We start from the raw sequence: 103,448 nt of genomic DNA, 5'->3' as shown, positions 1-103,448 counted from the left end.
TTAAAAGTAAAATTTTATCAACACTTTTTTATTATCATTATTATTATTATTATTGTTATAATAGTATAATCTACTTCTAATAATGTAAATTATTAAAAAAAATAAAGTTACCATAACCATAAACACTGGGGCAACACTGCCCTCTGCTGGTGAGAGGTGGTATCGCATCCAGCTGAAGACGCTTTGAGCTGCTGGACGAGACGTTATCTCTGTCTGTCCTGTAGAGGGCGCTGTTGCAAAAGAAAAATCCAACACAATAAAAGCACTTTTTTTTTTTTTTACACAATCAATGAAATAATGAGAAAAACAAAGATTTTTAGGAAAAAACATTTATTTATTTCTAATTATAATAAACAGTGGTGTTTACATCAAACTGTTGTTCAGCAGGATCAGACTTTGAGTTTGAACACATTTATTTTATAGAAATATTATAATATTATAATATATTAAAAAAAGGAAGAAAAAGAAGAAAAAAAGCTACATTCACACATTTGTCACATTTGTGTTTTTTTTTTGGTTTTACAGCAAAATACAAAGGTTTGGCGTCGACACAGTCACATGACCTTTACACAACAACAACAACATGGAGTTTACTGAGTAACAACATGTTGTTGTTGTTGTTGTTGTTGTTCAGCGGACGCTCTGTGACATGTGCAGAGGAGTCAACATCTCTTCAAAAATGGCTCCTTTGACGTTAGAACCTCTCAGATTAGCCTCCTGAAGATCACAGCCTGATAAATCACAGTTCTGGAAAACACATTTTTTTTCCATGTTTATTATTGATGTGTTTATACAGTTTTTATTTTGAGATATTAAAGTGTAAAGATATTGGGATTAAGATATATTAAAAATTAGAGATATTGGGATTAAGAGATATTAATATTAAAAGATATTGAGATATATTGGGATTAAGAGATATTAACATTTAGAGATACTGGGATTAAGAGATATTAACATTTAGAGATACTGGGATTACGAGATATTTACATTTAGAGATACTGGGATTAAGAGATATTAACATTTAGAGATACTGGGATTACGAGATATTTACATTTAGAGATACTGGGATTAAGAGATATTAACATTTAGAGATACTGGGATTAAGAGATATTAACATTTAGAGGTATTGGGATTAAGAGATATTAACATTTAGAGGTATTGAGATTAAGAGATATTAACATTTAGAGATACTGGGATTAAGAGATATTAACATTTAGAAATACTGGGATTAAGGGATTAAAAATGAGAGGTATTGGGATTAAGAGATATTAACATTTAGAGATATTGGGATTAAGAGATATTAACATTTAGAGATATTGGGATTAAGAGATATTAACATTAAAAGATATTGGGATTAAGCGATATTAACATTAAAAGATATTGAGATATATTGGGATTAAGAGATATTAACATTTAGAGATACTGGGATTAAGAGATATTAACATTTAGAGATACTGGGATTAAGAGATATTAACATTTAGAGATACTGGGATTACGAGATACTGGGATTACGAGATATTTACATTTAGAGATACTGGGATTAAGAGATATTAACATTTAGAGATACTGGGATTAAGAGATATTAACATTTAGAGATACTGGGATTAAGAGATATTAACATTTAGAGGTATTGGGATTAAGAGATATTAACATTTAGAGGTATTGAGATTAAGAGATATTAACATTTAGAGATACTGGGATTAAGAGATATTAACATTTAGAAATACTGGGATTAAGGGATTAAAAATGAGAGGTATTGGGATTAAGAGATATTAACATTTAGAGATATTGGGATTAAGAGATATTAACCTTTAGAGATATTGGGATTAAGAGATATTAACATTAAAATATATTGAGATATATTGGGATTACGAGATATTAACATTTAGAGATATTGGGATTAACGGATTAAAAATGAGAGATATTGGGATTAAGAGATATTAACATTTAGAGATACTGGGATTAAGAGATATTAACATTTAGAGGTACTGGGATTAAGGGATTAAAAGTGAGAGATATTGGTATTAAGAGATATTAGGATGTAGCGATGTTGGTATTTAGAGATATTAAACTAGACCTATTGGGATTAGGATACGTTGGGATTAAGAGCTAACACGCGTTCATGTTCTCACCTCCAGGTCGGTCCCGGCCAGCGTGGCTCCTCTCAGATTACAGTTCTTCAGTTTGGCGTTTTTCAGTGTGGCGACTCTCAGGTTAATCCCCGTCATCTGACTTCCCTCCATGTCCACGCCCTTCAGGTTTGCCCCTGAGCACACACACACACACACACACAGATTAACACACACACACATTGACATTAAAGTGTCAGTCAGCTGTGATCGGCGGCTTCTTCACCCTCCAGATTAGCTTTGATTCCAGCAGGATCCTCAAAGTTGCAGCTTCTCAGTGAAGCTCCTTCAGCGTTGGTGCAGAGCATCTTCACGCCCTGCAGATTAGCTCCCTGACACACACACACACACACACACACACACACACACACACACACACACACACACACACACACACACACACACACACACACACACACACACACACATCAGTAATTCTTCTAAAACCCAGAATGTAAACACACAGATATAATCTGAGTGCGCTCACGTCCAGATTGGCCACAGACAGGTCTGCTCTCTCCAGGTTAGCTCCGCTCAGATTAGCGTGGGTCAGATTAGCTCCTCGCAGGTTGGCCATCTTGAAGTTGATGTAGCGCAGATCCAGACGAGACAGATCCGCTCCGGTGAAGTTCAGACCCTGACAGAACACACACACATCGTGTTTTAATGATGTGTGTGTGTGTGTGTGTTAATCTGGGAGATTAGTTTTTAATCTGAACTCACCTGACAGCGCAGCTCTGATTTAGTGGTCGTGGCCAACAAGAATCTGATGAACTCTTTACGGGTCAAAGGTGAATGATCGTCAGGAGGCTGAGACGACTGAGCGCGATAAAAAAACACAACACAACACAAAAACAACACAAACACGACACAAAAACAACACAAACAAAACACAAACACGACACAAAAACAACACAAACACAACACAATAACAACACAAACACAACACAATAACAACACAAACACAACACAATAACAACACAAATACAACACAAACAACACAATAACAACACAAACACAACACAATAACAACACAAACAACACAAACACAACACAAACAACACAATAACAACACAAACACAACACAAAAACAACACAATAACAACACAAACACAACACAATAACAACACAAACACAACATAATAACAACACAAACACAACACAAAACAACACAATAACAACACAAACACAACACAATAACAACACAAACACAACACAATAACAACAAACAACACAAACACAACACAACAACAACACAAACAACACAATAAAAACACAAACACAACACAATAACAACACAAACACAAAACCAGGACGTTAGAATAGGGAAACTCTTTAAATTCATCATAACGACCGAAGGCGTTTCAGTGACCTCTGACCTTTATGAGCGTCTCCAGCTGCTCGGCGAGCTGCTCGATGCCAAAGAAGCGCGCTTCCTCCAGGACGCCTGCAGGGGGAGCAACGCAGGTTTTTTTTTATCGGCTAAATACATTTTTAAAAAAACCATAGGACAACAAAAGCAAAAACTGAGAAAACTCAACGTTTCTATGTGCGTAGATTTTGGCAATTTAAGTAGATTTTGGAATTAAGTAAAATTTGGAATTCTAAGTAGTATTTTTAAGTCTTTTTAACTGATCTACAGTTGAACGTGGTTTGGTCGTTAATCCAGGACGTGTAAGAGTGAGTGTGTGCTTTACCCAGAGGGTTAATCCCTTCGTTGATGATGAGCTGTCCGTGTCTCAGATAATTCAGGATGGGCTCAAAGTAATCTGGACTGCGGTCGATGAGGTACGCCCCCTGTGGGTCACGCTTGTTCCCCCACACGTCTGAGGTCAACAAACAAAGGCAGGAAGTTAAATAAGTGGGCGGATCCTTTCTCTTCAACGTTATTACGTGTTGAGTGAGCGCGACCTTTCACCTTTCTCTCTGAACATGTGCGCTAACATGCTCTCAGGCTCTTTGCTGACCAGTGTGCTCCTGTGGAAACACAACACACACACACACACACACACACTCACCGTAAATACACAACAACCAGACGTTTACGTTAAACACACACACACACACACACACTCACACACAAATCTGACGCGTCACTAACTTTACCTGGTGGTGGTGAAGCAGCGTCCGCCCACGTTCAGGGTCAACCAATCAGTGTGAGTCTGAGCGTTTTCAGGGTCTTTGAGGTCGTCCTGGGGGTCTACACACACACACACACACACACACACACACACACACACACACACACACACACACACACACACACACACACACACACACACACACTGAGTTACTATATATAGTTTGGCTGTTTATCTCACTGTTTTCACTCTCCCACACCAAAGCCCATAGAGAAAACCAGTGATTTTAGCTCACAGGGACACAGGAGCTGCTGGTCTACTGCTGCCTCGTGTGGTCACTTTGTGTCACTGCGGTAAACCTGAACGGAGGTTTTTAAAAGCCGAATTCACTAAAATAAGACATCTGAATTTAGTGATGGAGGCAGCAGTGGATCAACAACTCCTGTGAACTCCTGTGTCTGTGATGTTAAAATCACTGGTTTTCTCTATGGGCTTTGGTGTGGGAGAGTGAGTGGTTTACAAACTTCAGTTTCCTGTTGTTAAAGTCTGTGTAACAGTGAAGATAAAGACGTGAACGTGTTCTTAAGACGTCGTAGACTTGAACTGACGTAGATTTTATTGCACAAGTCTTTTGTTGTATAGCAAAAGATCTGTTTGTAAACCACTCACTCTCCCACACCAAAGCCCATAGAGAAAATCAGTGGTTTTAAAATCAAAGGGACACAGGAGTTGTTGAATAACAGTAAGAAAAGTAACTTAACTACCACATGTGTAAATGTCTTATTTTGACAAAATTCGGCTTTTGAAAACTTTCACTCAGACTTCCCGCAGTGACACAAAGTGACCACACGAGGCAGCAGTTAGACCAGCAGCTCCTGTGTCCCTGTGAGCTAAAAATCACTGGTTTTCTCTATGGGCTTTGGTGTGGGAGAGTGAGTGGTTTACAAACTTCAGTTTCCTGTTGTCTAACAGTGAGATAAAGGTGTAACAGACTGATGTTGATGACACAGTCACTAAAGGATGTGGGGAAAAAATCCTCTTACCGTCACATGACTCTCCCTCTGATATGTACAGCACATCATCATCTCTGCAGGAACACACACACACACACACACAGACAGTGTTAGTGGACTAACACACACACACACACACACACACGATGACGCTGTCTCACTCTGACCTGATTAGCGTGACGTCGTCGATCAGGCCGCCGTTCCCGTTATAAACACTGGAGGCTCTGATTCCCAGTTTGGAGCTGGCCACAGACAGTAGATCGTCCAGGGAGCCGTACACGGCCACCACCTGCACACACACACACACACACACACACACACACACACACACACACACATGTAATAGCAGCCATTTTGTGTCGTACAGAGGTAAAGAGGCACCTGTGTGCACGGTAAACAAACGATATTATTGCACATTGCGATAAAACTCACTCTTAAACAGTTGAATGTGAGCTATAAGTGACTTGAAAAGGCTCGCCCGCCAAAACACAGTCTTAGTGATTTATTTCAAGTGCCACAAGGGGGCGCCTGCCTCTTTCTCGTTGTTATAGTGCGTTCCGTTTAAAATCAGAACTCGGAATTTCCAACTTGGAAACTCGGAGGAACTTTTGTAAGGTCAACATATTTGTTTTACTAACAATACATTAGAGCTGAAACGATTAATCGATTATTAATCGATTATTAATCGATTAATATATTAATCGGCAACTATTTTGATAATCGATAATCGGTTTGAAGCTTTTTTTCATGATTAAAACCAGATTTCTGATTGTTTCAGCTTCTTAAATGTGAACATTTTCTCTGTTTCTTTGCTCCACGTAAACAAAGAAGTCATTAAAACTGAATCGTTTTGGTTTGTTGACAAAACAAGAACATTCAAAAACATCGTCATTTTTTGACAAACACTGATCAACGTTTATTTTTAAAATTTTCTGACATTTTCTGGATCAACCGATTCATCGATTAATCGAGAAAATAATCGACAGATTAATCGATTATGAAAATAAACGTTAGTTGCAGCTCTACAATACATTTTTTTAAATTTGATGCATATATTACACCATTATCGTGTCACATATTTTCTCTTATTAGTAAAAATGTATTTCAGTTCTTTTTGTTTTCGTTAATTTCTTGCACGTTTTTGTAACATGGAAAATATTTTTGCTCGTATTTTTCATGTAATTATTGTGTTAATACATTTTTTTATTCATGTCGTATGTAAACAAACCACACGAAGGCAGTTTACGCACAGAAGAAGAGCTGCGTCCACTTACGTTAAAAAACCCGATAATACGAATGCGTTAATTCGTCTGATATTAGCGTAATAACGCCGAGAATCGCAGTTATTTTCGCTCCAGATAATCGTTTTTTTCTTACCTTTCCGTTCGCGGAGGTTCCGTTGACGAACAACGTGACTCGTTTCATGACCAAAGAAGAAGATTTACTTTGTCAAATGTCGTGAATTTCATTTAAAAATCATGTTTTTTTCTGGGTTTTATTTCCCTTTTTCGTCTTTTCCTTTTTCGTCTTTCCGGATTCTGCTGTAGACGCAGCTGTAGCCCCGCCCCCTCCGCTGCCTCTGATTGGCTCACACGGACGGTCTGCTCAGAGACAGGAAGCGTGGGCGGGACTTCCTCCGCAATGAATCCAATGGGTCGAACAACCAGAAACAAATCAGCCAATCAGCTCTTTAGATTGTGTTCAGCAGCCAATCATCGCAGAGAAGGGGCGGGACTTTTCCAGAATCTGCCTCTGTGGAGATTTTTTCAACCACAAACTGTTAAAATATACATAAATGTACACTTTTTACATAAAAAGTTGTTATTTTACATTAAATATATACAAAACTATAAATAATAATCTATATAGAAAATATAAATATACATTTATATCCAAATATTTAGTGTCATACATGTTATATGTTTACATTCAATGGGGGTTGAATTAGTTTATGTTAACTTTAGATTAAATAGTCAGATTTAATGATGTTTTATTTGGTTTGAATCAGTTTAGATTTGGTTACATTTAGTTTAAAGCAGATTCAATTCTGTTTAAATTAGTTTAAAAGCAGATTAAATCAGATTTAATGATGTTTTACTTGGTTTTAATCTGTTCAAATCATGTTAAATTAAGATTAAATCAGATTAAATAATATTACATTCAGTTTAAATCAGTTGAAATGATGTTAAATTAAGATTTTACGAAATTAAATGGTGTTTAGTTTGGTTTAAATTAGTTTAAAAGTAGATTCAATCTGATTTAATGATGTTTAATTTGGTGTAAAGCAATTTAGTTTGACTGCAATGGTGCAGCGCCCCCTTGTGGCCCTACAAAATAGGTAATGAAGCATGTGAATAAAAGACCACGGTAAACTTTCATTTTCAGAAAAAACTTTATTTGACAAATTATTCAGCAAAACATAAAATAAGAGCTCTGGTTGAGTTTGTTGAAAGTTTGTTTGGCAAAAACAGAGAAAATTCATAGTCTTTCACTATCAACCTCTGACTGCAGCCATGTTTGTGTTTAAAATATTTAACTGTTCTCAGCGACACACTGTGTGTGTGTGTGTGTGTGTGTGTGTGTGAGTGTGTGTCAAACCACCACATGTGAAGCTGCGGTCCTCACAAAGTGCAACACGTTCAAAACATCAGACCAATAAATAATCAACTACAAACAAAACCCCACTGTGAGATTTCAGTTAAATGAGCAGTTAAATTATCACTTAGAGGGGGCGTGTCTAAACAGGGGGCGGGACTTTAAGAAGTGGGTCAAACTACAACATCACAGAAAGAGGTCAATTGGTGCGTTCCAGTTGTAGTCGGAAGTTTCCGCGAAAGAAAACGTCCACTCGGAGCAACCTCAACAGCTTCAACATAGGCTGCCAAGATGGCCGCCACTCGTTAAAAAAAAGCTATGCTACATTGACCGTTAATAGCGCTTTTGTCGTATTCGTTTTACAGCAAGTCAGTCGCACTCACCGTGTGACCGCACACGTAATGTTGCTACAATGCTGCAAAATTACGAACTGCTGTCGCGAAATTGACGCAAAGTTACAAACTACTGTCGTGAAGTTACGAACTGCTGTTGAGAACTTACGAACTGCGGTTGTGTAGTTACAAACTGTGGTCGCTAAGTTACGAACTGCGCTCGTTAAGTTACGAACTGCTGTTGAGAACTTACAAACTGCTGTTAAGAATTTACGAACTGCGGTTGTTAAGTCACGAACTGCTGTTGAGAACTAACGAACTGCGGTCGTGAAGTTACGAACTGCGGTCGCTAAGTTACGAACTGCTGTTGAGAACTTACGTTCGTAAGTTGAGTGAGAGTGCTGTTGAGAACTTACGAACTGCGGTTGTGAACTTACGAACTGCGGTTGTGTAGTTACGAACTGCGGTCGTTAAGTTACGAACTGCGGTCGTTAAGTTACGAACTGCTGTTGCGAACTTACAAACTGCTGTCGAGAACTTACGAATTGCTGTCGTGAACTTACGAACTGCTGTCGTGAAGTTACGAACTGCTGTCGTGAAGTTACGAACTGCGGTCGTTAAGTTACGAACTGCGGTCGTTAAGTTACGAACTGCTGTTGCGAACTTACAAACTGCTGTCGAGAACTTACGAATTGCTGTCGTGAAGTTACGAACTGCTGTCGTAAAGTTACAAACTGCGGTCGTGAAGTTACGAACGGTTTTTCTTGTTGAAGGTCCAGTGCATCAGATTTAGTGACATCTAGTGGTGAGGTGGCAGACTGCAACAAACGGAGGAACCCTTCCCTTTCCCAGAAACAGATTACAGAACTACGGTGGCCTCCGCAGACCAGAAACGAGTATGTAGTGTTTTTGTTTATTTTTGTTAGCAACAGCAGACTTTTCTTCTTCGTTTGCTCCAGTTTGTGCTACTACAGAAACATGGCCACACAAAATGGCGGCCTCCGTTAGCCTTATGTTTGTTTACAGGCTACAAACAACAAATAATCTTTATTTTTAAAGTGATAACACACTCTTATACAAACATATTCAATAAATCCGACAGAGAAACGACACAGTGGACGTTTAAATGCGTCTTTGTTCTGACTGTTGTTTTGATGTCACTCACCTGAGTGCAGCTCTGTGTTTTATTAGAAAATAAACGTATATGTCCTTTATTTGAATCGTCGGCGCCGCAGCGTTACTCGTTACCACTGTCCTCCGTGTCCTCGTCCCCGTCCTCCCTCCGTCTGTCGCCGTTTCTCTCCGGGTAGTCGAGGATCTGTCTGTTAGCCTGTACCACGTACTTCTGCTGCTTGTAATACACCTTTAAGATGCCCTTGATCACCACGAACGTGATGCCACCCTGTGGAGAGAAGGCGACAGTGCGGCGTCAGTGACCAGCCACTCGTTTGGACTTTTTTTTTGTTGGTTTTTTGCGTGAGGAAAATTACCCCAAAAGTCGTAAGTCCAAAATAGTCAGCCAAGAAATTTTATCGTAACTCGTCCAGTAGAGGGCGCTGTGAGTGCAGCAGTGTTGTTATGTCGTCTTGAGGTGACAAAGGACTGAGTCTGACTATAAAAGCCAGGTCAGTTGACGTTAAATGGAAACGTAGACGTTTTTAACGTAAAGTCAACGATAAAAAACTCCCGATATCGATCGAAAACATTACCATTGTCTTTAAGTGGTTGTTTTATTCTTTAGCCGTGAAGGAGTTAACATAGAATACAACAGAACTTCCTTGTCGTTTTTTTTTGCGTTTTAACTCTACCGAGCTAGCTCCTCCTACAGTTTGGGAGGTACATATTTGAGTTAAATTACAAAGTGCTGTCGCAAATTTGACGTGAAGTTACGAACTGCTGTCGTGAAGTTACGAACTGCGGTCGCGAAGTTACGAACTGCAGTCGCGAAGTTACGAACTGCAGTCGCGAAGTTACAAACTGCTGTCGCGAAGTTACGAACTGCTGTCGCGAAGTTACGAACTGCTGTCGCGAAGTTACGAACTGCTGTCGCGAACTTACGAACTGCCGTCGCGAAGTTACGAACTGCCGTCGCGAAGTTACGAACTGCTGTCGCGAAGTTACAAACTGCGGTCGCGAACTTACGAACTGCTGTCGCGAACTTACGAACTGCTGTCGCGAACTTACGAACTGCAGTAGCGAACTTACGAACTGCTGTCGCGAACTTACGAACTGCTGTCGCGAAGTTACGAACTGCTGTCGCGAAGTTACGAACTGCTGTCGCGAAGTTACAAACTGCGGTCGCGAAGTTACGAACTGCTGTCGCGAAGTTACGAACTGCTGTCGCGAAGTTACAAACTGTGAACTGTGAAGTTACGAACTGCAGTCGTGAACTTACGAACTGCAGTCGTGAACTTACGAACTGCGGTTCGGTTTTTCTTGTTGAAGGTCCAGTGCATCAGAATTAGTGACATCTAGTGGTGAGGCCACAGAACTACGGTGGCCTTCAGAGACCAGAAACAAGCGCGTAGAGTTGTTCTTTAGCCCATGAGGTTATTGTTTATTCATTTTTGTTAGGAACAGCAGACTTTTCTTCTTCGTTTTGACTTTTTTAACGTAAAGTTAGCGATAAAAATCTCCCGATATCGATCTGAAAAACGTAAACTTTGTCTTTAAGTCGTCGTTTTATTCTTTAGCCGTGAACTGCTGTCGTGAAGTTACGAACTGCTGTCGCGAACTTACGAACTGCTGTCGCGAACTTACGAACTGCTGTCGCGAACTTACGAACTGCAGTAGCGAACTTACGAACTGCTGTCGCGAACTTACGAACTGCTGTCGTGAAGTTACGAACTGCTGTCGCGAACTTACGAACTGCTGTCGCGAACTTACGAACTGCTGTCGCGAACTTACGAACTGCAGTAGCGAACTTACGAACTGCTGTCGCGAACTTACGAACTGCTGTCGCGAAGTTACGAACTGCTGTCGCGAAGTTACGAACTGCTGTCGCGAAGTTACAAACTGCGGTCGCGAACTTACGAACTGCTGTCGCGAACTTACGAACTGCTGTCGCGAACTTACGAACTGCAGTAGCGAACTTACGAACTGCTGTCGCGAACTTACGAACTGCTGTCGCGAAGTTACGAACTGCTGTCGCGAAGTTACGAACTGCTGTCGCGAAGTTACAAACTGCGGTCGCGAAGTTACGAACTGCTGTCGCGAAGTTACGAACTGCTGTCGCGAAGTTACAAACTGTGGTCGTGAAGTTATGAACTGTGGTCGTGAAGTTATGAACTGCGGTCGTGAAGTTACGAACTGCTGTCGTGAGGTTACGAACTGCTGTCGTGAGTTTACGAACTGCTGTCGTGAAGTTACAAACTGCAGTCGTGAAGTTACGAACTGCTGTCGTGAATTTACGAACTGCTGTCGCGAAGTTAGGAATTGCTGTCGTGAATTTACGAACTGCTGTCGCGAAGTTACGAACTGCTGTCGTGAAGTTACGAACTAGGGTCGTGAAGTTACGAACTGCTGTCGTGAATTTACGAACTGCTGTCGCGAAGTTACGAACTGCTGTCGTGAAGTTACGAACTAGGGTCGTGAAGTTACGAACTGCTGTCCTGAAGTTACGAACTGCGGTCGTGAAGTTACGAACTGCAGTCGTGAACTTACGAACTGCAGTCGTGAACTTACGAACTGCGGTTCGGTTTTTCTTGTTGAAGGTCCAGTGCATCAGAATTAGTGACATCTAGTGGTGAGGCCACAGAACTACGGTGGCCTTCAGAGACCAGAAACAAGCGCGTAGAGTTGTTCTTTAGCCCATGAGGTTATTGTTTATTCATTTTTGTTAGGAACAGCAGACTTTTCTTCTTCGTTTTGACTTTTTTAACGTAAAGTTAGCGATAAAAATCTCCCGATATCGATCTGAAAAACGTAAACTTTGTCTTTAAGTCGTCGTTTTATTCTTTAGCCGTGAGAGAGTCATAACATCGTAACATGGAATCGAACGAAAAGGAGCGTTTAAAGCAGAACTTTCTTGTCGTTTTTTTTTTTGCGTTTAACTCTACGGAGCTAGCTCCCCCTGCAGTTTGGGAGGTACGTGGATAAAGAGAACACTCACCAGTATGGTTCTCTGCAGGCTGGAGGTGACGCGCTGGAACAGGATTCTTCCCACCAGGCTGGCGATGGAGGGAAAGATGAGGGCGCCGCACAGAGTCCTGGACACGGAGAGGTGATCTCCGGCTCCAGGGACGTCAGCGGGGACACGAGGACGATAACCACTGTTACCTGAGGTATGAAACACACACAAATATGATATATATCCAGTTTTAATGACTAAAAACAAGAAAGAAAGTGTAGACATTTTGTGCTCGAGTGTCCACGCACCTGAGGGGAGATAGTGTTTAAAGGAGTATTTCTGCCACAGCCTCACGACGTAATCCTCCCAGCGGATCATCTTCCCCAGCACCAGCACCACGGGGATTGTGGGTAAACCCATCAGCAGGAAGAGCGGGTCGGCCCGCTCCATCACGTACAGGCCCTTCTTGTGACCCACGACCTGCATGACGGTCACGGCGCCGTACGTCACGGCCGACCAGTACACGGTGCCGGCCACCACGCCCACCGCGGCGAAGGGACTGGCCCGGGACAGCGCCCTGTCCACCTGCTCCAGGAAGAAGACCAGAGGACCTGAGGACGGACGGAGACACGGTGAGTCATGCGTCACACACACTCTTACACACACACACACGGGCGTCACTCACCCATCCTGGGGAAGGTGACGTGGTACTCGGTGCCGCACTGTGGACACGACACGGCGCCGCCGCTGTTTCCCTTCTGCTTCTCGTCGAGCCAGCGCTGAAGACACGCCTGGTGGATCCATTTGGTGCAGCCTTTACACCTGCACGGACTCACCCACTCTGCGCTGTGGTCGTCCCTCTCTGTGGCAAAACACACCCAGCAGTGTCTGCGCACACACACACATGCACACACACACACAGGTTTTAATCAGAGACATAAATTAACCAAAAACGACCGGAAAAACTCAAAATGGCAGACTTTCTGTTTGATTTAGAACATGGATTTTCTCTGGCTCTGACTTTAGGAGGCGCTGTCATGGCTAACGTTGATTGAATACAAAAATATATATAGTTTTAGCAACATTTTATGAATTTTCATACATTAAATGGTGAAAATAGTACAGCAAATACCACTTGAAACTAAAATAAAGTTAAAAAAAAAATGCATTCATTTATATATTTTTTTGGTCTTAAAATCTAGTTTTGTGGCTTTTCAGCTTCTTAAATGTGAATATTTTCTGGTTTCTCTGCTCCATGAAACAAAGAAATCATTAAAAACTGCATTTTCTGGACCAAATAGACCTTAACGAGATTGAATATTGATAAAGACTGAGACCTAGAGCTGGTTATTTATGAACATATTTAGATCATATTACAGGGGCAAAGGCTTTACTGTAGAGTCGTTGTTTTTATAGATTCTTATAAAGAATCCACCTTTTATTTGAGGAAACGACATTACTTGGTTATTATCATATTCTGTGGACCTTGACCTTTGACCTTTGACCTTTGACCTTTGACACACACACACACACTTACTTCTCAGGCTGCTCCTCAGTAACAGACATGACGGCCGTGAAGCGACTCTTTCTCTCCGAGATGTTTTCATGAAACCATCAGACGCAGAAAACACCTGTGAAATCACAAAAACACACACGTGGGCGGAGCTTTTAAGCGTTTGTGACGTAGCCGTAAACATAAACATGCGTAAACCGACATTTACATGATAGATATCTAAAGTTTACACAGCCTGACGTTACATTAAGCTGCTGAAACGATACGATAACAGCTTGTTTACATGTTTAAAATCATTTCATGTAACTTAATAAGATAAAGCTAAAAACACTATGATGCATGCATCAGATGACTGTTTAAAATTGTCTATGTTTTTGTATCTGTCCCTATCTAAATAAACCTTAATAATAATAATAATATTAAAGACTTTTCTGACCCCAACAAATGGAAATACAGTGAAATATATTGAATTAATTGAGATTTCCTTATTTACCTTGAATATTTCCAAAAGTATAAATAGCAGAATCATTTTTTTATGGCTTTAGATGGTATTTTTTATTGAAATAAATGAAAAAATAAAACAGTGGAAGTAGAAAAATAGTAGCTGGGTGAAACAATGACTCAGCATTATCAAACTAATCTTTGAGAGCGATAAAAGAAAACAAAAATATAAAAGTTATTACTAATGACTCCACATACATGTATTTAATACAGCATAACCTATTAACTGTGTTATAATTCATCAAATGATGTCATTTTGATGAATTAAACGTGTGATTTTAGATGTTTCATATCCTGGATCATACTTTAAATCCCACTCATATAATAATGTGAATATTTAAGGACGTAGCAAGGAAAATAAAACTCAGTTTAGCTGTAAAATAAGTCACACAGAGTAAAAACTAAACATTAAATGCATTAAATGTTAGCTAAAGTGCATAAGTATCGCTCTGTACTTCCCAGCACTCCTTCTTTCCTACAAACAGAAACCGATAGCAAAAGTTGAATATTCGTGGATTTTTACGACATAATCTTTTCAGCGTTAACAAACACAGTTGCTTGAATGTAGAACACGCTTTAACGTGGCTGTTTTTGTGCGATTTCAAGTTAAATCACCTGCTGTGACCTCAAAAACAAACCTGTGTGTGCGCTAACAAGAGCTAGCCTGTCAACTTTAGCTACACTTTTTTTTTTAGCTTTAGCTAATTTCGTTCACTCAAACCGGTTGATTACCGCTATAAAAACCGCTCGTTTACGCCGTCATTTACTGCGACACTCGTGTTACGACAGCACGTACCTGGAAAACAACAGTTAATCCACATTTACTCCGTTTACGCTCTTAAATCCGGGCTTTTCTGTGTGTTTATGCTAAAGAACGTTTCACCAACACTCTCTCTGACAGACACACAAGTCCCGCCCACTCGGGCTATCAAGCGGCTTTCTGATTGGTCGCCGAGTGTGAGTGATCATTGATGCATTCAAGGTACAGGAAACCAGTGGGAAATTTGGACTTCAGTCGTGAAAAAACAATTCATCACATTTATCAGTCATTTTTATGATGCACATGGATGTAAAGTATTATAAAAAACTGGATAGAGCTCCGTCCCCTCTGCCTTGAAGACAATTTTGTCATGGTGGACACCTCGAGACATGGACACAGGCTTTTATAGATCTTTATATTCTATATTTTTAATGAATGGAGTTTGAAAAACCTTCCTAAAGCCCATAAAAAGTCCGGGATCCAGATTTTATCGTACATCCCTGGGTTCCAAGCGCACTGAGTAGGTACTATAAGTGACGTCGCCAGATTGCCGGCTACTGATTGGCCAGAGTGCCGTCACAGGAAGAGACGTCAGACACAAAGATCAAGCCGAACAGTGCCGAACTGTCAATCGGTAAAAAAAAGACCTAACAGTCCTAAAAACGTGGGTTAATCTCCAACAATTACATGGGAAACGTCTAAAATCTCAAGTCTGGTTGACTGTCACTGCGCTCCTGTCTGTTTTATATAAAGTTGGTTGAAAATGCGTAGTTCACGTGCACTCGGATTCCCCAGCTCTTCTCGTCTTGTGTTGCGTTTGACGGTGTGTTGTTGCTATAGAAACGCGGCCGGGTTTGGACTCTGCTGCAATCACCGTTGGAGAAATGAGGTCACGTGCTTTGAACTGTCCAATCAGCGACGTCAGGACGTGATGAAGTTTATCCCCCAGTGTGAGCTTTCTTCTGCTCGAAGTACAAGTTTTATTTCACTGGCGACTTTGCTAAATACACAAATACATCAGTCTGCAGGAGACTATTATTGTTTCTCTTATGGTAAGAGCACAATTTATTATTATTATTATTAGTAGTAGTATTTGTAGTAGTAGTGTAAGTAGTAGTAGTACACATGTCTTTATTATGTCGTAAATGTAGCACAGTCAAAAGAAAGCCACTTTAAACTAATTAATTGGCAGATAAGCTAATAGAAAAGCTAAAGGATGAAACTAATGAAGCGCATGTGCAGTTAGCTTATCCGGGACACGATTATATCCACGAAAACCGAGCGATTTTGGCCACTATTTACCTTTCTTAAACGCAGTTACTGCTCCGTAAAGCAATTCCCTGCAAGAAACCTGCGATAAATAACTTCTTAGCTAGTGAGGCTGCTGTCAAGTTTAGCTAATGAGCTAAGGCTAATGACGAGCTCGTGTTTACCTCTTGTCTTTGTCTCCTAAAAACTCTATTTTACGATTTATAATCGCACGAATATACGGCCGAATTTTAGTTTACAGCGTGTCCATCGCGGGTGTTTCAAGCTGCATGTCGTAGCGACGAGTAGTTGTGTTGATTTATGCTAATGTAGTTTAAATTAGAGCTTTTGTGAACGGGATCAGGTTCGTTTAGTTTTCCATTCAATAATATTTGCCCCAAACAACTTCTAAAACTTTACTTATTTATTATTTTGTCATCAGTATTTAGTTTTTGATATACAGTGGTTGTACATTAGTCTTCCAGTATCTGTAAATGTGCTGTATGTACGACACGTGTTTCGATTATTCGCTTGATTACAAACAGTTTTAAATGAGGATTTAAAACATTTATTGTGTAAAGTCCCAGCTGCAGTTTCTACTTCCAATCTCATGGTTTTAACCCCCTTTGTATTATGAGTTTTACAGTGCTTTATGAATAAAAATATATTGTTATTTATTACATTAGATGATCAGAATTATGGCTTTTTATCACTTCTATCTCGTAATTTAACTAAGAATAATTTCTTATTGTAAACTTTCTTGTGGTCAGTAATATTCATTCTTTTTCATTCACTTTTTTCCGTTACGTTCTTTTAGTGTTACTTTTTTTATGCTACATTGGTTTAGTGTTACTTTCTTTATGTTACTTTAGTTTTGTGTTACTTTTTTTATGTTACTTTAGTTTACCGTTACTTTTTACCTTACGTTAGTTTAGTGTTACTTTTATTTATGTTACGTTAGTTTACCGTTACTTTTTACCTTACGTTAGTTTTGTGTTACTTTTATTTATGTTACGTTAGTTTACCGTTACTTTTTACCTTACGTTAGTTTAGTGTTACTTTTATTTATGCTACATTAGTTTAGTGTTACTTTTTTTATGTTACGTTAGTTTACCTTTACTTTTTACATTACGTTAGTTTAGTGTTACTTTTTTTTATGCTACGTTAGTTTAGCGTTTCTTTTTACCCTTTGTTAGTTTTGTTACTTTTTTCCGTTACGTTAGTTTCGTGTTACTTTTTACGTTACGTTAGTTTAGTGTTACTTTTTTTATGTTACGTTAGTTTAGTGTTACTTTTTTTTAATGATACGTTAGTTTAGCGTTACTTTTTACGTTACGTTAGTTTAGCGTTACTTTTTACCCTATGTTAGTTTTGTGTTACTATTTTCCGTTACGTTAGTTTGGTGTTACTTTTTATGTTACGTCAGTTTAGCGTTTAACTTTTTATGCTATGTTTGTTTAGCCTTACTTTTTTTTACGTTACGTTAGTTTAGCGCTACATTTTATGCAATGTTTTTTAAAAGTCAGTTATATTCAATCTTTTTCCCACAGAGGAAAGTTTAGCGTTACTTTTTAATATTACGTTAGTTTAGCATTACTTTTTATGTTACGTTAGTTTAGTGTTACTTTTGACGTTACGTCAGTTTAGCGTTACTTTTTACGCTACGGTAGTTAAGTGTTACTTTTTTTACGCTACATTAGTTTAGTGTTACTTTTTTTATGTTACGTTAGTTTAGCGCTACTTTTTACGCTATGTTTTTAAAAAGTCAGTAATATTCAATCTTTTTCCCGCAGAGGAAAGCGATGAGACATCGGTCGACTTCGCCTCCGCTCCACGTCCACGTCAGCGACGACACACCGGTCCACGTTCACATCAAGAGTCTCAGGAAGAGTCCAAGCAAAACGCAGCAGGTGACACAATCCACGGTTTCATTCTCTAATGTTATATCATATCATGTTTTGACGTCGTGAGTTATTTTTGCACATTTGTTTTTCGTTTTTAAAGGCGAAGACCAAAACAGACGCAGGAAGCCTCCGTCCCACAGCCACGGTCAGGACTCGCCTTCCATGGATTCCCCCGGGAAAAACCTCCGTACGAGACTCGGCGTTCAAGTGGGAGGTAACGGCTCTTTTAAAAGCTTCCTCACGTTTCCCGACAGGATGTTGTCACTGAATGAAAGTGTCATGTGAACCCAAAGGGTCTGACGCACCGCCTCGAGATCGCGCCGCCACTTCCTGAACCAGGATCAGCACCAGAGACCCCACGTTCTCCGCTGCGATTGGCTGACCTGGCAACACAGGGAGACAAGGAGGTGGAAGAGGTGGAGGAGGAGGTGCTACACGGACGAATCAACCAGTACGAGAAGAAGATTGACAGTTTGATGACAGAAGTCGGCTCTCTGAAGAACGAGGTCGGTGGCTTTAATTTAGTTTTTTTTTATCAATGAGTGTTTACGCAGAATATAACTTAAATCCGATAACAGCAAATCCCTACATCACACGTTTTGTTAACAAGCTTAAAGCTGTAGTACGTAACTTTAAAACACCAAAAAAAGTCTCTCAAATTTAAACTAGGGCTGCAACTAACTAAACTAATCCGGAGTCCAGGCACCGTTAACCAGTTAGCTGCGTTAGCTCCTCTAGCGGTCTGTTTATTAAACGAAAAGAGCAGCGCTACAAATAACCAGCGTACCTGTGTACTGCGTGTGTTTAGCTTTACTATTTACACTACGTTAGTTTAGCATTACGTTAGTTTAGCGTTACTTTTTATTTTACGTTAGTTTAGCATTACCTTATTTAAGTTACGTTAGTTTAGCGTTACTTTTTTCAACGTTATGTTAGTTTAGCGGTACTTTTTTTTACGTTACGTTAGCTTAGCGTTACTTGTTTTAATGTTACGTTAGTTTAGCCTTACTTTTTACGTTACGGTAGTTTAGTGTTACTTTTTTAACGTTATGTTTAACGTTACGTTAGTTGAGAGTTACTTTTTTAACATTATGTTAGTTTAATGTTACATTAGTTTAGCGTTACTTTTTACGCTAAGTTAATTAACGTTACGTTATGTTAGTTTAACGCTACTTTTTATACTACGTTAGTTTAGCGTTACTTTTTGCGCTACGTTAGGTTAGCGTTACTTTTTTACGTTACGTTAGTTTAGCGTAACTTTTACATTAATTTAGCGTTACTTTTAAGTTACGTTAGTTTAGCGTTACTTTGACATTAGTTTAGTGTTACCTTTACGTTACGTTAGTTTAGCGTTACTTTTTTAATGTAATGTTAGTTTAACGTAATGTTAGTTTAACGTTATTTTAGTTTAGCGTTACTTTTACGTTACGTTAGTTTAGCGTAACTTTTTTAACGTTACGTTAGTTTAACGTTACGTTAGTTTAGCGGTACTTTTTACGCTACGTTAGTTTAGCGTTACTTTTTGCGCTACGTTAGTTTATCGTTACCTTTTTTTTTACGCTACGTTAGTTTAGCGTTACTTTAGAGACTAAAAAATCCAGAGTCACGTCATGGGGGCCACCCGGTTTGCAGCAAGACCCGGGGTGGAGTCCTGGGTCGGAACAAGCGTCCCGTGTGTGCGTGGGTTTCCTCCAGGTTCTCCAGGTTCCTCTCACAGTCCAAAAACATCACAACACCTGTGTGCTGCACCTGTGTGTGTGTGTGTGTGCGCAGGTGGAGCTCCGTAAGAAGGCGCAGCAGCTGGAGCGCCAGTCGTCGCGGCTGAGCGTGTCGCGGCGAGTGATCGCCGAGCAGGAGGTGGAGCTCGCCGAGGTCACCAAGGAGCTGGTGGAGACGGAGCGGGAGAACTCGCGTCTGCGCCAGGACATGGAGAAGATGCTGGAGGAGAGCGACGTCCACAGGTGAGGAGCATGATGATGATGATGATGATGATGTTAGACGACGTCTGCGAAGAGACATCACCGCGTCTGATTGACTGAAACCTTGTCTCGTCCTCTCAGACCGGACAAGGACGAGGACATATGTCCTCCTCAGGACAAAGACGCTCTGCTCAGGAAGCTGATGGAGGCCGAGGTGGACGGAGAGGCCGCCGCCAAACAAGTGTCCGCCCTCAGAGAGTCGGTGTCCAAACTGGGCGGAGCCACGGTGAGTGTTCGCCCTGTCACAGCCACGTTGTTTTAGTATTTACATCATTAATGATGATGATGATGTCGTCTTGTGTCGCTGAAGAAGAGGGCGTCGGCCGCTGAGGTTTCAGACCTGGATCATCAGAAGGTGACGCTGCTGCAGAAACTGGAGACGTTCGAGAACACCAACAGAGCTCTGAGACATCTTCTCAGGGAGCAGCACGGATCCAAGGTATGAAGGCGTGAATGAACGCCGTAGCCATCTTGGCGCGCTCCATCCATCCACGTTTCACATCAGGGGGCGCTATAGCAATGCACGGGTCTGGGAACTATGCCAAGTTTCAAGAGTTTTTACTTTTTACGCTACAGTAGTTCAGCGTTACTTTTTACGTTAAGTTAGTTAAGCGTTACTTTTTACGCTACGTTAGTTTAGCGTTACTTTTTTTTACGTTACGTTAGTTTAGCGTTACTTTTCACGTTAACTTAGTTTAGCGATACTTTTTTTAAGTTACGTTAATTTAGCGTTACTTTTTACGCTACGTTTGTTTAAGGGTTACTTTTTACGTTACGTTAGTTTAGTGTTACTTTTTACGCTACGTTAGTTTAAGCATTACCTTTTATGTTACCTCAGTTTAGCGTTACTTTTTTTAACGTTACGTTAATTTAGCGCTACTTTTTACGCTACCTTAGTTTAAGCTACCTTAGTTTAAGCATTTCTTTTTATGTTACCTTAGTTTAGCGTTACTTTTTTTTACTTTACGTTAGTTTAGCGTTACTTTTTACGCTACGTATGTTTGGTGTTACTTTTATCGTGTAAATTTATCGTTACTAATTTTTCTATAGCGCCCCCTGATTTGAAACGTGGATGGCGCATGCCAAGATGAAGTTGCGCGGAATTTCACGAAACTTGGTGGGAAGATGTTATAGCCGAAGGCCAAGGTGTGTCGAGCTTAGGGATGCATTCAGTGACCCTCGTAAATCTAACAAATTTGCGGTCATTTTTGAGGGCGTTAACGTGCATAAAAATGCTTGAAACTTGGCATGAAGGTCAGATCTGGCGAAAATGCGATAATATTGGCATAGCTCCCAGACCCGTGCGTTGCTGTAGCGCCCCCTGATGTGAGACGTGGATGGCGCGCGCCAAGATGAAGTTGCGCGGAATTTCACGAAACTTGGTGGGAAGATGTTATAGCCCAAGACGAACAAAAAAGTCCATTGGGACCATGGGCTAAACGCAACAGGAAGTCGGGCATTTTGAATTTGGCGTCCATCGTGGCGCTTTGCACGCTTTGTAAATGTGGACATACATTTCTACCTATTTATTATATTATCACACACCCACATCTGTGTGTGTGTGTGAACAGATGGATTCAGCGCAACTGTCGGAGCAGAAGGACGATTTACTGACGAGACTGACAAACACAGAGGCCGACAACGCCGTGAGTTGTAATAAAATCCACTCTTTCCGTCAAATAAAAAGAAAGCACAGTGTGTTTTTATCATCTTCTTCTTCTTCTACTTCACATGCGATGAAACTTGTTTTTCAGCTTCTTGTGGTGAAACTTCAAGAGCGAGAGAAGGAGGTCAATGAGCTCTCCAGACTCCTGGACTCTGAGAAGGTGCTGTGAGGGTTTAATCTTTAGTAGATTTGTGTGTGTCGGGGATGATTCTGAACTAAAGCAGTTATCTTTTTTTTTTTTAAATGAAATGCAGGACAATTCCAAGAGCACGGTTCATTTGTCCAAGAGTCTGGAGTCGACGCGAGCTCATTTACAAGGACAGCTGCGCAGCAAAGAGGCCGAGAACAACAGGCTCCTTGTGCAAATAAAGGTCAGTTTTGACTCGTTATGTCTGATTGAAAGAGGTTATAACAAATATAGGAACTCATCCTTGTCGTGATCACATTGTTTGTGTGAGTGTTCGATCGGAAGCCTTTGTCTTAGCCTCTATAATGTCTCATAATATAATATAATCATGATATCAATGTAAGAAACGTCTTGAATCTCGTCGGGTGACTCGCTAAACTGTGCAGAGTTGACGTTGGTGTCGTTTAGATAAGAAATGCAAGAGAAATGTGACGGATATATCACTAAACGAGCCACTTCCGACTCATTCAGTCATTATTATTATTATTATTATTATGTCATTATTTCAATATCTGTATGTTTGACGTGTCCAAAAATACACAAAAAGACCCCAAAATATGAAAATACACAGAATAACAGGCTCTGGCAATGCTAATAATTCTAATCATTTTCAAAATTTGGGACCCTTAAACAATATAGAAACAGAATAACATTAAAAAAATGCATAAAAACAAGCAAATTAAATATATTTTACTGCCTCCAGGGTCATTTATTTTGGATAAAAGTGAGTAATTGCCTGGTCTGTCACAAATATAAAAGAAAATGTAAGCAAACCTAGAAATAAAAGAACCAAAAACAACACTGTAAAAACAAACCAGTACAAATGAACTGTTACCTGAGTTATAATCTGTGTTATTCTACCGTCAGAGTCATCTGTTGTTGTTTCTCTTTGGCTTCAGAACCTGGAGCGAGCGGCCGAGCGTCAGAAAGTGGAGGTGGATCATCTGAAGGAGCAGCTGACGAAGCAGAAGCAGCAGGCCAACACCGACCGAGACGCTCTGAAAAAAGCCACCAGAGCTCAGAAACAGCGAGCGGAGCGCTGCGAGGACACCACGGGACAGCTGAACGTCCAACTCATGGACATGGTGAGTCCTCGCACTCAACAGGTTTATTAACCCTGGGACATTTTTCGGCCGATCGCAATACGGGTTTAACACTAACTAGTGCAGTGCACGTAGGAAATATGTATTCCTGTAGTGGGAGCTGAAGATGTTTCAGGGTTAGGGTTAGACACACAGACATATGTGGCTTTATAGATAGATAGAAAGTCAGCTCACTGTCAAAGTGCATCAGAGCAAATGGATCATTTCCGGAAATTCAAAAATTCAAGAAAATTATTCCTTAAGAGGTTTGCTAAATTTTTTAAGGGATCCTTGTTCAGGGCGATGCCGACTATTATGATGGTGAATTTCAAATCATTCCGAGATACTTTTTGTCTTCGAGAAGAAAGTCAGCTCACTGTCAAAGTGCATCAGGGAAAATGGATTATTTTCTAAATTTCAAAAATTAATTAAAATTATTCCTTAAGAGGTTTGCAAATATTTTCAACAGATCCTTGTTCAGGGCGATGCCGACTATTATGATGGTAAATTTCAAGTCATTCCGAGATACTTTTTTTTTTTTAAGAAAGTCAGCTCATTTTCAAAGTGCATCAGAGGAAATGGATCATTTCCGGAAATTCAAAAATTCATTAAAATTATTCCTTAAAAGATTTGCAAATATTTTCAACAGATCCTTGTTCAGGGCGATGCCGACTATTATGATGGTGAATTTCAAGTAATTCCGAGATACTTTTTTTTTTTTTTAAGAAAGTCAGCTCACTGTCAAAGTGCATCAGAGCAAATGGAAAATTTCTGGAAATTCAAAAATTCGTTAAAATTCTTCCTTAAGAGGTTTGCAAATATTTTCAACAGATCCTCGTCAGGGCGATGCCGACTATTATGATGGTAAATTTCAAGTCATTCCGAGATACTTTTTTTTTGAAGAAGAAAGTCAGCTCACTGTCAAAGTGCATCAGGGAAAATGGATCATTTCCGGAAATTCAAAAATTCATGAAAATTATTCCTTAAAAGATTTTCAAATATTTTCAAAGGATCCTTATTCAGGGCGATGCCGACTATTATGATGGTGAATTTCAAGTCATTCCGAGATACTTTTTTTTTTTAAGAAGAAAGTCAGCTCACTGTCAAAGTGCATCAGGGAAAATGGATAATTACCGGAAATTCAAAAATTCATTAAAATTATTTCTTAAGATGTTTGCAAAAATGTTCAACAGATACTTGTTCGGGGCGATGCCGACTATTATGATGGTAAATTTCAATCTTTTGTTTTTGAAGAAGAAAGTCAGCTCACTGTCAAAATGATTATTTTACCCTTTTTTATGTTGTCTTTATCAGGAGAAGAAGTTGACTGAAGCTCTATCCACAGCTGAAAGTTGGCAACGTCTTCACACACAACAAGAGATAGACAAGAGTAAACTGGAGATGGATGTGTCGCTGCTCAACAGGTGTGTGTCGCCTCCTTCCTGCCACACACACACACACACACACACACACGTTAGCGCCGCTGGCTAAAAATAACCCCAGGATGAGATTAAAAAGTGAAATTTGAGAGAACGGTCTAGCAAACGATAAACAACAACAAACATCGTGTTTTATTCATTCATGCTCACCCGTACCATTCTTGTGTTTAATGAAAAGACCTGATATCCGTACAGTATTTTGATTTAAATTACCCAAAACTGCCCGTACAGTGTTTCAACAGGAAGTTGTAGATGAGCAGAACAAATCGAAAAACCTGAAACCTTGTGTGTTCTGTGGTGTGACGTCACAGTCGTATTTCAGAGCTGACGGAGCAGATTCGCAGCGCGGACGATAAAATCCGTCTGGATAGAGAGACTCTGCTGGACCGACTTCACGTCCTGACCTCGGAGAACACGGCGGTCAAACTGGACAACCAGTCTCTGAAGGTGAACACCACACTGACCATGTCCTGCTTCTCTGTCCTGGGTCGTCTCCGTCCACTGTCCATTCCCCTCTTTCCCTTCATAGACTCAGATTACATTAGGTTGATTTCCTCTGTGATTTACTCCTCAGGCCTCAGCGACCACGGTGGACGAGAAGCTGGTGGTGTCTCAGTCTGAGCTGCAGCAGGTCAGAGCGTCCATCAGACAGTACGAGAGTCTGCTGGACAGCTACAAGATACAGGTATGAACGAGGAGTGTACATATGTATATATATATATACATGTGTATATATATGTGTAGATAACACTGATACTTTTACAGAGACAAAGCAAACTTAAGGACAGAACAAATTTAAAAGATGTGAAACGCTTTTAGAAATCGCCCAAAATTACATTTTACAAATTAAATTTACAACATTTGAGACAATTTTACAAAATTTGAGACAATTTTACTAAATTAGTCACAATTTTACAAAATTTGTCAAAATTTGTCAAAATTTTACAACATTTTAGACAATTTTACATTTTAGACAAATTTACATTTTAGACAAATTTACATTTTACAAAACAAATTTAGAAAATTTAAGAACATTTTTTAGACAAATTTACATTTTACAAACAAATTTAGGAAATTTGACACAAATTTACATTTTACAAAACAAATTTAGAAAAATGTAAAACTTTTTTTACAAATCCCACAAAATTGAAGAAAAAAATTTAAATTTCACAAAGCAAATGTACAAAAATGTTGAACTTTTTTACAAATCCCACAAAAACAAATTTACAAAATTTGAGACAAACTTACATTTTACAAAACAATTTCACTAAACTATAATTTCAATACTCATCAAAAATTTCCCAGATTTTTTACTTTCCAAAAACCTTAAATTAAGTATTTTTTTTCCCTTAATATTTAGAGGCAACAAAAGCCAAACCAAAATACTTTTTATACATATACATATATATATATATATATATATATATATATATAAACACATTTTTCATAAAACCTTAAATTTAGTTTTTTTTTTAATTAAAAAAGTACATTTATTTGCATCAAACCCAAGTTTTCATACAAAAAATAAAATACAAATTTTTTTCCACACCAAAATAAAAAAGTTATCATCTGCAATGTCTATTAACATCTATATTAACGTCTATTATCCGTCTCGGTCCAGATGGTGAAAACTCGAGCCGAGGCCGACGACTTTGCCGCTCGTCTGGCTCAGGCGGAGCAGGCGGCCCAGGCCGTGCGGGGGAAACTGGACCAGGAGGTGGAGGAGGTTCGTCTGGAGCTGCAGGGTCGACTCTCACAGCTGGAGCCGCTTCCCGACGCTCTACGCCGCGCTGAGCTGCTGCTGCAGGAGGCTCAGGACCGAGAGCGAGCTCAGGAGAGACGCGGCGGCGAGCTCGGCAACAGCGTGACCGAACTACGTCTGAAGGTCACGACGCTTTGACGAGGGAAATATGTGAATAATGTGATATGTGATAAACGTCTGTAACTGTGCGTGTTTTCTGTCCGTTTGCAGGTGGAGACGCAGGGAAACCACATGGATCTGCTGAGACAGAAGAACAAGGCTCTGCTGGAGGAGAACAGACAGCTGCAGCAGCGAGTGGAGACGCTGGAAAGGTCAGTGACCTCCTCTTGTTCATCAGTAAAGCTCAAACTTTAAGCTAATTTAGCTGCAGCCACTTTTAAACTCTAATATTCCTTAAAATGAGGGGGAAAAAACAGACAAAACCGACGTTATTTTGACGACGCTGCTGATTTTGAATAAAAGTGTAAATGCTGCTGCTCGCGCTAACCCGCGCTGTTAGCTCTGTCCGTGTTTTCTTGCTTGACGGGCAAGAAATACACATGATTGAACTTTTCCAGTGTATGTCGATGGTTTCTCTGTTCGACAGGACGTTGGAGGAGTCCAGCGGTCAGAACAGCGACCTGAGGTCGGTCCTCGCCAAGCGCGAAGACGGCGTTCGCAGCGCTCAGCTCCGTCTGGAGGAGAAGAGCCGAGAATGTTGTCTGCTCAGCCGCAGTCTGGAGGAGGCTCTGGACGACGCTCGACGACAGGTACAGGAGATTATAGAAGATAGAGCATCTGCCTAGACGGGTTGGGGTGAAAGGACAAATTGTGGGCGGGGGGGGGGGCAGAGGTAGAGGTAGAGACAGAAGAAAGGGAAGAAGAGCAGGTATAAGATAGTGGAAGATTTCTCGACCTACGATATAGTTTGTCACTGCAATGTCAATGAGAAGCTTAAATAAGTTAGCGTTAGCAATGACTGTTCGTCACTCATTCAGAGACACTTTTACAGAGACAAATGTAACTTTTAGGACAAAACAAATTTAAAAGATGTGAAACGCCCTTAAAAATTCTCCAAATTACATTTTACAAAACAAATTTCCAAAATTGGAGACAATTTTACAAAATTTGAGACAAATTTACATTTTACAAAACAAATGGACAACATTTGAGACAAATTTACATTTTACAAAATAAATGTACACAATTTGAGACAAATTTACAATATTTGAGACAAATTTACAATATTTGAGACAAATTTACAATATTTGAGACAAATTTACAAAATTGTAGACAAATTTTACATTTTACAAAACAAATTTACAAAATTTTAGACAATAATTTAAGAAATAACAAGCAAAGAATGTCATGTTAGAGTGTTTATTAAAAGTTAAAACCCTTTGCTGTAAATTCTTTTACACAAAAAATAATTGCATGTGCAGCATCTACAATATTTCAGACAAATTTACAATATTTCAGACAAATTTACAAAATTTTAGACAAATTTAAATTTTACAAAATAAATTTACACAATTTGAGATAACTGTACAAAATTTGAGACAAATTTACAATATTTCAGACAAATTTACAATATTTCAGACAAATTTACAATATTTCAGACAAATTTAAAAAAAATTAGACACATTTACATTTTACAAAATACATTTACACAATTTGAGACAACTGTACAAAATTTGAGACAAATTTACAATATTTCAGACAAATTTACAATATTTCAGACAAATTTACAATATTTCAGACAAATTTACATTTTACAAAACAAATTTACAAAATTTGAGACGATAATTTAAGAAATAACAAGCAAAGAATGTCATGTTAGAGTGTTTATTAAAAGTTAAAACCCTTTGCTGTAAATTCTTTTACACAAAAAATAATTGCATGTGCAGCATCTGCCTAGACAGGTTGTGGTGAAAGGACAAATGGGGGGAGGGCAGAGGTAGAGACAGAAGAAAGAGAAGAAGAGCAGATATAAGATAGTGGAAGATTTCTCGACCTACGATGAAGTTTGTCACTGCAAAGTTGATGAGGAGCTTAAATAAGTTAGCCGTTAGCGATGACTGTTTCGTCAATCATTTGTTAACATGCTGCGTGTTCCGTTTCGTCTCCAGGTGTCGGAGAGCAGAGAACGAGCCTCCACCAAAGAACGCTCCATCCACGGAAAGATCGTAGAACTGGAGACGCAGCTCAGCAGAACCACGTCGGAAATCAACCAACTGCGACGTAGCAAAGAGGAGGTAAACGCCGTTAGCTCTTTGCTCTGTGCTTGTGTGTGTGTGTGAAGTGTTAGCAGGTTGTGTTAAGTGTGTGTGTTTTCGCGATGCTCAGGCGGAGCGGCGATACCAGAGTCGACTCCAGGACATGACGGATCGCCTGGAGCAGTCGGACAGCACCAACCGCAGCCTGCAGAACTACGTCCAGTTCCTCAAGGAGTCGTACAGCGACGTGTTCGGAGACGTGGTGGTCTGCAGCTCCCTGCAGGCTCCGCCCTCTCCCATCTGACCCGCCCACCGTCACGCGGTCGGTCACATTATATGTCAGGGTTATAAGACCAGACCAGGAGGAAGGACCTGGAGCACAGGAGCTGTGGTGGGTCAGAAACGCAGAAGTCAAAAACATGTCTCAACCATAGAAGAAGAAAAATGAGGGACGGCGGTCGAGATGACGTCAAATAGAGAGCAGTTTCTCCCCAAACTTTATATTTGAGGACTGTCGAGCCCAAATAACAATGAAAATTGTGATAAATTACAGTCGTATATGTTAAAACTCTGAATTTTTAGTTAGTGAACAAACATTTGCACAGATGTTTAGGAAATTCATTAAAACTTACACATATAATCTCAAATAAAACGGTGTGAACCCTGTTTCTATGACATGGCGCTCCGAGTTCCGACTACAAATGAAACGCTTAAGAGTTTCTTTAAAAAACTTACTTATTTGTCCCTGGTGGCAGAAAATGTCACCTCCCCAAAAACTGCTGTAAAAACCTTATATATTACTATTTTTCCACTTTTAATGAGTCAGTCTTTTAAAGCTACTTCAGCCTGAAATATACATATCAAATATTAATATATTTTTATCTAAGAAAACTACAATAATTTCCATAAAATACATTCCAAGGATAATTTGATACAGATTATTATCAGGCCCTGGGATGGCTCGATGAAAAAAACATACTTTTTTGTTCCTAGCGGCGGAAAATGGCACATTCCCAAAACCTGCTGTAAAAAATATTATATCTTGATATGTTTTTTAACTTTAAAGCATTAAAGGCTTATTAATTTTTACGTTACGCGTAAAAAAAACCCAGACGTTTACATTTGCAGCGTGACAAAGACGTATTGTTTTATCGTAATCATCTACGATGCTAGGACCGCTGCGAGACTCACGACAATAACGTGGAGGATTCATCGTAGGTTAATTGTTGCTAACCTTAAAGCATTAAAGGTTTATTCATTTTTACGTTTACGCATAAAAAAAAACAAAAAACTTTTACATTTGCAGCGTGACAAAGACGTAGTTTTTTTATCGTAATCATCTACGACGCTAGGACCGCCGCGAGACTCGCGACAATAACGTGGAGGATTCATCGTGGGTGAAATGTTGCTAAGCTACGTGAATTTTTTTTAACACAATCATAAGAGAAGGTGATGCTCGCGTTCACAAAGACTTCCGTTCAAACTGAGACAAAAGGAGTCGCCCCCTGGTGGCTGTTCAGTATATTTTTTTTACTTCTGCATCGGTTTCCAGAAAACCACGTCCGCATTTTATAAACTGAGTTTTTAATGAAAAAATATCCTTTATTTTCAATTCCTTGTTTGACTAAACATCCAAATATACAAATATCTTCATGTTTACGTTGTTTTTAACCGTTAAGGATGTTATTTTTAATTTAAATCAAGCCAAAAATGACTCGTATACCAACTTTACGTCATTAAAGCACAGGCCAAGTCTTTTTTAAATCAACTGTTACCATCTAAAAAAGAGGTATTTTACTGTTCATTTATTTGTCATATTTATGCTGTTTTGTCATGTCACACAAACTCCGGTGCTTTTGACTAAAACAAAAAGAAAAACAGTGACTTCCACGTTTACATCCTCACATACAGTACACACTCCAGTGTTTTTTATTTATTTGTTTGTCTAATGTAGATGTTTTTTCACATAATTCAAATGTTTGTGTGTTTTCTTGACTTTGATTTTGTTCATTTTAATAACATGTTTTTTTTATTTAAGAATTTATTTGAATAAAAAATGGGTAATTAATTAAAAAAAAAAAACATGCCATTTTTTTCTTTGATTTAAAGTTTATTCTACATCATAAACACTTTGACATAACTGGTTTATGAATCAGGTTTCATTCGTTTTTTAATAAATAAATACATACATAAATGAATGAATGATTACCTAAATAATATGTTTTTAAAAATGAATAAATACTGTTTATTATCCTTGAAGAATATTACGAGAATATCAAAATAAACGAATAATGGCGTGGAGCCAGGTTTCGGCTCTTTCCGGCATTTCTCGGTACTTGTCGTGTTTCTGCAGAAGCTTACGTCACAATTTGGGCGAGAAAAAAAAAAAAAAAAACAGGCATCCCCGAAGAGCGAGCCGAGCTCTCATCGTCCGTCGTCGATTCTCCTGCTTCAACCAAACCAACACTTCGTACGCAATTTTTTTTTTACACACAAACAAAACAAGGTAAGAAAACGCTTTTATTTCGATTGCGCTGTTGATTTTAAAATAAAAGTGTAAATGCTACTACTGCTGCTCGCGCTAACCTGCGCTGTTAGCTCCGTCCGTGTTATCTCTTTGCTGCTGCTGTGGCTAGGTTAAGCTAGGCTAGGTTAGCTCCGCTCCGCTCTGCAGCGTTAGCCGGCTGTATTTTTGTTTAACGACATGTTTTAAAAACGCACAAAACAACAAATAAACACAGATACACATAGAACGCGCTCTTTTATTCGAGAGGACGTATTAAAAACAGTAATGTCGGCGTTAGCCACCCTCTTAAAACACCGTTAGCGGTGCTTCGACACCCATCGCCCTGCCTGCCATTCAAACACAACGGTTCAATTACAGATTCTTATTCGGTGTTTATGTGCGTGTAATTACAATTAACACGAATATTTCCCCTCCTTGAAAGTGGATTTAATGTTAAAATGTGTGGATTTGTGAGGACTGGAGCTGCTGTCTGCTAAACGGTGCATTACTTGATTTGTTTAATTGATTCCTTTATGGAATTCAAAACAATATTTTAATGTTAAAGCGAATAAATGTCACAGTATTTTTAAATATGTTGGTTGTGTAGTCGGCAGCTTTAGCTTGTCAGCCATGGCAGGGAGTGAGGGAGCCGCCCAGTGTGAGGACACACACCGTGTGGACATTGTGTGGACAGTGTGTGGACATATGGACCCAGCTGTTGTTCCTCCTGTTACACCCTCGTTCATTATTAATGTCAACATGTGAGCTCTTAGTAAATGTTCAACAAACACGATATGGGACAGTTTTTAGGGATGGAATAATAACAAAAAATGACATTATTATTATTACAATGTTATGAATAAAGATTTGCCTTCACAAGTATTTGACCCAGTTAGTTGTAATTCTCGATATTATCGTAATAATTGTTACTTTATAGCATACATTTGATGTATTATTTATTTATGATAGACAGTCAGACTGATAGATAGATGTACTTTATTGATCCCATACTGGGAAGTTGTTATGTTGCAGCAGCATAAGACATCAGGCATAGAACATAAGAATATACTGTGCATTAAAAGAATAAAACAGGATAGAATACAAAATATATATACAAAAATGTAGAACTTAGTGCTGCGCAATAGGTAACGACACGTTTCCATGACGCGAATGACGTCACGTTTACCGGTACACCGGATTCCAGGCACCGGTTACCAGTTAGCGCCGTTAGCTCGTTTTAGCGCCGTTAGCGTTAGCCTACAGTCGAAACTGGAGCGGTCTGTTTATTAAACGAAAAGAGCAGCGCTACAAATAACTAATTTAACAACAATCCAGAGTCACGTTAACATGACGTCACGCGTGTCTTTTTCCGGTCAGTCGTCATGGAAACGTGGCGTACGTTAGCGCTGACGCCGTTAAGCGGCGTTGACGCGTTAACGTTTGACAGCACTTGTAGAACTATATATAAACATATGACGCTCTGAACTCTGCATGAAATTATAACCTGAATGCCAGTAGAAAATTTTAATATTTGAATATATGAACAGAAACCGGGATGTAAACGTGAGATGTAGGATATTGGACTTTTTGCAGATATCCTGTATAACGCTATTAGCAAATGCCTAGGTCGATAACTTAGCGACCTAGCTTAGCTTAACCATAAAGCTGTTCAATGAAAACATCACACCTGACAAACCATGTTCAGTCACTGCAATGCACGACGGGTTTTGTGGTGCATTCCATTTGTAGTCGGAACTCGGAATTTCCAGCTCGGAAATTTGGAGCAACCTCACCAACGTGGGATTTCTCTCTCGTACAGACACTGCTACGTTAATGTTAAATTAGTTTCCCAGTAAATCATTCGTACACATAATACTTTTCACGATTAAATACCACGGCTAGCTAGCCCAAGAAACTTTTGCGTGACTCGCGGTTCCGTAAATGGATATAAATGGAACGTAGCATTATTTAAAAGTTATAACACTAATTACAAAAACCTTGTCCATTAGTTTATGTTGGGTTTGAACTGCGAATTATCGTACACGGGTATGTTTTCCTATATCCAGTAAAACCTTTTAAAGCTAAGCCACGACGTGTGTGACAACATTGGGATGATACTGTGCTGCACCTTTTCGCTCCCGACTGTCCCAGCGTTGGTATTTTGACAGGCCGATGCCACATTCCTCTCATACCAGCTGGCCCTTTAATCTGAGGCCGTGCTGCTGCACACAGCTTCCAACGTAGTGACATAAATGCCAATGGGGAGGAAAGGCGTGTCACCCTGTGACCAGAAAGGAAGTCAAAAACATTAGCTCATGAAATTCCAACCTCACGAAAGTTGTAAATTGTAGGTATTTCTACGTTTTTAGAAGTAAATCTGTGTCGTGTTGTGGCTCTGATTGTTGTTCTCCTTGTAATACGGACATTAATTGAACTCGACGATGATTAAAGACGCATTTTTGCGTCATTAAAGTTGTAATTACACGAGCACAATGTTAATCACTGTTTGGCGTCGGTCTGGTGCAAACCCGTGGATGATGAATAGTGAATATTCGTCCATTGTTGTTGGGAGCCGCAGGGCGTTGGGAACAGGAGGTATTGAGAGCTTCAGCGCCGAGGCATTGCTAACGTTTTGTGACGGCGGAGTCTGAGCTCATGGACTTAAACTGGGACAGCTGTGCCACCTAAAATACTTTACTGTGATATTCCCACAGCTAGTGAACTGTCCCTCGACACGGCCGTGTTACAGTTACCACATGGCCTACATCCACATCACTCACTTTTCACTGAATTCACTTGGTTTTTGCGTCCATTTTACCCTGGGATTTATGTCTCGTCTTTTAGTTTGGACGGTTTAAAAGACGATGTAGTTTAATAAAATAAAAACCTAGTAGTGTGGATAATGCTGCAGTATTTAGAAATATTTGACCACCGTAACTTATACATTATACATTGCAGTAAATATATTTATGCAACAATCACCATACCTGGAAAAGATGATGTTCTTACTGTCTCGTTTTTTAAACATCTGAAAGTTTAGAGAACTTGTTTTAAAGGCGCCGTATGTGAGAATGTGGCCAAAAACGGTTACTACGCTCAAATTCAAAAAATACCTACCGATGCTTTTAGGTTTCGTTTTCTCCGCCATTGTAGCTCACACGTAACTGGCAACCCGGGGTTTACTCGGCAGCTGAGACTCTACTGACTGCAATGATTGATAGACGGCGGTAGGTGGCGCCACTTGTCGAAACGTGATTTAAAAACGTAAACATGATTTGCGGTCTGCAAAAGATTATTTTAATGCGAATATTTTGGCTGAACTGTTGTTGTTGGTGAGTTCAGTGACGTATTAGGAGGATTTTATGGCCAGTTGCTTTATATTTATATTTTATTTAATAATGCACCTTTAATTATGAACAATAGTCTTCCATGAGAGCAGTAGGTGTAGTAGCAAAGTAATAAAGCGTACACGGCTGCAAGGAGTAATAATAATGATACAGTTTTGAATCAGGATTGACTAAAACTGACTTTTATGCACGTTATTGAAAACAAACACGCACAAATCTCAAGTAAAACATTTTTTTTTGTGGACCCAGAAATATATCTCCCGTGACCCATTTGTGGGTCCCGACCCAGTGTTTGGGAACCACCGCGACGACATCCTCCTGCATATCGACCATAAATCGACTTACGAGATCCCAGTGTTTAGGGATTGGATTTGTTGAATATGTTTACGATGAATATGATGCTATTATAATAATAATGATGATGATGATGATGATGATGAAGGCGCTCACTGTGTTTGTGCTTGTCACTGATGGACGAACAGACGCGCAGCATGTCCACGTTTACTAAACCCAAACTCAAGGTAAACACCGTGTGCTCCGAGTGTGTTTCCGTTTGTGTGTTTGTGTTTGTGCAGGAAAGATGATTCTAGAGAAGTGTAGGTCAGTGGTGGTGACGGTGGATGGTGGTGTTTTGCTGAGTAAAGGGATGATGGAGGGAGGGATGGAGGGATGAGGGAGGGAGGGAGGGAGGGGTCGACGCATTGGGCTGGGCTACATCTTGGCTGCACTCCGTCTAGTGCGAGCGCAGCCTCTGCAGGTGCAATGCGTCGGTCTGTCTGACGCCGGGACTCCTTCCTCGACCGCTCTCCAGCAGCATTTGTTTTCAAGCACAGACGTTACAGACCCTGATGATGATGATGATGATGATGGTGTCACAGACGTAGAGTCGTCTCACCGTCAGCTGCGACACAGAGGCTTCACGTCCGAAAAGGTCTTCTCTTCTGTACGTTGTTTTGCGTTCCTCTCGAACTCGCGACGACTGTGTCGGGCTGAGTCGGTGAGTGTTAACGGTGGTGGTGGTGGTGGTGCATGTGTGTGTGTGAAGAATAGGCCTTTAGTGGAGTGACTTTTGCTGCATGACTTTAGTTTTTTGCATGGAAATGATACGCGTTGTCGTGGAGAACATAGGAACTGCGTAGCACTCGGCGTTTGCTAGTTTCCACTGTGTTTACGCTCGTGAAAGTTCGATTGTTGACTTTGTTTTTTAACGATCGAAAAGTCCGACACGGTCGTTTGAGACCTCGCGCGTTTGTGCCGAGTCATTTCAAACACACAATTCTTCTCCCGTTAAGAAGAAACACACAACATGACTCAGCTAAAATGCTATTTCTGCTTGTTTTTTTTACAGAGATGTATAGGATATCCGGCTTTAAATGCAATTAATTCTTCCTGCTATTGATTTCACTTAAGAGAACGATGAGCTAACGTATACATCCATCCCGTCGCGCGTTGACCTGACGTGACTCGTACATACAGTAAGACGAGCTGCCGATGCTGTAAGATGAATTTTTAATGGCGCCTCACTATTTACTGTGCGTTTGTGAAACATTAGAAATACTAATGAGCAAAGACGAGCCATTAAGCACCAGACGATGATGATGATGATGGGAACATTTCCTGTCGTGATTATACCGCACCAGAATAATTGTGTTTCACGACGTTATTGCAATGCTAATTTGAGCGCCTGCTGCTGTATGTCGAGAAAACGAGATTATGCGACACAAATACACAAAAAGCAAACATCTATTTAAGCTAAACTAGTAAAAGTACGTGTCTTTCGGGATATAAATGTTTCCTTTGACACCTCCTCGCTTTTAGAGTTTTTGCATTTTAAAGTATAGATGTGTGGAAACCTGTGTTTAATCCACCATCTGGTTCTAATATGCAAAACCACCATATTTTCTTATCAATCCCCTCGTCCTCTCCGTCCTCTCCGTCCTCTCCGTCCTCTCCGGCAGTGGAAATGGACGTCCTCGTCTTCTCGGGTGGACCTCGCCCATTTCCTGTAAATTCCTTCAGCCTCTCTCCGTCCTCGATCCTCGATTACACCGAATCCCTATTTAAAACAGATGGGTCGCCATGGTAACTAACTGGGAGTTTGTTGAACGAGTGACTTCATCCTCCTCTTCACGACGATGATGATGATGATGATGATGATCACACAGAAACATGCAGAATGGCTGTTGTTTCTAGGGCTGGGCCTCGTTTGTAATATGTCACATTATGCTATTGTGCGACGACGACTTTAACTGTTTTTTAAAGGCCGTTGCATTGATGGTTGTCGTTGTCCAGGACTTCCCGGTGAGAATTCCACAGGGTTGTTTGTTGATCAACATTCTGAGTGAATCGATAAGTGCAGCCTCTGCAGTCTTAGTCCTTTACTGTACGTCCTCTGAGCACTTAAGGCCTCATGTCTATAGTGTCTGTACATTAGGGTGCAACGATTCTATGAGTAAATATCTAATTATGGGTAATTTTTACGTCATCGTTATTCTCATTTTCATTTGAGAAACGCGTTGAAAACCTGTTACGGGCAACAAAGATGTTTTCTTTAGAATAAGACGTGTAAAGATCAAGATCTAAAGTGAAAAGTACTACTATTATAATGTATTTTATTAATGTTAAGTCCTCTGTGTTGAACACTGGTCTTGAACGTTTACTGTCATTCATCAGCTGATGAAACAGGGTCCCTACGCAGCATGAGAAACGTATGGAAATGTATGGAATTTAATTTAACCCAGACTATTATCTCACTGTCTAAAATTAAATATATCAATATATATTTAAATCAAAACAAGTTACTAACGCAACATGGCCGACCTGTAGATGATATGAAACTGATCAAACTGGCTGTAGAATGGTGTCGAGTTACCACGGTTACTGTTACTGACTGTGATTCTCATTTATTTATCATTTTCCATCCGTGTCGTCGTCATACGTCGATGTTAGTTTTCTCTGAGGGCTGACTTCGTGGAAAATGAGGATTTTAAGAGGAAGTTGGAATTGAAAGGATTTTAAAACCATTTATTTACGTCATATAATATCGACTGAAAAATCCTCAGTGAAGTCTGGAAAAGTATGGAATTTTGAAATGGAAGATATTCTCCTCATTCCTGACACGCAGCCGTTTTCTTCCTGTGCATAAATGCAGACCTTGAGGGTAGGGATTCCAGTTTCCTGTATCCGCTCCCGAGTCTCCATTTCCTAGTCCTATTATTATGACGATGATTATTATTATGATTATTCTCTGCGTCCTGTGTTGCGTTTTCCCCTCTCTCTCTCTCCGTGCCTGTAAAAGCACTTTGAGTGGACTTTGGAACGGCATAAAAACGCTGAAATGCACCGCGCGATACAAGCCGTTTGCTCGCGGTGTCGCGCGTAGGCGTCTGATGGAGCGAGTGTAGGAGGAGGGGGAGGAGGAGGAGGAGGAGGCAGCTGTGAGGTGAAGAGAAGCAGAAGCTGTTTGTTATCTGCTGCTTCAAGAAGTCTTATCAGCTGCTGCAGGGCCGCGTTCAGAGGGGAGGGGACGCGTCCCACTAGCTGCTCCGCGACGCTAAATATGTCCTTTTTCTTTTCTTTTTTTTAAATGGACGACGTTCGCTTTAGCTCCAATAACAATCAGACTGAGCGACGAACGCGGACGTGATTTTATAACGTCACGTGTTTTAACGCGTCACGTGACGCACGTAAAAAACCCGCTCTCCTGAGATCAGGTGACTCAATCGGCGTTAATGTACGATTATGTTGCCTCGTGTGCAAGAAGGGAAGCACGTGCACACACACACATCAGATTATGACGCTCACACAGGGATTACGTCGGTGCGTAGTCGGGTTTAAGGCTGAACAATTCATCGTAAAATGTATTGCAATCTCGATATGACCTGCTATTTACATCATTTTGACAGATATTAGGATTAGAAATCGCTGCGACTGCTCCATTTTTGCACATTTCATTAACAAAAATGTATCCGAATCTTGATTATTTGACATTTTTAAGAGTCTTTTAACAAAACGAAGCATAAGAATTGTATCACGTTTTTTGTTTTGCTTAATTAAATACAGCTTATATACAGTCTCTGGGTTTGGATATTGCACTTTTGCAAGAGAAGCACGTGCACACGCACACGCTGACAGACTGAAAAACATCGGTTTATGACGCTCACACAAGGATTACGTCGGTGTGTGTAGTCGGGTTTAAGGCTCAACAATTTATCGTAAAATGTATTGAAATCACAATATGGCCTGCTAAAAAACTATTATTTCCATTATTTCCACAGATATTATGGTAAGAAAGCGCTGCGACTGCTAATTTTTTGCAAATTTCATGAATGCAAATTGATCTGAATCTTGATTATTTGACATTTTTCAGAGTCTTTAAACCAAACGAAGCATATTTTATCTTCTAACAAGCAATTTTTTTTTATCACATTTTTGTTTTGCTTAATTTAATACAGCTTATATACAGTCTCTGGGTTTGGATATTGCACTTTTGCAAGAGAAGCACATGCACACACACACACACATGCTGACAAACTGAAAAACATCAGTTTATGACGCTCACACAGAGATTACGTCGGTGTTTAGTCGGGTTTAAGGCTCAACAATTAATCAAAAATGTATTGAAATTGCAATATGGCCTGGTGCAATTTTCAAATGTCAGTATACTATACTAAGAAATTAGAATAAAAAAAAATAGAAATAGCTGTGACTGCTCATTTTTGCATCTTTAATGCAAATGTCATTAATGCAAATTGATCTGAATCTTGATTGTTTGACATTTTTCTGAGTCTTTTAACAAAACGAAGCATATTTTATCTTCTAAAGAGCAAGAATTTGTTTTGCTTAATTAAATATAGTTTATATACATTATTTTGGTTTGGATATTGCACTTTTGCAAGAGAAACACGTGCACACACACACACACACTGAAAAATATCCGTTTATGACACTCACACAGGGATTACGTTGGTGTGTAGTCGGGTTTAAGGCTGAACAATTAATCAAAAAATGTATTGTTATCGCAAAATGTCAGTATACTATATATTAAAAAAATATAATTTACATTATTTCGACAAATAGTGATTAGAAATCGCTGTGACTGCTCATTTTTGCATCTTGAATGCAAATGTCATTAATGCAAATTGATCTGAATCTTGATTGTTTGACATTTTTCTGAGTCTTTTAACATAACAAAGCATATTTTATCTTCTAACGAGCAAGAATTTGATCACATTTTTGTTTTGCATAATTAAATACAGCTGATATACCGTCTGGATATTGCAATTTTGTCATATATAACTCGGTGTAAGTGTGAGTTAACTTTACTTCTTCCTTACATGAGTGTGTAGAATGAGGCTGAGGTCGTTTTAAACCCCCTGAGATGATTGACTCTCTCTGTGAAGTGGGACGGGGGGGGGGGGGGGGGTAGGAGTGTTTCTTTTCCAGGCAGTGAAGTCGATGCTAATAATGAGATCACACACACACACACACACACACACACACACACACACACGTACGTTTGAGAGTGAATGTTGTGTTTGCGTGAAGTCACTGAGCTGCTGGTTTGTTTGGTAAAGGTAATGAAGCCTCATGAGACCGAGAGCTGCTGACTGCAGCAGAGACCTCACATTCACTCTGTCTGCAACATCAACAAAACACACACACACACACGCACACACACACACACACACACACACACACACACACACACACACACACACACACACACACACACACACACACACACACACACAGACACACACACACACTCCACCGGACCATCAGCTAATGTGCTGAAGGGACAGACGAGCTCGACCTTGGTTTAATATCGACCGATCGATACTCGTCTCTCTTCCTCTTTGTCCGTTGATGGAGGCGGAGTCTGCGTCGCATAAACAGCTAATGTGCTTTTATGAAAGTGGGCGTGTACATAGTGCGGACCTGCAGCTTTGCTTTAATAATGTATTATTATTATTATTATTATTATTATTATTATTATTATTAACGGTCAGAGTCCCAGGTTCACATCCCAGCCCTGACAGCATTCACCTCCTGTTATTATTATGTATGTTATGATGATATTTGACTACAGAGGTGATTTGTTCACTCCTGCGTGGCTTAGATTTGCTTACATTGACCTTTAAAAGTGAGAACTGTGCCAAACGACGGTGCATTTGTAAGGTAAAGGTCTGAAAGAGACCATTGGCCCCTGGGAATCTTCACATTATCAAATCTGGCCCTTTGATAACGGACACCCATGGATTAAAGGGATTGTTTATTTTTATTATAGTGGGTGTCGGGACATTATTTTGGCTATTGATGAATCAGTCCAACATTTAGTCGTTTAGTCAAAGAAACCGATAAATATTTGAAGAGTTATTTTTATGATTGCAGCAATGTTTTACTCCGCTTGCGTCCGCCCACCTCCGGCAGAGATTACACAGAGATTACACAGAGATTATACAGAGATTATACAGAGATTACACAGATATTGCACAAAGAGTGCATCTCCGTCACCTTTTATGCTACACACTCATAATAATATATTCATGCCTCCATAAAAAGCCCACTTCAAAAATCCTGTACTGGCCCTTTAAATGTTGCGGTTTCTTTTTTTAACCACAGGACAAAAAAAAAAAGTTTATTAACTGAATAAATATGAATAAATCCCTTCATTAACTCTGTGAGATATGCTTTTATTTTGAAATATCGTCTGTGTCTTAGAGTGTGGCCTCTGTATTCTAACAGTGACAAGAGTCCTGGAGCACTGGAGTTCCACACTGAGTGGACACACACATGGTAGACAAACACACACACACAGTGGACAGACACACACAGAGTGGACACACACACAGTGGACAGCAGACGCTGAGTGCTGCAGTCTCTTTGTCCACTGAAGCCTGGTTACTGTTTCCAATGCCTGTGGAATGTCCGTGTCCCCGCCCCCTTTTGGTATTTGACTATTTCAGTCAGTGGCCTCTTCTTCTGTTTGCTGCACAGCCTGAGAACAGGATGAGACCATGAGGGGTTTCAGGGACGGGGGTCGTGGGGGTGATTCTGTTTGTTATATCATCCTGTTTCATGATTCCAAGCCAAGTCTCTGTAGAGACGGAAGTTTTAGCAGCTAAAGATCCTGGAAACAGAACTGTACTGTACTACAGACATCTATGAAGTCAGAGGCTGAATGTGGGTTTTTCTATCTCTGATGCCAATTTTTTGCTCTATTCATCTTTCTTCTCAGTTTTGGCCCTTATATTCAGCCTATTTTTTTATTTTTTTCTAAATTCGCTCTCATTTCCTGTCTCTCCAGGCTAAAGTTTGCCTGCAGTGCAATTATTCACAGTATTTCCATTAAAAAAGGATGTATAGACTAAATTAGGGATTCAGTATATCATCGATTACTAAATTAATCAATTTTTAATTGATTAATCAGTAAAAAAAAATCTTAAATGTGAATATTTTCTGGTTTTCTTTGCTCCGTAGAACAAAGAAATCATTAAAAAATAATAATTTTGGTTTGTGGACAAAAACGAGACGTTCGAAAACATTGTCATTATCATTTTCTGACATTTTATGGCCGAAACGATTACTCGATTAATCGATTTATGAAAATAATCATCAGTTGCAGCCCTAAACTAAGTATTTCTTGTAATATTTGGCACATTTTGCACTTTTTCACTGGGCTTTTTCTACATTTAAAGTCATAAAACTATGCAAAACAACACATTTAGGACATCAAATGTCTCGTTCCTTTCCACAGATGAGACAAATTCTGTTTCAACCCCGATATTAAAGCTTCTATGATTGATTTCACGTCTCGCTAACGATCGAATCCCTGTGTTTTTTTTCCTTGCGTTTTTCCACAGAAGATGGACGCCGCGGGCAAAGTGCTGGAGACGGCCGAGGACATCCAGGAGCGTCGGCAGCAGGTGCTCGACCGCTACCGACGCTTCAAGGACCTGTCGGTGTTGCGGCGGCAGAAGCTGGAGGACTCTTACCGCTTCCAGTTTTTCCGCCGCGACGCCGACGAGTTGGAGAAGTGGATCCAGGAGAAGCTGCAGATCGCCTCCGATGAGAACTACAAGGACCCGTCCAACCTGCAGGTGCGCTAGCGTCGCGTTAGCTCCCGCGCTATCCTCGAACGCGCTCGAATTTGTTGTTTTCAAGGTTTGAAAAGTGCGTGGAATCTGGATATTTAGAAGGATTTTTAGAATTTTTAATCCTTGTGCTGTTGCAACATACATTTGGTGTGGTTTATTTAATTAATAAACACATTAATGTCATATTTGACCTTGAATATAGGTGAATTCTGTTAATAGTGTTTAAATTATTATGATTATTTACTTATACTACTAATTTGGATTTAGTGATTTTCGTGTTTTTTTTTCCGCATCTCAGTATTAATTATATATATATATATATAGTATATTTTCTGTCATGTGTTATGTAAGAGGAAATCAGCAATTTAGCCTTAATATTGTTGTGTTTTACTTGATTTTCGTCTTTTTAATCCTTCAAATCCGTTGATTTTACTGTTTTTTTCACATTTTAACCTCGAGTTCCTTGTTGACGACGACTTTGTCTGATAAATTTAAGCAGAAATTAGTAAATAAGCCTTGATAATGGGGAAAAAAAGAGTGAAATAATCACATTTGAGTGCGTCCTGTATGTATTTGTATAAATATGTAATTTGTCACAACTGTAAGCAGCTTAAAAATCATGAAAATGGACACCATGCTCAAATTTGACCTTGAACCTCTTAATATGACTATTTTTACTTCCAGATCTCTGTCAAATTTAGTTTTTAACTGTTTTTTTTAAATACTTGACTAATCTTAAAACCTGTTTGAATCTAAATCTGTATTTAATTATCCATTAGAAACATTCCAGGGCCTCAAATTTGTGTTTTTCTCATTGTAAATAAGTTAATGTTTTGCTGTCGGATCATTTAAATAAGGAGGTTTGATCGTGATTGTCTTGTTTTTTTTTTACCGCAGGGTAAGCTGCAGAAACATCAGGCCTTTGAAGCTGAAGTTCAGGCCAACTCGGGCGCCATCATCAAACTGGACGACACGGGAAACCTCATGATCAACGAGGGACACTTTGCCTCCGAGATCATTCGAGTAAGAGTCTCCGTCAGTGTGTGTTTGTGAAAGAGTGGACATTTAAAAGCATTTACCGTTAACGCCCGTCCATCTGGTTCAGTCCTACACGCCGTACCGGACGCAACGGAGACCCGTAGTTACCAGTGTCAATTTTGGGGAGTATACACAAGTAGGTGCTGAGCTGCTGTGTCGCTCCCGTGTGCCGTGAAAAGCTCTCCCAGATCCAGCAGATCTGCTCAAAACCTTCAGTAGTTAGTTGGTTGTAGGCGAGTGGACTTGGTTTTGAAGACGTTTCACCTTCTCATCCAAGAAGTTCCTTCAGTAAAGAACTGTGAAACTTTCAGAAGTCAAAGTTTAGACCTGAAGAAGCTTCTTGGATGAAGGTGAAACATCTAACTAACTACTGAAGATGACCTGGAGTGACCAAGAAACCTTCACAGTTTTCTTTGTCCTCGCTCTGACTTTCTCCTCTCCATGGGTGACGGCCCTAATGTGTCGGCTCACTTTTTGTTTGGCGTCTTTTCCACAACAACGAGCTGTGACCTTTTTACCAAAGATCCACCTTTTCTTCTGCGTTGTAGACTCGTCTGGAGGAGCTCCATCGACTGTGGGACCTCCTGCTGCAGAAGACCAAGGAGAAGGGCACGCGTCTGCTGCAGGCCCAGAAACTGGTCCAGTACCTGCGCGAGTGTGAGGACGCCCTGGACTGGATCAGCGATAAGGTCAGACGACGAAAGGCTTTACAAGTTTCACGTACAAGTATTTTTTTATAGCTCCTAATCAAGCGTATGATCGATCTTCCAGGAGGCCATCGTCACCTCCGAGGAGCTGGGCCAGGACCTGGAGCACGTCGAGCTCCTGCAGAAGAAGTTCGAGGAGTTCCAGACGGACCTGGCGGCCCACGAGGAGCGCGTGAACGAGGTGAACCAGCTGGCGTCCAAGCTGATCCAGGAGACGCACCCGGAGGCCGAGCTCATCGTCCGCAAGCAGGAGGAGGTGAACGCGGCGTGGCAGCGGCTGAAGGGCCTGGCCCAGCAGAGGCAGGGCAAGCTGTTCGGAGCTGCCGAGGTGCAGCGGTTCAACAGGTAACGGACGCCGAAACGCTAAGGAGTCCACCGTGACGTTGTCATCGTCGTAATATCGCGATCTATGGAGTAGCCTGGGAAGACCCGGTAGTACAAAAAAAACATGTTTCTTTGCTTTCCTTCTGATCTCAGGGATGTGGACGAGACCATCAGCTGGATCAAGGAGAAGGAGCAGCTCATGGCCTCCGACGACTTTGGCCGCGACCTGGCCAGCGTTCAGGCTCTGCTGCGTAAACACGAGGGTCTGGAGAGAGACCTGGCTGCTCTGGAGGACAAGGCAGGAACATATATCTCATCTTGTCTTACAAACCATCCCCGAGTTAGAACAACTACTTCTACGACGACGTTCTAGTTCCTCAACCGTCTCTGCTCTTGTCTGGTTGTAGGTCAACACTCTGGGCGGAGACGCAGAGCGCCTGCAGGAGACTCACCCACAGAACGCCGCCCAGATCCACCTGAAGAAGGACGAGCTGGTAACCAACTGGGAGCAGATCCGCACTCTGGCTGCTGAGCGACACACCCGCCTCAACGACTCTTACCGGTAAAACACTGCCTTCATTTTGTCAAATTTTGTATCCAAAATGTGAAAAAAAGTCATACATTAGTATGTCATCCAAATTTTGACATAAATATTTTTGTCCAATTTTTTTGTCCAAAATGTGAAAAAAAAGTCATGCATTAGTATGTCGTCCAAATTGTGACCAAAAATGTTTTGTCAAATTTTGGCCAAATTTTGGCCAAAAATGTTTTGTCAATTTTTTTTGTCAAATATGTGAAAAAAAGTAATGCCGTCCAAAATTTGACCCAAATTTTTTTGTCTCATTTTTTGTCCAAATTTGAAAATAAGTCATATGTTGGTATGTCGTCCAAATTTTGACCAAATTTTTTTGTCCAAATGTAAAAATAAGTCATACGTTAGTATGTCGTCCAAATTTTGACCAACTTTTTTTGTAGAATTGTATCCAAATTTTGACCAAAAATGTTTTGTCAACTTTTTTTTGTCAAAAATGTGAAAAAAAGTAATGTCATCCAAAATTTGACCCAAATTTTTTTGTAAATTTTTTTGTCCAATTTGCCCTAATGTTTTTAGGGCAAATGTGAAAAACGACATACATTACTATGTCGTCCAAATTTTGACCAAAAATGTTTTGTAAAATTTTATCAAAATTTTGTCAAAACAAGTAATGTCGTCCAAAATTCGACCCACATATTTTTAACAATTTTTTTGTCCAAATTTGAAAATAAGTCATATGTTGGTATGTCGTCCAAATTTTTACCCAATTTTTTTGTCCAAATGTAAAAATAAGTCATATGTTAGTATGTCGTCAAAATTTTGACCAATTTTTTTTGTAAGATTTGTCCAATTTGCCCTTCTTTTTTTTGGCAAATTGTGTGAATTTTTTTGTCCAAAATGTGAAAATAAGTCATACGTTAGTTTTTACCAAAAAATTTTGTTGAAATTCAGACATGATTTCAAGTGCATGAACGGTGTAGCTCATGTTTCTTGAAAGTCCTTCCCTCCATCGTCTGCTCACTCCTGCCCTCTTGTGGCCATGTCTTCTAGGCTGCAGCGTTTCACTGCAGACTTCAGGGACCTGACCAGCTGGGTGACGGAGATGAAGGCCCTGATCAACGCTGACGAACTGGCCAATGATGTGGCCGGAGCTGAGGCTCTGCTCGACCGCCACCAGGAGCACAGGGTACATCCCGTCTCCTGCAAACCCTAACCACCGCGAAACATCTCCCCATTTTAATTCAAAAATCCTTAAAAATGTCCATTTATTTTGTTGTTTCAGGGTGAAATCAATGCTCACGAGGACAGTTTCAGATCCACCGATGAAGCCGGTCAGGCTCTGCTCAACACGGGACACTACGCCTCTGACGAGGTCAAGGAGAAGGTAGACGATTAGATCAGACGATTTATTTATCTTCACTAAATCACGACCACCGTGCGTTACATTCTAAAATGGTTTGTTGTGCAGCTGGGCATCCTGACGGAGGAGAAGGAGACTCTGCTGGAACTGTGGGAGGTTCGCAGGCAGCAGTACGAGCAGTGCATGGACCTGCAGCTCTTCTACAGGGACACGGAGCAGGTGGACAACTGGATGAGCAAACAAGAGGTGAACAACAAAGAGTCTTGACTCCAATGTATTTATTTCAGAGCAGAAACATGGAATACAATCACTTGTGACCTTTAGAATTATAGACTTTGTTGGTGCTTGGTCGTTTTCAACCAAAAATCCAAGCTCAATATGAGTTAATTTCTTATTTTCAGAGATTAGAATACCTTCAGTGTCGATTTCCGATGAGTAACCTGTTTTTCTGTCGTCTAGGCTTTCCTCCTGAACGAAGACCTCGGCGACTCCCTGGACAGCGTCGAGGCTCTGCTGAAGAAACACGAAGACTTTGAGAAGTCGCTCAGTGCCCAGGAGGAGAAGATCACTGTCAGTTACTGCACTTGTATAGTTTTAAAATTCCTACCGCGATAACAGACGGGTTCTTTTTAACCCCTGTGTCTTTTTATCTCCAGGCCCTGGACGAGTTTGCCACCAAGCTGATTCAGAACAACCACTACGCCAAAGAAGACGTGGCTACACGCAGAGATGCTGTGAGTGATTAGAATCACCTCGCTAACAACGACAACGTATTCGTACTTCTCACCCGCGATGATAACACCGTCCTCTTTCCCGTCTCTTCCTCCTCAGCTTCTCAGCCGTCGCAACGCCCTGCACGAGCGAGCGCAGTCTCGGCGCGCCGGCCTGGACGACTCGTTCCAGCTGCAGCAGTTCTTCAGGGACTCTGACGAGCTCAAGAGCTGGATCAACGAGAAGATGAAGACGGCCACCGACGAGGCTTACAAGGTTAAGCGTTTTGCGTTTTGAGCGCTTTGTGTTTGTTTGGTGCCGGTGTCGATTCTCGCCGTTCTGACCTCCGACCTCTCGCCAACAGGATCCGTCCAACCTTCAGGGTAAAATTCAGAAATACCAGGCGTTTGAAGCCGAACTGTCGGCCAACCAGAGCCGCATCGACGATCTGCAGAAGTCAGGCCAGGCGCTGCTGGACGGGAAACACTACGCCTCCACTGAGGTGGCCGGGCGCATGGAGGAGGTCAGCTCCCAGTGGAAGAAACTGCTGGCGGCCACAGAGCTGAAAGGTACGCATGCGTGAACAAAAGTACTTCAAAGTACTTCACGCTGTATTTGGTTTAGGACTGTCACTGTTTATCTGCTCAAAACCTTTGGTTTCTTGGTCATTCCAGGTCATCTTCAGTAGTTGGTTATATATAGATGTTTCACCTCTCAACCAAGAAGCTTCTTCACTTCCAAACTTTTCACCTCTCAATCAAGAAGCTTCTTAACTTCTGAAGCAAGAAACTTTGTCACCTCTGAACCAAGAAGCTTCTTCAACTCTGAACCAAGAAGCTTCTTAACTTCTGAATCTTTCACTTCTCATCCTAGAAGCTTCTTCACCTCTGAAGCAAGAAGCTTCTTAACTTCTGAAGCAAGAAACTTCTTCACCTCTGAACCAAGAAGCTTCTTCACTTCTCAATCTTTCACTTCTCATCCAAGAAGCTTCTTCACCTCTGAAACAGAAGCTTCTTAACTTCTGAAGCAAGAAGCTTCTTCACCTCTGAAGCAAGAAGCTTCTTAACTTCTGAAGCAAGAAACTTCTTCACCTCTGAACCAAGAAGCTTCTTCACTTCTCAATCTTTCACTTCTCATCCAAGAAGCTTCTTCTCCTCTGAACCAAGAAGATTCTTAACTTTTGAAGCAAGAAACTTCTTCACCTCTGAAGCAAGAAGCTTCTTCACCTCTGAACCAAGAAGCTTCTTCACTTCTCAATCTTTCACTTCTCATCCAAGAAGCTTCTTTTCCTCTGAACGAAGAAGCTTCTTAACTTCTGAAGCAAGAAACTTCTTCACCTCTGAAGCAAGAAGCTTCTTAACTTCTGAAGCAAGAAACTTCTTCACCTCTGAACCAAGAAGCTTCTTAACTTCTGAAGCAAGAAACTTCTTAACTTCTGAAGCAAGAAGCTTCTTCACCTCTGAAGCAAGAAGCTTCTTCACCTCTGAACCAAGAAGCTTCTTAACTTCTGAAGCAAGAAACTTCTTCTCCTCTGAACCAAGAAGCTTCTTCACTTCTCAACCAAGAAGCTTCTTCATTTCTGAACCAAGAAGCTCCTTTACTTCCCAACTTCATCTTTCAATGTTTCACCTCTCCTCCAAGGTTTCTTCACTTCTGAACTGAAAAAAACTTCTTGGTTGAGAGGTGTAAGGTGTTCAAAACAAAGTCCACTTGCCTACAACTAACTATCTGCTGAAGATTTAAACCTGAACGTTAAAAAAAACATTTCGAGTCAACCGAAGTTTTGTTTTTGATGTCTAATTAGGTGTCAAGCTGCGTGAGGCCAACCAGCAGCAGCAGTTCAACAGGAACGTGGAGGACATTGAGCTGTGGCTGTACGAGGTCGAGGGTCACCTGGCGTCCGACGACTACGGGAAAGACCTGACCAGCGTCCAGAACCTGCAGAAGAAGCATGCTCTGCTGGAGGCGGACGTGGCCGCTCACCAGGTACAAACCCCCGACCCCGTTAGCATCGTGTTAGCACGGCGTACGTAGACGACGCTCATGTGCGAATGTCTTTCTCAGGATCGCATCGACGGCATCACCATTCAGGCTCGTCAGTTCCAAGAGGCCGGACATTTCGACGCCGACAACATCGGCAAGAAGCAGGAGGCTCTGGTCGCTCGCTACGAAGCCCTGCGCGAACCCATGGCTGCGCGTAAGCAGAAGCTGTCCGACTCCCTCAGGCTGCAGCAGCTCTTCAGGGACGTGGAGGACGAGGAGACGTGGATCCGCGAGAAAGAGCCCATCGCTGCCTCCACCAACAGAGGTAGAAAACCTACCCGGCATCCATTGTTTTTCTTCTACATCCTCATGTTTTCAGGTGGTTAATGACTGATTGATTTTTCCTCCTCAGGCAAAGACCTGATTGGAGTCCAGAACTTGCTGAAGAAGCACCAGGCTCTGCAGGCTGAGATCACCGGACACGAGCCTCGCATTAAGGCCGTCTCGCAGAAAGGAGACGCCATGGTCGAAGAAGGTATGTGTTCGAGTTCACGTGGAAGAGGCTGGAGCGAGACATTAATCATAACGCTGACGGTCTGTCTGTGTTGTCCAGGACATTTTGCTGCTGACGACGTGAAAGTGAAGCTGGGTGAGCTGCACGGACGCTGGGACACGCTGAAGGCCAAAGCCTCCCAGAGGCGACAGGACCTGGAGGACTCGCTGCAGGCCCAGCAGTACTTCGCCGACGCCAACGAGGCCGAGTCGTGGATGAGGGAGAAGGAGCCGATCGTGGGCAGCGTGGACTACGGCAAAGACGAGGACTCCGCCGAGGTGCGCGGACCCACGGCGTCTCGTTCCACCTCCGCGCTCGCGACGTGCTCGCGCTTTAGTAAAACGCTTTGTTTGTGTGTTTTCCACAGGCTCTGCTGAAGAAGCACGAGGCTCTGATGTCTGACCTGAGCGCCTACGGCAGCAGCATCCTGAGCCTGAAGGAACAGGCTCAGTCCTGCAGGGTAAAAAAAAAAAAAACCTTCTGCTCAGCTTATCGTTTAAAAAGGTTTTCAGTGTTGGAGAAAACAAATCATGTGACATGTCTGAACAGCAACAAGTGGCGCCGACCGACGACGAGACCGGGAAGGAGCTGGTCCTGGCCCTGTACGACTACCAGGAGAAGAGCCCGCGCGAAGTGACCATGAAGAAGGGCGACATCCTCACTCTGCTCAACAGCACCAACAAGGTACAGAGGAGGTCATTTGTGATGACGGAAAAGCAGCGAATGTGACGGAAGAAGGTGTCTCACTCTCTCACTCTGTCTCTGCTGCTGCAGGACTGGTGGAAGGTGGAGGTCAACGACCGCCAGGGCTTCGTTCCCGCGGCGTACGTGAAGAAACTGGACCCGACGCAGTCGTCGTCCAGGGAGAACCTGCTGGACGAGCACGGCAGCATCGCCCTGCGTCAGGACCAGGTCGACAATCAGTGAGTGAACCTCGTCACCTCCCTCTTGTTAATACTAGAGAATCTGAGCGTCCTGTACTCACTCTGTCCTTCAACATTTAAAGGTCATGCATGTAGAATATGTCCGGTTAAATTAGTTTGATAGACATTGAACCAGGTTGATTCATTTTTGCCCTCTATAACTCTTATTTTTATATGTTAATTTGTGTTCATGTTTGGCAAAGGGGGAAAAATCGTCCGATAAACAGTCCCGATACACTACCGTTCAAAAGTTTGAACGCACCTATACAATTTGTTTGTGTTTTCCGTTCAATGTCACACTTTTATTCATCAAAAGAGTTGCAAAATAAATAGAAAATATAGGCAAGACATTGACAAGATTAGAAATAATGATTTTTATTTAAAAAAAATGTAGTCTTTCAGCTGCGCTAACATCGACCTTTGCAGCTAGAATAGTCGTTTACCACATTAACAATGTATAGAGTGTATTTCTGATTCATTTAATGTTATATTCATTGAAAAAAAGTGATTTTCCTTCAAAAATAAGGAAATTTTTAATAAGTTTTTTTTCCTCACAATTTTAAATTTTTTCAAAATTTAAATTTTTTCAATTTTTTTTTTTTTTTCAAAATTTAATTTTTTTCAAGATTTAATTTTTTTTTTCAAAATTTAATTTTTTTCTTCAAAAATTGTTTTTTTCAAAAAAAATTGTTAAATTTTTTTTTTTTTTTCAAAATTTTATATCTTTTTCAACATTTTTTTTTTTCCTCAAAAAAAAATTCCTCAAAATTGGGTAAAGGCTTAGAATTTTTTTTCTTCAAAATTTTAATTTCTTTCTCGAAATGTGTCAAAAAGTCATTTTCCTTCAAAAATCAGGACATTTTCCCAAAGTGACCCCGAAACTTTTGAACGGTAGTGTATATCGGCATAATGTCCAGTATTGTCCTTCCTTATTTAACTCGTTTAATCTCTGATGACACATTCTGCTCATTTGTATGACTTAGAACAATGATTAATCCCACACGTGTGTCGCCTTTAACCTTTCCTGTTTCTAACCTCTTCACTTTCGTATCTTCTGCTCAGTTTTAATCACTAATGCCCTCGGCCCCTCGCCCTCTCTCTGTCTCTATGCTTTAATCTCCTTCTTCTAACCACTTGTACTCTGGCCTCGCTGCTGCTGAGCAGGCTGCTCACCAAGGAGGCGTGCAGCGTGTCTGTGCGCATGAAGCAGGTGGAAGAGCTGTGAGTAGGACCCCGGTGTCTCGTCTCCTCCTCCTCCTCCATCCTCCTCCTCGTCCTCCGGGTCGTCTTGTCCTCATGACACTACCAAACATCAGCTTTGTTTTTATTTATTTATTTACATTTCCCTCCTCACCCCCCTGCTGTGACGTTTCCTCGGCCCCTCAACCTTCTTTTCAGCTCAGGGAAAGAAGTTTCCTCTTCCCCAGGCTCGTCATGAATGTTCATTACAAACCATGTTCTGTTCCATCGAGGACTGAAACTGAACAAATGCATGAAAGTTATGTAGAGCTGCAAAGATTAATCAATGAATATTCAGTGATTAATCATGTGATAGTGTTTTAATTAAAACAACAGCTGTAATTTCAGTTTAAATGAGAATATTCCACGGTTTCTTCGATTGTAATCGATCACTTATTTGGTCCAAAAGTGTCAGAAAATGCAGAACAGTGGAAATTAAATGTTGTGAAGCAAAGAAACCAGAAAATATTCACATTTAAGAAGCTGAAAAATCACAGAAACCTGTTTTAATTATTATAATAAACCCACTCAAACTCATAAAGTCAGTCGCCTTGAAACAAAACATTGTCATTTTGAAGTCTTGCAGAAAAAAAAGTCTTGCACTTTTCTGACAACGAATCATCGTCAGTTCACGATGACTACATTTTCCCATAATCCTTCACAGTGTTGTGCGAGGTTTCCTCATCTCCTGACGTTCCCAGTGTTCTTGTTTTTGGTTGATTTCTCTCCTCTGATCCTGGTTTTCTCCTCCTCCTCCTCCTCTTCCTCCCGTGAAGGTATGGAACTCTGCAGGAGCTCGGCGACAAACGCAAGGACATGCTGGAGAAGAGCTGCAAGAAGTTCATGTTGTTCCGCGAGGCCAACGAGCTTCAGCAGTGGATCCACGAGAAGGAGGGCGCCCTCACCAACGAGGAGGTGGGCTCTGACCTGGAGCAGGTGGAGGTCCTGCAGAAGAAGTTTGACGACTTCCAGAAGGTTTGGAAACTTCCCTGTTGTTTTGTTTCTTTCTTTCTTTCTTCCTCAAACTAAGTGTTGTCCATGTTCTTGTGTTTCCGCTGCAGGACCTGAAGGCCAACGAGTCTCGTCTGAGGGACATCAACAAAGTGGCGTCTGAGCTGGAGTCTGAAGGTCTGATGGCTGAGGAGGCTCCGATGGTTCAGGCTCAGGTGAGACGTTTATACGCGGTTTTTATAATGATTAATCGCATTTTATATACATGAATTTTAATATAAACGGTATCTTTGCAGAGAACGTTTCTTTATGAACTGGAATTCTAGGTTTCTTTGATGCCAGAAAACCTTTTTTATGACACGTTTCAGATGCTTTGCTGTCATGATTAAACTCTATCGTTTACATGGAGGCAAAATACACGTTTTTAAGCACGACGAATAGCTGCAGATTATTTTTTCATCACATTTTAAAACAATACTATGATTTTTAAGTCCATATTTACAGTGTAAAGCAGCTGTTTCCAGTGTTTCCTGCTTGGAAACCAGATTAATGCAAAGAAAGTGACTTTATTAACTTGACTTTCAGGCTTATTTGATTATTTCACATCAAAAGAGTGCGGTACGCCTCATGTGACACTGATTGTTAATCAGGACGACGTCTTTTAAAACCACGGTCCGAGTTTTAAATCTTAACTAACAGAGATTTTTGTTTTTATTCCTCTTTGCAGCAGCAGGAGCTTCTTGGATCTGCTCCTGGAAAGGTTAGTAATCATTTTGCTTATTTATATTTAAGAATAACATCACATTCATTCATTCACCACAGACATGAATTAAATAAGTGACGCTTTTCACGTCTTTGTTTCTTGAAACAGGACGAAGCCGATTCTAAGACTGCGTCTCCATGGAAGGTAAGAATCTTTAAAAGCTGCTTTAAAAAACGTTTGTTTATTAAATTAAATTAAAAAACGCATTGAGTGCAAAGATTTAACAGCCTGTGATCGACATTTGTTGGTTTATTGACTGCAAGTTAATTGTACTGTCCTCGTTCGACGTGATTGGACGAGGAGACGAGAGAAAGTTTGTGACGTTTTAAATCACGTCTCACGATGTCATTTAAACGTAGAGTATGTGTCGCAGAAGCAGTGATGTTTGCGAGTTTGAATCCTCTGACTTTCTCTAACACTACCTGACTGCTCTGGTGTGTGTGTGTGTCTCTCCGTTATATTTTTTATTCAACTGTGACTAGAATATACGCTTGGCTGTTCAAACAACGGCAAACTTTAATACTATCAAGGTAAGTTTATTCTAAACCACCGGTTGTCGGTTTGAATCCCCCCCTCCCCCTGTGAGATGCACGACACTAACCCCCCCGTTGTCATGGCGATGTGACCGTAGAGTTTGCCGTGTTGTGAGTGTTCTCGTAGCACGTGTTTGTCCCGTGACCTCTGCTCGTCTTTTTGTTTATTTATTAACCGCATATTAGTGAATGTGGACGTAGAGCTTGAGTTGTTGCGTCCTCTGCATCCTCGAGCTTGAGTTGTGTTTGTTTTGTTTTCTGTGTCGTCTTCAGGGCTGGATAAAAAGACAACATTGACCGATTTATTAGGGTCAGAGTACAAATTTTTGGCACGAGAGAGAAAGTGGCCAAAATTGCGTTAGATGCTAAATTTTAGATTTTTTTTTTTTCTATCGTGTCTTAATCGCACATAGTTGATCCGATTTTAACCAAACTTGGTAAACTTGTTGTTCTCATGATTCCAAAGAAATTCCTAATTTACTTCCATTAGCTCCGCCCACCCAGAAGTCGGCCATGTTGGAAAAAACAAAAATGGCTAGTCTAAGCATTTAAGCAAGTTTAAGCTAGCCGCGTCAAACTCGGTCCATGTGTTCTCGACGAGTTAATGATTAAAAGTCGTCTTTTCTTTACGTCAAAAAGCGTGGCCTTGGCGCTTAACGACAACGTTGGCGTTACAATGGCAGGAAAACTACTTTAAAATTCCACTTTTTGAACGCTTTAACGTAAACATGACGACACGATTGTCGTTCTGTTGACGATGTTGGCAGGAAAATCTTCTGTTATAACGATCTCGTGGAGATCGAGCAATATGTCGCATATTTTAACATATCTGGACATTACACTGCCCCCTGGTGGTTTTCACGTGTATAAAATTAATTGTGGCGAACATTAATCCAAACCTGATGTTTTTGTTGTTGTATTCCCGATATTTTCGGATAAACTCTCCGTCAATCTACTCCAAATATTGGTTGGAAATCGCAACGAAAGCGGGTAAAATAAAACGCGATATGAAGTTAGTTTGCTAATCTATGGATTCTTTATTGTGAGTTTGCAGCGCTAACGTAAAAAAAAAAAAAAAGTACGCTGAATTTGGCATTTATCTCAAAATGAAGTCAACTTCATTCTGGACTTTTCAAAATAAAGCGCAATTGAAATCGGGAGATCAGTGTTGATATCCAGCCCTTGTATGGTTTTTACCCTGCATCATCACCATCACCATCACCATCATCATCACCATCATCACCATCATCACCATCACCATCACCATCATCATCACCATAAATGAGACAAAATGAGCACATGTGGGTTTTTTAAAATCCTAATATTTAATCTGAATATATTAATAATTTGGTAAATTCTCACTTCAGATCATCTCACTCTGCTTCATTCCTATATTTTAGCACATTTACACTATTCACATGACATAAAGTAGACCTGTTTAGATCTAATGTATCGAGACAAAATACCAGATTTATCTGATCTGTGATCATAACAGGTCTCCTTCGCTCCAATAAGTCATCCTATTCAAATCAGAAGTACAGAAAACGAGCTGTTCAAGGTTAATAAAGTGTATAGAGCGCTGTTAAATGTTATTTGTGTGTGTGTGTATGACGTCCAGGAGCTGAATAATCGCTGGCGCTCCCTGCAGCAGTTGGCCGAGGACAGGAGCAACATGCTGGGCAGCGCTCACGAGGTGCAGCGATTCCACAGGTACGTGAAGAAAACACTGTGTTTTAAATGTCACTGTTGTCGAGGGCGGAGAGTATCTGTTGACTTTAAAGATTTAAGGATTCAAACCATTTCCTTGTAATCTCAAACTTAAATTTTAAAGCCTGTGTCTCTGGTTTGTCCAGTAATAAATCTTCTCTGTCTGTAAATACACATTCATACTGTGAGCTATCACGTGAAGGCTTTAGTCAATGATTATTTATCACATTTTCTTCATAGAAACGCGCTCAAGTCATTAAAACTTCACTTTTTCATCTAAAAGTAGATTATTTTTTACCTTTTTGAGGATAAAACACATTGGTCGAGCTCTGATTATCACCTTTTAAAAAAAAAACACCATGCTTCTGCCTCAGAAACAAATAAAATCATGCCTTTTTGGCTTTTTTATGGAGCGATGCGGAGCATATAGCGTTCGCACCGTTCCGTCCGTCCGTCATTCTGTATGTCTGGACTAAAATATCTCCAGACGTTTTTTTTCGTTTTGTCCAAAAACCTTTTTTTGAATTTTTCGTGAATTTTTACGCGTTTTTTTTGCGGGGAAATGTGAGAAATGTGTAAACGGCACTTTAGGAGCTTGTCAACGCGATAGCTTGACAAATATGTATTGTATTGCTGCCAAACTGGCACTGTCCATGCCTCTTACAAGTATCTTGAATAAGTTCGAAGATGGTTGACCTTGACGTACTTTCCTAGGTCACAGCTGCACTTGAAACTTGAAAAATAGCCAAAACCGGCACTTTTCAAGCTTGTCAACGCCATAACTTGACAAATATTTATTGTATTGCTGCCAAACTGGCACTGTGGATGCCTCTTACAAGTATCTTGAACAAGTTCGAAGATCGGTGACCTTGACCTACTTTCCTGCACACCACATGTCCAAAGTGGCCTTCATTGCCTATGCAAATTTTGCTTTAAAATTGGCATAAAAATGTGGGCGCATGGACTCAGCGCGGAGCATTAGTAGTCGTCGACTATCACCCCTCTAGTTATTCTATTCTATGAAGATTCAGCCCAAGCGACATCAGCGGCTCACGTCTCTCTGTGCAGCCGGTGCTTTAAGGAACACGTTTAAATGATCGTCCCTGTTGTCTTTGTGCCTCCGCAGAGACGCTGATGAAACTAAAGAGTGGATCGAGGAGAAGAACCAGGCCCTGAACACCGACAACTACGGCCACGACTTGGCCAGCGTTCAGGCTCTGCAGCGCAAACACGAAGGCTTCGAGAGGGACCTGGCAGCCCTCGGCGACAAGGTCAGGAGGTTCATAGAGGATCACGCGCCGGAATTATGTTTGTTTTCGTTTAGAGAGTTTTGCTCATTCCCCCCCTCCCCCTCCCAACCGCGATCCACTCAGGTGAACTCTCTGGGCGAGATGGCCGAGCGTCTGATCCAGTCTCACCCCGAGGCCGTGGACGACATCCAGGAGAAGTGCACCGAGCTCAACACGGCCTGGAGCAGCCTGGTGGGACGAGCTGACCAACGCAAGGACAAGCTGGGCAACTCCCACGACCTGCAGCGCTTCCTGTCCGACTTCAGGTGAGGAGAGTGTGAAGAGCTTCTGACTCAAAGTCAAGTTTGTCTTTCACACCAAAGCCCATAGAGAAAATCAGTGATTTTTAGCTCACAGGGACACAGGAGCTGCTGGTCTACTGCTGCCTCTTGTGGTCACTTTGTGTCACTGAGGTTAATCTGAATCAAGGATTTTCAAAAGCCGAATTTTACAAAATAAGACATTGTAAGTTAGTGATGGAGGCAGCAGTGGATCAACAACTCCTGTGTGCTGTGATGTTAAAATCACTGGTTTTCTCTATGGGCTTTGGTGTGGGAGAGTGAGTGGTTTACAAACTTCAGTTTCCTGTTGGAAAAGTCCATCTAACAGTGAGATAAAGACGTGAAACATGTTCTGAAGATTTCGTAGACTTAAACTGACGTATTAGATATTTTCCTGGTATCTTAATTCACGTTCCGCACACAGAGATCTGATGTCGTGGATTAACGGCATCCGAGGATTGGTGTCTTCAGAGGAACTGGCTAAAGACGTGACCGGAGCTGAGGCTCTTCTGGAAAGACACCAGGTACTGAACTCTTCCTGTCTCTTTACTCAGGCTTGGGTTTGCTCCAAATACGTATTTTTTAGAGACACTGCACTGTTTTATTGTTATTAAATATCCAACATAACCTTTACCCTTACTCTGGTAGGGAAAAAAAAAATCATGCAGTATGAATGCATGGCCACGAGCATGGAGGGACATTTCTTGCAAAAAAAATGCTATTATTTTAGTCTAATTTTCAATATTCCAGCACATGAGAGCTAGTGGAACTAATGCAGGGTTCACTGCATGTTGATGCATTCAAGGACCCTGGTAAATTTTAGCGTTTTTTTTATAAATGCAATTATTGATTTAAAGGTGCATTATGTAATAAAATCCTCCTAATATGTCACAGAGACTCAGGAATAATGTTCATATAACAAACTGAACTCACCAACAACAACAGTACAGACAAAATATTTGCATTAAAAAAAATATTTTGCAGACTGCAAATCATGTTTATGTTTTGAAATCATGTTTTGGCGTCATGTGGCGCCACCTACTGCCGTCTACCAGTCATTGCAGTCAGTAGAGTCTCAGCTGCCGAGCGACCACGGGTTGCCAGTTACGTCAGAAAACAAAAACCTAAAAGACCTCGGTGTTTTGAATTTGAGTGTAGTAACCGTTTTTGGCCACATTCTTACACATGGCACCTTTAATAATATTGATTTTGGGATCGTTTTAACATATTTGGTAGGTCAACAGTAAATGATCAACTTTACTCATTCCTACCCACAAGTCACTTCCCAGGCTCCGTAGCCGTGTTTGCTCATCCCTCTTCCCCCCGGTTTGCAGGAACACCGCACAGAGATCGACGCTCGTGCCGGAACCTTCCAGGCCTTCGAACAGTTCGGTCAGCAGCTCCTGGCCCGCGGTCACTACGCCAGCCCCGAGATTCAGCAGAAGCTGGAGGCTCTGGACCACGAGCGCGCCGACCTGGAGAAGGCCTGGGTGCAGCGACGCATGATGCTGGACCAGTGCCTGGAGCTCCAGGTGAGAAGCCGATGCACCGCAGAGTCACTCCATGACCGGGTAGTAGTAGTATTAGTTGGTGTGCGGTGACTGACTTCCCGTTCCTCCCCGCAGCTCTTCAACAGAGACTGCGAACAGGCGGAGAACTGGATGGCGGCTCGCGAAGCTTTCCTCGCCAGCGACGACAAAGGAGACTCCCTGGACAGCGTGGAGGCGCTGATCAAGAAACACGAGGACTTTGACAAGGCCATTAACGTGCAGGTCAGGAGTGGTTCCACTGCAGGGAGAGTCAAACGCGTCTGCAGTTGTTGTTACTATTATGGTCTTTAATGCGGTATAACGTGTCGTTGTAGGAGGAGAAGATCGCCGCTCTGCAGTCCTTCGCCGATCAGCTGGTCGGAGCCGACCATTACGCCAAACCCGAGATCTTCAACCGCCGCAATGAAGTCCTCGACAGGTGAGAAGCATTCACAGCTTCTGTGAGAGAGCGGCTCTGAAGATGAACTTTTTTCAAAGTCAAAGGGCCAATTCCAATTCCTATCTTAACCCTCAAGCTCAACCCTTAATTTTAATTGGCCTCAAAACCAAGTGTTGAGGGTTATTTTTGTCACTTAGAAATGGGACACCCCTTAAATGCAGATACGTCTTCAGACTGTAGGGGGCAGAATAACGCCAAAGCTGCGTCCAGTCTGTCAACTCCAAAAAAGAAGAAGAAGAAGAAGAACACATTTACGTCAGGATTATTTATTCTGATCCGTTTGTCAGTCAAGTTATTAGGTTGTCAGTTACTTATAAGATGATACTCATACAAATATTCAGCTGACAGTTACCACACACCACGACTTATTGAAAAGTAAACCACACCGGCCGACTATTGACAAAAGATCGTAAAATAAAAATAAATGTTACGTCAACAATGACGTCAGTAATCCATAATATGGGCCTAAACTCAGATCATTTTTATATCTATATTAACAAAGAAAATACCTCATTTGTAGCGTACTGGTTTCGCTGCTTTCGACGCCATCTTTGTTATATCAAAACACGCAAAGCATTCTGGGTAGCCCTTGCTCCCAAGTGTGGTCTTTGAAAATCTCAATATTGAGGGCGATACAGCACTTAAACTTGGTCCTCAACTTCATTTTTCTGAGAATCGGGACAGAACTTGGACTAGAGCAGGGGTTCTCAAATTTTTGATACCTGAGGGCCAATTTAGGAACCCAATGTTGGACTGAGGGCCGCAAAAGATTTGTAATAATTTTAATGACCAGATTGCAGTTCTACAATTTACAATTATTGGTCTGTATCCAGTAATGTCCAATAAGTATTTAAAGGGACACTTCACCGATTTGAATGTGGCTTTGTATTGCTAGAATAGCAGTAGTATTTTTTAGAAAATGTGCTTCCCTCCCTCAGATTTTCAATGAGTTGTAAAAAAATCTGTTTTCCATTTTCAAAATTTGCCCTACTGTGATGCAAAACGCGTCATTTGACTCACAGTAGGGCACATTTGGATAAGGGAAAACAGATTTTTTTCCAAGTCAGGGAAAAAAAAAAAAATACTACTGCTATTCTAGCAATACAAAGCCACATTCAAATCGGTAAAGTATCCCTTTAACAAGCTTAGTAGCTCCTGGATTAAAACTATCAACTGTAATTCATTGCGGGGCCGCCAGAAATGTTTCCGCGGGCCGCCATTGGCCCCTGGGCCGCACTTTGAGGACCAATTCACTAGAGGGAGAGCATTTTTGAGATTGAGGGTTAAGCAAGGAATTGGAATTCACCCAAAATCTCTCTGGTTTTGTGCGCTAGGTGGCGCCGCCTGAAGGCCCAGATGATCGAGAAGCGTTCCAAGCTGGGCGAATCCCAGACGCTGCAGCAGTTCAGCCGCGACGTGGACGAGATCGAGGCCTGGATCAGCGAGAAGCTGCAGACGGCGACCGACGAGTCCTACAAGGATCCCACTAACATCCAGGTACGTCAAAAAAAAAAAACCAGTCCGACGCTCGGGTGGAAAACGTCGTAGAACTGCGTTCGCGTCGAGATATTTGCGCAAAAACTCGCATCTGCGTGTTTTTCAGCGTGAACGCATCATTGATGCAGAAACGACGGCGTTTGTTTCTTCGTTAATAGAAGAAAAGACGTTTCTTGTGACATTAAACCTGCTAATCTGTGCGCGTCTCGTTGCATTGAGTGTAATAAGATGTGAAAATCCCTCCCTGTGTTCTGTCTGAACCTTTTTCTCCCACTGTCTTATGTTTTTTATTATAGCTTTCCAAGCTGCTGGTAAGTCTGAGTTAGTGTGTTAGCTGACTAACAACCGAGCAGGTTTACCCTTTACCACCGTGTCCACTGTGTCTGTGCTGTATCTGTGTGTGTGTGTGTGTGTGTGTGTAGACGTGACGTAGAACACGCCTTCATGTCCATCCTGACCTTCATCGTCACCACCTGGGTTTTAATTTTTTATTTGTTTTTGGCTTAATTTCCTGTTGTTGTTGGGTTTTTTTTTCCCCTCCAGGTTTGTTTTCCATCAAAGGCTCCTTTAATTTTTGTGGGCGTGGCTTCCATTATTTTTTTTTGTTTTACAGTCCTCGAGGGGCGGAGTCATCCTTAAAGTTGCTTCGCGTAAAAATCACGTGACGAGATTTGACGTTTGAGCGAATCCTGACTTTTTTGAGCTGCTCTTAAATTCCTGAATGTTTGTATTTAACTTTAAACACGACGACGCAACTTTGACGCGGTGACTCCTCCTCCTCCTCCTCCTGTAGGTTTTGTGTCAGTCGGCTCTGTAGCTCATGTCGCCATTTTTTTATTTCGCTGTTCTTCACGTGTTTGTCCTGTTTGTGTCGATGTTCACCACGTAGTCTCGTCTTATTGTTGTTGTTTGTGTTTATTCCACCTTCTAGGTTGTCTTTTTTTTAAACACTTCATTTGTATTTGCTGTCAGTTTTCAGCTCCATGTATGTTTTTAATCTCATAGTGTGAGTATGGGGGGAAAAGTTGACGTTTTAACACTTCCAGTTTTTGAGTTTCATCTCATATTTAAACCTGGTGTTAACATTAAGGCTTATTAATGTTAATAAACACTGTAGTCACGACTCCTAGCTTGTAAAGTTGTTATTAATAAACAGGTTTTGACTGTTTGTGACAGGTATATAAACTAATAATAGCCTAAAAGTGTCTTAAAGGCAATAATAAACATGTAATCTGTGCTTTTAGTTGGACTTATTCTTGTTTACAAGTCTTAAGAGTGGCTTCTTAACCAGAATTGTAAGCATCACTGTGCCAGAGTAAATGCAGATGATGAAACGCAGCATAAATGATGGATTTTTTTCCCTCGCCTAAAAATTATTGCATTTTAAAGTCAATATCACCTTTAAAAATATGCTGTAGAAGCTTAAAAACTCATGGAGGTCATGCAACGACATGTGGACATGAGCTTTGCTAAGTCCGATGCTGCTGAAGTGAAGCAGAGTAAAATGACAGAGGTTTTAGTAAAGAGATGCATCAATTTTATTTACAGAAGAAACCATTTAATGGGTTTAATAAGTCAGAGAAGAAGAGGTTACAGTCACTTACGCCAAGAAAGTGAAATGTCATCTGTAGCTTAAAGCAGTCGAGGACAGAATGTGTTAATACCAGGTTATAAATCATGTGCTGTTTGAATATAAAGACAAAATAAAAAAACTGGTGGTGTTGTAAAACTCAAACATGCTGGTGTGTGTGTGTGTGTGTGTGTGTGTGTTATGGTCTCTCACTGGTGTGTCCTGTGTTTCTGTGCGCTCAGAGTAAGCATCAGAAACACCAGGCGTTTGAGGCGGAGCTTCACGCCAACGCAGACAGGATCCGCGGCGTCATCGACACGGGCAACGCCCTCATCCAGAGAGGAGCCTGCGCCGGCAGCGAGGACGCCGTCAAGGTACGTCCGTCCTCGCGTGTCTGTGTTTATGCAGTTAACACTTTTTTTGTGTGTTGTCCATTAAAAGTCGGACTTTTGTTCATCAAAAGAGTTGCAAAATCAATAGAAAATATAGTCAAGACATTGACAAGATTAGAAATAATGGATTTTTATTCAAAATAAAACTGTTTTCAGCTGTGCTAACATCACTGCACAAGGGTTTTCTAATCATCCTATAACCTAACGCCGTTAGCAAACACTGGAAATGGGCCTTTATACACCTATGTTATACATCATAAACCAGATTAACAATGTATAGAGAGTATTTCTGATTCATTTAATGTTATATTCATTCAAAAATAAGGACATTTCTAAGTGAGGCCAGACTTTTGAACGGTAGTGTGTTCACTATCTTCGTCTTTTCAGTTGTTAAATGTTTACATGTTTGTTTTGTTGTTGTTTTTTAGGTCCGTCTGAACGCTCTGGACGAACAGTGGCAGTTCCTCGTCAACAAATCTGCCGAGAAGAGCCAGAAACTGAAGGAGGCCAACAAGCAGCAGAACTTCAACACGGGCATCAAGGACTTTGACTTCTGGCTCTCTGAGGTTTGACTCTCGACTCCGCGCGAGTGACGATGACTCTGAGCTTCTTTTTTTTTTTTTAAAAACCTCTGTTACGCGAGTCTGATCCACGCTGTCGTCCCCTCAGGTGGAAGCTCTTCTCGCTTCTGAAGACTACGGCAAAGATCTGGCCTCGGTCAACAACCTGCTGAAGAAACACCAGCTGCTGGAGGCCGATATCTCTGCACATGAGGTGACGCAGCTCTCTGAAACCTGGAGTCACGACCTGGAGACCTCAGTCATCCTGACCTCCTCTTCCTCTTCTTCTTCTTTTTCTTGTTGCAGGATCGTCTGAAGGACCTGAACGGTCAGGCCGACAGCCTGATGGGCAGCAGCGCCTTCGACACCTCGCTGGTGAAGGACAAGCGCGACGCCGTCAACGGCCGCTTCACCAAGATCAAGAGCATGGCCGCCGGCCGCCGCGCCAAACTCAACGAGTCGCACCGCCTGCACCAGTTCTTCAGGGACCTGGACGACGAAGAGTCGTGGATCAAGTAAGACCGGGGTCCTTCTTTTCCTCCTCGCTCGTTTATGACCGCTCTTTAACTTCCATTTTACGCTCTTGTCCCGACGCAGAGAAAAGAAGTTGCTTGTGAGTTCGGAGGACTACGGACGTGATTTGACGGGTGTACAGAATCTGAGGAAGAAACACAAGAGGCTGGAGGCCGAGCTGGGAGCGCACGAGCCGGCCATCCAGGTAACACCTTCTACACGCTCAGGGTTCTTCTTCGTTTACGACGATTCAGAATACATATAAAATGTCCCAGAATTGTTTTTTGCTGGGCAGAGTCCCAGGCACCGTTTACCAGTTAGCACTGTTAGCTCCGTTAGCTCCTTTAGCGCCTATAGCGCACCTACAGTCACAACTGGAGAGATCTGTTGATGAAACAAAAAGAGCAGCGCTAAAAATAACCAGAAAAAGACGTGCGTGACGTCATGTTTTCATGCTCCGGCACCGTTTACCCGTTAGCTCCTTTAGCGCACCTACAGTCACAACTGGATCGATCTGTTTATTAAAGGAAAAGATCAGTGCTACAAATAACCAGAAAAAGACACGTGTGACGTCATGTTTACGTGCCGCGGCAACGTTTACCAGTTAGCTCTGTTAGAGCTCCTACAGTCACAACTGTAGCGGTCTGTTGATGAAACAAAAAGAGCAGCGCGACAAATATACGCGTGTGACGTCATGTTTACGTGCAGCAGCACCGTTAACCAGAGTTAGCTCCTTTAGCGCTGTTAAGCCCTCCTACTGTCACAACTGGAACGTTATGTTTAATGAAACGATAAGATCAGCGCTACAAAGAACCGGAAAAAGACGAGCATGGCGTCATGTTTACGTGACCAGGCTCCGTTTACCAGTTAGCTCTGTTAGCTGCGTTAGCGCTCCTACAGTCGCAACTGGAACGGTCTGTTCATGAAACTAAAAGATCAGCACTACAAAGAACCAGAAAAAGACGTGCGTGACGTCATGTTTACGTGACCCGGCACCGTTTACCAGTTAGCTCTGTTAGCTCTTTTAGCGCCGTCAAGCCCTACAACAGTAACAACTGGAACGTTATGTTTGATGAAACGAAAAGATCAGCGCTACAAAGAACCGGGAAAAAGAAGAGCATGACGTCATGTTTACGTGACCCGGCACTGTTACCAGTTAGCTCTGTTAGCTCTGTTAGCTCTGTTAGCTGCGTTAGCGCTCCTACAGTCGCAACTGGAACGGTCTGTTCATGAAACTAAAAGATCGGCGCTACAAAGAACCGGAAAAAGACGTGCGTGACGTCATGTTTACGTGCTCCGGCACCGTTTACCCGTTAGCTCCTTTAGCGCCGTTAGCGCGCCTATAGTCGCAACTGGATCGATCTGTTTATTAAAGGAAAAGAGCAGCGCTACAAATAACCAGAAAAAGACACGCGTGACGTCATGTTTACGCGCCACGGCACCGCTTACCAGTTAGCCGCGTTAGCTCCTTTAGCACCGTTAGCGCTCCTACAGTGGAACCGGAGCGGTACGTGCTCTAAATGCTTGTGTGTGTTGTCACAGTCGGTGCTGGACACTGGGAAGAAGCTGTCCGACGACAACACCATCGGTCAGGAGGAGATCCAGCAGAGGCTCGCTCAGTTTGTCGACCACTGGAAGGAACTCAAAGACTTATCTGGAGCCAGGTACGACGAAGCTTCACGCCCACACAAACACAGCAGCAGCAGCAGTGTGTGTTAAAGTGTTAAAGTGTTAAAGTGTGTGTGTGTGTGTGTGTGTGCTATTAGGGGTCAGAGGTTAGAGGAGTCGCTGGAGTACCAGCAGTTTGTGGCGAATGTGGAGGAGGAAGAAGCGTGGATCAATGAGAAGTTGAATCTGGTGGGAAGTGAGGATTACGGCGACACGCTGGCCGCCGTGCAGGTGCTTTTATTTTTTACAGAGAGTTAACGCAGTGTGACGCAGACTCTTATTGTGAAGGCGAGCGTCGGTTAAAGTGACGTGTGTGCGTGTGTTGAAAACAGGGTTTACTGAAGAAACACGAGGCGTTTGAGACGGACTTCACCGTCCACAGAGACAGAGTCAACGACGTGTGCACCAACGGAGACGAGCTCATCAAGAAGGTACGGACACGGTCAAGAAGAATGAAAATCACTCTTTAGCAACTGTGATTTTTGAGCTTTTAACATTTTCTTTTTATAACAGAACAACCATCACGTGGACAACATCAGCGCCAAGATGGCGGCTCTGAGAGAGAAAGTGTCGGAGCTGGAGAGGGCGGCGGCGCAGAGGAAGGCCAAGCTGGACGAGAACTCGGCCTTCCTGCAGTTCAACTGGAAGGCCGACGTGGTCGAGTCCTGGATCGGTAAGAAAACTCAAGACTGATTTTATCGGTGTTTCCAAGGAGTCGGCGAGGTTTCTTTGGGTTAAAGTCTCAATAACTGACAGGATTTAAAAGTAGGGATTATCAGGAAGCAAAATAGAAAGATATTTGGACGTAAAAACATAACCATTTTAGCGATAAACGAATGATTATACTCGGAAACACATTTTTGTTTCATTTTCCAACCCTGGAACACTTGAAGTTACAGATTTGGGATTAAACCTGGGTAAAGAAAACTCAACTTTACTTTTAACATTCGGTGTTTTCCTGTTTCAAAGCAAGAGTTTTCCAGGGAGTCGTCGAGGTTTCTTGAAGTCGACGTCTGTGACGTTCAATAACTGACAGAATAGTGTGAAATAGTGATTATTAGGAAGCAAAGATAGAAAGATATTTGGACCTAAAGACGTAACGATAAACAACTGATAAAACTCCAAAACACAGGTTTTAATCTGGGAACATGAATTTTTTATTTAGTTTTCCAACCTTGGAACACTTAAAATTTTGGTCTTAACAGTTGTAGATTTTAGTATTCAACACTTTTTTTTAATTAATAAGCCGAATAAAGACACGGTTCATATTCACTATCGGAGGCTAGATGTTGCCTCTGCTGATGTTGCGCTAATGCTAAGCTAGGCTAACCATACCCTGCTAACTTGTGTGTGTTCAGGTGAGAAAGAAAACAGCCTGAAGACGGACGACTACGGCAGAGACTTGTCCTCCGTCCAGACTCTGCTCACCAAACAGGTAAACTGACGTCCTCCTGACTTCACCGTCCACGTCTGTCCTCCACGTCTGTCCTCCACACTGTCACACCTCTGTGTGTAACCGTCATACCCCTGACTTCACCGTCCACGTCTGTCCTACACCTCTGTCCTCCACGTCTGTCCTCCACGTCTGTCCTACACGTCTGTCCTTCACGTCTGTCCTCCACGTCTGTCCTCCACGTCTGTCCTCCACACTGTGTCCCACCTCTGTGTGTGTAACCGTCATACCCCTGACTTCACCGTCCACGTCTGTCCTACACGTCTGTCCTCCACACTGTCCTACACGTCTGTCTTCCACGTCTGTCCTCCACACTGTCACACCTCTGTGTGTGTAACCGTCGTCCCCCTGACTTCACCGTCCACATCCACGTCTGTCCTCCACGTCTGTCCTCCACACTGTCCTACACGTCTGTCTTCCACGTCTGTCCTCCACACTGTCTCACACCTCTGTGTGTGTAACCGTCGTCCCCCTGACTTCACCGTCCACATCCACGTCTGTCCTCCACGTCTGTCCTCCACACTGTCCTACACGTCTGTCTTCCACGTCTGTCCTCCACACTGTCACACCTCTGTGTGTGTAACCCTCATCCCCCTGACTTCACCGTCCACGTCTGTCCTCCACGTCTGTCCTCCACACTGTCACACCTCTGTGTGTAACAGTCATACCCCTGACTTCACCCTCCACGTCTGTCCTCCACGTCTGTCCTCCACGTCTGTCCTCCTCACACCTCTGTGTGTGTGTGTGTGTGTGCAGGAGACGTTTGACGCCGGCCTGCAGGCCTTCCAGCAGGAGGGCATCACCAACATCACGGCTCTGAAGGACCAGCTTCTGTCCGCTCAGCACGTTCAGTCCAAGGCCATCGAGGCTCGTCACGCCGCGCTGATGAACCGCTGGAACCAGCTGCTGTCCAACTCTGCCTCTCGCAAGAAGAAGCTCCTGGAAGCGCAGGAGCATTTCAGAAAGGTGAAGCCGACGCCCCAGGAGGACGAAAGCGTCTCGACGCGCGTCCGGCCATTCTCGTTTTGACTCACCCGTCTCGTCTTACCCGTCCTCAGGTCGAAGATCTGTTCCTGACGTTTGCCAAGAAGGCGTCGGCCTTCAACAGCTGGTTTGAGAACGCAGAGGAGGACCTGACCGACCCGGTCAGGTGCAACTCCCTGGAGGAGATCAAGGCGCTGCGCGAGGCCCACGAGGCCTTCCGCTCGTCGCTGAGCTCGGCTCAGGCCGACTACAACCAGCTGGCCGAGCTGGACCAGCAGATCAAGAGCTACCAGGTGGTGTCCAACCCTTACACCTGGTTCACCATGGAGGCTCTGGAGGAGACGTGGAGGAACCTGCAGAAGATCATCAAGGTCTTTAAGATGCAGATGATAACACGTGATGATGATGTTGTTGTTGTTGTTGTTGTTGTTTCTCAGCGTCCTCATGTTGTTTTTTTAAACATGTGATGATGTCAGGAGAGAGAGCTGGAGCTGCAGAAGGAGCAGAGACGACAGGAGGAGAACGACAAGCTGAGGCAGGAGTTTGCTCAGCACGCCAACGCCTTCCATCAGTGGCTGCAGGAGACCAGGTCTGAGTTGTAACCGTAGCAACAGTGTTACAGTGGTGACTAAAACATACTCACCTCTGTGTTTTTGTTGCTTGTTGATGTTGTTTATTTGTTGTTATTAACGTCTTCTCTCTCTCTCTGTTCCCTCCGTCCTCTCTGCGATTCTGGACCTCTGTGATAATCAGGACGTATCTTCTGGACGGGTTAATATCACCTTTTTTATATTTATATACATATAAGTAGATGAGGTGTGGGACAATAATGCGAAGAATATAAGAACAATTCATCATTTTACAGCAACAGAGAAAACTCACGTAGCGTTTGTTTTGAGTGAATATTTAATTATATAAAAATATTAAATGCGATCTTTATAAATCCTGAGACAATTTACATTGATCACAATTAACTCACATTTATTACTATGTGAGAGATAATAATAATAATACAAATCAGTGCTGTCAAACGTTAACGCACGACGTTTCATGACCTCATGTTTTTACGTGACCTGGCACCGTTTACCAGTTAGCTCTGTTAGCTGCGTTAGCGCTCCTACGGTCGCAACTGGAACGGTCTGTTCATGAAACTAGAAAAAGAACCAGAAAAAGACGCGCGTGACGTCATGTTTTTTTACGCGATCGTTAAAACGAGTCTCTAAAGTTAACGCTAAACTTTAAAAACAGACGCGCACATACGCAGTAACACAGGTACGCTAACGTTATTTGTTAGCGCTGCTCTTTCCCTTTAATAAACGGACCGCTCCAGTTCCACTGTAGGAACTAACGCTAACGCCGCTTAAAGGAGCCAATGCGGCTAACTGGTAAACGACGGTGCCTGGTGTCGCGGCACGTAAACGCGACGTCACGCGCGTCTTTTTTCCAGGTCAGTCGTCATGGAAACGTGTCGTGCGGGAACCTTTTGCGCTAATATAAATGATATAATGTCACATGATTATTGTCCCATCCTCGTCTGTGTGAGTGTGTGATGATGATGATGACGATGATGTCTGTTCTCCATGTTCCTCTCACTCCTTCTTGTCGAGGATGATTTTCTTTTTCACATTGAACCTCTGCTCCTCCTCCTCCTCCTCCTCCTCCTCCTCCTCCTCCTCCTCCTCCTAGCATCGCCTATCGGCGGGTTATCTGTGTCTTTCAGTACCAAGTTGCTGATGATCTTTCTGGAAGGTCAAACTCTGATGGCGTTTTTATTTTCCCTGACAAACACACGTGGTGTTTTTTTTCCCCCCTGCACTTCATTCTAAACACACACACACACACACACACAGAAGAACCAGGCTGCGTTCACGCTCACCGTGTGTGTGAACAACACTTTTCCTCCTGCATGACTTCACACTTTCACAGCCTTTAAACTGGACGTACGAACGTACCATTTTACCACGTTTATTTCACCATTTTGGTCTGAATTTCCACTAAAACAAAAGCAGACTTAAATATCTAAAATCGTACAGTTTGTGTTTGTTTGTCCAGGTTAAAGTTGCATGATTTGGGAGAAGAGATTTATTTAGATGTGGATTTAAAAACTGTTCACACCTCCAAACATCCCATATAATATAATATAATATATATATATATATATATAACTTGGCACTGGTTTCCCTGGCAACACTGGATGTGGTAGTGCGTGCGTGTGTGTGTGTGCATCACAGTGTCTTGTTTCTCATTTGTCCGTGTGTTTCTCTCAGGTCTTGTATGGTAGAAGAGTCTGGAACTCTGGAGTCACAGCTGGAGGCCACTAAGGTGAACACACACACACACACACACATTCTTGTACTTGCTGCATACTGAGGACCGGGTAAAAGAGCTGACAAAGTGAGGACCAGCATTTACCACTTTATAAATCAACACAGTTACAAATATCTACTTCATGAATGACATCTATAAAGAACTACTGGGTGCAGTACCATAACATGTCTGCAGGTGGAGCCCCAGAGCAAAAAGTGTGTGAAACACCAGGACTGGAAATGTATATATATATGTATATATATATACATATATGTATATATATGTGTATATATATGTATATGTATATATATATATGTATATGTATATATATGTATATGTATATATATATATGTATATGTATATATGTGTATATATATATGTATATGTATATATATGTATATGTATATATGTGTATATATATATGTATATGTATGTATATATATATGTATGTGTATATGTATATATATATATATATACATATATATGTATATATATACGTTTATATATATATGCATATATATGTATACATATATATATGTATACATATATATATGTTTATATATATATATGCATATATATGTGTACATATATATGTGTATATATATATATATATACATATATGTGTATATATATATGTATATGTATGTATATATATATGTATGTGTATATATATATATGTTTATGTGTATATATATACATATATATGTGTATATATATACACATATATATGTGTATATATATACATATATACATATGTATATGTATATGTATGTACATATATATATGTATATGTTTATTTATATATATATATATAAACCATCTGCTGCCCTCTGTGGGCAAACAGCAGCTACTGCAGTCATCTGTCTCCCTGTTGTCCAATCACTGTGAGGCTTGTTGGCCTAAACTCCTCCCACTTTTAAAAATCAGTCATTGGGGCGGTTTAATAATGATAATCAGTTTTGGTGAATTTGAAGAAAGTGTGTGTGTGAAGTCGCCACACCATGTGACCTGTATGTGTGTGTGTGTGTGTGAACTGTGTGTGTGTGTGTGTGCGTGTGTGTGTGCGTGTGTGTGTGTGTGCAGCGTAAGCACCAGGAGATCCGTGCCATGCGCAGTCAGCTGAAGAAGATTGAAGACCTTGGAGCAGCGATGGAAGAAGCTCTGATCCTGGACAACAAATACACAGAACACAGCACGGTGGGTTTGGCTCAGCAGTGGGACCAACTGGACCAGCTGGGCATGAGGATGCAGCACAACCTGGAGCAGCAGATCCAGGCCAGGTGAGAACCACGGGAACACGAAAACACCAACGCACCGCACCGCGAGGCGTTCAAAGACACAAACACGTCCATCTCTTGTCTTTCAGGAACACGACCGGAGTGACGGAGGAGGCTCTGAAGGAGTTCAGCATGATGTTCAAGTGAGTTATTTATTTACAGATGTTAAAATATACAGTAGATGTTCCACGAGACATGGATTAAAGATGAGAACGTGAAACCATGAATGGTTCCTTCAAATTTAGAGATTGAAATGTTTGAATTTCGTTCTAAGGTCTGTTTCCTCACGTTCTTCTCCTGTTTCCTCACGATCTTCTTTTTCTTCTTGTTCTTCTCCTATTTTCATCGCGTTCTTCACATTCTTCTCGTTCTTCTCCTGTTTCCTCACGTTCTCCTCGTTCTTCTCCTGTTTCATCGCGTTTTTCTCTTTTTCTTCTCGTTCTTCTTCCGTTTCCTCACGTTCTCCTCATTCTTCTCCTGTTTCCTCACGTTCTTCTCCTGTTTCCTCACGTTCTCCTCGTTCTTCTCCTGTTTCATCGCGTTTTTCTCTTTTTCTTCTCGTTCTTCTCCCGTTTCCTCACGTTCTCCTCGTGTTTCCTCACGTTCTTCTCCCGTTTCCTCACGTTCTCCTCGTTCTTCTCCTGTTTCATCGTGTTTTTCTCTTTTTCTTCTCGTTCTTCTTCCGTTTCCTCACGTTCTTCTCGTTCTTCTCCTGTTTCCTCACGTTCTTCTCCCGTTTCCTCACGTTCTCCTCGTTCTTCTCCTGTTTCCTCATGTTCTTCTCGTTCTTCTCGTTCTTCTCCTGTTTCATCGCGTTTTTCTCTTTTTCTTCTCGTTCTTCTCCCGTTTCCTCACGTTCTTCTTGTTCTTCTCCCGTTTCCTCACGTTCTCCTCGTTCTTCTCCTGTTTCCTCACGTTCTTCTCCTGTTTCCTCACGTTCTTCTCCCGTTTCCTCACGTTCTCCTCGTTCTTCTCCTGTTTCATCGCGTTTTTCTCTTTTTCTTCTCGTTCTTCTCCCGTTTCCTCACGTTCTTCTTGTTCTTCTCCCGTTTCCTCACGTTCTCCTCGTTCTTCTCCTGTTTCCTCACGTTCTTCTCCCGTTTCCTCACGTTCTCCTCGTTCTTCTCCTGTTTCATCGCGTTTTTCTCTTTTTCTTCTCGTTCTTCTCCCGTTTCCTCACGTTCTCCTCGTTCTTCTCCTGTTTCCTCACGTTCTTCTCGTTCTTCTCGTTCTTCTCCTGTTTCATCGCGTTTTTCTCTTTTTCTTCTCGTTCTTCTCCCGTTTCCTCACGTTCTCCTCGTTCTTCTCCTGTTTCCTCACGTTCTTCTCGTTCTTGTCCTGTTTCATCGCGTTTTTCTCTTTTTCTTCTCGTTCTTCTCCCGTTTCCTCACGTTCTTCTCGTTCTTCTCCTGTTTCCTCACGTTCTTCTCCCGTTTCCTCACGTTCTCCTCGTTCTTCTCCTGTTTCATCGCGTTTTTCTCTTTTTCTTCTCGTTCTTCTCCTGTTTCCTCACGTTCTTCTCCTGTTTCCTCACGTTCTCCTCGTTCTTCTCCTGTTTCATCCCGTTTTTCTCCTTTTCTTCTCGTTCTTCTCCCGTTTCCTCACGTTCTTCTCGTTCTTCTCCCGTTTCCTCACGTTCTTCTCGTTCTTCTCCCGTTTCCTCACGTTCTCCTCGTTCTTCTCCTGTTTCCTCACGTTCTTCTCCTGTTTCCTCACGTTCTTCTCCTGTTTCCTCACGTTCTCCTCGTTCTTCTCCTTTTTCATCGCGTTTTTCTCTTTTACTTCTCCTGTTTCCTCACGTTCTTCTCGTTCTTCTGTTTCCTCACGTTCTTCTCCTGTTTCCTTGCGTTGTTCTCGTTGTTCTCCTGTTTCCTCACGTTCTTCTCATTCTTCTGTTTCCTCACGTTCTTCTTTTGTTTCCTCACGTTCTTCTTCTCTCTCTCTTCACAGACACTTTGACAAAGAGAAGTCCGGTCGTCTGAATCACCAGGAGTTCAAGTCGTGTCTTCGCTCTCTGGGCTACGATCTGCCCATGGTGGAGGAAGGAGAACCAGACCCCGAGTTTGAGTCTATTCTCAACATCGTGGATCCAAACAGGTTCGTGTTTCCAGGACAATATGTTGATTTATGTCATGGATGAGAAGAAAGAAAGAGTTGTTTTTCTCCTGCTGATGATGTCATCAAACATGTGTGTGTGTGTGTGTGTGTGTGTGTGTGTGTAGGGATGGAAACGTGTCGCTGCAGGAGTACATGGCGTTCATGATCAGCCGCGAGACGGAGAACGTCAAATCCAGCGAGGAGATCGAGAGCGCCTTCCGAGCTCTGAGCGTCGAGAACAAACCGTTCGTCACTAAAGAAGAGCTGTACCAGGTGAGAGCCGCTCACCGGCGCCGCCCGCAGGTCGTCCGTGTCACTGCAGTCCCGTTAACCTCCGCCCTCTTCTTCTTCTTCTTGTCGTTGCAGAACCTGACAAAGGAACAGGCCGATTACTGCCTCTCGCACATGAAGCCGTACCTCGACAGCAAAGGCCGCGAGCTGCCGACGGCCTTCGACTTTGTCGAATTCACCCGCTCGCTTTTCGTAAACTAACCCCGCCCCCCTCACCAGCGACCAATCGGGAAGCGTTTCCCCACCACACTCACACTCTCTCTCTCTTACTCACTCCACACTCACTCACGCGCGGCTGAAACTGCATGATCGCGACACTAGAAATCCTCACGATTAACGACCGTCTGTATCTATTTATCTCGCTCTTCTTCTTCTTCTTCTTCTTCTGCCAACGCTAACGTTAACGTCGCGCTTCTCATGTTAGCATCGTGACTCTTTGCATTTTTGACTGTGATGGTTTTAGCTGTTTTAGCTTTGTGCTTTCTGATAGTGACGACAATGTGAACCACAATTTATTAAATAATAACGAACTGCAGTGTGCTTTAATAAACGCTACTGGTTAGAACTGGAAGGCTCCGCCCACTTGTCTTTATTACTGCTTGTGAGTGACGTAACTTTTTACGATTTATTTATCTATTACATTGTGTTATGATATTGCGTTAAAAATATTTGTGAACTTGAATTTATAATTTTTTTAACTATACTCCTGATGCATTTTCTTCTGCGCTAATGTAATTTTCCAGGTAATCCAGCAGGTGGCAGTGTGGACGCATAATGAAAATACTAAAAAATATATATTATATCTCTTTTATAATGAGGACTGAAGTTAATAAAAATATAATTAATTCATTAAAAGTGAAAGATTACAGTTTTTACAGATGGGACATTTTTGTCCTTAAGGTGCCGAGTGTAGGTTTTTTTTATAAAAGTGATTTTATACAAAAAAAAATGTAAATATTAGCATTGTTGGTCATCAGTGACGTCAGTTTCCACTATTACAGGAAAATGTGAAATGTTTAATGTTAAAAAATAACGTTTAAAGAAAAAAACATTTATTTTTTTGCATCTTCAGAATCAAAAATCATAAAATGTCTGTAGAAAAAAAAATCCATAGATCCCAAGTGAAAATTATAATAAATAAAGTCTTTAATCTCAGTTTTAGGGGCAGGGTTTTTAGGGGATGGAGGGAGGGGGGAGGGGCCGTCTGTCATTCTGCCACCTGATTGGCTATCTGCTCCAGCTGAGCGCTCTCTCTGGGTTTCTGCTCGGTTAACTCTGAGCTCAGCTGCCAGACGGCGACCGTCCCGTCCGTGTGTCCCACGGCCAGAAGACCAGGATTCTGGACGTTAAAGTCCAGACACGTGGACGCTGTGGCTCCGCCCACCGCGTCCTGCGAGACGGAGGCCGCCGCCCTCTGAGAGCGACGACCGAGGTCGAAGATCTGCACCTCACCTGAGAGACGGAGAGGAGACGTCAGGGGGACAGAGGAGACGAGAGAGACATTAGGAGACGAGAGAGACATTAGGAGACAACAGAGAGACATCAGGAGACAGAGGAGACGAGAGAGAGAGATCAGGAGACAGAGGAGAGACGTCAGGAGACAAGAGAGAGACATAGGAGACGAGAGAGAGACATCAGGAGACGGAGACAAGAGAGAGACATATGAGACAAGAGAGAGACGTGAGTAGACAAGAGAGAGACATCAGGAGACAAGAGAGAGACATCAGGAGACAGAGGAGACAAGAGAGAGACAGGAGACAGAGGAGACAAGAGAGAGAGACATCAGGAGACAGAGGAGAGACATCGAGAGACATCAGGAGACAGAGGAGACAAGAGAGAGACATCAGGAGACAGAGGAGACAAGAGAGAGAGACAGAGGAGACAAGAGAGAGACATCAGGAGACAGAGGAGACAAGAGGGAGACATCGGGAGACAGAGGAGACAAGAGAGAGAGACAGAGGAGACGAGAGAGAGACATCAGGAGACAGAGGAGACAAGAGGGAGACAGAGGAGACAAGAGAGAGAGACATCAGGAGACAGGAGACGAGAGAGACATCAGGAGACAGAGGAGACGAGAGAGAGACAGAGGAGACAAGAGAGAGACATCAGGAGACAGAGGAGACAAACAGAGAGACATCAGGAGACAGAGGAGACAAGAGAGAGAGACAGAGGAGACAAGAGAGAGACATCAGGAGACAGAGGAGACAAGAGGGAGACATCGGGAGACAGAGGAGACAAGAGAGAGAGACATCAGGAGACAGAGGAGACGAGAGAGACATCAGGAGACAGAGGAGACGAGAGAGAGACTTCAGGAGACAGAGGAGACAAGAGAGAGAGACATCAGGAGACAAGAGAGAGACATAAGGAGACAAGAGAGAGACAAGAGAGACATCAGGAGACAGAGGAGACAAGAGTGACGTCAGGAGACAAGAAAGAGACATCAGGAGACAGAGGAGACAAGAGAGAGGGTAGGACAGAGAAAGAGGAAGGATGGATGGATGCATCAGAGACAGACAGAGAGACAAACCTGAAGACAGAGCGTCTCCGTCTCTCACCTTGTCCTGTAGCTGCAGCGAACACCAAAGGTCTGCTTGGAGACCACTGGACCTGGAAGACGTACGAGTCTGAGACTCTGAGAGACATCAGAGGGTTGACCTGCAGCAGAGAGTGGACATGGACCAAACCATCTGTCCCTGCACTGACCAGCATGTTCCTGCAGGACGACAAACGTCAGAGAGTGTGCGTGTGTGTGTGTGTGTGTGCGTGTGTGTGTGCGCGTGCGTGCGTGCGTGTGTGTGTGTGTCACCTGTGGAAAGGTGAGCAGTGGACAGAGTGGACCGGTCCACTGCAGCTTCTGAAGGAGAAGACGGCCGGAGCTCTGAGCTTCACGCCACCGCCGTCGTCGTCGGGGGCGACGGCCGCAGGAGTTTGAGCGGAGAAGGAACATCTGAGCAGGAGTCCACCTTCTGACCCTATGAGGAAGGTGTCCTCGTCCCAGGGGGACAGAGACAGAGAGGTCACGCCCACACTGCTGCTGCTGCTGCCACGAGCCTATGAGCAATAACAACCAACAACAAAATAATTTTAGTTTGATAGAAAACCACTCACACCAAAGTCCATAGAGAAAATCTGTGATTTTAGCTCACAGGGAAACAGGAGCTGCTGGTCTACTGCTGCCTCGTGTGGTCACTTTGTGTCACTGAGGTCAATCTGAACGACTTATTTTAAAAGCCGAATTGACAAAATCAGTCATTGTAAGTTAGTGATGGAGGCAGCACTGGATCAACAACTCCTGTGAACTCCTGTGTCTCTGTGATGTTAAAATCACTGATTTACTCTATGGACTTTGGTGTGGGAGAGTGAGTGGTTTACAAACTTCAGTTTTTAGCCACTTAGCAGGAATATGTCAAATTAAATCTACGTCAGTTTAAGTCTACGATATCTTAAGAACACGTTCACGTCTTTATTTCACTGTTAGACAGACTTTAACAACAGGAAACTGACGTTTAGAAACCACTCACTCTCCCACACCAAAGTCACTCACTCTCCCACACCAAAGTCACTCACTCTCCCACACCAAAGTCACTCACTCTCCCACACCAAAGTCACTCACTCTCCCACACCAAAGTCACTCACTCTCCCACACCAAAGCCGCTCACTCTCCCACACCAAAGTCACTCACTCTCCCACACCAAAGCCACTCACTCTCCCACACCAAAGTCACTCACTCTCCCACACCAAAGCCGCTCACTCTCCCACACCAAAGTCGCTCACTCTCTCACACCAAAGTCACTCACTCTCCCACACCAAAGTCACTCACTCTCCCACACCAAAGTCACTCACTCTCCCACACCAGTCACTCACTCTCCCACACCAAAGCCACTCACTCTCCCACACCAAAGTCACTCACTCTCTCACACCAAAGTCACTCACTCTCCCACACCAAAGCCACTCACTCTCCCACACCAAAGTCACTCACTCTCCCACACCAAAGTCACTCACTCTCCCACACCAAAGTCACTCACTCTCCCACACCAAAGTCACTCACTCTCCCACACCAAAGTCACTCACTCTCCCACACCAAAGTCACTCACTCTCCCACACCAGTCACTCACTCTCCCACACCAAAGCCACTCACTCTCCCACACCAAAGTCACTCACTCTCTCACACCAAAGTCACTCACTCTCCCACACCAAAGTCACTCACTCTCCCACACCAAAGTCCATAGAGTAAACCAGTGATTTTAACATCACAGAGACACAGGAGTTCACAGGAGTTGTTGATCCACTGCTGCCTCCATCACTGAGTTTAAATGTCTTATTTTGTCAATTCGGCTTTTGAAAATCTTAATTCAGATACACCACAGTGACACAAAGTGACCACACGAGGCAGCAGAGGACGCAGCGGCTCCTGTGTCCCTGTGAGCTAAAATCACTGGTTTTCTCTATGGGCTTTGGTGTGAGAGAGTGCGCGGTTTACAAACTTGAGTCAAACAGTGAGACAAAGACGTGAAACGTGTCCTTTAACACGTTAAATCTTAAGAGTCTCTGAGCGTCGTCAGTCGTCACCTTGAAGCGAACGCCGCCGCCGTGAGGAACCTGCTGAGGGACGAGGGCGAAGGCGGAGCTTAGGACCAGGACGCTCCGATCCGAGTCCAGCGTCCACAGCAGGACGCGTCCTCCTGAGCAGGCGCTCACCAGACCAAAGTCACCCTTCTTCTTCTTCTTCTTCTGCAGAGGCACCCAGGCCACCTACACACACACACACTGAGCAGCTGTACCTAATAAAGTGGCAGCAATGGTTTAGTCCTAAACAAAAAAAAAAAAAGGGGGCGGAGTCACTGACCTGATAGACGGGCTCTCTGTGGCTGTTCGCTGACATTCCGGTCTGAGCCAGGACCAGATCCTGAGACCGACTCAAGTCCCAGACCAGGACCTCACCACTGTACAGACCCCCTACATACACACACACACACACACACACACACACACGGACTGGATTTCACAGACTGACTGGACTGGATTTGATTTCCCTGAGTGAGTCGACAAACGTCTTTCTTTCTTCAAATCCCTTTTTTATTTTTTTTTGACTAAATTATTTTTTAGTCTGACCAGCAGGGGGCGTCACAGCCACAGAAGCAGAGTCAAAGGAGTTTGAGGAACTTTCTGTGTTTTGTTTGAAAAGTTTATTTTTTTCATGTTTAATTCATAAAAAAATATATATTTTATTTTTGTCATTGTTAAGAGACTGTGATTAATATATTTCAAAGACATTTTATTTGTTTATTTATTTCTGCTTTTGTAAATCAGTGTTTCCCAACCCTGATCCTCAGGGAACTCTGCCATGCCGTGTTTTAGATGTTTTCCTGCTCCAAAAACACCGGATTCAAATAAATCGCCAACTCTGCAGAAGCCTAATAACGAACTTTTGTTTAAAAAAAACAAAAAAAAACTAGAGTAACTAAAAGTTAAACTTTTGTTAATTTTTTTTTTCAAACATTTTAATGTTTCAACTTTTAAAAAAAAATAGTTTTTTTTTTATTATTTTTTATTTTGAAGAAAAAATAAAAAAAATTAAATTTAAATATACATTTTATGGGGAAAATTTGACATTTAAATTTTAAATTTTCATTTTTTTTTAATTAATGTTTCATCTTTAATTAAACAAATTCAAAAAATTGAAGTTTCAACTTTTGTAAAAAAAATCCAAAAAATTTAATATTTCAATTTTCAAAATGTTTTTTTTTTTTTTTAATTAATGTTTCATCTTTAGTAAAAAAATAATTAAAAAATTGAATGTTTCAACTTTTGTCAATTTTTCCCCCAAAATTTAATGTTTCATTTGAATCAGGTGTTTTTGAAGCAGGGTAACATCTAAAACATGGCAGGGCTGAGTTCCCTGAGGATCAGGGTTGGGAAACACTGATATATATAATATATATATATTTTTTTTAATCTTATATCTGCCTTTAGTGTAATAAAATAAAACAACATTAAAATAACCTGTACTGTTACCTGCGATGAGTGCAGGCTGACAGGGGTGGCAGCAGAGAGCAGTGACGGCAGCAGGGACGTCGATGACCGCGTCGGCCTGTTTGACGTCCAGACGTCTGCGATCCAGATTCCACGTACAAACGTACGAACTCTGCGTTCTCCAGTCTCCGTCGTCCATCCTGAGGTTTAATAAAAAACAACAACAACAACAACAAACACAAACACATGAAGACTTTTCCTTGTTTCTCGTGTTTTTTAACGTGATTTTGAGTGAAACGAGGCGTTCACTGACCGTCCGTAACCACAGGCCACGACTGAACCCGTGCAGCTCCACGACACCGCGGTCACGTGGAGACGTTTGTCCTGAGCGGCAGGATGATGGAGGGAGTGAAGACGGGAAATCTGGAAGAGTTTCAGGATTTATTTATTTGTTATTTTTTACTTTTATACAGACGAGAAAAACATGATCAAATATTATAATCTTATCTAAAACACTTTTTTAATCTACGTCAGATTAAGTCTACGACGTCTTAAGAACATGTTCACGTCTTTATTTCACTGTTCACACAAGTTTGTAAAACCACTCACTCTCCCACACCAAAGCCCATAGAGAAAATCTGTGATTTTAGCTCACAGAGACAGGAGCTGCTGGTCCTCTGCTGCCTCGTGTGGTCACTTTGTGTCACTGCAGTGAATCCGAACACAGTATTTTAAAAGCCGAATTCACTAAAATAAGACATAGTAAGTTAGTGATGGAGGCAGCAGTGGATCAACAACTCCTGTGAACTCCTGTGTATCTGTGATGTTAAAATCACTGGTTTTCTCTATGGGCTTTGGTGTGGGAGAGTGAGTGGTTTTACAAACTTCAGTTTCAAGGGAGAAAACGATTTTAAACAAATTGAATCAACCTCAGTTTAAGTCTACGTCATCTTAAGAACACGTTCACATCTTTATTTCACTGTTAGACAGACTTTAACAACAGAAAACTGAAGTTTGTAAACCACTCACTCTCCCACACCAAAGTCCATAGAGTAAACCAGTGATTTTAACATCACAGCACACAGGAGTTCACAGGAGTTGTTGATCCACTGCTGCCTCCATCACTAACTTACAATGTCTTATTTTAGTGAATTCAGCTTTGTTCAGATTGACCTCAGTGACACAAAGTGACCACACGAGGCAGCAGAGGACCAGCAGCTCCTGTGTCCCTGTGAGCTAAAATCACCGATTTTCTCTATGGACTTTGGTGTGGGAGAGTGAGTGGTTTACAAACAGACTTACACTAACAGATGTTAGCTAATCTTACGTACCACATCTTTAACGGTCTCACCTGCTGACTGCGTTCTTCCCAGTTCACCTGGAAGCCGTCAAACGCGTGACTCCTGCCGTTCCCGACCAGCTCTCGAGTCACCGCCTCCTCGGCTCGCAGCAGGAAGTCCCCGAGGCCCGGCGGCTCCGGCGGCTCCGGCGGCTCCGGGTCGCCGGGGCGCTGCAGGAGGCTCCGCTCCAGTGCGGTCCGGTCCGGTGGCTCCGTCTGCGTGCAGGCGGCGGTCGTGGTCACGGTCTGGACCTGGACCTCGACGCTGTGCAGAGATCTGGTCTGACACGCTCTCTGGAAACACTCAGGGGAAAATAATGTTGTTTATTAGTGAAAATATCATCTCATTTCATCTTTCAAATGTGGTTTAAACTGAGCCAAAAATCTAAATATTATATAAGTAATATACAAGTAGATAAATGACAGTCATTTAAATTATAAAATATAAAATAAAGTTTTCTAAATCAGCTGATCTAGCACAGAACTAGACGTCGTCTCCTCCTCTACATTTTATTTCTGCTTTTCTTCACATGGAAATGTACCTTTTGTAAACCACTCACTCTCCCACACCAAAGCCCATAGAGAAAAATCAGTGATTTTAACGTCACAGAGACACAGGAGTTCACAGGAGTTGTTGATCCACTGCTACAAGTTACAATGCCTTATTTTAGTGAATTCGGCTTTTAAAATATTTAATTTAGACTTAACGCAGTGACACAAAGTGACCACACGAGGCAGCAGTTAGACCAGCAGCTCCTGTGTCCCTGTGATGCTCAAATCACTGATTTTCTCTATGGGCTTTGGTGTGGGAGAGTGAGTGGTTTACAAATTTCAGTTTCCTGTTGTTAAAGTCTGTCTAACAGTGAAATAAAGACGTAAAACGTGTTCTTAAAGATATCGTAGAGTTAAACTGACGTAGATTTTATTAGCAGAGTATTTTTATTAAGCTGTGGTAACTTAAATTTCCGAGCGACACCTGAACGTCACCCGTTAGCTACAGTCAGTTAGCTGCAGTTAGTTAGCTGCTGTTTGTTTGTACGTACAGGGTTTGTTGTTGTTTTACTCTTATACATTAACGCGTAACTCTGTTTAAGAATCAGAAGTCCAGCTTGTGTGTGTGTGTGTGTGTGTGTGTGTGTGTGTGTGTGTGTGTGTGTGTGTGTGTGTGTGTGTGTGTGTGTGTGTGTGTATTTAGACGTAAACTCACCGTTTCTCTCTCGCTCTCTTGACTTTTCCTCCAAACTGACGCGACACTCACACAATCCAGCGCCTCGTCCGTGAACATGTCGATTAACCGGAAGGACTTTTACGATCGATTAATTATTATTTTATTTTTTTTGTTGCTTTTTTATCGTTTCACGAATCACTCGAACAACAAACTGCGTAAAGTCGATTCCATCTCCGCTCCTGGAAACACGAACGCTTCTACGCGACGGACCAGCTTTCGACGTGTTGCCATGGTTACAAAGAGGATATCCGGTCCAGACAAGACTCCACTTCCGCTTCTTCGCGAGCGTCATTTGTATGTATTTATTTATTATTAATACTAATTATTAATGTATTTATGTATCATTTTAATGTTACAAAGCGGCTAACAAATAAAAGCACACGATAAAAATATATAAAATAAAAACGAAAATAATATCTAAAAAGTCTATGTTCACTGTAAACGCAAAGTCATAGTTTAGAGATGATGACTCAGCACTTTATTTACATACAAGTGTTTGTGAAGGAGGAGACGAGAGAAGCAGAGTTTACAATAAATAATCAAAATATATTAAATGTTTAAAAAATATTATAACATATAAGAGTAACAATGTGATGTAAAATAAGAAATTACATTTTTAAAAAAGGGTAAATAGTCAGGACTGTAACAATTAATCAGTGTTTTTTTTGTTTTTTTACAATTTAAACCAGTTTTTGATATTTTTCAGCTTCTTAAATGTGAATATTTTCTGGTTTCTTTGCTTCATAAAACAAAATAAACAATTCAAACTGAATCATTTCAATGTGTTTTTCCCCAAAACAACAAAAGGAAATGATTCAGTAACGAAAATAATTGTTATTTGCAGATGAAGAAACGGCACAGGAGAAAAACTTTAATCACAGTGTCAACACTCTTATTTTGGAAGGTTAATGGTGCGTTCCATTTGTCGTCGACAACTCGGAATTTCCAAGTTCAGGGGGACTCGGATTTCTAACCCAGAAACTACGACAACTACTTTTAACATTTATATCACTAAGTATTGTTTGTTCACACAGTGATGTTTAATTATTTTTATCGTAATCATGTTATCGACTGCTATTGCTAACGATGGCTAAGTCCGAGATACGTTTACGCTTCCGACTTCTCACCTGGAACACGGTGACGTCAATTTCTGAGGTAAATGGAACACAGCAGTGTGTGTGTGTGTGTGAATGTTGGACTTTGATTATTTGCAAAATGTTGCTCTTTATGTCCCCTGTCTTCATATATCCGCCCCTGCTCCCCCCCCCCCCCCCCCCCCTCTCTCTCTCTCTGTCGCATTCACCATCAGTCCAGATCACTATTGCGCAGGTGAAAACAGCGTAATGCGCCAATCTGTGTCTCTGCACTGACTGTCAGTCGCACTATTTGGCAGAGAGAGACAGGGGCGGGGAGAGAAAGTAAAGAGCGCCACGCGCACAGCAACACAACCGGAAGTGAGGCCACATTTAAAAATAAAAGTTGGGTCTCGTCCGCGTTTTGACAGTTTTTTTTTTTATCTTTTCACATGTTTATTTATCCTGTTATCCTATTAGTACTGATTTATTGATATTATGATAAGTAGTGATATGTAAAATGAAATAAAGGACATTATAAATGAAAACAATGCATCAAAACATGAACTTATCTTGTTGATTTACTTATAAGTATGATTTTTTTATTTGTTTAAGACTAGTGCTGCAACTAAAGATTATTTTAGTCATCGATTAATCTGTCTGATTATTTTCTCGATTAATCGTTTTGGTCCAGAAAATGAAAAAAACGTTGAATTACGATGTTCTCGATTGTTTTGATTTGTCAACAAACCAAAATGGATCAGTTTTAATGATTTCTTTGTTTCATGGAGGAAAGGAACGAAGAAAATATTCACATTTAAGAAGCTAAAACAATAAGAAATCTTGTTTTATTAAAGGAAAAAAGCTTTGAACCGATTCATCGATTATCAAAATAGTTAACGATTAATTTAGTAATTGATTTGTCGATCAATTGTTTCAGCTCTAGATGAGACAATTGATTTGCTGTTTTATTTTGTATTATATTATGCAGAATGCAAAAAAATATAATATAAAATAAAAAATATTGCTATTATACATTTTGAATCACAAATACGTTTATATTGTGAATTATTTGTGGTTTCACAACAACAACAAAAAACACTTTTATTTTAAAAAATGATGGCAAATATCATCATCATCGTCGTCGTTTCCCTTCGACGAGCCAACGCGAACGTGCTTTGATTGTGAAAGTCCCGACCGGATGTGCGTCCCGTGTGCGATGCGCGCAGCTCGACGTCTCCACGGTGAGATGGCCGTGGAGCCTCTGCTGCCGCTCCTGTGAAGTGGAAACAGCCGCCGTGGAAGGAGGGGAACACCCGGCCGCCGAAGCCCTCGAACCCCCGGCCGTCAAAAGCACACGGTAAGACGGGACACGACGCCGCCGCCGCCGCTGTTAGCTTCAGGCTAACGCCCCGGCCGCCGCCGCATAACCGCCAAAAAAAAAAAACAACAACAAAAACACGAACACGCTGAGCGCTCGTTTTGTCTATAGCGCCGTGCCGACGGTTGATGTTGCGGGGGAGGGGCGGTGGGAAAGGGGGGCAGCGACAGACAGCCAGCCAGCCGCACACTGACCCAGTCCCCCCCGCTGCCTGGCTCTCTGTCTGCGGCATTTCTGCTGCTGCTGCTGCTGCTGCTTCACCCCCCACCACCTCCACCCCTCTGCGGACAGCGGTGCTGCTGCTGCTGCCCGCCGGTGTGAGGCCCCGTGTCCGCCCCCCTCTGCTTCACCTGAACCGCAGCTGTGAAGCGACCAACATGGCGACGCTGGCGCTGCAGAAGCTGCTGCTGCTGCTGCTGCTCGTTCGTCAGTGAAGAAGAAGATGATGATGATGAAGTATGTTCTTATTATCTTCAGTGTTTGACCTCCACACTTTGGCCCTAGGTGGCGCTCACACGAACGAAAGGAAGAGCGAAGAAAACAAAGAGAATTGCGTTCAAAGGCATTGGAATCAGGAGGAACTTTATTCATCCTCAGGGACCAAATTCTTCAAAATAAAAGACAATAAGCACGTAAATGAGCGAAAGATCATTTTCATCATCAATTTAATCAGTGATCGGTGATCGATTAGTTGTCCTTGAACACGAACTGATCAGTTTGAATGATTTCTTTGTTGTAAGGATCAAAGAAAGTGAGAAAATATTCGCGTTTACGAAGCGGAAAAAATCTGAAAAACGACAACTAGTGCTACTTGTTGCTACTTCCCGTGAAGTCCTTTTGTCGCAACGTCAACAAAGCCATCGCTAGCGCTGCCCAATAGGTTAACGCACGTTAACGCAAGACACGTTTCCATGACGACTGACCGGAAAAAGACGCGCAATGACGTCGCGTTTACGTGCCGCGCGACACCAGTTAGCTCCGTTAGCTGCATTAGCGCCGTTAGCGTTAGCCTACAGTGGAACTGGATCGGTCCGTTTATTAAACGAAAAGAGCAGCGCTAACAAATAACCAGCGTACCTGTGTACTGCGTATGTGCGCCTCTGTTTTTAAAGGTTAGCGTTACGCAGTCTTTTTCCTGTCAGTCGTCACGGAAACGTGTCATCCGTTACGTTAACCTATTGGCACATTGCTAGTGCGCTAACGTTGACGCCGTTAAATGCCGTTGACGCCTTAGCGTTTGACAGCACCGGTCGTTACGCAACTGTTGTCGTACATTGGCGGGAACAGGAAGTACGTAGACTTAAAACAAATCGCGTAAACACAGATTTTCAGGCTCGTGAATTTTTGGAGGCTTGCTAACGGCGAGGGGTGGAGCCACCATACGATATTATCGAGATATTGCGATATACTTAGTATTTGCGAAATCATATGTTTTCGATATACTCGCACATTGGCGCCATCTAGTGGACTGAAACAGCAATTGATTTACAGAGTTAAATGTTCATTTGTTTATCGGTTAAATACTTGTTGTCTCGGCTGCGATTTTCGCGAAATAATCGGCCGACTACAAAAAATTCGCCTGACGCTAGCGTGCTGAAAGGGGGTAAATATCGCCACCTGGTGTAGCGGAGGTGGAAGCACTTTGTTCAACGCTACTCTTCCACGCTAGTGTTTGTAAGCGGTGACTTAATTGAGCGTGGACATGTAGTGTGTGTGTGTGTGTGTGTGTGTGTGTGTGTGTGTGTGTGTGTGTGTGTGTGTGTGTGTGTGTGCCTGCAGTGCAGCATTTAAAGACATCTGTGCCACATCTGTCTTCAACAAAGACAATATTCTGCAGCCGCAGTCGTCCTTAAAGGCTCAGTTCGTCTAAAATCGCAGTAAAGAAATCAAGCAGTTCTACGGTGACACACACACACACACACACACACACACACACACACACGTGTGTTTGGTTTGTGTTGAACTTGAATTAATGGATTATTTAAATTAAGGTGACATAATTATGTCAAATACGTACAATTGTTTAGTGACATTTTAACGTAGAACAAGTTCTCTGTTTTTTCTGCTTCTTAAACGTGAACATTTTTTTTGCTTTCATTGAAAGTGCTAACCCTACAGCTAACAGTTATTTTCATAGCTAATCGACTAATCTGTCAATTCCGTTCTCGATTAATGGCTTAGCTGTTAGCTGTTAGCTTAGCTCTCGTTAAATGTTGAAAATGTTGTTTTCGCGTTTGTCTAACCGCTTTGTCCACAAACTAAAAACGATTCAGTTTTTAAAGATTTCTTTGTTTTACGGAGCAAAGAAACCAGAAACTATTCGCAATTAAGAAGCGGATGAATCTGAAAACGGGGGGCGATCAACGAGAGCGGAAACGAGTGTTTTCGTACAAATCTGCTAAAGTTTTGTGGGGGTTTTTTTTTGCTTTTATTCCACGCGAAATTAGCATTTCGTGAGTCCTAGTTTTTTAATAAAAGAAAACCCAAAACAACTGTATCCTAATTTAGTATTTTACCGTTAGCGCTGCATTTCATTGTTTCTAGGATTGTGTAACTTCCGATAAGTAAAGTGTCCGATTTTGAATATTTCCAATACATTTAGGGAAATTTCCCGCCCCTTTGCAACCCTCGTTTCGTTTGTGGGAAAAACCATTTTTTAGAATTTTGAATCGTTTATGGAAAAACGCAATCCTTTTCCGCGTTTTCGTGTTCACAGCTAGCACGAAGATGTCGTAGCTCCGCCTCTTGCACTCGCTGTCGCTTCATCTTTGTTGTTTGTGTTTGGAGTTTCGTTCTCCACGTCTTATTCTTATTCTCCCGTCTGTGGTGCTATCGCGCGTTGTCGTTACAGCGCCACCTACAGGCCTGGCACGTGAATGTTTTTTTGAAACTTGATTTTGCCGCCGTCTTCGTTCCACAAACGCGTCGCCGTACGTCCTTGAGCTGCCTCTCTCCCGGGTCCGAGACGTGGATTTTTACCGTACGTACGCGGCGGCGGTAAATTTGACGCCATCGAACCCGACCCGTCGTGGTCGGCGTCGCGGCGACTTGTTTATTAGGGAACAGAACGTTTCTGTTCCTGCAGTGATTAGCTTGGCTGTGTGCGCGGAGCTGAGGCTCTGGATGACTGAACGCTTCTCTGGGACGTAATTTGATCTGGGGGATTTGGGGGGAGACGGGAGAGTAAAACATTAAAACATGGACTTTCTCACAGCACCGTACTGTGTGTGTGTGTGTGTGTGGGGGGTGTGTGTGTGTGTGTGTGTACGGTCCTCGACTCCGTCTCCGTGGCCCCCCGTTGCGTTAAAGTTGCGCACAGACGTGGACCGGATGACGTAAAGTCGCCGCTCGTCCAGCGCTGCTCGGCCGCGTCATGACAACCGATGACTAATGCTGTGTTGCTCGGGGCAACGGGAAAAGGGAAATCACCAAGTGCTGCAGCCAGACTCTGCAAAATGTCTCCGGTGCTTCTGGTTTTGCTCTGCAGGTAACGAGCAGCAGAACCACGGAGTCACGAAAACCATCGACGCCATCTGTGTTTTTGTTTTTCGGGGATGGCACGATATCACTTTTTCTCGTCCGATACTGACGTCAGAAACTCGAGCATCTACCGATATCACAAACTCTAGTGTCTACCGATACAGATATTACAGGCTCTAGTTTTACTGCTAACAATATCGCAAACTCTAGTTTTACTGATACCGATATCACAAACTCGAGTATCTATCGATACAGATATTACAGGCTCTTGTTTTACTGCTAACAATATCGCAAACTCTAGTTTTACTGCTACCAATATCGCAAACTCTAGTTTTACTGATACCGATATCACAAACTCGAGTATCTATCAATACAGATATTACAGGCTCTTGTTTTACTGCTAACAATATCGCAAACTCTAGTTTTACTGATACCGATATCGCAAACTCTAGTTTTACTGCTACCAATATCATAAACTTGAGTTTCTATCGATACCGATATCACAAACTCTAGTTTTACTGATACTGATATCGCAAACTCTAGTTTTACTGATACCGATATCATAAACTCGAGTATCTATCGATACCGATATCACAAACTCTAGTTTTACTGATACCGATATCATAAACTCGAGTATCTATCGATACCTATATCACAAACTCTAGTTTTACTGATACCGATATCATAAACTCGAGTATCTATCGATACCGATATCACAAACTCTAGTTTTACTGATACCGATATCATAAACTCGAGTATCTATCGATACCGATATCACAAACTCTTGTAAACTACTGATGTCACAAATTGTAGTATCTATGATACCGATATCACAAATTCGAGTACCGATATCACAAACTCTAGTATCTATCAATATCATAAACTCTAGTATCTACTGGTACCAATATCACAAACTCTATTATCTACCAATATCATAAACTGTAGTATCTACCGATACCGTAAATTTGAGTATCTACCGATATCAGAAAATCGGTGATACCGATATCAGAAACTCAAGTATCTATCAATACCGATATCACAAACTCTCACTCACAAACGAATTCTAGTATCTATCGATACCAGAAACTTGAGTATCTACTGATACCAGGAACTTGAGTATGTACTGATACCAGGAACTTGAGTATCTACTGATACCAGAAACTTGAGTATCTTTCAATACCGCTATCACAAACTCTTGTATCTACTGATATCACAATTTCTAGTATCTATGACACCGATATCACAAACTCTTGTATCTACCGATATCACAAATTCTAGTATCTACCGATACTGATATCTACCGATACTCATCTACCGATACTGCTACCACAAGAATTATCTTCGGGATTAATAAAGCAGCTGTTGTTTCGAGTCGCCCCCTGGTGGTTAACTGGTTAACTGCCAGCTCCATCCTTCTTCTTCATGGGCTTTGTTGTGTCTTTGTTGTTTTTATACGTACATTTGCCGGCTCATTAACGGTGTATCGCGATATTATTGCGTATCGTGGACGATGTATTGTGTATCGTATCGCGACGTTCCCTGTGATTTATATTTAATCTCTTTGGGAAACTCGCTGCTGCTCCAAAGTTTAATTTGTTTATTTGCTTTGTACGCTTCCTGTGTTGTTGTTGTTGTTGTTGTTGTGTGTCTGTAGTTCTGTGTCGTCCTGTTCTTCAAAGCCGACCACACGTTGGCTTTGATGTACGTCTTTGATGTAGCTTTCCGACGTGTCGCAGGCGATGCACTCGGTGTTCAAATAGTAATTGACTGATAAATACTGTTGTCTAATATAAAAATACTTGTGTTAAATATTAAATGTCACTCTCACTTTAACCACACGCAGTTATTTTCATTATTTTTCAGAGTTTTCGGTCTTGACTCTCAAACGTTTAAGTGGTTACACTTAAGGATCCTCTCCAGCAGGGGGAGGCGTTTTACGTGTGACTCATTGTTTTTGTTTTTGTTTTGTCGTTTCAGCCTCGGTGGGCGTTAGCGTTAGCGTCTGTGTGTGTGTGTATGTGTGTGGCGGCCTGGCTGCCCTCCTGCCTCCAGATGAATGAAGAACACTCCGGGACACAGAGACACAGCTGATACAGGTCAGAGGTCAGAGGTCACGCCTCTATTTTTTTTTTTACTAATTTCCAGAAATAAATTGTGTTATTTAATAGGAAATTGGGTTTGAAAGAAAGAAAGAAAACCTCCTTTTACAAAAATAAAAGCCCTGGTAAAAGATCTGTAAAATAAAGTGTTTGTTTTTTGGTTTTAACTGGTCAAATATAATCCAAATCTATATTAGACTAACGTGTTTACATGACTGAAGAAAACTGAATTATTATTGTCTTAGTCTGACTAAGACTAGCTCCATTTTAGTCAGACTAACGTGTTTACATGACGTTAAGAAAAACGAAATTATTCTTGTCTTAGTCTGACTAAGACTATCGTGTATACATTACGTTTAGAAAAACAGAATTATTCTTGTCTTAGTCTGACTAAGACTAGCTCCATTTTAGTCAGACTAAGGTGTTTACATGACTGAAGAAAACTGAATTATTCTTGTCTTAGTCCGTCCAAGACTAGCTCCATTTTAGTCAAACTAATGTGTTTACATGACGTCAAGTAAAACTGAATTATTCTTGTCTTAGTCTGACTAAGACTAGCTCCATTTTCATCAGACTAACGTGTTTATATTACGTTAAGAAAAACTGAATTATTATTGTCTTAGTCCGACTAAGACTAGCTCGATTTTAGTCAGACTAACGTGTTTGCATTACGTTAAGAAAAGCTGAATTATTATTGTCTTAGTCCGACTAAGTCTAGCTCCATTTTAGTCAGACTAACGTGTTAACATTACGTTAAGAAAAACTTAATTATTCTTGTCTTAGTCTGACTAAGACTAGCTCCATTTTAGTTAGACTAAGGTGTTTACATGACTGCTACACTGGTCCTTTTAAATGCTTCACACAGGGGAACAGGATGTGTTTATTTATAGTGTTTATTCATCATAAAAGTGCTGTGATTTCCATCCTCAGGGCATTCAGGTGTTTCTGCAAATATGATGAAGAAAAAGAATCCCCACAAGTGAGTGACAGACACTCCTCATAGACATAATAATAATAATATTATTAATAATAATGATAATAACAATGATGATGTTTGTGACTTGAAGGAAACACAAGAGCAGCCTGGGTCCGACCACCAAAGTCCTGTCTCAGCCTCACAACAACATCGTGGGCTGCAGGATTCAGCATGTGTGGAAGGAAGGAGGCGGCGGACACGTGGTGTGGAAGGGGACGGTCCTCGACCAGGTAACTGACGCTCAAGACCACCACTGACTCACCACTGACTCACCACTGACTCAGCACTGACTCACCACTGGAGTCGAACACCAGAGATCAATGTAGTAATGCAGTTTATACATCGTCTCCTTCTACTTCCTGGTCAAAGACCAGTCCGACTTAACGTATAAATGCACGAGTATGAATCACATTATCCAAGTATCTTAGTCCGACTAAGACTAGCTCCATTTTAGTCAGACTAACGTGTTTACATGACTGAAGAAAACTGAATTATTATCGTCTTAGTCTGACTAAGACTAGCTCCATCTTAGTCAGACTAACGTATTTAGATGATTGCAGAAAACTGAATTATTATTGTCTTAGTCTGACGAAGACAACCTCCATTTTAGTCAGACTAACGTGTTTATATGACGTTCAGAAAAACAGAATTATTATTGTCAGTCTGACTAAGACTAGCTCCATTTTAGTCAGACTAAGGTGTTTACATGACGTGAAGAAAACTGAATTATTGTTGTCTTAGTCTGACTAAAACTAGCTCCATTTTAGTCAGACTAAGGTGTTTACATGACATTAAGGAAAACTGAATTGTTATTGTCTTAGTCCGACTAAGACTAGCTTCATTTTAGTCAGACTAACGTGTTAACATGACATTAAGAAAACTGAATTATTATTGTCTTAGTCCGACTATAATCAGACTTTAAACATGAATGTAAACACACTGATTTGTTGGATTCACAAATTTGCGGTGAATGTCGCTAATGTGTCCTTTATAGCTCTCACGGGTCCTTGAAATCCTTGAAAGTTTTTGAATTTGAAAAACTTCAAGGTAGAAGTTACATTGATATTAAGGTAAATGTCTCCCGCCGCTGATGTTCCGTGAAATCCTGTTCAAGGTCCTTGAATTTTTTGAAAAATCGACCCTATATAGACATGGGTCATTGAAAGTGCTTGAATTTTGTGCAAGTTAATGTTTTAGGTAAAATGTCAGGGTATTCATGGGTCCCTGACATCTTAAAGAATAAAATAAACAAGTATTTTCTGTTGTTTCCTGGAACAAACCCAGGTGCCGGTGAACCCAGCGCTCTACCTGATCAAATACGACGGCTTCGACTGCGTTTATGGTCTGGAGCTGTACAAGGATGAGAGGGTCCAGGGTCTGGAGGTTCTGCCTGACAGACTGGGTAAGAACGGGAAAAGCCATCACAGATACTTTGATCGTGACGTGACGATATCGACACTCAAAAACAAGATCTTCGTCCCTGCAGCTAAATCCCGTCTGACCGACGTCAGCCTCGCCGACGCCATGATCGGGAAGGCGGTGGAGCACATGTTTGAGACGGAGGAGGGGCCTAAAGAGGAGTGGAGGGGGATGGTCCTGGCCCGAGCTCCCATCATGACCACCTGGTTCTACATCACCTACGAGAAAGACCCCGTCCTCTACATGTACCAGCTGCTGGACGACTACAAGGAGGGAGACCTGCGCATCATGCCCGACTCCAGTGAGTCCGCGGTCGACATTCTGTTTACTCAAGGGTCCTTGAAATCCTTGAAATGTTTTTCCAGACCCTTGAAAGGTTTTAGAAATCACCCGAAATAGACCTGGGTCATTGAAAGTGCTTGATATTTGTGCGAGAAAGACGTTAAATCGATATTCAGATAAACAGCTCCCATCGATGTTGTGTCCTTTAAGGTTTCCCATGGGTCCTTGAAATCCTTGAAAGGTTTTTAATTCAAAAAACAACAAAAACTGAAACTCAAGGCAATTGGAAAAAAAATCGACATGGGTCATTGAAAGTGCTTGAATTTTTTTTGGGAGAAAGACATTAAATTGATATTCAGATAAAAGCCTCCCATCACCCTTTATGGGTCATTGAAATCCTTGAAAGTTTTTGAATTTAAAAAAAAAAAAAATCATGGTCCTTATTTTAAATAGACTTTGGTCATTGAAAGTGCTTGAATTTCATGCAAGAAAGACGTTGATAATAAGGTAAATGTCTCCTGCTAAATCCTTGAAAGTTTTTGAATTAGAAAAAATAAAAAATTCAAGGCCCTTGAAAGTTTAAAAAACAAATAGACATGGGTCATTGAAAGTGCTTGAATTTTGTGCAAGGAAAAAGTTGATATTTTAGGTAAATGTCTCCCACCGCTGATCTTCCACGGTTCCTTGAAATCATTGAGAAGTTTGTGAATTACAAAAAAAAAATTCCAGGCTTGAATGTTTTTGAAAATCTTCCCAAAAGAGACATGGGTCATTGAAAGTGCTTGAATTCTGTGCAAGAAGACGTTGCATCGATATTCAGGTAAACGTCTCCCATTGCCGATGTGCTTTACCCTTTATGGGTCCTTGAAATCCTTGAAAGTTTTTGAATATGAAAAAAAATTCAAAGTCCTTGAAAGTTTTTTCAAATCAATTTTTAGGTCAATGCATCCCCTCTGCTGATGTTCCATGGTGCCTTGAAATTCTTTTCAAGGCCTATGAATGTTTTTGAAAAAAAACACATGGGTCTTTGAAAGTGCTTGAATTTTGTGCAAGGTAAATGTTGAAAAAAAAAAAAGAAAAATCAAGGTCCTTGAAACTTTTTGAAAATGTCTCTGAGGAGACATGGGTCATTGAAAGTGCTTGAATTTAGGTCAATGTCCCCATGTTTTTTATGGCGCCACCTACTGTTTCACACCCTGCATCGCTTGATGGGGTCTACGCAGGACAAACATTGAGACATAGTTACTAGGACAGGTGTTCTGGACACTGTCCACTGTCTCTGTCTCTTCCGTGCAGAGATTCCGTGCAGAACATTGAGCGAGTAAAGTTAAAACGACGAGCGAGTAAAGTTAAAACAATGAGTGAGTAAAGTTAAAACAAAGAGCAAGTAAAGTTAAAACATTGAGCGAGTAAAGTTAAAACAACGAGCGAGTAAAGTTAAAACAACGAGCGAGTAAAGTTAAAACAGCGAGCGAGTAAAGTTAAAACAACGAGCGAGTAAAGTTAAAACAACGAGCGAGTAAAGTTAAAACGAGTAAAGTTAAAAACATTGAGCGAGTAAAGTTAAAACAGTGAGCGAGTAAAGTTAAAACTGCAAGCAAGTAAAGTTGAAACAATGAGCGAGTAAAGTTAAAACAACGAGCAAGTAAAGTTAAAACAACGAGCAAGTAAAGTTAAAACGAGTAAAGTTAAAACAACGAGCGAGTAAAGTTAAAACTGCGAGCGAATAAAGTTAAAACAACGAGCGAGTAAAGTTAAAACGAGTAAAGTTAAAAACATTGAGCGAGTAAAGTTAAAAACATTGAGCGAGTAAAGTTAAAACAGCGAGCGAGTAAAGTTAAAACTGCGAGCGAGTAAAGTTAAAACAACGAGCAAGTAAAGTTAAAAAGAGTAAAGTTAAAACAACGAGCGAGTAAAGTTAAAACTGCGAGCGAATAAAGTTAAAACAACGAGTGAGTAAAGTTAAAACATTGAGCGAGTAAAGTTAAAACAATGCGCGAGTAAAGTTAAAACAACGAGCGAGTAAAGTTAAAACAACGAGCGAGTAAAGTTAAAACTGCGAGCGAATAAAGTTAAAACAACGAGCGAGTAAAGTTAAAACAACGAGCGAGTAAAGTTAAAACGAGTAAAGTTAAAAACATTGAGCGAGTAAAGTTAAAACAGCGAGCGAGTAAAGTTAAAACTGCGAGCAAGTAAAGTTAAAACAATGAGCGAGTAAAGTTAAAACAACGAGCAAGTAAAGTTAAAACAACGAGCAAGTAAAGTTAAAACGAGTAAAGTTAAAACAACGAGCGAGTAAAGTTAAAACTGCGAGCGAATAAAGTTAAAACAACGAGCGAGTAAAGTTTAAATAATGAGCGAGTAAAGTTAAAACAACGAGCAAGTAAAGTTAAAACGAGTAAAGTGAAAACAACGAGCGAGTAAAGTTAAAACTGCGAGCGAATAAAGTTAAAACAACGAGCGAGTAAAGTTTAAATAATGAGCGAGTAAAGTTAAAACAACGAGCAAGTAAAGTTAAAACGAGTAAAGTGAAAACAACGAGCGAGTAAAGTTAAAACAACGAGCAAGTAAAGTTAAAACAACGAGCGAGTAAAGTTAAAACAACGAGCAAGTAAAGTTAAAACAACGAGCGAGTAAAGTTAAAACAACGAGCGAGTAAAGTTAAAACAACGGCCTTTAAAAGCAGGGAAACGTCACCATACAGATACAAAACAACGCGGTGGTTAAGTTGAGCGTCTAACGTCTTTGTCTCCGTCTTCTCCGCAGACGACAGCGTCCCCACGGAGAGGGAACCCGGCGAGGTGGTGGACAGCCTGGTGGGCAAACAGGTGGAGTACGCCAAGGAGGACGGCGGCAAACGGACGGGCATGGTCATCCACCAGGTGGAGGCCAAGCCCTCCGTCTACTTCATCAAGTTTGACGACGACTTCCTCATTTACGTCTACGACCTGGTCAAAACTTCGTAAAAAGAACAAAAAAACGATCCCCGTCCACGTCCACGCGTCCAAGACTGAAACACGTGTCGAAACAGACCATGAAACACAGGAACCGATGCCTCCTGAGAACGGACTCTTCATCTGTGACCTTTTCTGAAGACGGACGTCCAACCGTCTGTCCACAATCTGTCCACGATTTCAACTTTTTACGCCAGTATTTTACTTTGAAAAGTCCCCGAATCGAGATTTCCGAGGCTTTTTTTTTAAGAATCTGCAAACGTCGAACATTGATGTCGCCGCGACTTTAACCTGAAACTAAACTGAGAAGTCGTCAACTTAACGAACAACGGGATTAAAGACGGAGGATCTGCGAAGTCGAGAAGAACGAGCGGAAGACGTCAAGAATTAAAAAAAAAATAAAAAGACCCGAACACGTTGAAACTCATCGTCACGGTCGACTAACGTGTCCAAGAAGACGAGACGGTCTGGACAAACGTATGGAAGCCCATTTCTGCCAAAAAGCAACAATTTAAACATCGCAAAAAGCTGTTGTGTACATTTCTGACTCAGATTTACCAACTAATAAAATTAAGAAACGTTGATAAATTATAATTTGAGCGCTTTAGTTTAAATATGTCGCAGATATTTTCTTTTATTCAAAGGAATTCATTTGCAGTCAAATTTAATCCAAATTTTGAGCTAAATTATAACATTTTGAGCTAAATTAGAAAATTTTGAGCCAAATTAGAAAATTTTGAGCTAAATTAGAAAATGTTGAGCCAAATTAGAAAATTTTGAGCAAATTTTGTATCTTTTTTTTTTTAAAACACTGATGCATTTTAATTTGACCGCAAGTAAAAATTTTGTCCAGATTTTGAAAAAAAACAAGAGAAAATTTTTTGCTTTTAATTTTGGTTTTCTAAATGGTCGTCCTTAAATTTTTTTCTCATTTTTTTACTGAAATTTGTTTATTTCATATTTAAAATAAATCTTATTCTAAGTAAAAAAAAAAAATCCTCTTGATTTTGACAAAAATTAGAAAATTTTGGAGCTAAAATTTAACCGACTTTTAATTTTGATTTAGTAACATTTCATACTTTTCTCATTTTATTCAAAAAACGACTTCATTCTAAGGCAGATGTGGACATTTCTGACATAAAACGTAAACGTTTTTGACTTTTTGAGTAAAATATCTCGCGTACGATATTTCAACTCCGTTATCCGTGCGATAATTCCAATTTTTAAAAAATGGAAAATAACCTTAAAAACTAATTGTTTTTACCGTTCCTGAACATGTGGTGATTGTGGCAGCGATGGCCTTCCATACAACAGAGACATGGACTTTTTGATTCTTGGTTCGTATAAATCAAAGATGTTTCGGTGGCGCACAGGGTCAAAGACGACTGGACGTCTTCTCAGCGACAGACGAACACAAAGATCCTTCTGAAATCAGCATCTGCAGCTAAAACTTCAACCTTTAAAAGTTTGTTTTTTTCTTTTCTTTTCGTTGCTTTACTCATCATCACAAAAAACAACAACAACAAAAACCCGTCCGTGTCGTGAAGTTGTTTTGATGTTTAAAGACAATCGGACTCAGCTCTCTCTCGTGATTTCACTGAAGCCTTTGGAACCGCTCTTTGTTTTTGTTTTCTGAATCGTCAATGAAGGACAGAGATGACGAGGATGGAGACGAGGACGACGGAGACGGAGGACAACGTTTCTGTCACAGATGAAACTCGGATCGCAAGGTTTTTGAACTTAAGGAGCAGAAAACATTTGGTTCTTGCTGCGTCTTTGGAACGTTCGACAAAAGACACGAGGACGAGTTCCCGAAGTCTGTGATATATATGTATATTTACACATATATATACGTAAAAGGCTGGCAGAAATGTGTCCCAGTTTGTATTTACAAACAAACCTAAACATGGTTTCTGACGTCAGTGCTGGCGTCCGATGTTAGCTCCGGCGTTCGACGTTAGCTCCGGCGTTCGACGTTAGCTCTGGCGTCTGATGTTAGTTCTGGCTTCCGATGTTAGCTCTGGCGTCTGACGTTATCTCTGCCGTTCAACGTTAGCTCCAGCGTCCGAAGTTAACTCTGGTGTCCGACGTTAGCTCCGGTGTCCGACGTTAGCTCCGGTGTCCGACGTTAGCTACGGTGTCCGAAGTTAGCTCCGGCATCCGAAGTTAGCTCTGGTGTCCGACGTTAACTCCGGCGTCCGACGTTAGCTCTGGTGTCTGACGTTAGCTACGGTGTCCGAAGTTAGCTCCGGCGTCCGAAGTTAGCTCTGGTGTCCGACGTTAACTCCGGCGTCCGACGTTAGCTCTGGTGTCTGACGTTAGCTCCGACGTTGGCTCCGACGTTAGCTCTGGCGTCTGACGTTAACTCCGGCGTCCGACGTTAGCTCTGGCGTCCGACGTTAGCTCTGGCGTCCGACGTTAGCTCTGGCGTCCGAAGTTAACTCTGGCGTCCGAAGTTAACTCTGGCGTCCGAAGTTAACTCCGGCGTTCGATGTTAGCTCTGGTGTCCGAAGTTGACTCCGGCGTTCGACGTTAGCTCTGGTGTCCGAAGTTAACTCTGGCGTCCGAAGTTAACTCTGGAGTTCGACGTTAACTCTGGAGTTCGACGTTAGCTCTGGAGTTCGACGTTAACTCTGGCGTCCGACGTTAGATCTGGCGTCCGACGTTGGCTCCGGCGTCCGACGTTAGCTCCGGCGTCCGACGTTAGCTCTATCGTCCGTCCGTCTTGTATTTGACGTCCAGGCGTCTGAGCCACAGCTCGTATGCAGCAGTAAAGAGAGGAAACGTGTTGTTGTCGGCTGGTGTTTAGTTTGTGAAGAAACAGTGAAGGTTTTAAAAAAACAAAACGACAAAAAAAAAAAAAGATGTTCCCCTCTTTTTGTAAAAAAAAAAAAAATTTGAAAAAGTGTACGTTTTATTTTTTGTTTTTTGTTTTTGTTCGGATTCGCTCAAGACTGACGGGCAGATGTACGGACGTACGGTGCGTTAGCCGGCGTTGGAAAAATAACAGGGTCGTGTCTGCCGACGCACAAATGAAGTCGTGGAAAAAGTTTATCGCGAAAGTTTGCGAATGTGTTTTAAAGCGGGAGTAGCTAAAATGCCGCCTTTTTTTTTTCCGTGTTTTCTCACCAGCGACTGCATGATGACGTGTTGTGTTTTCGCGATTAGCTGCGCGGTTTCTCAGCGATGTTACTTATTGCGCTATTTACGCAAATCGTTTCTACATCTGCCCCTGAGAACGTTTTTCGTAAACGCGTTCCGTGCTCGACTCTCGTTTTTGTCGGGGATCGCACTGTTGCCTACGTACGTTTGTGTGACTCGATAATGTGAAAAATCTGCGAGATACGGAAGTGTATCTGCTAGTTGATTTAAATTCGGAATTAACGGAATCGAATCGTTGCAGCGTCCGAATGTTCTTTTCCGTCGGTCAACAATCTTACGATAGTAACGGCGATGATGTTACTGAACGCGTGAAAACCAAGGCAAAGTAAAATCGCAATTAAACGCGGAAGTGCTAGCTTCTCGTTGAGCGCTCGCGACGGAAACGGAAGCTAAATGTTCTTCCGCATAATCAGATCCACAATCCAGGTTTGGCTTTGGCTACGTCGCTAATACCGAAATGATTCCGTGTTTTCCATCTGACGGTGGAACCACAGCAGGTGCTTACTTACGTACGTACGTACGAACTTTCCCCGTCGTAAAAAATCTCTCACGCTGAATTAAAAGGAAGCGTTTACGTGAAACCTTCAGTCTTGTCGCTTCCTGTGACGTAGTTAGTCGCCGAGGCAGATTACAGCTCTTACTATAACGACACTACAAAAAATTTTAAAAAAAGACGACGTCCGTCGGTCTCTCTGCACTTGCGCGTACGCGTTTTCTTTAACGAGAAGCAACGATCGCGATCGTCGGCCGACGCTTGTCCTGAACATAACTGGAAAAGACGGAAACGCCTCCGCGTCTCGTTTTACTGTTATGATACAAACAAACATGGTTCTTGTTGTTAACGTGAGAATGACATTGACGTTCTATCATTCCTCTGCCTTGTATTTGTTTTGTTTTTTTAAATTGTATGATTTAAAAATGTATGTCAATAATTTTTATTGTTCATGGAAAAACCTGAGATGGCGTCTTTTGTTTCGTTGTTGTTCTAGTGAGGACTTTAATCCCCGAATTGTAATTGATAATCTCCCAATTCTGATTTTTAATCTCAAAATTCAAACTTAAAATCACAAAAGCCTGACTTCGTATCTCGGAATTCTGACTTTGAATCTTAGAAGTCTCCAAGTCTTGGAAATTCTGACCTAAATCTCAGGATTCCTGACTTTGTGTCCTGACTTTAATCTTTAATCTCTTTAATTTCAGAATTCTGACTTTAATCTCAAAATTCCCACTTTTAATGTCAGAAGTCTTGAATTAAATTTGAGGTTAAATTTCAGTTTAATCTTGGAAAATCCTCTGTTAAAGAGGTTTGCTAAATGTTGATGTTTTCAGGATTTTTTAAGTCTTAACTTTAATCTACAGTTGGACATTGTTGGCTTTGATTCTTGTGGCGGACTTCAAGCTCATGATTCTTCGAGTGAGGTCTTAAATCTCAGAATTCTGATTTAAAATCTCAGAAGCCTGACTTAAACTTTCTAAGAGTTTAAGTCTTAGAAAGAGTTCAATCTCAAAATTCCTGTGTTCTGATTTAAATCTTGGAATTCTGACTTTGAATGACAAAATTCTAACTTAAAATCACAAAAGCCTGACTTTGAATCTCAGAAGTCTGAATTAAGTCTCAGAAATCTGACGTAAATTTCAGGATTCAAAAGTTAATTGTGGAAATTCTGACCTAAATCTCACAATTCCTGACTTTCTGTACTGACTTTAATCTTAAAATGCTGTGTCAGTGTGTCAGAAGTCAGGCTTAAAAGCTCAAAATTCACAAAAGCCTGACTTTAAATCTTGGAATTCTGACTTTGAATCAGAAAATTCTAACTTAAAACCACAAAAGCCTGACTTTGAATCGCAGAAGTCTGAATTAAGTCTCTAAATCTCCCAATTCCTGACTTTTTGTGCTGACTTTAATCTTAAAATTCAGATTTTAATCTCAGTTTGTCAGAAGTCTGGCTTAAAAGCTCAAAGTTCACAAAAGCCTGACTTTAAAACTTGGAATTCTGACTTAAAATCACAAAAGCCTGACTGAATCATAGAAGTCTGAATTAAGTCTCGGAAATCTGACGTAAATTTCAGGATTCAAAAGTTATTTGTGGAAATTCTGACCTAAATCTCACAATTCCTGACTTTCTGTACTGACTTTAATCTTAAAATTCAGATTTTAATCTCAGTGTGTCCGAAAGTCTGGCTTAAAAGCTCAAAATTCACAACAGCCGGAAGTAAAAATCTTGGAATTCTGACTTTGAATCACAAAATTCTAACTTAAAACCACAAAAGCCTGACTTTGAATCGCAGAAGTCTGAATTAAGTCTCTAAATCTCCCAATTCCTGACTTTTTGTGCTGACTTTAATCTTAAATTTCAGATTTTAATCTTAGTTTGTCAGAAGTCTGGCTTAAAAGCTCAAAGTTCACAAAAGCCTGACTTTAAAACTTGGAATTCTGACTTTGAATCACAAAATTCTAACTTAAAATCACAAAAGTCTGAATTAAGTCTGGGAAATACGCTACCGAGAAGAAGTCTTGGGAAGAACTCGATGAAATGGAACAGTGGAATGATCGGGAGATCGGAGGTTAAGGTAAGTGCTAAGACAAACACACGACATTGAACCATTTAACGATGAATCTGAAGCTGTTAATGCTAAATGTAATTTAGCAAAAACCAAGCGACGAAAACGCAACTGAATCCACAAAAAAACCCAGTCATTGCTTGTTTCACTCTTTATTGAACATCTGCGACAAAACATTTATTTAGCAGATTTAAACTCGTCTTACCTCCAGATCCTCAAACTTGGCCACGGCGCCCTCTGGTGGCGGCGGCGCTGAACGTAGCATCGTCTCCGTTCATCACCGACAGCTGTTCAAAAAAAGGCAGAAATGCGGCAGACGCAGAGGAACTTTACAACGTCACGTTCAACCAGTAAATTCCACTTTATTTATTTAGCTCCATGTTTTTGTTTTGGTTTTTTTTTGCGTTTTTTCTGATTCAGTACAGACTTAATTAATTTGGCTTTTCTGCACAAACTTAAACTCGGTTGACGACAGTTTGTCGTTTTGTCTCGTTTTTGTTGGAGCTGTAGCTATTGGTTTTGTCTTTTAGCAGGAAAGGAACCTCCTGAGATCAGCAACACCCCGACACCGGAGAACCTTCAGTCCTTTATTTTCAACACTTTCAAAACAAGAAAAAACCTCTCTTCCTCGCAGAACAAACTTTGTGCAAACCTCGACAAATCGTACGGCACAAGCGGTTTGAGCGTCCGCGGCAGGAAGACGAGGAAAAACATGAAAACGAGAGGCATCTGATGAAGGAGCCGGACCAGAAACTGAGGGTATGGACGAGTTATTTTGGTTTCCTTACCAAACAGTTTAAGGAAGGAACTCTTAACGGAGCGTTTCCATTTTACCGTTCTACTCGTCGTGCTAGAACTCCAACGGAAAAGAGGACCCAGAGACGAGGAGAAAGACGGAACGCGGCGACTTTGCTAACTGGAGGCGCTAGCTGCCGTTTCGAGGCCTCACGGATCCTCCTTCTTCTTGCTTTGCTGCTGCTTCTTGAGTCTTCTCTGCATCTGCAGCTGAGCCATCGTCGGCCAAGGCCTCGGCGAGCGAGCCTCGTCGTCCGTGGCCTCGTCGTCGTCCGTGCCCTCGGACTGCGTGGACGGCCTGCGCCGCTGCGCCTGGGCGGCGGTCGGCCACGGCGTCGGCGGCCGCGGGCTCCCGCGCTGCGCCTCGCCGTCCGCGGCGGCCTCGTCGTCCGTGCCCTCGGACTGCGCGGACAGTCTCCTCTGCATCTGGGCCATCGTCGGCCACGGCGTCGGCGGCCGCGGCTCGCTAGCTGCGGGCTGGCCGGGCTTGGGCTCGCCGGTCGTGGACCCGCTGGCTGTCGACGACTTGTCAACCATAGGCTCATTAGTCATTAGTTCGCGCAAGACACAAGAAAAATAGATTTGTCTCGATCGCGATCTCCGTAAAACAAGAACTGTTCCTTTGATGTTGGTGACATCAGCGCCTTCCATGTTTGTGACATCATCTGCGAGGAAGCGTTTTTAAAAGCTAGACACGGACGGCGGTCGAGTCTAAGCCCAAAGAGGCGCAGGAGAAAAAGGCAAAATGAAATTCCAGCTTTTTCCCAAAGATCCAAAAAAGGAAGTGAAGGTCAAACCCGAGACGCAAGACATTCTGTTTATC

The 103,448-nt window shown here is 41.8% G+C and overlaps 6 protein-coding genes across 7 annotated transcripts; 3 read left to right on the top strand and 3 right to left on the bottom strand.

Annotated features, from left to right (window-relative positions):
* Nucleotides 1-389: 389 nt before the first annotated feature.
* Nucleotides 390-6,763, bottom strand: kctd9b (potassium channel tetramerization domain containing 9b). Its single transcript, XM_083891859.1, has 12 exons — nucleotides 6,601-6,763; nucleotides 5,391-5,512; nucleotides 5,254-5,297; nucleotides 4,236-4,329; nucleotides 4,048-4,106; nucleotides 3,827-3,955; nucleotides 3,509-3,576; nucleotides 2,853-2,948; nucleotides 2,617-2,766; nucleotides 2,356-2,461; nucleotides 2,133-2,266; nucleotides 390-747 (listed from the first exon to the last, which is right to left on the bottom strand). The coding sequence occupies exons 1-12, from the start codon at nucleotides 6,646-6,648 to the stop codon at nucleotides 631-633; spliced, it is 1,167 nt and encodes a 388-aa protein (XP_083747985.1). The 5' UTR covers nucleotides 6,649-6,763; the 3' UTR covers nucleotides 390-630.
* Nucleotides 6,764-7,639: 876 nt separating this feature from the next.
* On the bottom strand, nucleotides 7,640-15,143 carry marchf5l (membrane-associated ring finger (C3HC4) 5, like). The gene is made up of 5 exons (XM_083887804.1): nucleotides 15,030-15,143; nucleotides 13,757-13,850; nucleotides 12,905-13,107; nucleotides 12,262-12,830; nucleotides 7,640-9,552 (listed from the first exon to the last, which is right to left on the bottom strand). The coding sequence occupies exons 2-5, from the start codon at nucleotides 13,783-13,785 to the stop codon at nucleotides 9,388-9,390; spliced, it is 966 nt and encodes a 321-aa protein (XP_083743930.1). The 5' UTR covers nucleotides 13,786-13,850; nucleotides 15,030-15,143; the 3' UTR covers nucleotides 7,640-9,387.
* A 2,897-nt stretch (nucleotides 15,144-18,040) lies between these two features.
* Nucleotides 18,041-28,759, top strand: odf2a (outer dense fiber of sperm tails 2a; the record flags this gene model as incomplete). The annotated part of the gene is made up of 18 exons (XM_083910205.1): nucleotides 18,041-18,151; nucleotides 18,246-18,359; nucleotides 18,439-18,651; nucleotides 19,919-20,106; nucleotides 20,206-20,356; nucleotides 20,438-20,563; nucleotides 21,696-21,770; nucleotides 21,879-21,950; nucleotides 22,045-22,161; nucleotides 22,877-23,062; nucleotides 24,374-24,483; nucleotides 24,810-24,945; nucleotides 25,073-25,183; nucleotides 26,120-26,383; nucleotides 26,471-26,571; nucleotides 26,847-27,009; nucleotides 28,369-28,494; nucleotides 28,586-28,759. The coding sequence occupies exons 1-18, from the start codon at nucleotides 18,044-18,046 to the stop codon at nucleotides 28,757-28,759; spliced, it is 2,535 nt and encodes an 844-aa protein (XP_083766331.1). The 5' UTR covers nucleotides 18,041-18,043.
* A 2,104-nt stretch (nucleotides 28,760-30,863) lies between these two features.
* Nucleotides 30,864-74,455, top strand: sptan1 (spectrin alpha, non-erythrocytic 1). Of its 2 annotated transcripts, XM_083895323.1 has the most exons (55): nucleotides 30,864-30,961; nucleotides 42,174-42,410; nucleotides 43,305-43,430; nucleotides 43,994-44,134; nucleotides 44,217-44,497; nucleotides 44,630-44,774; nucleotides 44,884-45,038; nucleotides 46,062-46,197; nucleotides 46,294-46,395; nucleotides 46,480-46,617; nucleotides 46,831-46,941; nucleotides 47,028-47,105; nucleotides 47,203-47,358; nucleotides 47,447-47,651; nucleotides 48,887-49,068; nucleotides 49,147-49,390; nucleotides 49,478-49,600; nucleotides 49,679-49,896; nucleotides 49,986-50,078; nucleotides 50,168-50,302; nucleotides 50,393-50,541; nucleotides 52,557-52,755; nucleotides 52,842-52,946; nucleotides 53,459-53,491; nucleotides 53,603-53,638; nucleotides 53,977-54,024; nucleotides 55,646-55,737; nucleotides 56,861-57,005; nucleotides 57,108-57,289; nucleotides 57,729-57,828; nucleotides 58,639-58,836; nucleotides 58,930-59,076; nucleotides 59,169-59,272; nucleotides 60,628-60,790; nucleotides 61,087-61,101; nucleotides 62,603-62,734; nucleotides 63,181-63,318; nucleotides 63,422-63,526; nucleotides 63,619-63,827; nucleotides 63,910-64,030; nucleotides 65,368-65,489; nucleotides 65,592-65,724; nucleotides 65,826-65,924; nucleotides 66,007-66,166; nucleotides 66,852-66,928; nucleotides 67,703-67,912; nucleotides 68,005-68,301; nucleotides 68,407-68,519; nucleotides 68,684-68,701; nucleotides 70,198-70,252; nucleotides 71,321-71,517; nucleotides 71,604-71,657; nucleotides 73,465-73,611; nucleotides 73,737-73,884; nucleotides 73,978-74,455. In XM_083895323.1, the coding sequence occupies exons 2-55, from the start codon at nucleotides 42,177-42,179 to the stop codon at nucleotides 74,101-74,103; spliced, it is 7,380 nt and encodes a 2,459-aa protein (XP_083751449.1). In that variant the 5' UTR covers nucleotides 30,864-30,961; nucleotides 42,174-42,176; the 3' UTR covers nucleotides 74,104-74,455. The 2 variants fall into 2 exon arrangements, with proteins under 2 accessions (XP_083751449.1, XP_083751450.1); XM_083895324.1 differs by lacking the exon at nucleotides 53,977-54,024.
* Nucleotides 74,456-75,109: 654 nt separating this feature from the next.
* dync2i2 (dynein 2 intermediate chain 2) lies at nucleotides 75,110-82,602 on the bottom strand (the record flags this gene model as incomplete). Its single annotated transcript, XM_083898483.1, has 9 exons — nucleotides 82,422-82,602; nucleotides 81,227-81,508; nucleotides 80,189-80,298; nucleotides 79,918-80,075; nucleotides 78,749-78,858; nucleotides 78,472-78,654; nucleotides 76,709-76,953; nucleotides 76,458-76,615; nucleotides 75,110-75,354 (listed from the first exon to the last, which is right to left on the bottom strand). The coding sequence occupies exons 1-9, from the start codon at nucleotides 82,497-82,499 to the stop codon at nucleotides 75,110-75,112; spliced, it is 1,569 nt and encodes a 522-aa protein (XP_083754609.1). The 5' UTR covers nucleotides 82,500-82,602.
* Nucleotides 82,603-84,743: 2,141 nt separating this feature from the next.
* On the top strand, nucleotides 84,744-96,700 carry LOC310935362 (spindlin-1-like). Its single transcript, XM_083899244.1, has 7 exons — nucleotides 84,744-84,875; nucleotides 90,354-90,472; nucleotides 91,406-91,454; nucleotides 91,543-91,681; nucleotides 92,736-92,853; nucleotides 92,938-93,171; nucleotides 95,919-96,700. The coding sequence occupies exons 2-7, from the start codon at nucleotides 90,433-90,435 to the stop codon at nucleotides 96,116-96,118; spliced, it is 780 nt and encodes a 259-aa protein (XP_083755370.1). The 5' UTR covers nucleotides 84,744-84,875; nucleotides 90,354-90,432; the 3' UTR covers nucleotides 96,119-96,700.
* Nucleotides 96,701-103,448: the final 6,748 nt, after the last annotated feature.

The sequence above is a fragment of the Microchirus variegatus genome, assembly GCF_963457635.1.
Source record: "Microchirus variegatus genome assembly, chromosome: 1".
NCBI lineage: Eukaryota > Metazoa > Chordata > Actinopteri > Pleuronectiformes > Soleidae > Microchirus > Microchirus variegatus.
This window is presented reverse-complemented; position numbering and strand designations above follow the sequence as displayed.

Coding starts and splice junctions, on each gene's coding strand:
- marchf5l (XM_083887804.1), bottom strand. CDS start 13,785: ATGTCTGTTACTGAGGAGCAGCCTGAGAA. Junction 13,108..13,756: donor ACTGAGGAGCAGCCTGAGAA/GTAAGTGTGTGT, acceptor GTGTGTGCGCAG/ACACTGCTGGGTGTGTTTTG. Junction 9,553..12,261: donor GCCTGCAGAGAACCATACTG/GTGAGTGTTCTC, acceptor TTCTCTCCACAG/GGTGGCATCACGTTCGTGGT.
- kctd9b (XM_083891859.1), bottom strand. CDS start 6,648: ATGAAACGAGTCACGTTGTTCGTCAACGGAACCTCCGCGAACGGAAAG. Junction 5,513..6,600: donor GAACCTCCGCGAACGGAAAG/GTAAGAAAAAAA, acceptor GTGTGTGTGCAG/GTGGTGGCCGTGTACGGCTC. Junction 2,462..2,616: donor TGTCTGTGGCCAATCTGGAC/GTGAGCGCACTC, acceptor TGTGTGTGTCAG/GGAGCTAATCTGCAGGGCGT.
- LOC310935362 (XM_083899244.1), top strand. CDS start 90,433: ATGAAGAACACTCCGGGACACAGAGACACAGCTGATACAG. Junction 91,455..91,542: donor AAGAAAAAGAATCCCCACAA/GTGAGTGACAGA, acceptor TGTGACTTGAAG/GAAACACAAGAGCAGCCTGG. Junction 93,172..95,918: donor GCGCATCATGCCCGACTCCA/GTGAGTCCGCGG, acceptor TCTTCTCCGCAG/ACGACAGCGTCCCCACGGAG.
- sptan1 (XM_083895323.1), top strand. CDS start 42,177: ATGGACGCCGCGGGCAAAGTGCTGGAGACGGCCGAGGACATCCAGGAG. Junction 44,135..44,216: donor TGGACTGGATCAGCGATAAG/GTCAGACGACGA, acceptor TCGATCTTCCAG/GAGGCCATCGTCACCTCCGA. Junction 47,359..47,446: donor CCACCGACGAGGCTTACAAG/GTTAAGCGTTTT, acceptor TCTCGCCAACAG/GATCCGTCCAACCTTCAGGG.